At 42.6% G+C, this 123440-nt stretch overlaps 1 protein-coding gene across 10 annotated transcripts; it reads right to left on the bottom strand.

Annotated features, from left to right (window-relative positions):
* Positions 1 to 7399: 7399 nt before the first annotated feature.
* MCF2 (MCF.2 cell line derived transforming sequence) lies at positions 7400 to 110885 on the bottom strand. Of its 10 annotated transcripts, none has more exons than XM_082717567.1 (31): positions 110794 to 110867; positions 80704 to 80772; positions 74503 to 74617; positions 72830 to 72920; positions 57529 to 57648; positions 56596 to 56712; positions 54923 to 55072; positions 52834 to 52967; positions 52431 to 52545; positions 49719 to 49838; positions 47169 to 47360; positions 46005 to 46196; positions 44589 to 44757; positions 43299 to 43346; positions 39534 to 39571; positions 36905 to 36993; positions 35652 to 35718; positions 34839 to 34954; positions 34654 to 34723; positions 32767 to 32859; positions 30684 to 30776; positions 29546 to 29671; positions 28686 to 28907; positions 23167 to 23259; positions 22032 to 22110; positions 21424 to 21490; positions 18845 to 18954; positions 17326 to 17435; positions 15039 to 15151; positions 14031 to 14131; positions 7400 to 9137 (listed from the first exon to the last, which is right to left on the bottom strand). In XM_082717567.1, the coding sequence occupies exons 2-31, from the start codon at positions 80726 to 80728 to the stop codon at positions 9097 to 9099; spliced, it is 3216 nt and encodes a 1071-aa protein (XP_082573693.1). In that variant the 5' UTR covers positions 80729 to 80772; positions 110794 to 110867; the 3' UTR covers positions 7400 to 9096. The 10 variants fall into 10 exon arrangements, with proteins under 10 accessions (XP_082573693.1, XP_082573694.1, XP_082573702.1 ...); XM_082717576.1 differs by lacking the exon at positions 7400 to 9137 and adding an exon at positions 9437 to 10376 and having other exon boundaries at positions 110794 to 110885; XM_082717569.1 differs by lacking the exon at positions 7400 to 9137 and adding an exon at positions 9437 to 10376 and having other exon boundaries at positions 17341 to 17435.
* Between the last annotated feature and the right edge of the window lie 12555 nt (positions 110886 to 123440).

Below are 123440 nucleotides of genomic sequence, written 5' to 3'. Positions count from 1 at the left end.
GGTGCTAGGGGCCCAGATAAGGCCACGGTCAGAGGACCGCAAGGCCACAGCCAGGACCCAGCTCTGGTCTCCCGCTCCCAACCGTGGAAGCACAAAGCGCACTGGGGGACTTCCGCAGGGGAGGCCACCCTTTCGGCAAACCTGGGACCGAAAAGCGTCTAGAATTCCTACCAGCGATGCTCTCCTTGACAAACAGGACCGACTGAGGACCCGCAGGGCGTCTGGGAGGCAGAGTGGCGGCGGCGACGGGGCGGGAGCTGCAGCCCGGGCTCCAGCGGGCGCTCGGGAGCACGTGTGGACCACACCTGCGGGGCCGGGCTCTGGCTTCGAGCCCAGCGGTGAGCACTGGGCCTTCCAGATGCGCCATCTGACCTCTAGAGCAGGTGTGTCAGTGTCATCTGGCACGCGGGCGTCCCGGCGCCGTCTCTGCTCGGCTCCGGCAGCTGTGCGGGCTGAGACCCTCGTGGCACATGGAGACAGCAGCTGCTCCAGAAGCCGGGACCCCCACGGCAGCTGAGCTTCCCACCGGGCCGTGCAGCCGTGGGGGCCAGGAAACCGAGGTCAGCTGCTGGCAGGCCCGTCTGGGCAAAGCCCTCAGGAAATTGGGGCTCCTTCCGATTTTGAACCAAATGCCATCTAGAAATCTCGCGGTTAAGAGCTACAAAAATCAGCACGTTCTGCAAACTCCAGAGGCTGTGGAAGGAATCTCAGGAGGCCAGAGACGGTGGAATCCCCGCCCTTTCATCCCATGCAGACATAGACCCCTCAACTCGATTTCTCTGACTGGACTTACAAGGCAGACCTTCTTTATCCTCTCCTTGAAGTTCTAGCTGACCTGGAGAGTCCCAGAGTTATTTCAACCTCTAGCAGAAAGGAAGAACAGCAGACTCTCTTACAGATAGACAAAGAAGCACTGGCTTCTGGAACAGGGCCATAGCACCTTCTCCACACCCTCACAGAATGACAGCAGTATTTCGAATGCCTAGCCAGATCATTTCGCTCTGGTAGGAGTTTCCCTCTTGGTCCAGAGAAGGCTGGAAATAGAAACAGGGATATTCTTGATGCCAAAGACTTCTTTTCAAAAGGTTGCTTCACTGCGATGTCAAATATGTGATCTTAATCTATAAAAATTGCCTAAATTTTAAGTCTCCCGAATGCTATCATTCTTTTTTCTTTTAATATTTTGTTTATTTATTTGACAGACGGAGATCACAAGTAGGCTGAGAAGCAGGCAAAGAGAGAGGAGGAAGCAGGCTCCCTGCTGAGCAGAGAGCCCAATGCGGGGCCCAATCCCAGGACCCCAGAATCATGACCTGAGCCAAAGGCAGAGGCTTGAACCCACTGAGCCACCCAGGTGCCCCAATGCTGTCATTCTTAAACCTCTAGGAACGCAGTACTCTTTAACTTCTCCAGATCTCTAACTGTGAAGTGGCTTAAGCACCGACCTCATAAAGATAAAGGGATCCCATGATTTACACATTACATACTTTGGTGAACATCTCTACATAAAAATCTATTTTCCTCTTGGAACATATGACAAAAATAAGCACACATTTTCATGATATTGAAACTCAGCTCTAAAAGAAGCCAAATTAAGAATGCAACGAGTCTCTGAGAAACTCAGCACAGGCTTGTTAAATGAATGGACTGCTACATGAATGAAATGGGAGGAAAAAGACTGCTGTGGACCACATCAATGCAAAACCCAGGCATCTAAGGTGGGAGTGAGATCGTCATCCTGAACGCATAAGGGAATATGTCATTACAAAGGGAGACAGACCAATAGAGAGAGACAGAGAGACCTCCTACAATCATTTCCTTCCAAGGATATTGTTAGATCCGTTATAAAATGAAATGAGACTGAGACAAAGTGAAAGTTCTTTAAAGCCTTATCTTATGCCAAGTATTAGAAGTCAGACTGATTGGTCAGGGGAACGAGACTGAAACAAAGTTAGAGTTCTGCAAACTTTATTCTATGCCAAGCATTAGAAGCCAGACTGATCGGTCAGGGCCGTCTCCAAAGAGAGGGAGCACCCCCAGCTTACAGGCTCAAGAATCGACTGACTGACCGGTCAGGGCCGCCTCCAAAGAAAACGACCCCTCCCAGCCTCACAGACTAACTTTTATAAAGCAAAAGCCTGGCCACACATAGGTGGCCAATGAGATTGTAACATTGCATAGACATGTTAGGCCACACGCAGGTGGCCAGTTGAATTACAATTCACCCTTTAATAGCTGTTTGAACTAACCTATTACTCGGGTCAGAACTGGCCCTCAAGCTTGGTGCCCAAAAGGCAGGGTTTACATTCTTTGGTGGTTAGGGAGACAATGTGTGTGCTTTTTACTGATTGGATGTCTCCACCTGGCCTGACTCGTCCTTGTATTCTGGGCTCTGTTATTAGGAACTGGCTGACCATATTTTACTGGTTTCCCAGACTTGCTTCTAAGTAACTTTCTCTGCGGGTGGGGGGGGGCAGGGTCAGTTTAAGTTTTACTGCACAAACAAAATGGCCTTTTAACCAAGATGGAGTCACTCTGGCTAAATAGATCCTTACAGATATGAAAAGGAGTTAACACTAATCTCTAGGAAATGCAAAAAAAAAAAAAAAGATTAGCCTAGAAGACTATGCTTACAGCCGTGGCCTTTTCCTCTCTTGGTAACATTTCTCGCTTTTGTGCTTGTGTTCTCTAGAAGCTGGAATTACCTCTCATCTGTGCTTCGTATCCTCATTTAGGTAGATAACTTGTTGTTGTAGCTTTTTTCTATAGAGTCAGTTCTTGGCTTTATTTTGGATTTTAAAGTTTTAGATCTGAATAAAATCTGTTCTTTGCCACAAGGATTTCATTTCTTCTAATTAAGATATGCCTCCCCTATTTCTCACTGTCTAGACAGGTCCATATACTGTTTCTAGTCCTAGATGATCATGCTTCAGATCGGAATCTCTGCTTCTTTGGTTTAGAAAATGTAAATTTGTGTTATAGATTCGCTAAAAGAACAGCTATGCATAAGGGTGGGTTATAATTCAGAAATCTTAGCACACTCTAGTAAGAAATGTTACTGAGCACTTGCTGTGGGCCTAGCACTGTGTATTTCATAAAAATATCAGTAGTGTGCTGGAACTTGTATATTATGCCAACTCACAAACGCCAAATCCCAGTACAGTGAAGTCATGTTAGTGGCTTGAAATCTACCGTGGCAGGGACATTTACACTATAGATATTGACAAATGCTACAGATATGTTTGGTTTTGTTTTTTTGTGAGAGAAAGAGACATGATGGGGATGGGGAGAGAGGGAAAGGGAGAGAGAGAAAATCCCAACCAGGCTCCACACCTAGCACAGAGCCCAACGTGGGACTTGATTTCATGACACTGGCATCATGACCTGACCAGAGCCTGACCAGAGGGGGACGTTTAACTGATTGAGCCTCCCTAGTGCCCCAAGAATTTATTTTTTAAGTAATTTCTACACCCAACGTGGGGCTCAAACTCATGACCCCAAAATCAAGAGTCACATGTTCTACTGATTGAGCCAGCCAGACACCCGTTTTTGTTTTTAAAGAGATGCCATTGTTTAACATTTACTAACAAACCAATGGACACAATCTGATTGTTTGACTAAACAGCTTTCATTTTTACAGTCCTGCTACTCAACTATTGCTATGAGTGAGCACTAAATAACACTGTAAATTAAAATATAAAAGTTATTTATGGAAGGATCTTGTTGGCAAGTTAGAAATACTAAAAAAAAAACAGACCATTAAAGTTGTTCTCAGCAACAGGTAGTTGTTTTATGTTGTAAAATAAAGCATTTTTTAAATGCAAATATTGGGGGGGCGGGGGCGGGGGAAAAAAATAAATAAATAAATGCAAATATTTCTCCTACAGAACACATTCATACGTTAGGTTGCCAAAGGTTTAGTCTATGGTAGTTTTCTGCTGGTATGTTCGTTCACTGTAATTGGTAAGATATTTACAAAGACCTTGGGAAAGAGTCCTTAACTGCTATTTTCAGCCAGCATGTAAGATTTTTTTAAATCCCCACAAAGATAGGTGGAATATAAATTTTGTGTAGGGCTTTACCACCTCTAAATCATCGGGGGATAAGACGTTATATTGCACTTTTCCAGTACCGAATTAAAGTGAGCATAGTTTTCTACAGTATACAATGTTTGGGACACATAAAAATGTATAGAGAACAGTATCATGAACTCTCAAGTATGAACACCATCCATTCCTTCTCTCCCACCCCCCACTTTCAGAGGTAGCCACCATCCTTAACTTGATGTTCAACATTATCTAGCATATACTTTTACTTTAAATTATCCATTAAAAGTACACATTTTGGGGGCACCTGGGTGAAACTGAACCCGTGTTTATCCCAGAGCAGGAATTAGTCTTGTATTGACTATCCTGAAAGGAGGCCATAATAATTAAAAATAATGAGCCGGATCGAGGTTTCCAGAATAAATAAAAGAAATCAGCTCTGCTATTGTTAGCTACAATCATCTGGTTAGGTTTGAGGAGGGTACTGATTTGTGTTCGAAATCATGGTTTCTTCAGTTACGTGTCTGCCTCCGGCTCAGGGAGTGATTCCAAGGTGCTGGGATGGAGCCCCACTTCCCCACTCTCGCTCCCCGTGCCTGTGCTGGCGCTCTGTCAAATAAATAAAATCTTTTTTAAAGTACACATTTTGCACGTTGTTTAATATTTTATTTATTTGAGATGGAGAGAAAATGAGAAAGAGCACGAGCAGGGTCCAGAAGAGGGACAAGTGGGAGATGCAGTCTCCCCACTGAGCGTGGAGCCCAACGTGGGACTCGATGCCGGGATCCCAGGATCAGGACGTGAGCTGAAAGTGCATGACTGACTGAGCCACCCAGGTGCCCCCACATTTTGCATATTTTAAAACTTGATATGAATGCTCTATCCTACAGTTTTCTGAGTCATTGATGTTAATAGCATAGCTCTAGATTTTTTTTCTAGATCTTTCATTTTAAGTCCCACACAGTACTTTGTTGTAAGGATATTCTCTAATATTCCATTCTTCTGTTCATGGTCATTCCTGTTGTCTCCGAATTCTTTACAATGCTGCTATGAACATTCTGGCACACATCTCCTCAAGCACGTGGGTGTGCCTGGGGCAGATGCCTAACAATGGGACTGCTAAGCTATGTGATATTCAAGTTCATGTAGTATTAGAAAATCATTCACCAAAGGGTTGTACCAATTTGTGTTCCCACTAACAATGTGTGAGAAGTCTTCTCACTTCATATCCTCCCCAACACTTAGTATTTTTAGAAATACTGGCAGATTTTGAAGTTTACTACTATTTGCCCGTAAATGGCTATTTTGCAGTACATTCGCATATTTGGAAAGTAGTTAGAAATGTATAGGTAAGTATAGTACTGCATGCTCCCCAGGCTCAGGAAACATCACTTTAGCTTCTAATGACAGATTCCAAAATGTCCACTGTGGTCGAAGAGTTACACTGCACTTAGTAACATTTTGTCGGTTCTTGGTAGATTTCTCACAGATCTTCATGTAAAAGCACTTCACTATCAAATGGAGAGTAAAACTTACTTGAAGTAATCCTAGGCACATCAAGTTCTTTTCAAGCTTGAAATCTTTGACTTTCTCTTCTGCTTACTTTCTTCTTCAACCTGGTTGTACTTGTTTGCTTACTTTGCTAATAATCAAGCTAGTGAGTCTATCTCACAAATATGGAGATGAAATGTACCTTCGAAACAGTTTCTATTTTGGTTGGCTTTAAGGAAAGTTTCTTTTAGCTGAAGGAATCCAACTTCATGAAGTTCAAGTTCACTGGCTGTTCTTGGTACATGTTAATAGTCCTATTTGGTGGACATAGGCTGAAAGGGTCTCCTCAGGATGTAATGGGCTAATTCGCACATGTGAAAAGGAGGTGATGCACAAGTATGAGGTAGGCCCTCACTAAACGCAAAGGAGAACTGAAGACTTGAACACATCATGAGCTTTAATATAGAAGATACATTTTGAACTAGAGAGAAAAGCCTGCTGTTGTGTCTGTGATTTTTTTTTTGAACAATATAAAGGGTTTAGATTATCTCTTTAATGCTGGTTTGTTCCTAAGTATTTCACTGTCCTTGCGCAGGCCCCATGACGCCAATTGCAAACCAACCATTCCAAATCAATGTACGGAAATGTACTAAAATGTAACAAAAATAACTTGTTTTTGCCATTACTTGCTTGTGACTTGATTTGTTAAGTACCCTTGAGTCTGCCAGCCCCATGGGAAGCAGGTTCCTGTGCTCTATCTAATACCTACTAATAATAAGCATTTTTCTCAGAGAAAGTCAATATTGAGTGACACTGGATTGATTTCTGACTAAGCCCCAAATAAAATCACTAATTTCTCTTTCTTTTTACACTCCCTTACTTATGCTTACAAAAACATACTCGTGGAGAAGCTCTCTCTTGAGAGAATACTGTAGCCCAGATGTCAGGGTGGTTTCAGTAAATCTATCGTAGGAGATTCATACACGGTTTTGGAAACATCAACATTTACTCTTCGGCCAACAGAGGAATAAAAACTGGAATACACATTTTAATCTTCAAGGAGGTCTTGGGAGATGGGTCAACTTATTAACTAGCTCACTGACGACACTTCCTCGAAAGGACTCACACTAAATTTACAGGCACAAGAAATAATTTGATTCTGCACTGGGATTACTCAGTTTTCACCAAATGGGAGATTGAGTCAAACCAGCTTGAGAGATGTTTATCCCTTCTCTGTATTAAGCCCAAAGTTCTAGCTCCCTAATGCACCATGCACCCAACGACGGTTCAGAATACCACCGCAGATATCGAGGTGCTTTCCAGGCTTCCTTGGGCTCCAGTATACAGAAGCAGATTGTTTTTCAGTGTGTAGAAATATCCACTCATAAACGTGGCTACTGATCTATCCCCCCGAAACCTCATTTGCTGCTATCCTACAAATCTGCATGAAGAAATTTTTTGAACAAAACATTTTACTCTGGTTCTAGTCAGATCTCCCTGTCTTTGTCTGTCTCTCAGGGAATCATGAAGCAAGGCTGAAGGTTAACATCTATTTTTTCCCCAATTTTCATAGCGTCATTTACTAAACAGTCTCCAGTTGCCCCACATACAACGCTGTATCCAATAACGCAGCACATTCCATGTATGTAGGACTCCGTTTCTGGCTTCTCTCCTCTATTGTGTGGCATCTGGCTATTATTGAGCTCAATATCATTGTTTTATTTATGATGACGTTACGACAAACCTGAAGGTAAATATTTAACTCAATATACTTATTGGTGCCTTTAGGGTGTCCCTAGTAAGTGAGAGGAAAGGAGATGTCAATGTATAATTAATACTAAACTGAAAAAAAAATGCATGAATTGAAGGTTGAATATTTTTAATGTGGAATTAACACAAGTACATTTACATTGTAAGTACATTTACGATGTAATTAAATTTTGAAGACGTAAAGGGAAATTGCTGCTATGTTTTATAGTAACACACATTTATAGCCCAATAAAATTAATACAGTGCTGTTCCATGTACAAATACATATACGAATGGAGCATTCATTGTACAGTGATTAAGACATTAAAAGACCGTAACTGTATGTTTGAATCTATAGAACTCATTTTGTCTTAAAGGATTAAAGACCCTAGTTTAATACCATAAAATTAAAATGTTCTGTGCAGAGGGGCATCATCAATCAACCATTTTATCTCCGAATTCTGTCTTCAAACCACAGGATCAGCACGCAAAAGAAATGTGCTTCGATCTCATTGTGGTGTTGTTATTGTCGTAGAAGCATTAAGTGAACTATCAAATATATGGGCATTTTCGTGAGTTATAAATCACCCATCATATATTCAGCAAATTGGACATTAGAAGAGTTATAATGTGCAGGTACCTTTGAATAAAGCACAATTGGTTTGTCATACAAACTGCTACATCGAGTGATACCACTGGCATAAACTATGATCTTGACATGACACACAAACCTATTTAAAAGAGAAATTTACATATAATATAGTTGTTGTTTATTGTAAAACCAATAATGAAAAAACATGCACCTAATATGCCAGCTTGACAGGAAATTCACAATCCATGATTCAAAAGGCAGCAATTTCAAACCATTGTCTTCACTGGTCCAGCATATAAAATACTCCAAGCATAAACTCGACACTGCATGCAACAACTGGCCCTGGGCTTTAAAAGAAGTGATCACACTTTTTACATGTTTAAAAGAAAGACACGTACACATGTATCATCAAAGAAAAATGCTAGGAAGAGGCACAACATAACTGAAGAACACCTTTCCCAGAATCGGTCTTTCTACAAAATTCGAAAGCAACTCAAGACACCAGAACACAGAACTTGTGCAAATATGATATTTAACTTAAAGAAGAACTTGTGCAAATATATTTAACCTAAAGCTGGGATAGGTGTATCTAAATTTCAATGCATAAAATGTAAACTTCAACACATCCTAACTACAGGATTTTTTGGCTTTGGATCTTTCCAGAACCATAAGACAGCTCTGACAACCGTCCATACCAGTCAAAGTGCAAAAGAGGTCCTTCAGAACATATATCCCTTTGGTACATTATAGTCCCCTAGATAGCAGAAGCAAAGAATAAAATAAACTACCAACCAACAAAGGGGTTTAAAATCTCTGGTGATCTTTCTTCTCTCTTTGGATGTTTGTTTTGTTTTGCTAGTGAAAAGTTACGTCAAAAATGACAGGTACAGCTTTTTGCCTGCACATGTTCAAAATTATTGATTTCTGGTTTTGAGATGGGATCTGAATGCATGCCTTGAGAAACCCACCAGGGAACGCTGTAACACTGCACTTTGCAACCGAGGGGACCGGAAGGTGTGAAGATGGTTCTCGCAAGAATGAGACAAACTGTGAATGACGAAGTCCTCCTCAGTCCTGAGGAATTTCTGTGAATGTCATGGGCAACATAGATCATCCTGACTCTTGTGCTGTTTGTCTGTAACACTTTTAAGAAATAGAATCTAGTTCACACCTCCAAAGGAAATCTTATTTTTAAAAGTCTATTCATTCTCCTTTAATTCAAGGGGAATTGAGTTTCCTTGTGTTACTCAGAGCAGCATCTACAAAATAATGAAGAATGATGTTAATACTCGAGAGACTTTGGAGACCCAGACTGCCGGTGCTAGGGCTTCTAACACTGAATGGGAGGATTCAAAAGGTTCATCTGAATTCAAAGGTGATGGCTTTTGGTTGGTTGACTACGAAAGCTGTCATTCTGTTCCAAAACCATTTCTTAAAGGCCTCTATTTTATGAATGGCACAGCTTCACTGGAAGCAAAAGAAACAGAATTCACATCTCCTGCAACTGGAATTCATAAATATTATGTGAATTATGCTGTGTGGTCTAGAGAACAGGAGACACAGTAAGGACATAAGTATCAGAGACTTTTACACTGTATTTGCCAGATTTCAAATAAGATAGCCTAATATCTATTTTGAAACCTAAACGCTTCTGACAGGTGCATATGCGGTCAACTGTAATCTCCTAATCCACAAATTGGCACACATTTTTGTAGGCCACAGTGTACCATTTTGCTTGATGCCATGTAATGGGTAAGATCTCGATCAAAACCACTTGATACTATAGCATTCAACAGAAATCTATCAATAAGCATGAACTTCTCAATCAGCCTAAGTCAGAAGTGCATGTTATTTGAAAGGACTGTATACTTCTAAAAGATCTAAAGTCAGAACTTTCTAGAGAACAGGGGCCAAGTGAACCTTAGTCCCTTGATCTAGTAGCACTGCCACGCTGAGAGTAATGACTGCTTTCAGTGCTGATGATCTAGCAATACATTATGCTTCTGCCCTCCCAACGGCACTGCGAGAAAGAAATGGATCTTGAAAAGCAGTACTGATGGGAGAAAATAAAAATGGCTACAGAAGAAGAATGTGCTTTTTTTTTTTTTTTTTTTTTGCCAGCTAACGTGGATATATGTTAACACATACACTCTTTACCGCCTGAAACAGAAGCAGGGGCCCAAATCCGATTTCAGTTGCTGTTCTGCCACACCCTTTTCAAAGGTAGCGCTACACACTTCGTCTGCCGTCACTGGTTACAGTAATGGAATCATTTCAAATTAAAACTAATCAAATATGTAATTTTACATGCCCCGCATTACAGTTAGCTAAAATGTAATTAACTTTGTCCTGAATTAAGTAGGAGGACGTCTGGCTTTAAAAGGATGATTTCAAATTTTAAATGATGACACAAGTTAGGGAAAACCTACCAAGTCTTCCTATATTATATAGAAGTTAGGTGAATACACTTGGTGTTTTCAGTTTTGAATCTTGGAGACCTGAGCACAAGAAAGGCCATTATTTTCTAGTACATACATGGCTTTACTGGTTTTTTTTAATTGCTTCACCAAAAACAATTTATATACATTAGTGTCAACAGCTTCTTGAACACATACTTTAAGTGACTCACGTATTTCTTCTCTCATTAATGATTTAACTAAGCACAAATAATTAGCAGGAAGCTGGCCACATTTACTTTCAAACTTAACTTTTCAACGTAGAAAATGGAAATCAGTGAAATTCAGGGGAAAATGTGATTCATTACAACTATTTGGCTTCCGAAAGCATTCATAGTGTTATTAGCTTAGATTTTATCTTATTCTAACAGATACAATTTTTTTTTTTAGAGAAGGAGTGGGAAGGGGGAGAGGGAAAGAGTGAGAATCTGAAGCAGGCTCCACGCCCAGTGAAGAACCCTACGTGGGGCTTGATCGTTACCTGAGCCGAAATCAACAGTGTGACGTTGAACCAACTGAGTCACCCAGGCACTCCCTATCAGATATAAATTCTTATTTTTATTTTTTTCAGATATAATTTTTTTTAATTTGTCACTTCTATGTGGATATATCTTTTTTTTTTTTTAAGATTCCATTCATTTATTTAACAGAGAGCGATCACAAGTAAGCAGAGAGGCAGGCAGAGAGAGGAGTTAGCAGGCTCCCCGCGGAGCAGAGAGTCTGATGCAGGGCTCCATCCCAGGACTCCGGGATCATGACCTGAGCCAAAGGCAGAGGCTTTAACCCACTGAGCCACCCAGGCACCCCTTCAGATATAAATTTTTAAAGTGACAAAGTGCGTAACTCAACATGTGCAACATTTCTATTTGCCTGACACTCTTTTTTAAGAATTAGTGCTTTTAATGTCTTTTATAGTACAAGAAAGAAATTATTAACTGCTCAATGTCATGAAGATATTGTCCTATGCTTCTAGAAACTTTGACTCTAGGTTTTATGTTCAGGCCTGTGAGCTAACTCAAATTACTTTTTGTATATGGAGTGAGATGTAGTGATGAAGGTTCATTTCTTTTACTGTATGGCTACCCAGTTGCTGGAGGACCATTTGTTAAAACAACCTTCCTTTCCCTATCCAGTGGACTCAGTACCTTAATTCAACATTCATTGATTATGTATATGTGGATCTACTTTAGAAATCTCTATTTTTCTATACTTATTCCCATACCACACTGAATTCATTACTGTAGCCTTATAGTAAGTCTTGAAATCAGATATGTAAGTACTCCAGATTTCTGGGATTCTTTTGTTCTGGATTTTTTCCTCTCCATATACATTTTAGAATAAACATATATGTAGTCCCCACCCCCCAGTAGGGGCTGCTCAGCTTTTGACTGCATGGACTCCAGAGGCTGATTTGTGGATAATGGATTTCCTAACAACACCGCGACTGCCAACACTTACACACAGTCTCTCTGTCCCTTTATTAGGTCCTGCTAAATGTATCTCAGCAGTGATTTGTCATTATAGACATTAGTCATTATAGAACCCTTAGACATCTACTGGTAGATGTATTCCTACTTATTTCACAATTTATATTACAAATTTAAATGGTATTGTTTTTTGAAATTACAGGGTTTTTTTTTTTTCAGTTCTTTGTGGCCAAGATATAGAATTAGTTTATTTTGTATAATGATTTTGTATACTACAGCCTTATAGAATTTACATGTTACTTCTAGTAGGGTCTTTTTGTGTAGAGATTCCTACAGTTTTGTACATATATGTGATCTGCCTCTTCTTTTCTTTTGCTTTCTCTCTTTATCTTGAAGTATGACACTGGCTATAACAGAAATGGATTTGTGCATCTATTGAAATGATGACAAAATTTCCCCTTCTGTTATGTTAATATGGTGAATCACACTGATTTTTAAGTGTGTGATACAAGTATTTAAACTTCTAATTTGAAATAATTCAAATCTCTCTTAACGCTTTCCTTTTTGCCCCATGTGTTCTTTGGAGGTGTATCATTTACTATCCAGATAGCTACAGAAATCAATTGTTCTTTTTTTTTTTTCTTTTTAAGTAGGCTCTGCACCCAATATGGGGCTTGATCTCACGACCCTGAGATCAAGAGTCACACACTCTACCGATTGAGCCAGCCAGGTGCCCCGAGGTAACAATTTCTACTGTAACATATTTTAAGGCTTTCTATGACTGCACTCTTCTGAAATGTATTGAGACTTGTTTTAATGAGCAGCATATGATCTATCTTGGTGAAGGTTCCACGCACACTTAAAAGTAATGGTGTATTCTGCAGTTGCTGGCTGTAGGTTTTAAGTAAATGTCAATTAGTTCACATATGTCAAACTCTTCTGGTTACTAATTATCTAAATAACTCATCAATTCAGTAATTATCTAAATAATTCAACAACTGGGGCACCTGTGTGGCTGAGTCAGTAAAGTGTCTGACTTTTGATCTCAGCTCAGGTCTTGATCTCAGGGTCAAGAGTTCAAGTCCCCCCAACTAGTAGGCCCAGCATGGAACCTACTTAATAATAATAATAATATAATAGTAATAATAATAATTCAACAACTGGTACAGAAAAATCTTGAAAGGTGATCCAGATTTAGAGTACCTAAAAAAAAAAAAAGCAGCGACCCTCTTTGTGGGGCTCCCGTGTGTCCTGATATTTTATATTAAGCCCTGTCCCCTGTAGATTTTGTTTCCGGTCATAAATGAAATTCAAAACCAAAAAAGTTACTCCTGGTGTATTAGAGTCATTTCAACCCAGAGTACCATTTCCCAGATTTCCAATACAAGTCCAAAACTAGGAATTCAAAGGAAACATGTGCATATGATAACAATCTTGTTCACAAAAAGTCTGGGTTTTTTGGTGATACCTCTTTATAGATAGCTCAGTATCTAGAGGGGAAAATATACAAGAATACTGGTTTATTTTAAAATACAGAAATTTGAGACGCCTGGGTAGCTCAGTGGATTAAGCCACTGCCTTCGGATCAGGTCATGATCCCAGGCTCCTGGGATCGAGCCCCACATGGGTCTATTCGCTCAGCGAGGAGCCGGTTTCTCCCTCTGCCTGCTCTGACTGCCTGTGCTCTCTGACAAATAAATGAATAAAATCTTTTTAAAAAATAAAATATAGAAATTTTATGTATTAATGGTTGGGTTAATAGAAAGGAATATCAGGTTGGCACTCATCACTTCATACTACATTAAGTCTTGGACATAGACATGAGAGTGTGTGTGTGTGTATAGTATGCGTGTGTATGCGTGTGTGCACACACGTGCGTGTAGAGCTGAAAGCTACCATAAGGAAATAACGTGCTCTTAGAACTGGGTGAAAACACACTGGTAAAGCATTCTTAGGCATTAAGTCTGGTACCTTAAAAGCATATCATCGGTATTTAGTTCTGAAGGATCTCTTACAAGACACCACAGTATCTGAAAATCTCTTCCATACCTATCAACAGTGTAGGGAAGAGTTTAACGTGTTCTAAAAATCTATTCTTTGTTAATTTAAAAACTGTTAAAGGAAAAAATTAAATCCTAGCAAACATAACAGGCTTGCAGCTCTGTTTCTAAGTGCAGAGAAGTTCTTACCCTAGGTCACCTGCATCCTTGGCGGAGCTTTAAAAATTTTAGCCTTTAAACAAATAGCATATGGTCTGTTCATATTATACCTGGAACTTTGGCATTCCGAAACCTATAGTCACCAATTAAGACCTGCGCAGTGTTCCCTGGAATCAGACCTTCTTTTCTTCTGTTCAGATTTTTCACCAACCTAAATAATAAATGAATTAGTAGCCAACAATGGTAATATAAGGTAATCAAAAATAAAAACACTGCATTGCAGTTCAAATTTTCACAAAGCTACTGTAGTATTCAACGACCTACATGACATAGTGCTTGAGTCCTTTGAGTAACTTACAAAGGACTTGGGTTACTAGCAAAAATGGTTATTACTTTAATGATCCGTCATTACTTTTCCCCCCGTGTGTACTCTTCCACCTTTAGGGCCAAAGTACACACAGTCATTATAGCATTTTAGCTTAGGTGATTGACACAATGGAGACAGAACTATTTCACATAAAAGTCCAAAAGATTTATGGATACTTCGTTCAATCCTCTTCCAAACAGTATTTCCTCCCTGCTCTGGGTTCCCTATAATTACGCAGTATATTTGGCAGAACCATCTTTGCAATTGGTGCTGTATGAAGTTGAATGCATGAGAACAGAATGGGAAGACGAAAAAATCAATATTGGAATTGATAAAGAGAAGGGTGACTATGTTGTAGGGTAGCAAAGCATGGCTCCTGGCACATAGAGGGCATTCATTAGAAATGTGATGAATTAATGAATGACTTAAATGACCAAACATAGTACGATCTGTAGCCATTACAAAGCCAGATCTATCAGCTGAAATGTCTGAGCCAAAGGTAAACCACAAGAGAGCATGCAGACTCATAGCATTTCATTCTTTCAAAGCATTTTACACTCACCAAAGGTTAACATTCCTTTCAGTGAGCTATATAGGCATAGCTGAAGCAATGAAAATGAAACACTGATAAGAAATGTGATATTTCTGCTTCTTGAGACTGTATAACAAAGGTACAAGGAAAGCAGAACATCTGATTAGATATCCGTGTGCCCCCGGCCGAGGTCATCATAAGCACTGAGAACACACCTACCATTGACCTTCAACATCTTCATGGAGAAATTGAATGACATCTCCATTTCTAATCAGGAGATCTTCTGAGCCCCTCTTCCTACAGTCTGCTAGGGCTTTGTATTTGCCTGGAGACTGGAAGGTTGTTTTGAAAAATCATGTTACAAATTGGACCGTAAAACAGCTTGTACTAACTTCATGCTCTGTGACGCAAAGAATACACACTTTACGTCAGCAGAAACAGTGGCGGCTACAGCAGCTTAGGCAGGAACGAGCAAACACAGAGCACAATGTGTATTCATTTCACCTGAAGAATTCATTTTTATTTGCAAAAAGAGAATTACACAAAAAATAACAGAGCATGACTACTTTACCTTATACGAATTAGAAGCATAAACTCAGAAAAAGCCCAGCATGAAAATAATTTTTAAATACTGTTATTTGTAAACTAGGCTCACGGAAAATTTATCTAGGCACATATTAAAGGCAGCAGCCCTGAACAAAGACCTACTACTAAGCCCTCAAAAGGATTTCTGGGATTTGCATCCTTTTGCACAGGTAAAAATAATTAGCATGAAAGCTCCGGGTCCAATAAAACACATTAAACTACGCTGTTGTGCTTTACTTGGCCTTAATTTTTTGGCAGTTATAATTTGAACCTGATTCATTAATAAACCAAATTATCCAAGGCACACTGACTGTAATTCGTTAAATAGTAGAGAGAGAAGAAATAATGATTTAAGTCCAAAATACTATTTTTTTTTCAAGATTTTATTTTTAAGTCATATCTACACCCAATGTGGGGCTTGAACTTGTAACGCTGAGCTCAAGAGTCCCATGCTTCCCTAGCTGAGCCCGCCAGGTGCTGAAGTCCGAAAGTATTCTATGATGAGGATTTTTCTAGCACAACATTGAATACATGAATTTTTTAAAAAGAGAACCACAGCTAAAACTCTTAAATGAAAGACATGCGGTGTCGATTCTGTGCACATAGAAAACCCATGCCCACATCATGTGGGCTTAAACGTCCTTTGAGCAGTACATCCCCATCCCCGAGGATTATAGCAGTCACCCCTTCTGCATATTTGCTTTAGTCTCTGACACCCAAGCAGGGAACGTGCTGACTCCGAGACCTGGCGGAAAACATTTAAACCCAGACTGGCTTCCTCTGATTTTCTGCTCGCAACCGAACAAGTGCCTCTCCCGTCCTCAGACAGAATCATGAGGGAAACTGCCGTACACATAAGTATTATGGTCACTGTATTACTAAGAGAAAGATTACCCTGTTACTTTCTTAAAGAAAGCATTCCAGAGTCAGTGCTCTGCAGCCTTGCGGCTCTCCACGCCATTAGTTCCTGACCCTGACATTAGGACTGCTGAACCCAGCGTGTCCCTGATGCTTTGTGCAGCACCCTGCCCTCCAAGCTGCGGACTTCAGGAAACTGTCAGTATACAAAAAGTCCAAAATAGGGGCGCCTGGATGGCTCAGTGGGGTAAAGCCTCTGCCTTCGGCTCAGGTCATGATCCCAGGGTCCTGGAATCAAGCCCCGCATCGGGCTCTCTGCTAGGCAGGGAGCCTGCTTCTCCCTCTTTCTCTCTCTGCCTGCCTCTCTGCCTACTTGTGATCTCTCTCTCTCTCTCTCTCTGTCAAAAAAATGAAAAAAATCTTAAAAAAAAAAAAGTCCAAAATATTCTTTTCTAACTCCCCTCACCAATAATCTACCAAGATCTTAACCACACTGCCGGTTATTTCTTCTAACAGTTACTCGTACTCTAAAGCAAACTCCTTTTGTTTTATGGGGCACTCCCTTGCTCCGTTGTGCCGACGTGGGTATCATTAACACGTGCTTTGGCCACCCATGGAAATATAGTCCCCAGATGTCCTCAAGTAGTTTCATATGTGTAAAGTTGATTCCCTAGATGTGTCGATCTAGAATCTAAGCTGATTATTTTAAAGTATATCTGACTCTCCTCTGTTCTCTGATTTTATCTCCTACGCTTAGATTGAAAACACAGTGGAAAAGCTCAGCTAAAGATAAAACTGGTCGATGTACAGGGACTGGAATGATGGACCATTTGTCTCATCAGCTTCAGTAGGAGCGTCACAGAGAGCTCAAACAAGTTCTTGCGGACAGAAGGGCTTACTATTGCACGTCCGTGGTGAAACAGGTTTCAAATCTTTGGGCGATGAAATCTACCTAATGACCTCGAGGACATGGACAGAAGATTGCCCGCACATGCCTGCCTCCTGCGGCAATAATACTGCTCCAAGAGTTTTTATTTCTTTATTTGAATATGTCATCACTAACCATTAGGGGCCTTACTTCTTCATTGTCATCGTATGAAGCGTAGAAATAGTTGCTCGGCCATTCCTCGGGGTCTTCAGAGATTTCTGCAGGTGCGGACATCTGGGTCCAACCTGTAAGAAAAACATGAAGGGGGCAGTTACTTAACGACGCTGGCCCAACACACGCAGAGAAGTGAAACTAACTGCAAGAATCAAGGCTGTCACCTTCAATGTCCAAGAATAGTATCCTTATATAATAAAACCTCTGATTAGCCTGTATTATCTTAGAATTTCTGATATTTCAGAAAGGGCCTGGAATGTCAGAGACTCCTTTTACTTTTTAGGAAGGTTTCAAGGTGGAGTTGGTGCGACAGTTATTAAAAACAATAAGTTAAAAAATATTCCACAGAGCATTTACCTTTTCTTAGAGAAAATATTCCTTTCCCCAAATATTGTCTAGGGCATTTTTATGGGTCCAACTCAAACAGCACTTAAGAGCATCCTGCCTAGTTATATTAGTATTTTGGAATTGTCTCCTCTGTCTTACACGAATGTGTAAGAGGGAATTCATCCACACGAGATATTGAGCTCATACAAAGTAAGCAATGTAACACAGGCAGAGATAAACAGAATCTCATCTTGGCCACACTAAACCATTTATGTTGTCTTGGAAAAGTCACGGCAAGTTTCTCTGACTTGGTTTCCTCACCTATCAAATGAAGGCATTGGTAGCAGGCTCTCTGCTCAGGAGACCACCGCACAGAGGAGCAGAGCACAGTGGCTTTCGATTGAACAAGACTGCCATTACTTGTTTCTCTTCAACTAGTAGAGAACCCCTCTAGACCCAGGACCGTAGTATCTAAGTATGGCGTACCAGTTCCGGCAAGCATTTTCCTAGGAAAGTCTACGCTGTTTACCCCGGGCTGTGTAGGTGACCCTGTCAGGTGCCTCTACGGCACCTTGCACTTCTCTGTTTTAACACTGATCACATTTCATTTTAATCGCTTGCTGAATTCTCTTTCTACCCTTGTGGCTTCTAGAGATGCCAGACTGTATGCCCAGAGCTCTGCGCAATTCCCGGTACCGGGGCTGCGTTCTATTAGTCGCAGTAAATGCCTTGTTTGAAATCAGCTTGAATGAGACAAGGTGCAAAAGAAAAATAAACTTTCCAGCTGTAAATGATTCCTCTTGATTCATGAACAGCTATGGTATATGTATCTTATTCATCTCTATGCTGTGGAGCAGGGGATACGCCCCCCCCCCCAACCCGGCCGACTTGAGCATGGGTCAGAAAGAACCACATGGGAACTCGGGGAGTGAGAGTTTCTGACTCAGAAGGTCTGGGGCAGACCCAGAGCTTCCTTAAGCTCCCAGTGCCCACCAGGGTATCTTACATGTGGGAAACAAAAGAGCCTCATAAAAATAGATGAGCTCTGGTTTCTTTATACAAAGGGAAGAGAGAGGTAGATTTTCCGAGCTAACAATGGTGGAAAAGAAGGTGCACAGCACGCGCCTCGCCTCCCTAGGGCGGCCACGCTTACCCGTGTTAGCTTCAGCCCGAACCAACGGGACCGCCTCCTGGACCTCCGCCAGAGCACCACTGGGTTCTGGGGCGGGCTCCTCGGCACCCAGAAAAGATCCGTGTTGCCTTCTGAAATAGTCAATGTGTAAAAATAAGTGAGCTTTTATTGTTTAAGAATAACAAGACATTAAAAATGGTATTTTTTTCCAGTGAAACTGTGTGTTAGGAACATTCTCTGAGAATCATTCAAACCTAGCGGATCCCCCCCCCCCCACTTAATTTAAGTCTGTAGCATGATAGTTCATAATACAATAAAAGCTTACATTCTAGGATCCAAGCCAGCAAGTTCTCTAAGATGCAAGGAAAAAAATGACTGCCTTCTGGACCCACCGCCGGTATATTGTTTAACATTCTTATAATGTGTTATATTATATACTTGAAATTTGCTAACAGGTAGATCTTAAGTGGTCTCACCTCACAAACACACACACACACACACACACACACACATACAGAAGGATGGCTGGGATTAATAATTCACAATGCATATGTATATCAAATCAAATTTTACTCTTTAAATATACACAAATTTTAAGTGTCGACCATAACCAATACAGTTGGAAAAATGTAAACAAACCAAAAAAAAACCATAAAAGGAGAAATTTATTGGTTCATATAACTGAAAGTCTAAGGATTAATGCTGAACACATACAAATCCAGGGGCTTAAGAAAAGTCATCAGGAATCCAGTATTTCAGCACTGCTTTACCTCTGTGTGGGTTCCCATCCTTGCTTCCCTGTCTGCCGCAGTCACATGCGGAAGGAGAACAGGCCCTAGTCACCCTAAGCTTAGAGGATTAATAGAACTTCTCAGTTCAAAGGACAAGACCTCCTTCCTGACAGCTCTGATGAAAATTCTGGTGATGGCCATCACGGGCTAGGTTGGTCTACACCGTCCATCCCTGAACTAGGAGAGGGTACCAGTCCGACCGGTCACAGAAGCCGTATGGGCTGAAGAGGGCAGAGGAGGTTCTTGAAGGGAAAGTAGCTTTCTAGCTACCAAAAAAAAAAAAAAAATCCCTGTTGCTTTCTGTATGATCTTTTAACCTCAGTGAATTAAGTAAGGTGTATATAAATGACACTGAAACCTTAATCTGATGAACGCTGTTGGGCTGTGTCACCTACTGTAAAGTCACTTACTGTATGAAACCTAAAAACATTCCTTCCATAACCTCTAACAGAAGATTGAGTATTGTGACTCAGGAAGATAAAGACTTCCACTGTGACTTTTAAATGATTTTCCTAAAGTCCCAGATGAACCAACACACTTTGATCCTGATTTTTAGCTACCTCTAAAAGATAATATCCAACAACGAGAAAAAGAGTATCTTTATTTTATTTTAATTTTTTAAAAAATATTTTATTTATTTATTTGAGAAAGAGAGAGAGAAAGAGAGAGAGTGAGAGAGCGAGCACGTGCGTATAAGCTAGGGGCAGGGACAGGGGAAGAGGGAGAAGCAGACTCCCCGCTGAGCAGACAGCCTGACACTGGATTCGATCCCAGGACCCTGGAATCATGACCTGAGCCAAAATCAAGAGTTGGATGCTTAGCCAACTGAGCCGCCCAGGAACCCCTTTCTTTTTCTTTTTCTTTTTTTTTTAAGAGTATTTTGGGAGGGCACCTGGGTGGCTCAGTTGGTTAAGCATCTGACTTGATTTTGGCTCAGCTCATGATCCTAGGGACGTGAGATCGAACCCCATGTCAGGCTCTGCACTCAGCAAGGAGTCTGCTTAAGACTCTCTCTCCCTGTCTTCCTCTCCCTCCCTCTCTCCCTCTCAGAAAAAAACAATCTTAAAAAATTATTTTTAGGAAACCATTCAATGATCCCTGTATCAGGCAGATGCTACGTGGTGACTTTCTGTGCACAGGCTTTGGAATCAGCGTGGGGATTCTTTCCGCATATATGCGCTTGTTCTATGGGCAACTCCACCTTTTAGGATTCCTAGAGGCAGAATATGAAGACATCTGTCAACCAGCAGCAGTGCTATCATGTAGGCCCACTACCTTCCTCAAAGACTTCATGGCTATGCCCTCCCAGGATGCACGCCTCCTCTCTGACCGCACAGAAAGAGAGGCTAAGCTACCAGCCAGCGGTCTCCATCTAGGGACAGCGGAGCAGAGGGGCCAGCAGGGACTGCCAGTCCTTCATCATCCTGACCACTCTCTTTCTCCAATCAGATGGAAGCTGACCAAAACTATTGTGAAGAGAAAACCATGAGGGCAGCCACTTTTCCCCTATGCGCCCCTCCCCCGCCCCAGGATATACCAAGAACAAGGCATCTGTAATCATGCTTAAAATTTAGGCCAAAGTCTCATGTTATTTTTAACATCAAGGGGAACAACGGGATAATGACGATGCTATCAGGCTCCACATATACGATTAGAGCTGAGAAGAGGGTGCATTTAAGGAATCTGATGAGTTACTGCTAAAAAGGAGGCTGGGTCTGTGTCTGAACTACTTGATAATGAGGCTGTCTCATGTACATACAGAAAACAGAAGATTGCAGGAGTGACATTCCTGGAAGAATGATCACTTACTCATCATTCCGCTGAGAAGAAAGGTGATCTGGGTCTGTTAAGGGATTATGCTGCTTTCGTTTTTTAACTGTGAAATAAAACAGAGCTTATGGAAGCATCATTGAGAAGCCACACTTCTTCCTCGGAAAACAATGTCCTTCACATGTGCAAGTGTGTGCACATACACGCACGCGTGCACGCGCACACACACACACACCATTCCCATTAGCATTCACTTTCACAGACTTAAAGTAACCAGAGGAAAGGCCAGTCTGGGTTTCAAACACGGAAAAGGATTGAACCATGTACTATTTTATCAAGAAATTCAGGCCCATAATTATAACCATCACCATGCCAACACTACCAGGCACTGATGCCTTGAGGTCCTTGGTAGAGTTGACTCATGAGAAGGGATTAGAATTAATTTAACACAGTTCGTTTGCTGTATTACTTTCTAGTGTAAAGTTCATTCCCCCAAAATAGTTTAAAGAACCCCCTGAATCTTGATCTTCTAATTAGTTTAACAAACCCTTTCGTTATAGTCTAAAGTAAATACCACACCTGTTCCCTGGACCAGTTATCACAAAGCCTGAGTCAATGAGCTGTCACTCTTCTTGTTCTAAAATTACCTGTCAGAAGTTCCTGTTGCTTCAGCAAAATACTTCTGATTTCTTTTAACCATGTCATCTTCACGTCTACGTTCGGAGCCTAAGGATTTTAGAATTTGAAGAAGAAGCCTTTATAATGAAACAAACATCACTAGGTATACCAAGCCTGATCTACATCCTAAACCACCATATTCAAATTCTACTGTTTTGCTTTTTAAAACTCCTAAGAGGCAAGTAAGTAGCCATCTGTTAGATAATAGTCAAACCATTTTGGAACTGCCCTTAAAAATTAATGTGAAGAGAAAAAGTGAAATATAATCTACTTTTTTTCTTTGTAGGAGGGTCCTTTTAGTTTTTAAATTTTATTTTATTGGGGGGGTTCTTTTAAAACTGTGAAGGCTTTTATGTTTAATTTTGGTAAAATAAAAAAAGTTCTTCTGTTTCTGAAAAGAAAATCTGTTGCAATCCTGATACCTTCCAAGTCTGTAGGAGAGCAAGAAGTCTTATGTCTAAATCAAGCCAAGAAAATGTATTTCTATGGATTCACCTAATACAGAATTAAAGTGAAGAAAAAACACTGACACCTGTCACAAGTCATGATACACTTATTGAGATGAAATTTTCTCATTCCTCTCCCCTTTCCTGAAACACGTTGGACCTTACAGCACATCAGGCCAAGGCTTTAAGCCTGTTTTTATTTTTATTGTTTTCATCGCAATGAGTGTAGTCCTACGCATACTTTTTAGAGACAAGGCTCAAATGTGAACTGTCCCATCCCTGTGTCCCGCATTAGAATCCCAAGCACAAGAGGAACCCAGAACCATTCTCAGTCAGGAACTCTAAAAACCTGATGAGGGCAGAGAAGCACCTGCCATCTTCGCGGCCATCAGCTAGAGTCCGTAAGTATCCTGGTGTAGCTGTAGAACCTCAAAGCCCTAGAAAGTCCCAGAGGTACCTCTCATGTCGGACAGAACATGTGCTACTGGAAAACTGCCTAACAGCCTTATAAAGAATACTAAATTCTCTTTAAGTGACCTAGATGAAAGGAATGAGAACTTATTATAAGAATGTGACCAACATTGTTTTTGTTTGCAAATTCAGACTCTTGTGTCTTAATGCAGGTTGTGGTTTCTAGAATAATATTTCAATGACCCACCTGGACAATATAAACTTCTTCCTTGCCAGCATACCAGATTTCAAACTTGCGGTTATCTCCTTTTACATACTCGGTGATGCCGACTTCATCCATCTGTAAGATTTTGGTCAAAACCTTCATGAGCATTTTACTTGGAATATGAAATTACATTAAATCTACCCCCACCATCTTCTAAGTAAACCAGGATTTCTCACTCGGCAAAATACACATTTTATATTCAAGAATATGAAATGATAAATACAGTCATGTCCCTATTTAAATGTTTTCACTGAAGCAGGCATTTAGAACAGAGATGACCTGCTCCATCCCAGTGATTGAAACAAATGTCATAAATCCGAACATCCAACTAGTCCCCTAAGATTAAATCCTACTATAAATCAACTGCACACAATTAAAACAAATTATCATGTCAAACACAGGTCTAAAAGTAATGAAATATCAATAAAACAGCTTATCCAAAATTAAGTTAAATGGTCATTTTTCAAAATCATTTGTCAGATAAGTTGATCTTAGAGATGATTACTTATCTCGATAGAAGTTTTATAACTGATAAACATGCAATTTTGGGGTGGGGGAAAGCCAGCTGGGTACCCAAGACTCCCCTCTATTTCTACCGACCTCTCGGCTTCTCTAGAAAACAAGCGATCTCTCATAGGAGAGTGAGATCTTGCAGCCAGTGAAATTTGTCTACAATATCCCTTCCTTACCATGATTTTTCTTCCCTATATGACTGTGCAGAGCACAAACTCTTCCCTTTTCTTTCATCCTGTGCTGTTAATAGCTTGGTTAATTCCATTTCGAGCGATTTCCCTCCCTCATGCACACATTCTCCTCTAGTCCTCTTCTGCCTCCTCTTTTTGTTTAATTCCAGTCTAATTATCTAAAGGAATAGCTCACTCTCTGTTCCATTTACAAGTCCCCCAAGTGGCCCTAACTGAGGCTGATAAGCATGAAAAAGTAGGGCTAGCAAAACCGCACATCAAGGGAAAGAAAAGGGATTGTGCTGAGAAATGAAATGAGATCCACACACACAGGACTCTCTGATACCTACCCTGAATGTAGTCAGCAGCGACTTCCAGGAGCCCCACAGATACCTTCATGTTCTGACCCAACCGCTCTAGCTAAACCTACTTTTTTGTGCAAGCATCGGGATTTAAGATGAATAATAATCTCATGTTCAATCTCTACTTCAATGGCATGGAAATAGCACAAGACGGATAGCATGCAGGGCTCTGGACTCTGAGAGGCCTGGGTTGGACCTTCCTCGCTGACCATTAGGAGCTCCGTGTTCTGGCGCGAAGTGCTTAACCTTTCTGAGCTCTGGTTTTCTCAACCACAAAATGGGAAGAATACCTATTTCACAGAGTTGATTAAAGGATTAAATAGCTTGCATTAAATGCCTAGATCATATAATGAGCTTTTATAAGTATTTGAGTTTGCTTTCTAAACTTTCCCTTATTTGAATTGCAAAACAGTTTTGTGGTTTTTCACTGCATTCATAGACCATATCCTTATAGATTAAATGATCTTTTTTTGAGTTACCCTGGAAATCTAACCATGATGTCTATCAGACAATGTTGTCCTGAGTTCCGAACAATTCACTTACTTCTTCCACTGGAATACAATCCATTTGTATTTTGTGAATGTATATATTTTCTCAAATAACAAACTATAAAGGTTGTATTGAAAGGCTTTTAAGTCTCATTAAATGTGACTATATCATGAAATGTTCACTATACCATGAAATTCGCTCAGTTTTACAATCCAGAGGCACTTTGGTGAGTGCTGTGAAGTGTGTAAACCTGGCGATTCACAGACCTGTACCCCTGGGGATAAAAATATATGTTTATAGAATCCAGAGGCAGTTAAAGGTCTAACTATATGAGTATAGTTACATAATATACTACATAATACATAATAAAATAAAATAACAAGGTAACAAGGCTGATTCTGCAGTCACATCCAAATTGTGGCATCTGCCTTATCTTTCACATTTTCATTGATATTCCTGGTAGCTATGAATATAAATGCTTAATTATAAAATATCTGATCTGCAGACATCACAGTGTGCCAAGAGTTGAGGGCTCCAACTTTTAACCAATTTTTTGTCCTCAAGGGAGTGTAAAGATGTCAAACACCTAGTTAAAAGTCACCCGGTGGGTCAAGAACTCTGCAATTATGGCCAAAAACTACCAATCTTCAGACTTCTATTTAGAGCTCTGGAATAGAGCTTATTTACTTCTTGAGTTAGTATAATTTTAAAAAATTGATCTTGAATCACAGCAACAAAAAATATAGCTCAACTTAACTGCTATGAAGCAGTGAGAAGCAAGAGAATGGGTATACCCCAGTCACGTGACTGTATCAGAAAAACACAGACTGTAACAGAACACAGTTTATGAATATCCAACCAGATGTGCACAGAACATTAATATACATTTAACAAAAACACACCAACTGAAGGACATACATCAAATCAGTTAGAATGGGTGCTACAGGGGTAAGGAGGAAAGGCAACATGGAGAATGAAGGAAGGAATAAAAGAAGGAACCAACAAGACACAAGGCCTGGCGACATGGTGCCCTAACTGAGAGCAAGGAATCTGGAACCATCGGCCTGGGTGTGACTCTGCTAGCTACGTGTTCTTGGACAAATCACTCACTTCTCTGGAACTTGGCTTTCCCATCTTCAAAATGGGATTCATAATGGTTCCTACTTCATATGAAGTTGCTGTGTGGCTTAAATGAGTTAACATTGCTATTAATAAACACTTAGAACAGTTTCTAGCAAACAGGAGGCACTGTGTGTATGTTTATTAAGTTAAAAAAAAGATGATGATGATAAATGCATGAACTGAGGAATCTGAAGAATTCAAATCTCGCCATCTGACTGTGACCTTAGGGCCTTTTCTTGTCATCGAAGTGGCCGACTTCAAATCCAGTCATCAGGCCAGGATGACACCGAGACGAGAGCCCCCAAGAAGGAACAGGGCAAGGGCTCAGAGGCAGACAGCATTCTGCACCTGTCCTCTCTACCAAGGAGAAAACTCTGAAGCCAGTAACCCCATTGTTTATGTCACACACGGACTGTTCTTGCTGGCCAGGATTTAATCCTGGAATCTCACAGTAGGAAAGCAAGAGGGTAAAGCAGAGTGAGGCTTGAGAAATCGCCAAACTTCCATCTTTCTCTGTCGGCGGGATCACCATTTTCCTAGTACACCTGGTCTAAATCTTTGCAGGCATCGCTGAATAATCTTTTTTATTAAAAACACTAGGCGTGGGGTGCCTGGGTGGCTCAGGTCACGATGTCAGGGTCCTGATCAGCGGGGAGGCTGCTTCTCCCTCTCTCTTTGCTGCCCACCCCGCCCTCTTCCCCACCACCCCTGCTTCTGCTCATGTTGCACTGTCAAATAAATAAATAAAACCTTCGAACAAAATGCTAGGCATTATTGGGAAACCAAAGAAAGATCAGATTGATTTTTGTTCCTTCAGCTGTCAGATATTATTTCTTTCCTGTATCTAGTAAGTCGCCCAGCCCATCTGTCTACCTTCCACTGAAACGTTTCTTACAGCTACCCCACCGTTTCCATGGTAACCATTATACTTTGAAATCTCATGACTTGCTTCCCTCATCCCAGACCCTCCTTACTCTAATGTGCTTTAGAAATATTCTGCTGCCCATCATTGTGACAAATTAAAGCTAAAAAAAGAAAAGAAAGAAAATCAATACACACCAGAGATACTACATCAGGTATTGACTAGGTTACCCCACAAGTACAAAGTTAACCAAGTGCCTCTGGGTCCAGCTTGCCTATGGAGATCACGTCTCTTCCCCAGAAACAGACATGTAGACACCAAGAATCCAACGCCCGGCTGAGGTCAACTATAAAATCTTAGTTCTCGGTCAATGTTTATTAGAGACATAAAATAGACCAATGGAGACTTGGGGGACAGGGAGGTGGGTTGCTAATAGCAGAGGAGCAACTGGGCATTGTTTGTCAAAACAAGTTTTAAGGAGACTTGACAGCGGGGCAAGTGGACGGTAGGAAGAAGTCCGAGACATAACTCTGGGCAGAAACTTTGTTACAAACAGCATGGAACTGATGACCTTCTGGGGAGAAACCCAAGCAGGGCCTGCTTATCTGGTTGACTCCTGACACAACACCCCAGGACACACCGCTTGTCCTCTTCCTCACAGACAAAGAACGTGGCTGGAAAAAATGACTCCAGTGATAGTGGTCGTGAAAGCGAGGTCATGGTTTTCTCTATGTGCCAATTTTTCTATAACCAATATTGTTTTGCTTTTACACTTTATTTTTTCAAAGATTTTATTTGAAGGTCATCACTATACCAAACATGGGGCTCAAACTCACATCCCTGAGGTCAAGAGCCACACACCTCACTGACGGAGCCAGCCAGGTGCCCCCAGATAGAAACTGAAATTTCCAACTGAAAACTTGAAAGATAAAATTAACTCGGTATAAAAAATGTCAAGTTCGCCGACTACAGGCTTGTATGAAGTGGACTGCCAGTGACTCCCTCAAACAACGCTGACCTCATTTTAATACCAAACTAGTATTAGGACAAAACTAGTATTGGGACGAAAGTTTGGGTTATAGGAGAGAAGTTACAGGAAGGAAGAAGATGTGGACAGCTGTAGGTGGCTTTGGACACCCAGGAGGAGAAGAGCTAGAGAACGAAGTAGTGATACCAAAAGAAAAGTGGGTCTATGCTAAGCACCGTCACCCACTGTAAAACTGTATGGAGGAAAAAAAAAAAAAAAAAGAAAAAGAAACTGTCTTCCTCATGTGTCCCATACAGTAAAGGCTCCCTGCTACCAAGACCATCAACTCTACCCAGCACCACTGGTAAGAAAGCGCTCATGAGAGAACCTTGGTCAGCTCCCACAGCTTCATACCGTGCTCTGCACTAGGGCACTCGGGAGCCCCCTTGGGGAGTGCCTGCGATTGGAGTGACAGAGGAAACGAAAGAGGAAAGGCTCTGCTCTCCCTCACTCTTATTTCGGAAGTTCTGTGTTTCCGGATTTTAACACAAGACCTCTACTTGAGCTTTGGTGGGCTGGAGCTGGATGAAGCAGGTGAAGGCGGTTCCAGGGTACACACTTCCAGTTATGAAACACGTAAGTCCTGGAGATGGGATGTACAGCATGGTGACTGTCGCTAACCATACTCCACACTGGAAAGCTGCTAGGACAGTACAACTGAAAAAGTTGCCACAAGAAGAAATAACTCTATGTGTGGTGATGGATGTTAACTTGACTTACTGTGGGGATCGTTTTGCGATATATACAAATACTTCCTCATTATACTGCACACCTGAAATGAACCCAGTATTATAGGTCAATGATACCTGAATAAAAAGATTTTGTTTAAGAAAAGGGGTGCACAACCCACTCATTTCACTTGCAAAGCTGTACCAACTTTTATATTTATACATACATACATATATATATATATATATATGAAATAATATCATGTTACACAATTTAAATTATCTTACTTTCAAACAGTGCTTAAAACTGTATGACGGGTATCTATCGGAGCCTTCTCCACTTTCAACACGCCTCTTACAAAAAACGATGGCTTTTTCATACAAGAAGAGATGCCGCTGCATTGGTTTGAATCTAGCAAAATCCTTCATTTTTGTAGCGCCTTTCTTGTGTCCAGTCCAAACACTGAATGCGCCCTGCATAATCATCTTGCCCAATTCATTTAAGTTTCCCTACGAAGGAGAATCAACACGCATCAGTACAAGGCACAGCTCGGTTCACACCTCTGCCATCGGCGTGATACTGTTTAGCTTGAGCCAATAAAACCCTGAAACACAACTTGTACAGGTTTTAAAATTCTATTCCCAGTAACTGACTACATTAACACATGCCTTGTGTCACACAGGTACAAAAGTACGGCGGGAGCAAGAGACAGAAGAGACCTCCATATGGATGTCGTTCAACTAGGGTAGCTCCCCCCATCTTCTCAATCCTGATTGGCGACTGACGTCTGCCAAACCAAGCATCCCCACCAGGCGGAGCTTACATTAAAGACTTGATTTGATGTGTTTTTTTTTTTTCTCTCCACATTTATCTTGGACCAAGGCAAGCAGCAATCCTGGGACAATACATCTCTTTAGAAGACCCCAACAGTTCCTTCAAGCAGGCTATCCCAAGGTTGGACTTGGGGGTAGGCTTCTAGGGACAAAGGGGAGATCACAAATCCATTGGCTGCTGATCTCCAAACACTGCTGACATTTGGATCTCCATTTTTCTGCCCTTTTTATTTCTCACTTGGTTCCAGGAGCCAAAGAAAGAGATTTTTACGTGCTTACCCCCAAAACTGCAATGACCATTAAAATTTACTTACAATATAGCCATTTATTGCAATCTGATGCATAGAGTCATTAACTGACTTTAGTAAATCCAGCATCGTGTCCAGTGCCTCCTTTAACTGTTCAAACCCTCGGCAGCCTTTGCTATATTTCAGCAGCTCCTGTAATTAGAAGTCAAGAATTAAACTTGATATCAGGCAGATATTAATAGCTGGAGAAAACAAATACAGTTTTGGCTAGCATGCTTTCAAGGAGGAATCCAAAGATGATGTCATTTTTTGAGCAATATCTTTCATTTGCTATTTGTCACATTAATACTCTATTTTAAAAACCATGTCAAGGGGCGCCTGGGTGGTTCAGTGGGTTAAAGCCGCTGCCTTCGGCTCAGGTCATGATCTCAGGGTCCTGGGATCGAGCCCCACGTTGGGCTCTCTGCTCAGCGGGGAGCCTGCTTCCCTTTTTCTCTCTCTGCCTGCCTCTCTGCCTACCTGTGATCTCTGTCTGTCAAATACATAAATAAAATCTTAAAAAAAAAATAAAAACCGTGTCAAAATTTGGGAAGAAATGGAATAGTGCCAAAACGGTATCAAGTACAGGGCACTCGGTGCTCTTGGAGCTGTAGAAAAGGAGCTATTAGGACACACTATAGATTGATTTTTAAAACAATCACACTTTTTTGGCCCTCCAAATGCAACAATTTGTTTTCTTCATTTTGCATAGACCACAGAACACTGTGAACATATATTCTAAAATATGCTTGCGGTGCTTATACGTAACATGATATTTCAGGAACCCTGTCACAGGACACAAGGGGTGTGCCATCTGGAGTTTTCATGGAGAGGCACACGTGAAATGCAGTCACAAACTCTAAGAAATATTTGTTTAGTTCTTAACGATCAGGAAAGTTCTGCATTTGTTATGCCTACATCAACGTAACTTGTGTGGCTAATTAAATAGCTAAAGAGACTCTAGAGATTCTCTGTTTCTATCTAGGCATTGGGAACTTGAGTCGCCACAGTGAAGCCAGGAGGCATACTGTTAACTCCAGCCTTCGCACTCACCAAGCCTCCCTGCGCCTCGTGCTTCCTCACTAGCCACTTCCTTTTTAACGTCTTTGCCACATCTGACCCACAGAAGGAAGTAAAGAAAGAAAGAAACGCTTCATGCAATTACCTTTAACAGTAACTGATACTTAGTGATTCGTTGCACAGGTTTGAGTAAATAGGAATCCAGACCAAGTCTGTGTTTTAGTTTTCTTTGACATTCCTGTCATTAAAATATAATTATCAGTACATTTAATCAAGACATATACCTGTGAAAATGCCAAGTGTCCACAGATGAAACCCCATGCACACAGATTTCTTACATCTCGAGGAGATTCTACTAGAAAAGCCGCTGTTACGTACCGTATCAAAATTCTAAGTGGCCGTGAATATAAAAAAAAACTACTATAAACATTATTTCAAGGATTTGAGAGGAGAAAATGCTAAAATTTCAAATGCAAATACATTTTTACATAAAATGCACATTGATGTGGAATGCTTGAAAGATGAGAAAAGGATGAACATGACAAACAAAACATGACTAAAAGAATAGTGAAGAAAATTAACAAAAAGCTCAGCTTCACAGGCCAAGGCCCAGAAAAGAAACAGGTTGTACCCAATAGAAGTCAAACTGGGTACGAGAGGGAGTTGTTGTTGTTGTTGTTGTTTTAATATCATGACAAAAATACGGCCCTCATCAGCCGGTGCTATAGTTCATCTGATTATTGGCTAACCGCCATGATAAATGTAAGGGTTATGACTCTGGGTTCTGGGAACACTATAGGGTCCATAACTACAGCAAGATGGGGCCGATTAGGATAAAATGTGCATTTAAGAAGTATAGAATGCAAAGGGAGTGCGAAAGAATATACATGTGTTAAGATCTGGGACCTGCTTCTGGGTTTGGATAAAAACCAATATACAATCCAATTCAAACAGTCAGGGGGCCCTGGGCTGGCTCTGGATCTGGGGAATATGAGTTCAAGCCCCACGGTGGGTGCAGAGATTACTTAAAAAAATAAAATCTTTAAAAACAATTCAGTTAGCAACTTACGGTTAAATGTAATGGACTGATACATGCATTTAGCTCTCCTCACTCATGAAGCCCAACTAAAATGATTTTTAGAAGTCATTTTAACAAGACAAAAACCAAAGTTACAAAGATGGGAGAGAAAAGCTATCAATCAAATATGGAAACTGAAAAACTAACTGACAAGTGGTAAGTAAGGGAGCACACTAGAGAAGAAGGACTCTCAATATGGGCAGAGGGAAAACCTAAGGAACAACTAACTCAATTACCCCTTCCCCTCCACAGAGAGTCCAGATTTACAGACATCAAGTACCCCCTGAAAGTGGGAGATAAAGGTGTGTTTGAAAGTCTGTTTAAGAGGTAGATACTGTTGCCTGTCCATGTTGCTACAAAAGTTGGGTATTCATCCTTTCTGACGGAGACATCATACTCCATAGTGTAACACAGGGGAAAGTATCTGAAAAATTAAGTGAAGGGCGCCTGCGTGACTCAGTGGGTTAGGCACCCAACTCTTGATTTCAGCTCAGCTCATGATCTCAGGGTTGTGAGATCGAGCCCCACATCGGGTCCATGCTCAGTGGGGAGTCTGCTTCTTTCCCTCTGCCCCTCCCCCTTGCTCATGCAGGCACTCTCTCTCTCTCTCTCAAGTAAATAAACCTTTAAAAATAAATAAATAGATAAAATTCTTAAAAAATGAAAAAATTAAAAATTAAATGAGTACAAATGACAATTGCAAGAAAAACAAAAGGGCTAGAAAAGCAACCATCTTATACCACACGATTCATCTGAGCATAGAAATGACAGCCTTAATTTAACACCGTGTATCTACATGACGAGACTTCTAGCCCTACTGGATGTGTTGGAGGAAAAGAAGCGTGTGTGTGTATCTGGTGGTGAGGCAAGGGCAGTGAAGAGGGCTGAAGTAGCAATATCAATATGCTTTTTGGCAACATGGAGGCAAATACCAAAGGAAGTAGCTAAAAGAACTGCAAGCGATTACCTCTGAGAAGTAGCATGTATGTCTGTGAGCACGTGAGTCTGTGTGTGCACGTGCGTGTATGGCAGCAGGGTCAAATTATTCTTTGATCTATAGTATATGTAACTTGAGTAGAAAATGAATTTATAAGAAATATCCCAGTATCTTCCAGAAGGAGGACATCCAATACCTGAAAAATTACTATACCTGGAAAAAGGCACATTCTGAATACTTCTTCCAAATTGCCTCTGACCTGGGTTTGTTCTGACAGTATTTTGCATACATCTGAAAATCATCTTTCTGTGACAAAAAGTAAATTCAAATATATTATCAATTTGTGAACATGTACTTTTCTTACCAAGAAAGGCTGAACAAGAATGAGTGGGGCCAAGCATTCTAGGGAATGTGGTTTAAAGGGCCCACCACACGGACAGCTGGCCGGGAGCCGTCTCTGTGTCCCAAGAAAAGCACACCCACTGGACTGAATAGAGGGACACATCATGATCCCAGTAATTTTATGACTTTCACTTACCAAGTCTGAGAGTTAGAGAGACAAAAGCCTTCTCTGACTGAACTAGAAAAACAGATGCATTTTTCTCCTAAGTATGAGCTAATAGGGTACAAAGAAACATGTTCTTTCCATGCTCTTAGCTTCTCCGTTCCCTAGTGAACAAAGATGGAGCTAACTTCCAAGGTCCTTGGTTCATCACTGGGATATCACCATCATATTAGAACCCCACTAGGCATCTTCCCATGCTATTCTCTCTGCTTGGGATCACCTCTCTCTGACCCTCATCTAACAGGCCACCTCCTACTCACTCTTCAACATCCTTCTCATGAGTCATCTCTTCTCGAAAGCCATCACTTATACCTCCGATCTACGTAAGATACCCCTCTTCTTGCCTCCTACAGGATCCTTCATTTATCCTTAATATAACACAACTCACACTGAATATAATTTTTTTCCCCCTTTCTCTATGGGAAGAGCCTTCGTCTTGCTATCCACATTGCCTAGCACAATGCTTGGTGTCTAGCAAGGGTTCAGTAGAAGGATGCTGAATGAATGAACGTATCGATAGGCATTCATTACACCAATGCTGGCTGCCAATAACTCCGCTCACCTTAGGAGAGATACAAAGATATATATAAAGCGTTTTTCATCTAGTTAGAGACAGAATTCACAAATGTGTATAAAAATGCCCAGCAATGTAAAATCCCCAATGAGTAGCATTAAGCACTACACAAGTCCAAAGAAAAGAGACTGGTGTTGCTTAGAGAAGTCAGGGAAGAATCTAGCTATCAACCAAATGTGTTTGAAGTTAGAATATATTGAGAAACATAACGACAAATAGTTTTTTCTTAACCTTATCATATTCTCAGTCCATTAACACTCTCTGGGATAAGACATCTATTTGGAAGCTTTCAGTGATCACCATTATCAAACTGACTCTCAAGTCAGGATGGAACTGATTTTCCAGGAAGAGGAGGAAGTAGATAAGCAGAGAACAGTCTAAGGAAAAATGCTAATGGAGGAAATGTATGATTACAAAGCCTGGGAAGTCAATTGTGATAAGCATTCTCTTGAGACATGGAGAAATGAGCCTCCCACAATAAACTCGTAGAATAAAAAGAACAGACAGCCCTCTATTTCACAAAGTTCCTGGGACAGATAACCCAGTGTCTGAAGGCCAGACTACTTTGGAGTCTAAGACTCTACATGTACTCAAGGCGAATGCCAAGGCATCTCTGAGGCTAAAACTTAACCAAAGCAAGAATGGTCATGTGAGGGTGATTCCAAGTCTCACATCTTCCCAGGCAGGATGCTCCCTGGACTCCCAAAACCAGCCAGAGGTCAGTGGTCACAAGCTGAGCCACGGAAGACAACAGCCATTCGTGCACTCTGGATACCTCCCTGCACCAGCTTCTGTTACAAAACTTGGTCTAACATTAAATGCTTGCTGGAGTGATGCATCTCCCCCCAAAACAAAGACATAAAAAAACAAGACCCACTGTGTCTCTAAATCTGGTCCTATAAAATGAGCTGCTACTTTAGTGACCCTTATTTATATATTTTTAAAATAATAATTAACAAACCCTTTCCAGGAAACAAGGTCCCACTCTTTCTGGAGCATCGACGCAATTTTCCAGACTGTTCAAGAAAATGCTGTGAAAATTTCAGAGGAAAAAAAATGATATAATTTTATGCAAAATGTAATAAATGTATCAGTAGCCTTTAAATAATATGATGAAAAAGAAAATTCAATTCAGCAATTACATACTTGTTATGGAATTCATATATTTCGGCCATATTTCCAAAGAGAACGTCCTTTTTATTTCTCAGGAGAGGTGGCATAAGATCAAACATCTCAGGATTATCCATCTCCGCTCTATAGCCCTACCCAAAATAAATACATTTATTCGTTGAGAAATGTTCACATTAACATTTGTTCGAGCCACCAAAGATACAGATACAGCAGAATGTATCGGGGATGAGTGGGTGAAGCTGTTGGTTAACTTTAACAATCACATTTTCCAGTACCCAAAGTTAATCCATTTTTAAATTTTTTTAGCAAGACAAGGACATCATGGTTTCCCACTTAACGGGTAGAAAAAAGTGACTCTCTGGCCTTGAGGGTAAGTTATAGTGTACGAAACAAAATGGAAACCAAGCATGAAAAAGTATATTACAGGTCAGTAACCTCTCCTTAAACTGGCAATACACGTTTAGGTTTTTCAGACCAAGTTAATATTATGACATTTGTATCAAATGACTGTTTTACTCCTACTTTTAGTTCTTTACATCACCATCTCTAAATAGCACCCTGGGAATAATTATAGCAATCTGCTGGATCCTTAAGAAAACAGCTTATCTCTTCTGTACTAAAATCTAGGTCCCACAATTGTCACTACTGAGGGAGAACCTGACCGTGCACATTTGCTACACATGCAGCCTCAAAACAGTGGGAGAAGTACGCACTGCTGGCGTGTGACAGTCAAGGAGGCAGACAGCACGGGAAGGCTCAACAGCTCTTACTGAACGTAGCGGGAGAACATTTGCTCAGAGACGGGAAAATACCATTTGAGTCGCTTACCAACAGAACAGTAAACAGCTCGCGGACATACACCCTCTCTGTCTGTATCAGTTCATTCAGGACGTGGCTAAAGTGAAAAGACAGTATTTACCAGTTATTTTGTTGCTTTAGAATTGTATTATGATCTCTCAATCTTTCTCCTTACAAACTGTAAGGTAAAAATCGTTAATGCATGGCCACTACCAATGGTTTTGGTTTTACCATCAAAATATGAAATTAATTGTATGGTTTCTAGAATAAGTGCCCCCCACAAGACTCTTTAAAATACATTTAGAGGAAAGAAAAGGGGGCTCAGGGCTTATTTTTACATGACAAAAAATAACCCACTTTATGTCTATCTCACTAAGCTTATGAATCAATTTACTGGGCCCCTGGGTAGTTCAGTCAGTTAAGCGTCCGACTCTTGGTTTCACTTCGGGTCATGATCTCAGGGTTGTGGGATCGAGCCCCGCCTCGGGTTCTGTGTTCAGTGGGGAGTCAGCCTGAGAGTCTTTCCCCTCCTCCCTCTTCTCCTTTCTACACGCCCCCCACCACTCTTACTCTCTCTCTCTCTCTCTCAAATAAATAGATCTTTATTTTTTAAATTTGTGGGGTTTTTTTCCTTCTGACCATTGAGTTGTAAGAGTTGTTTTTTAAGATTTTATTTATTTATTTATTTATTTATTCATTTATTTATTTATATGAGAGAGAAAGAGCACAAGTGGGGGAAGAGGCAGAGGGACAAAGAGAATCTCAAGCAGACTCCGTGCTGAGCGTTTAGCCCAACTTGATTCTTGATCTCACAACCCTGAGATCACGACCTGAGCCAAAATCATGAGTCAACCACTTAACCAACTGAGCCAATCCAGTGCCCCCAGATAAAATCTTAAGGAAAAAAAAATGAATATTCTTATGTCTAGCATAGGAACATAATTTTATAAAAGTAAACAAAATAATGATTATTGTTAACATCTATAAAATATCATTATATATCTACAAAACCTTTGTAGTTTTTGAAACATCATCTCGTTCACTTTTACCTCTTTTAGAAAAGAGGAAATAAAGATTCTGGAAAACTCTAGTTAATTTTCAAGTCACACAAACAGAGCATAGGTTAGCCAGGCCTAATTCTAGGACTTCTGACAACTTATCTAGTGTCTTTTTCATCAACATAACAGAATCCCATTTTGTGATTTCAAAATCCAAGTACATTTGAATCACAGATTCCTACTGGTAGATGTGTATATGAGAGTATGTCAATAAAGAAAAGATACTTCTGTAAAACATCCAAGGTATTGTCATTGTCCAAACTGGAGGATTGACCAGAACTTCTCTTCTCCCGACCATCATGCACCACTTCAATCTGAAATGATGAAAATAAGTTAAATTAGCATCCACATATGTATAGATCTTCTTGAAGAAAATCAAGCTCAAATTAAGTTTTCTCTAGGTCCTGTGTAGATAAACTTGAAAACACTAGGATTATTTTTTTCAGGAATGACTTTGATACATATTGGTAAAATAAATTATTTGAGTTGCCAAAGAGGACAGATTTAAGATACTAATTAGGACTTATTTTATACATGGGGCGCTTGGGTCCCTCTGCTGGTTAAGCATCCAACTCTTGATTTTGGCTCAGGTCATGATCTCAGGGTCGCGGGATTAGGATTCTCTCTCCCTCTGCCTCGCCCACCACCTTTTCCCAGCCCCCACTCCTGCTCTAAGAAAACAACTGTATTTTCCACATTAAATAATGTCTGTCTCATTTACTTGGCACTTTGGGGAAGTGAGGTTAATTGATAAAAAGTTGAGTTTCCAGATAACTAAAGTTTATTCATTGAAGAAGAAAAAAAAAACAGCTTTTTAGCCTTAATGATTTTTGATGGAAACTTTCTAGGAAATAGTACATGAGTCCTTGAGTTCTTTAACCAAGGATACACGACATCACTGTCTCTCCCTCTAATAATTTAGTGGTACCATCAGGAATGTGAATGATGTGATAAAAACTGATGATCCACTCCAGGGCTGATAACATCTGGGTAACTCTATTCTTTCTTAAAATGGCTGTAGCCTGTTGATCTCTGTCTCTGCTCTCTGCCACATGTCAGTTTTTGCTACAAGTGACTTCCCCGACCCTAAGCCACTGTCTTATTTTAAAGACTCTACAGGACTTGGACTTGCTGAGTGAGTCAACTACATGAGATTTGTGGCGGGTTAATTGTTCTTCAGAAGCCTTAGAAGTATCTTCCAGGGATCCTGGCTGAATTTGGACTTTTGAGCCCGCAAAATGTCTGAACTCCAAGCAAACGCAGCATTACTTGGTAACAAGTAGAACCCAAAGTGAAGCATGAGATCTGCCAGCTAAAAAGCATTTGCACAAAACATTACAAACACGCGTGGAAAGGAACAAACATTTACGGACTATTTCCTAGATACTGTGCAGGCACAGCTGTAGGGACTTAACGGGAATCACTGTATCCAATCTTCCCAGCAATTTGGCAAGCTAGAGCATACTTATCCTCATTTTGCATATAGGAAAACCGAGGCTCAGAAAGGTTTAGCAACCGGGCCAAGGTCCCATACCTAGTTAAGTGATAAAACAGGGCCAAGCCCATGGTGTGCCAGCGTTATGCTCCCTCTTTAAGACCATGCTTTGATTCATTCTATCTGAATGTACTGTTATTTTAATACTATAATTAAGACTGATAATGCTGCGTGCTTCTTTACTCATCAGATACGTATGCATCCCTTACTCCTAACAGGTTTCTGAAATTCAAGTTTGGAAAGTTTCAAAACATAAATTTATACTTGTAAATGCCTTGCCAAAGGATTGCGCAAATTGACTCGAAGAACGTGTGCATTTTGGAATTCTGTTCACTAGCTAGTAATCTCACTAAGAAAATGTACAGAGCCACAGCCTCCTACTTTTCCCCTAAGATATGTAAATGAATAAGTCCCCATAGAGAAAGTTAGGGTATCATGAGTGGAAACGGAAACCAAAAGACCCCGTAAGACTGTGGAATTTGGTCTTCAGCCTGTTTCCTTCTCAAAAACAGAGGTTGTGGCTGTACACCGTGCTAACTAGGCCACTCACTAGCCTGCTCATAATGGTATACAACACGTGAGATGCTAACCATGCCACGCTTCATTCGAAATACTTCCCAAGTATTATTTTATGTTTATGTGACCTCTACAATGCTCTAGAGCATTCTGTTATTATACCCATTCTATAGATAGGAAATGGAGTTCCTTATGGGGTAACGGAGTTACTCCAGGTTATATGTAACCAACAGAAACTGACAGAGTTGGGATTAAAAGGCAGGGAGTGTCTATCAGTGCCTATACTGCCTCTTGGAGATCTATGTTCTTGTCCTTATTTACCATCAAGAAGACACAAGGAAAATGTAGGGCCCTATGGTTATGATGAGGCTACTCTCTGCAGATACCAGAATGTCCTGGACAACTGAGAAGGAGACTTGAATCAATCCACAAATGAACAGATGTCCTTTTTTGAGCCTGGCACATGGACCATTAGGACCTGTCTTTTGTCCATGCTTCATACTTACAGGAATGTAATTAGTTATGAAAGGAATCTTCTTTTGTAGAAAGGCGCAATTATTTAAGTTTATTGAGGTAGGGTGCGGGAAAGAGAAGCTGGGACTTATAGATATTTTACAGAAATTAATTCCGAACTCAAGCCAAGACTTGAGAAACTGCTCATACACCTGGGGATAGGCCAGAACTGCAATTAGACACAATGCAGCAGCAGCTTTTTCTTTTAGATTAAATAGGCTTCCGAACGTACAATATTGGTTTAGTGAACTAAAAATATGGTTTAAGCCTCCATACCAATTCTGCAACCACAGCAATAAAGCCAGTTTTGAATTAATTAGTGGTATTTACTTTTAAGTTGCTCTGATTTTGTCTCCAAGTCTTCTTTCCTGGTAGAAAAATATGAAAGAGGAATTTCAAGCCAGAATTAAAAATCAACACTTTTAATTAAAATGCATGCATGTTTATTAAATAGAGAGTTACGAATATGCTGACATATTTAGGTTAGTATTTTTAAATCACACCATACAAAACAGTTGACTGGTTAGATTCAGCTACACGATTTCAAGTTCTTATTTAGCATCACTTTGCTACACCTTCACTCATTCTCTGACTCATCAAACATCCAGGTGATTGCCAAGTGAGCAGGAAGGTAAGTGCTAGTGTTACGTAATTATTTGCAGATTTAATATTCATTTGCACACATAAGCATTTAATCAGATTGTAGCTCACTGCCTAACGGTATCAAAAAGAGTTTGGAAAAACATCTGCATTTAACTAATAACTACATGCCCGGCAGCTCTAAGCCCTACACACCCATTTTGGTTTTTAATCCTCAAAGCAACCCTAACAGAAGCGTATTATCTCTATCTTCATTTCTTAGATAAGTAAGGTTAGTATCTTGCCCAGGAAGCAAAGGTAGTGTTCTGTAGACTCTACTGTCAGAATATGTGCTTCTAACAACTACATGAAACAACTTGGAAGCATATTAAAATGCTAAAACGAAACAACCGCATCAAAATTCCAAGCTTTAATCTTTCTATTCTACTATTCCGTTTGCTCCCTTTCTTTTCTTAAAACATGTTAAAAATGAAATTATCTATATTTTTTAAAGTTTATTTATTTGTTTTTAGTCATCTCTACACCCAATGGGGGGCTCGAACTTATGACCCGAGATCAAGAGTTGCACGCACTTCCAACTGAGCCAGCCAGGTGCCTCTCCTTTTCTTTGTTTCAACTTTCCGTTCTGTTTACAATGGGTGAGCCCCTGTATTAGTGAGCAAGGAGTCCAAATGTTTCTACAAACCCCAGAGCATGGGCCAGTGCAAGACCAGGTCATTTGTGTTCCTTATTTTTGGTGCTGCTAAAAAAGGCTGCCACGCACACAGGCTACAGGCATCTCTTCTCCCTATGGAAGAAATATACTTTTTGCCCTTCCCTCCTTGGGAGGAACCACTGCAAGACACACTCAGGGAAAGGATATGCTGTTAGGTTCTCTGAATTTTATACTCCACTCTCATTATTTAAAAATATATTTTAGGGCGCCTGGGTGGCTCAGTGGGTTAAGCCGCTGCCTTCGGCTCAGGTCATGATCTCAGGGTCCTGGGATCGAGTCCCGCATCGGGCTCTCTGCTCAGCAGGGAGCCTGCTTCCTCCTCTCTCTCTGTCTGCCTCTCTGCCTACTTGTGATCTCTGTCAAATAAATAAATAAAATCTTTTTAAAAAAATTTAAAAAAATATAAAAATATAAAAATATATATTTTAGGAGCCCCTGGCTGACTCATCGGAACAGCGTGTGACTCTTGATCTCAAGGTCATGAGTTTGAGCCCCACGTTGGAGGTAGAGATTACTTTAAATAAGAAAGTAAAAACAAAAATAGATTTTATAGGGGTGCTTGCCTGGTTTATTCAGAAGCACATGCAACTCTTGATCTCAGGGCCATAAGTTCAAGCCCCACGTTGGGTGTGGGCCTACTTAGAAAACATATATATATATATATATATATATATAATGTACAGAACATAGCATAATGTATAGAGATGTTGAACACTATGTAGTACAGCTGAAACTAAAGTTAACTTGTGTCAACTACACTCAAATAAAAAAGTTAAAAATATATATATTTTATACAGAAGCTGTATGTTTCTAGCATCACATATATAAGTACGTAAGTTAGACTTAGTGGCACTTACCACATAAAATCAATTTCTCAATGAACACTGATGTTTACCACTTTAAAGACACCTGATACACAGAGATCCAAACTTCTTTATAAAGGTAACTGAGGAAGCCTTACTACTTAGCTTTACTATAATTAATTCTTTGCAACCACATTAAGAGATGAAAAAGGAATACATATACACAACTTGGGACAAAGCAGATTTTTCTGGAAAGCAAGCTGGAGAGATTCATTCTCTCAACGACGTAAATGGATCCGTGAACATCAGGAGCGCTGTACTCTACACGGAGCTCCGTGTTTGGTGTTGGGGATACGAGTATGACCTGCGCACAGTCCCTGCCCCTACAGAGTGGACAGTCTAGCAAGAGAGACGGAAAATGGACAATTGTACGAAGGTCGTGAAGACACACAGCCGGCCTTGTCCCCACACAGCTGGCCTTGTCCCCACACAGCACGGCTGCTCAACGGAACTGGGTGCTGAGCAGGAGAGCCAGGGCAGAAAAGCTTCCGGGAAGGAAGTGGACTAGGGACAGGAAATCTGCTGGAGGCAAAGCAACCAGCAAAGGGGCAAGGGACAGGGAAGGACACAGCGTCCCAGAGAGAGACCAGCCCTGTAAAGTCCAACAGGCCAGAGAAACAGGGGCATGCGAAAGGGAAAGTGGGGAGACAGGGAGACCACTGCAGTTGTCACAGCAACCGGCGACAGGAGCTTGGGTTAAGGAAGTGGCAGCGAGGACATAGCAGTGGGGATGGAAAGAAGTGGGTTTTGTGACTGATGAAAGGCGGGGCCATGAGTGCAAAGGCTGGGGCGAGCGGGGCCATCACAGTACTGTTCCTGGAAGGGAGGCCCAGGGGAAGGGGGGAGGTGTGCGGGAGAGGCCACCAGGCAGAGCCCGAGTTGCCCAGAGGAAATTCAAGGAGGCAAATTGTAAAGGCAGGTCTGAAGCTTACAAGGAAGATGCAGCCTGGAGCTACAGGTTTTGGAGCTCCAAGCACAGTTTACCCCTCACAATGCTTTGCTAACTTCCCTCTGTATTAATTCAGGGGTTAAGCGACTCTTGATTTTGGCTCAGGTCATGATCTCAGGATCGTGCCCTCAGCAGGGAGTCGGCTGGAGAGTCTTGCGGGCTGCCCCTCCCCCCACTCATACTCCTTCCTACTCTCTCCCTCTCTCAAATAAACAAAATCTTCCAAAACTTAATTCAACAAATATTGATTGTGTCCTGCTAGTTGCCAGGCACTGCGCTAGGTGCAGGATTCTGTTTGATGCAAATTAGTAAAAAGAAACAAACAAAAACAAACAAAACCAGTTTGACTTATCGTATGAAAGATGAACACAATTTGATTTGACCAAATCCTATATATTTGGCTTAGCAATTAAAAGTCTTGAAGAGTTATTTAGTCCTGACTATTATAAGCCCCATTTCTCACAGAGCAATGAGGTAAAAATAAATACGGTAGCATAAATGATGCTTTGGTTTAATTTAGAAACCATGATAAATAACGAGTAAAATCATTTATCCATCCATATCATTCAGGCTGCTGTCTTTTTCCACATAAATGCATTAGGCAGTCTTAAACTGAAGAAAATTCAAGCTACTCCCCACAAATAGTTGTACTGTGGATGACACAAGATTCTCTAAAACGAAAGAAAGCTTGATTGGTTTTAACGCTGCCAATTGTTTTTCTTGATTGCTTTTGACGAGTGGTCATATGATGAGATTGAGTTTAGAAGCATAAGCTACTTTTCAGGGAGTCATTTTCCGAGGTAAGTTTCACGCTGAGAATATGGATGATTATTATGGAAGAAAACGGAGAACGTTAACTGTGGGCGAAATTCCAGGACGAACTGCTGCTGGTTTTAGATGTCAAACTGGTTTTTCACATGGACACAAACTCAGAAAATGTACTGAAGAAAAGTAATAAAGATGGGTACCTTTGGAAAAAAGTTTACATGCTTGAAAGAAAGAGTATCCAACTCCCACTGCAGAAAAAAAGTGTAATGCCATTAAATAAGAATATTGGAAAGAAAAAAATAAAATCAAATGTACTTTCAGCAACTAACGCTTTCAGCGGAGCTGAGTTCTCCAAGGACTACAGAGCAAGAAACCTTAGTCAGTGGTCTGGTCTAGTTTACTCAGTACTTCTCACACTCTGTAAGGCTTTTTTCTCTTTGTCTTCACAACAACCCACTTCAGTCAGTAGGCATTATTGTTCCTATTTTCAAACAGCAAAACTAGGCTAAAAGACGAGAAGTGAACCGGCCCAGGTCACACAGCCGGACATCTGACTGAGGTCTGTCTTCTGCTAAGGAATATAAACCTATCCATTTCTATGTCCACTGCTGGTGGTTTGTAGCCCCTAACTGGTTTCTTGGGTTGCTTTAGTCTTTTGCCCTATATCTTCTTTGTCAATTTTCTTCACTTGGAGCATTGCTCATAGTTTTATTTGTGAGTATATTTTTATATTTAATAACTCTTAACTACATAACTTTTAGCTTTGGTTTTCATAGATCCACATGGGGACTGGCCAAGGTTTTGATGCTCCTTCCCATACATTAATGAGGTCTCTGAGCCTTCAGATCAGACAGACCAAATTTAGTCCCATGTTCACCCATTCAACTAACTAAGGGCCCCAAAGGCCAAATTACTCTCCCCTAAGAGGCCCCGGCTCCAGAGGCAGCTCAAGGGAAACTTTGGGCAACAGAATCATCTTACTTCCAGACTAGCTCCCCGCCACAGTCAGGAAAGCTATTCCATCCTACAGAACGTAGAAAGGAAATGGGTACCACATGGTTAAAACTAGTCTACAAAGATTAAAATAAGAAGATCAACTCTAACAGTTTAATGACTAGCAAAATTACTCTGTTTACCAGCACTTACTTAGAAAAGGCAATCCCTTCTATTGCCTAAGCTGTTCCCTTACTAGAAGCTAATAAGAACCAAGTAATAATCTATCCACATAAGTAGTAAATATGTGTGTGCGTACACACACGCGTGCCCACATGTACCAGACCAGATTCATATGCTTTCACTTCATTAGTACCATGTTTGACTGTTGTACAATAATCTCGACCACGACTCCTGCCTCGTGCAACAGAGTACAAACGTGACCAAAGACACTTATATACAATTTCAACTTATCGGGACTGAAGAATGCATTCAGTATCTACATCAAGAGTGACACACCACAGCAGGAAGAGAAGAGTGAACGTAGGATACTTTACCATGTTTAGGTGAGAACGATGCTCTAGATCTCATCAGATTGTCAGAAGCAGGTACCACAAACTCAACTGGCTTCACGTTCTTGTCTGTCAGGTTCCTGAAACCGGCTTGTTGGTTCTCAAATGCACTTCGGATATGTTCGAGCTTGAGTTGGACGGTTTGCATCTGAACCTGTGGTTGCGCGAGACTTCTATGAAATATTTTCTGAATTGGGGTCACAACAAATCTTAGAACATGGCTCAGACCCAGATGGTCAGAGAATCAACTTAGAGTTGAAAACATAACTAAAAAAAAAAAACTTGGAAAGCAACAGAAAACAAATGAAGATCTCAAACAAAACCACTCAAAGAAACTGATCGAGTGGTCATGACATAGGTCTCTGTCTACAGCGCTGGAAGGAGCGAGGGCTGGAAGAGGTGGCACGTGGAGCACAAGAAAGGCACCCGCTAAAGCAGTGTCAGAGCACTGTGTGATGTGTTATCCTGCCCCAGACATCCTACAGTTCTCGGTGCGTTCTAAAAAGCTCCTCCTAGACCCTCCTAGATGATCTGAGGCAGTTAGGGATTAGCTCGGTTGCTTCCAGAAAAGTCACTTGGTTATTGTTGTGGCCACGTTTCTGCTTTTCTGGGACGTCCCCTAAGATCTGCAGCTAAGCATGGTTCTGGATATTGTTCCAAACTTAAGAGTCAACCACACCTTTTGGCGACAGATAGCATGACAAAAATCTCTTAGCACCACTGTCGTGAGGGGGCCTCGTGAGTGTGGCCCTGCAGGAACCCGGAGGTCTCTACCTTGTTCATGGCAACATCTGGTTGCACCCTACCCCCCAGGAAGCCCCGGAGCATTTCTTTACCCCTTCATGCTCAAACTCAGCAGGAAAGCCAGATCTGTGTCCACACAGCACCTGTTGCTAGTAAGTGCAGCAGGAAAACAAGCTATTTGGAGTAGAATGCTCTTAACAAGGGCCCAGTGTTGCCCTAGGACAACCTTAGCCCCTTCTCTAAGGATGCACAAACAAGGTATGTGAGAACTCCTAATAGGGGAGAAGAGTTAGAGGAGAATGGCATCACAGCTCATTCTTCACGTTATAGCAAGCGTAAAGCCTTGAGATGCTTTTCTTTTTCAAGTCTATGTAGTCAGTTAATTTTTAAGTCATCTCTGCACCCAACATGGGGCTCAAACTGGTGACGCCGAGATCAAGAGTCACAGGCTCCGCCGACTGAGCCCATGGAGAGCTTCAAGGCTTTGGACCCTCCCACGCTTCACAGTGGTACTAATATCACGCCTCATCCTTAAAAGAAGCACGTAACTGCGATTTGACATAAAGTCAGGAGTGAAACTCTTGCCAACGCTACTGGAATTACAGCTTAAAAAAAAAAATCTGTTCATTTGAAAAAAAAAAAAAACCAGCCACTTACCTTGAGTTCAGGAGATAAAATTACATCAAATTCATACTGTAGGGTATCAGGGTCATAATTTATAAAGGGCAAAGCCATCTCAAGAAAATTCTCGATGTCTCGGAGGGCTTTCTGAGCATCTTCTTTAGACTGAAACTTATCGATTTCCTGGTTAGCTAGAAGGCATTCTCCTTCATCACAGCACTGGCGAGCCTGATGAGCAAATCACACACAGACACACACACACACACACACACGCACACGCACACACAAAACATGAATGAATACATAGAAATACGTTTGTCTTTTAGGAGTGTTTACCAGTCCTGGCTTCTGTGAATCAGAGTTGTTTTCAGAGCTGTTAAAAATAAAGATATCTGGGTTCTGCCCCCAGAAATTCCGATTCAGCAGCTCCGGGCCCTACGCCAGGCGCTGGGATTTCTGCAGCACCCCACAGGTAATTCTGAAGACACACAGCCGAGGCTGGGAAGCACTGTACTTATTTCATAATGAGGAACTCATTCTGCAGTAAAGGGTCCGACGGACCTCACAACACTGACGCTTCAGCCGCACGATCCTGTCCCCAAGTCAGTAAGTGAAACATGGAACGCGTCGGCAAACATAAAGTGTAACATAAATGGGTGGTGATAGCCAAGGACAAGGACACAAGCCTCCTTGCCGAAGAGGGAGATGTACAGATTCAAGTGTTCGTGTTCAGATACGACGTCTGCGAATGATAGCCTCATTCTACATTCCACTTCCGAGGCCAGCTCTTCTCTTCTCTGGCTAACTCTGAAAGGGGTCAGACCTCTAGCTTCCTGTCACTGTTTAATTTCTTACTGCGGTACCTATGGCGCGTGGAAGGAGTTTCTGGCTTTAGCAAAATGCCTCTAGGGCTCTGCAAAGTGTGCTAAGTGCAAACTACCACCAGAAGAGAGGAGTCACAGATGCACCCAAAATAGAAAGGAAGCCATCACGACCGCGATCTCAATACTCGGGACAGAAGCCAAAATCCCTACCATACTCCACTTGCCATGAACAAAGCAAAGGTACATGCGTTAAATGAACATCATCGAAGCCAATCCTTCAACGTCTCACAAGTTTAATTCCAAAGCTCTCTCAGACAGACCTTTACCCCATAACCATTAAGAAAAAAAAAAATGTTCTCAGGCCTTGTGACACTACCTGCTGTAGGAGCTTATGCATTTTGAAGATCCTGCTGAGCTGTATCCTTCTGGCTTTGATCTCGTTAACCAAAATATCAGAGAGGTACCGGAGCTCGTTGCACCTCTGGCAGATCAAATCAAGGGCATAATGGTGATTTGCAGCAAGTCTGTGTCCGTGTAGTATCACAAAGCGGGCCTTCGCTAACAGATCCTAATTTTGAGAAGGAAGTAAAAACAACAACGGTACGACAGCTGTTCAAAAACAGGAAGCACAAGAAAGTAATTGAGAAGCAAACTGGTTTAGCAGGGCAGAGAGGGTGCCAGAAATACAATTGTATGTCACACCTCTGCAGGCTCTAAAAAAGATTCCGGTTGCGTCATTAGCTACAGCAGTGACGCCATCAGGAACCCACGTGGTTCTGGCCCCAGAGCCTGCTCGAGTGTGGATAAGCTTTTGCCTTGCCTGATACGGGCAGATTTAGAACAGAAGCGCATATACTCGGTGACGTACCCGGGGCCAAATGCAAGTTAATGGGTTTCGTACCGTCTGGGCCTTGGCAATCTCCTTAGTCATCATCTGCCTCATTACTGTACACACCTGAAGTGAACACCGCAGGGTCTCCAAGTCTGCAGGGATCCTAGGGGCCTCCACTCGGTCAACGACCGGCATCCCCCCTCCCCTCCTGGCCCCCCACTTGCTCCCAACCTGGCGACTGAAATAGGAGGTGTTGAGGAAATAACTGTGAAGGGAAAACAAGAAAACTAAAGCCCTAACGAGGAAGTGCCCAGCCCACCTAGCTGGAGGGAAGCCCACGGTTAAAGCAGGGAGTTGGGGGGGCGGGGGTGTGGTGTGTGTGTGTGTGTGTGTGTGTGTGTGTGTGGTTTTTAATGGGTATAGTTTCAGATTTGCAAAATGAAAAACTTCTGGCTATCTGTTGCACAACAATGCGACTCTGGTTAACACCACTGAGCTGTATACCGGAAAATGTGGAAGACAGAGGGCACTTGGGTTGCTCAGTGGGGGAAGGCCGGACTCCTGATTTCGGCTCCGGTCCTGATCTCAGGGTCCCGAGACTGAGCCCCACGTCGGGTTCTGTGCCGAGCGTGGAGCCTGCCTGAGATGCTTTCTTTCCCTCTGCCCCTCTCTACCTCACTCATGCTCACTCTCTTTCTCCCTCCCTCTTTCTCGTTCTCAAATAAAATTTTATTTAAGTGGTTGTGATAGTAAATTTCATTTTATGTGAGGTTTTCTTTTACCGCAAAACTAAAAAAAAAAAACAAAAATAACACTCCAAACCGCCCTTATTTCCAAGCCAATTTGCCTTCTTTTTTTTTAAGATTTTATTTATTTATTTATTTGATAGACAGAGATCACAAGCAGGCAGAGAGGCAGGCAGAGAGAGAGAGGAGGAAGCAGGTTCCCCGCTGAGCAGAGAGCCCAATGTGGGGCTTGATCCCAGGACCCTGGGATCATGACAGGAGCTGAAGGCAGAGGCTTTACCCACTAAACCACCCAGCTGCCTCTTGCCTTCTCTTTCAACCATGCCACAGGGATTTATCAATTGCCACGCAGTCACAGCAACCTATAAGCATAATTCTAGAACTGGTCACTGCAGCTGCTGCCTCACAAATTCCAATTTTAGACGCTTACAGTATACCCACAAATCTACTTGTTTGCTGGGAATGCACCTTTAAAAACACCTACGACAGAAGAGCAAAACTAGTTTGTTAACTATGAAAGCCTTGAGTCCAAGCCTTTAAGACCAGCAAAATGAAAACTGTTGGCTCTTTTGATTATTTATTATATGATCATCTATCCCAGGTACTGTGCTAAGTGTTTTACCCACAACATCTAAAAGAATCCTCACAATCATTCTGCAAAGTCAATCACTTTATCCCCAATGTATAGATGCAGACACCAAGGCTGAGAAAAGTTAATCAATGTACCCAAGGTCACAAGGCAAGTAAGACTAAGCAGACTCATCTGTCTGAATGGCTGTCTGCTTCAACTGCACAGCCGTACGATGGAGAGTTAAGGAATTACGCTCATGTCTATTTCCATCATTTCCAGTACCAAATAGCATTCTTTTTTAAAGATTTTATTATTTATTTGAGAGAGAGAACACACAAGCAAGGGGAGAAGCAGAGAGAGAGGGAGAAGCAGGCTCCCCACCGAGCAAAGAGCCTGACGCACCACTTGATCCCAGAACCCTGATATCATGACCTGAGTCGAAGGCAGATGCTTAACACACTGAGCCACCCAGGCACCCCTCAAGTAGCATTGTTGATGGGCATTTTTTTTCTAGCTTCTTCAAAATCATTTACACCTTTGTTCCTAATGACAGGTCTGAAACCATTCATATCATCATCTCAGAGGCCACCTATGACAAGCACAGGACACGTCTGCAGTGTCACATCTGGCTCACCTTGATCAGAAAAGAATATAGAACAGTATTATAAACTAATTATACAGACTACTGAGATGAAAGGTGGCCCATAAGGGCTGATATTACGCAAAACCATCAAAATGTAACTATTAGAATAGTGAACATCTCAGTTGGGATCTTACCTGCGAATTTTCATCTAAGTTTTCCAACTTCTTTATTTTTTGTTTTACTTGACCTAGGTTCCCGGTTACATCTGCCAACTCTGCTTGCTGGTTCAATAGAAGTTCAACTTCACTCACAAGCTATAAATAGGAAAAAAATAATACAAGTCTTAAAAGCATACAAGGTATTAAGCATTTTCCCTTAATCCAGTTTTGTAGGAAATGCTAGTACAGCAACATGGAAAAACGGCATGTGTGGAGAACACTTTGTTATTTTATTTTCAGAAACTGCTATACTCTATTAAAATCTAACCTCCTGGATCTCGGGGTGTGCTCATGAGATAGAAGATATCACTATGTACACAGGCAGATATATGCGGACATGTACCAAAGTGTATGCATGTGTATTTACTTGCATATTATATTCCCAAGCTTTGTGGTCAGTGGTCCTGGGAACAAAGACCCTCCAGTAGTAATGAACACAGCTGGAACCTAGAAAAAGAACCCAGGGCTCCTCAGCCAGATGGATGATTCCAGGACTAAGGCAGAGTACGTATGAAATGAACTTGGAATATCTCTTTATCCCAGAAAGTAAGGAAGGGATGACAATAAAAGAAGTCTGGCCATGTCACAAGGACACAGTAGTCAGTCTGAAACACCAAAATCGTGAAGAACAAAGAATGACAAACCATCACAAAACTGGGAAGTCACGAACCCTCAAATCAGATACACAAAGAAACGGGGAGAGGGAGAACCCTGGCCCCCAGCGGCACGTCTGTGGGAACTGGGGAATACGGAGGGCAGAGTGAAATGGGAAAATCAGCATTCTGCAACCATCATAGTAAGGACGGGCAGAAGCAAGAATCATTCATCGATGCTAAACCCACCCAGAACTTTTGATAAGCAGCAAAAAGGTTATATGACCTTACATTTTCTCCCCACCCACTTCTTACTAGTTACAAACAGAAGGAGAGTAATGATACCATGGAGAACTTCTACAGCACCCCAACAGGGTGATCGGAGCGCACATCAACAAGGAGGGGCAGGAGGACCCCACTTACCACTGAATGGAAGAACACGTCACTTACATAGTACGCGTGCTGGTCACACAAAGATTAATCTAATCGTGAGAAAATGTCAGACAAATGGGAGACGAAGAACATTTTATGTGAAAAAGAACTGTACTCTTCAAAAATGGCGGTGTCATAAAAGACAAGAAAGGCAATGGAAATCTTCTGGATTAAAGGGGACTAGACATGACAACTTATACAGTACCTGACCCTCTAAGGCTGCATCCTGTACTGGAGGGGGAAGAGATGATAGAAATGACATCATTGAATCAATCATTAAAACTGGAATACCAACAGTAGGTCATGTAAAATACTGCATCCTTTAAATGTCCGGAATTTGATCATTGGACTGTGGCTATGCAAGAGGATATTCCTATCCTGTATATTCAAGAATATTTCAAGTTTGAGAATATGTAAACTCTTCTGGATGGCTGGAATTTACAAACAAGATTTTTTTGAAGTTAAGCTTCTACCTATAGAACCTTTTTGCAGGTGACCATGAGATACAGATCATGTCAGTGAAATTCAAATCCAAGACCAAGGACGACAACACTGATTAGCAAGGCAACAAGGATTTAAAGAAACAATAGAACTATAGGGCAAGAATTTTCTCTGGGTGGCAAATTAACAAGGAAGTAGAGGCACAATGGGTGTGCTTGGGAAGGAGTTATTTTTTCGTGTGTTTGGTTGAGGAGAAAGACCCAAATATCCGGAAGGCCCAAGAGCAACCTGGCCTATTCTTTCCTTAAGGAAGGTTTCATAGAGAGCACCACATTCCAAAATCTGCTGGCATCACAGGAGGGAAAGGGCTGGAGGCACCTGATGCCGTGTTCAGAACAGATGAAATACCGAGCGAGTGTGAAAGTCGTGTGGGGGAAACAGGCTGACCCCATTCAAGAGAGAAAAGTAGGGAGCTTTCCTCGGACCTCCCGGTAAAGTACTATGAGAGAGACTGAGGAGCCTGACCCCAAGGGATGCATTTTCCAGAAGCATCCGACAAGAAGGTACTTCTTTGTGACCTTTACCAAAATGTATAATTAGACACAGTTTCACTTCGTGCATTAGGCTTGTCATAGAAATAAATTATTGGAGCTGAAAAATTTTCTGTTATATCATGTTAAATATGGTCAGTATAGGTATATGGTATTAAAAAAAAAATCAAGAAGGAAGTAGGTATTATTTCCTTGGAAAGCGGAAAGGAAATTTCAGGCTGAAAGCATTTTATATGTAAAATAAATTACAATAATAAACATCAGGGTGAACAGCAACTTAGTCCTGTCTTACATGTTAGAACTCACGTGCTTGCTCATAGGACATTAGTAAGCAAGAAAGACAACTCGGAGAGGCGGGTGGGGGATGGGAGTCACTGGGGGGATGGGCATCAAGGAGAGCATGTGATGGAATGAGCCCTGGGCATCATAGGCAAGTGACAAATCACTAAATTCTACCCCGAAACTAATAATATGCTATATGTTAATTAAACTGAATTTAAATAATTTTTTTTAAAAGAAAGACATCCTGGCAGGGTTCACTCACATCTGCCCCCTCTTCATCTCTCTCTGGGTATAAAGGGGCATCTTGTGAGATTATATTTCTGATGATCAAGGAGTGAGAATCTCTGGCATATTGGAAAAAAAATGTGGAAAGGAGTGTTTTTACTGACCTCTTGAAAATCCTGCTCGAACTTCCATAGTTGCAAATACTGCTGCATTTTTAGTTGGTGTTTCTCCCAAAATCCATCAAAAGCGATCTCCATATCATGTACTTGAGTCAGCAACCTTAACAAAGCGAAGTCATTAGAAGCCCTTCTCGTCTTGTAGGTATGTACATAAGCCCAGTCTGGACATTAAGAATCAGAGGCAAAGTCAGAGGCTGTGACACTCGGTCCACGAATAGACCATCGATGTCCACAGAACCTCGTGTACAAGCAAACTATTCTCTGGGAGACAACCTCTGATTCCCAGAGGTCCAGGAATATTTTCATGCCTAACAGATGGCAGCGAAATGCAGAATTCCCTTTCAGAGGGATAAAATAAGAAACTCCAAACCAAAAGGAGAGTACTCACTTGTTAACAGTCTGCCAGTCCCCATTCATGTGGTGACGGTGTTCGAGCCTTGAACCGACGGGGTCTTCGGCGCTGGGCACTTCCAGACTTGTGAGGAGGATTTTCCCCTCTTTGGTTACTGCTGTAATATCGTTCTGTAAAAAGGCACAGTAGGATGTAGTAGCCTAATCGGAATGACCTAAAGAGAAGGAAGCATACACCTACAGCACGCAGAAGACAAACGGCCGTTCTAGAACAGCCTCTACTGAGGACATCAGTGCCACGGAATTCAAAACCCATGAGGATCTCCAAGAAGCCTCTGGCTGCTGAGACGGAAGCTGCAATCACTGTTTCTACAAGATCTTTACGGGCAGAAGTACTTCGTGCTCCACTTGTCGCTTCCTTCTCTTACTGGTAGAAATCTCTAGTTTATTCTGTTCTACGAATATTTTCAATGTGCTCCAACAAAGCAGGAATAGCACAGTACACTCCAGTGGAGTCCAGGGCCTTTCCTACTAATCCATAATCATGACCAAGTGCTGACCGCCCTAAGTAGGACGTTACTGCACGTTTGGGTTAATTAATTCATCATGAAGCATATGCTTCTTTTTTTGTAAAGATTTTATTTATTTGTTTGACAAGAGAGAGAGATCACAAGTAGGCAGAGAGGCAGGCAGAGAAAGAGGGGGAAGCAGGCTCCCCACTGAGCAGAGAGCCCAATGTGGGGCTCGATCCCAGGACCCTGAGATCATGACCTGAGCCAAAGGCAGAGGCCTTAACCTACTGAGCCACCCAGGCGCCCCACATATGCTTCTTTCTATTCAGAAGGTCTTAACCTTGGTGGGTAGATTTTTCAGGCATCTAAGAGTGATCTGTGACCTCCTCCAGGAGATCCAAGGGTCCTCTGAAACGTTAAGCAAAAAATCCAGGCATACGTGTGTTTGTCTGGGAACAGGTTTTGTGACACCAGCTGCCACAAGTGAGAACACAGGAAGTGCACACGTTTACGAAGCACCAGCTCCGTGCTGAGCTGTCGTGCACACACCGCATACTCCATTTCGTCCTCACAGCGACCCTACAACGTGCACAAGCTTCGTCAGCACCAGCCTCGTTGTGCTCGTAAGTTAACGCCACCTCGGAGAGAGGAGAAGCCAATTCTCTGATCACGCAACTCAGGAGGGACAGAGCTACCTTTCCTTGAACAGTTTTACGTTTAGACTACGATTCAAAATTTCAGTTTCTCTCCTCTTCTTAATTTAAAAATGTCACCTCAAAAAAAAATTAAAAATTAAATAAAAATGTCACCTCGACACAGAGCGTCTACTGGGAGGGCCCCCCCAGCCAGCCTACTGTCCTAGGAAGGATGTGAATTATTGCGTAGGTGCTTCTTTAGATCAATCGTTTTCTTTTTTTCGTCTTCAGATCATTCTTCAACTTTCTGGGGAAGGTGAATCTCAGAGCACTTGGTGATTGAATGGTGACTCGGAATCCTTCAAAAGCCAACACTCCAGACAGCTACGCAGGAGGGCAAAATAAGCTTGCCATCTAAGGTCTATAGCACGAAACATCAAGAACTAGGACTCTGGGGGCTCCTGTTATCAAAGCACACAACTCTTGGTTTCGGGGTCATCGGTTCAAGCCCCACGCTGGGCATGGAGCCTGCTTAAAAAAACAAACAAACTAGTACTCTATGGAAAAGAAAGCTTGTAACCAATTTGGTGATGTTTGCCTTGGTCACAGGTCTCCTGCCTCCTCCTCTGCTTCTCCTTCTCCATTTCACGTTGCTCCTGTGGTGGATACTGAACTAGAACACCTGTCTGCCTTTTGATTCGCCAGCTTGCCAGATGATAGGGCCTTTTGATGAGACAAAGAATACACGATAATGAAGGTGATCCTAGGTTTCTATTTCTGGGGCACTTAAAAACCATCCTATGAACAAATAAAGCACTTCACAGGAGAAGGCACTATTTGCAAAGGGGACCGTTGCATTCAACACACCCAGGACATTCTCGCTACCCACCAATCAGCATGAAATAGACAGGCACTGAACACCTCTCTAGGAAAAGAAAGACCACGGAGAACGTTCGTTTGTTGACTCTACCAGACATACCTTTAACATGTGATACCTTTCAGCACGAACTGCAAGGATTTCTTCTATTGAAGGAATGTCATCTGGTAGTTCTGTCTCTGCCAGTTCAGTTCCAAAGGACTGTAACATCTGAGCCATTTCTTTCACTGTGAGAGCAAAATTTTCTATAGCCTGCAAAGAGCCAATGAACCTTTTAATTCCATGGAAACGGCCATGGACCAGTAACTGTATTTACTTTTATTTAGCTCTGACAATGCACATATACGATGACCTCTCCTCTGCTAAGAAAAGGTGACGTTGCCCTTGGCAATCAAATCCAATTTTGCATCTGAGCCTCTATGAAACTAATGCAAGGTGAAGAGTTTTCTCGAATGCCTTTTATCCAAACATCTGTACTTATTTCTTGAACATCATCGAAAACAAATTTCTTTTTTTAAGTTTCTTTTTTCTAGTCATCTCTACACCCAACGTGGGGCTCAAACTCATGACCCTGAGATTACGACCCTCAAACTCCTCCAACTGAACCAGCGAGGCATCACTGAAAATTTCTTAAAGATGCCATGTACTGAGAAATTTGTTTTCTGCCTTGGTTTAGGCCTATCCTATTAAACTCTGCAAGTGTAAAACGGCTTTCTATGAACTCTACTTCTGAGAGATGAGAACATCAAAGCCACTTGATGTTCTTTATTATAACTTATGAGCAAGCATTAGCATTCCAAACACAGCAATGGACAAAGGTGATGGGGGAACAAAATGGTCACGACAATTCATTCAGGCAGAAGACTTGAAACTGTGATCCCAAAGGCCCTGTTGCCCTAAAATGTCAAGGAAGGTTGTATGGTTGATTGTTTCCAAAATCAATTACTCAGGAAAAAAAGGGGGGGCAGCATGTAGAGACCATATAAAGGTTATGTTTCCCATGCAGCTCAAGGTAATCTGCTCTTTCATTTAAAGTCTCATGGGTTATTAAAGGCTAGACACCACTAATTTTGACAATACACTTTTCATATGAGTGAACAGAACTGCTGAATGACAAATAAAGATGAACATAGAATCCTGATTTAATTCAATATCACTTCCTTCAGAAGGGTTCCCTAATCTCGGGGATGTGGAGTAAAGAGCCTTACGCTATAAACTCACACCTTGAGGCACGGGGCCCTTGCCTATTTGTAAATCTCTCGGACAGAAGGCATCTCTGCTATCATTCTAACAGCCTCAGAAGCATCACTCGAACGAGAGGAATACTACTACTCACACTTCTTGAGGGCTGCTTCTCTCATTTGATCTTCCCAGTAGCCCTAGGAGCTAAAGTACTATTATTCCCACTTTATAGTTGGGAAAACCAAGACACAGCGGATATATAACTCGTGCCAGGTTATATAGCTAAAACTCAGCAGTGCTAAAATTTGAACCCAAACCCTTTGTTTCTTCAAGTTACTACAAGGCCACCAGGAGGGGGTGGGCGGAGCATGATCGCCTTACTCCCTAGGCCCCTCCTTCAATGGCCATCCTCAGTGACTCTGCAGCATTCCTAAATATTTCCTCTGAAAGAAAATCGAGATGTTGAATTATATGTTTTTCAAAAATAGGCGCCCCAGATACCTGTTTTTCCCAAAGAGGAAAAAAAATTCTCGAACTAGATTTAAAGGTGAATACGAACTATAGGCTCTACAGTAAGGGCGAAGACAACATACATTTCTGAAGATGATCCATTCACTGTGGCAGTACTGCAAGGTGCCGCCTAACTCAGGGGTTAACTGCTTGTCATCAATGTATGTCAGCAAATCACTAACTGAGCTCAGCATAACCACCTATATAAATAAGCAAGAAAGATACCGTTAACTGCCCTTCGTGGCATCCCTCCATTCAACTGTACAATGAACTTCAGCATTCATCAGCACAAAGTTATCTTATATAAATGGTTCTAACAGTCCTCTCCTGTACCCCCCCCACACACACATGTACGCACTACCTTCTTTAGGTAGTAACCATTTTCATTTACGAAACATTTCTCTGTAAAGCAAAACTGATCTCCATAGAAACCCAAATACCTAATTCTCCTTGATCTAATATTTTGTACTGTTAATGGCCAACCTTCTGAAAGAATGTTACGCCTACACCAAAGTAAAAGGGCTTCAATGCGGTAAGTTAGAACTTAGGAGGAGGGACTGTTCTTTGCAAAAGTATCACAATTTATGAGGGCTCTATTCCTTACCCTGTAAACGTATAAAAATAGCTTTTAAAAAAAGATCATGGTACTATGAACTAGCTCAGGATGTAAGTTCATGGGAGTCAAATACATAAAACACACACGCAATTTTTTTTCTAAAAATAAAATGTCCTTATTTTATACACACGCACGCATACATACACACACACACATATATATAACATATGTGACAAAGATATTTTTCAAAAGGAATTGCTCATTATAAACTGATTAGACTATTCCTTTATTTTAACAACAAAAGCAAGACTTTTAGGCATTTCAAATTTATAGTTTGGGAAGACAAATTCTATCTTTCTCTTCTAAATGCTTTGTGAGCACAGGTAAAACATCAACAGCATGGTACAAATTCTTTATGAGAATTAAAGAGAGAAAAAACATTTAAATAAAATACTCTTACTGGTAATTTGAGCATGAAGTCTTCCTGGCTAAATCGAAATCCAATGTCTGTGAAAGTTCGTTGAAGAAAACTGGTAGGACGCAGAACCAAAACCAAGTGCAAGTTCCCAGGAAAAGAAACCTGCAGAAAGAAAAAACTGTCAAAACATCCACTCAAGTGAGCACGTAGCAGAAAATATGTAATGAAAGGAACTGACTTTGAAAGTAATAAAGGCCACTAAAAGGACAAAACTTTAAAAAAGGATATTGATACAATCTACAAACATGGAAATGAAAATAAAACTAGTGTAAGGTCATCAGATCAGACCCTCGCAACATCCACAGTCTGGAATTTTCTCACACTACAGTAAATCCCAAGTTACAGAGAATTCTACTCTTGAACTTCATTTTATTTTTTTTAAAGATTTTATTTATTTATTTGACAGAGACACAGTGAGAGAGGGAACACAAGGAGAGAGAGTGGGAGAGGGAGAAACAGGCTCCCTGCTGGGCAGGAAGCCCGAAGCAAGGCTCGATCCCAGGACCCTGGGATCATGACCTGAGCTGAAAGCAGAGGCTTAAACCACTGAGCCACCCTTGAACTTCATTTTAAAGTTAGTCATTTGCACTTGAATTGCATTTATTCTCTGGGAAACAGAATTGAAAGGCAGGATCCTGGGATAACCCTGCAAACCAAAAGGAGCTTCAATACTGTGTACCTGCACTAAAAAAAAAAAGGAAGCAACCTGTGCTGTGGAATCTTATTTCTAGTTTCACCCAAGCAACACTCACTGAGTATCATCTCCATGTCCACTCCCTGAAGTTAAGTGCATGATTGTCACGCACCATTAGCATTCAGTGCGCCCAAATTAATAAGATGTAGTCCCCACCCAGCTTGCAAGAAAATGACAGTCTACCAGTGCATACATCAATAACTGTCACTCTATAACCCAAGTTAGTAAGTGAGATGAAGGAAATATAGAATACTATGCAACAGGAAGTGATAGTACAGGGCATCCTAGACCTAGGAAGGTCAAAACAATCTCTCTGAAGCATAAAAAGGAATTAATTGGGTCAGAATGTCATTCTGGAGCACTAATGTTTCTAGAATACTAAGATGCATTAGGCGGCCAAGACATAATTACTACAAGACCAGGAGGGCACTATGTAAAATTAGTGAGATTTAAAATAGTATGGTCCAATATTCATATGGGCCAATATTCATATTCAATATACATCAAATGCCTACTAGGTCAAGTAACTTGTAACTTTATCATAGTACCTCTTGGTAATAATCCTGAGAAGTAGGTCCCAGTCAAGAAAGGTGGAGGAAAATGATGCCAGGGAGTGTGGCAATGGGAAGTGGTTCTAGAAAGATGGACAGGAGCCAGATTAGGAAAGACCTTGGGTTCTTCCCTGGAGGCAAGGGAAGACTCTAAGAGGTTTTAGGCAACAGAGCAATATAGTCAGATCTGCATTTTGGAAGGATCGCTCTGGCTTTAGGAAAGGACAGGACTTGGACAAGAGTGGAAACAGCCTGATGAGCTAGGAGGCCGGCCCAGTAATGCAGATCAGGGCTGATGAGTTTCTGAAACGCAGGAACAGCTGCAGTAATTAGTGGAGGATTTAGGAGGTACAATATGTAAGACACGATGACAGACTGTGTCTGATACGAGAGACTGCACCAGTCAATAACCAATCGCTCGAGTAATGGGGTGCATGGCAAGACCCTTGCTGACATGGGGAACACAGGAGAAGCAAGGGTTTTTTTTTAAACTTAAAAATTTTTTTTTTTTTAAGTAATCTCTACACCCAACACAGGGCTCAAACCCATGACCGTGAGATCAACAGTCACATGCTCTTCCAACTGAACCAGTCTGGTGCTCCAGAAGAAGTGGGTTTTAAGAAGGGGGACAAGAGACTGATTCCCCAATCCTGCACACATGGGGCTGGAAGGGTCAGCAGCACATCCAGGTGATGGCCGTCACAGAGACATGTGGCCAAGTCCAGAGGGAAAGAAGGCTGGACTGGAAATGTTGAGTCATCGGCCCCCAAACAATGGATTAAAGCAGAACAGGGACAAACATGAGCCATCGTTCAGGCAGGCTGGAATATTCATAACGGAACAGAACTATGAAACAAACACTAGTAAGCTACAAAGTGGAGACGGGGGTTACATAAGAACTCTGCACTTCCTGTGCTTGATTTGCTGTGACCCTAAACCTGCTTTAGAAACGAAAGTCTAGTAACAAAAAGAGTAACTTTCACTGAGGTGTAAGACCTAGACTTTCGGGAAAGACACATTTAAAACTGGAGATTTGTGGGAAGCGCCTGGGTGGCTCAGTCAGTTAAGCCTCGGACTCTTGATTTCAGCTCAGGGTATGATCTCAGGGTCTTCGGACTGAGCCCCACGTTCGACTGAGCCCCACGTTCGGCTCCATGCTCAGCAGGGGGTCTGCTTCTCTCCTTCTCCCTCTCTCTCTGCCCCTCCTCCCACTCTCTCTCTAAAATAAATATATAAATCTTTTTTTTAAAAAACTAGGGATTTTTTTTTTCCCTCTCATAAACAAGAGGGGGGGCACCCAGGTGACTCAGTAGGATAAGCATCTGACTCTTAATTTTGGCTCCGGTCATGGTCTCAGAGTCCTGGGATCCAGCCCGAAGTCGGGCTCTATAGAGTCTACTTGGGATTCTCTCTCCTTCTTCCTCTGCCCCTCTAACTTGTGTGCTCGCTCTCTCTCTCTCTCTCTCTCTCTATTTCTCTGTCTCTCTCTCTCTCGATCTCAAATAAAACCTTTAAAAAATTTTTTTAAATTTTCAATTTCAAGGGCGCCTGGCTGGCTCAGTCGATAGAGCATGGGACTCTTTATCTCCGGGCTGTGAGTTCAAGCCCCATGATCGGTATAGAGATTACTTAAAAATAAAATATTTCAGGCACCTGGGTGGCTCAGTGGGTTAAAGTCTCTGCCTTCAGCTCAGGTCATGATCCCAGGGTCCTGGGATCGAGCCCCACATCGGGCTCTCTGCTCGGCAGGGAACCTGCTTCCCCCACCCCCTCTGCCTGCCTCTCTGCCCACTTGTGATCTCTGTCTGTCAAATAATAAATAAAATCTTAAAATAAAATAAAATAAAATCTTTCAGGGCACCTGGGTGGCTCAGTCAGTGAAGCATCTGCCTTTGGCTCAGGCCATGATCCCGGAGTCCCAGGACCAAGACCTGCATCAGGCTCCCTGCTCAGCGGGGAGTCCACTTCTCCCTCTGCCCCTCACCCCACTTGCGTTCTCTTTCTCTCAAATAAATAAAATCTTAAAAAAAAAATAAAATCTTTAAGTCCAATTTGAGAGGGTCATAAATCCAGAGTTAAGTGGCAGTGAGAACTAGAGCAGGGAAGAGGACTGAGTGTGAGACTCACGAATAGGTGAAAGAAAAGAGGTTAAAATTAAATCAATGAATTACTCAGATTACAAATAGACACAAATGGGGATGGCTGTCCAATCATGACTCCCCCAGACGGCCACGTGAGTGCTACCCTCTCCCTTCGTGAGAAACGTCTCGTCCTCTGCTGTACGCTGAATGGTTACATCCTCCAAAACTCACGGGGAAACCCCGCCCTCAATGTGAGGGACTTAGCAGGTGAGGCACTGGGGAGGTGATTAGGTCACGAGGGCGGAGCCCTCACGAGAGGATTAGTGCCCTCATAAAAGAGACCCCAGAGAGACCCTCTCGCCCCTTCTGCCACGTAAAGAGGCAGAGAAAAGATAGCCATATATGAACCAGAAACCAGGCCCTCACCAGACACCGCAACTGCCAGCGCCCTGATCTTGGACTTCCAGCCTCCAGAACCGTAAGAAATAAACACCTGTTGTTTATGGGCGCCTGGGTGGCTCAGTGGGTTAAGCGTCTGACTTCGGCTCAGGTCATGATCCCAGAGTCCTGGGATCGAGCCCTGCACTGGGCTCTCTGCTCAGCAGGGAATCTGCTTCTCCCTCTGCCTGCTGCTCCCCCCACTTATGCGCTCTCTAGCGCTCTCGCTCGCTCTCTCTCTGTCCCTGACAAATAAATAAATAAAATCTTTAAAAAAAAAAAAAAACCAACCTGTTGTTTATAAGCCAGGCACGATATTCTGTTGTCACAGTCCAAACACAGTCTCTTCCTAGTGTTAATACGGGTCCAAATGAGAACTCTCTCTTTCTTCAAGACCTCGCCCTCCCAACACACCCTGATTAGTAGTGGATGAAGAGCTGATGTCAGGAGGACCCAAGCCCTGCCCTGGGTTCTTCAAGCTAGCATTGCCGGACAAAAGCTTAGAGGGTGCAGTTCAAGACCCACTTGCGGCCACGAGCCCTGCGGCTGGAGGAGGCTTATGTCAAAGAACAGAGCTAACGTGAGAGAGAACTGGAAGGAGACAGAGTCCCAGAAGGATGTGTAGTCTACCCTACAGCATGTACATGATGTGCATTTTACTTTATGCTAAACAGGGTACATACTTCCTACAGTTACTGTAGGAATTAAAATAAATAATGAATATAAAGGCATTCTATAAACCCTAAAATAAAATACTCAAATAATGAATCATGGCACACTACATCCAAAACCAATAAAGTACTTTAGGGTGACTAACATAACCTAATAAAAAAATAAAGAGATCGTTTTTAAATTTTACCAAGGATTCTTGGACCTAAAGGCAAGTGGGTTTAGGTAGAAAACTTGTGGGTTATCGATAAAGGCTTGCTGAGGGGGAGGCTGGCAGAAACTTGCGAGAACTCTGGACCTATTTTTAGACTGACAGCGGAGTCTGCTTCTACCCCATTCTCTTTAGGAGTGAAGCCTTTCCTTCTTTTTTTTTTTTTAAGATTTTATTTATTTTTTATTTGACAGAGATCACAAGTAGGCAAAGAGAGAGAGGAGGAAGCAGGCTCCCCACTGAGCAGAGCGCCCGGTATGGGGCTCGATCCCAGGACCCCGGGATCATGACCTGAGCCGAAGGCAGAGGCTTTAACCCACTGAGCCACCCAGGCGCCCCAAAGCCTTTCCTTCTTCTTCAAATAGACACATTCCCAGAATCATTATTATACTTACCAGGCTTGACCCAGCTTGCCTTTTTACTTTTTTTCCTCTTAAATGAAATTGAAAGCACCCTACCTTTGCCAGCACTTCAAGCAAAATCTGCTTTATTCTGTCTTGGACTCTAGGTGGACCTGGTCTCATCATCCTTGTCTCTCTGACTTTTTCCTTAATGTCATACTCTCTGGTCTCACATAGATGAGATGCAAGGCCCTCGGGCTAAGCGAATGAAAGCCTGGAATACTGGCCCACCTCCCAAGCCGTCAGGGGCTGCAGAGTGAAAATCAGGATGAGGACACTATTAGAAACACAGAAGGCGGGACGCCTGGGTGGCTCAGTTGGTTAAGCGGCTGCCTTCGGCTCAGGTCATGATCCCAGAGTCCTGGGATCGAGTCCCACATCGGGCTCCTTGCTTGGCGGGGAGCCTGCTTCTCCCTCTGACTCTGCCTGCCACTCTGTCTGCCTGTGCTTGCTTTCGCTTCTCTCTCTATGACAAATAAATAAATAAAATCTTTAAAAAAAAAAAAAAAAAAAGAAACACAGAAGGCCACGTGGCAGCTCTCTGGCTGAGGTAAGGCCCCGGTCTTCAGCCTGCCATTCCTCGGAGAGCAAGGCTGTCCCGCAGCTAGGTCCAAGGACAAGGAATTACACAGGAGACAACAAAGCTGAGAGGAGAGAAAACTAGAACCAGTGCGCAGAATCCATAGGAAAACAAGTACAGGCAGGGTTTGGGGATATCCGTCTGCTGATAAATCAGGGATTTTATGTTAGCTAATTTTTTTCATATTTCATTTTATTTACTGTTTATAAGTTTTATTTATTCATCTATTTTTAAGTCATCTCTTACACCCAACATGGGACTCAAATTGACAACCCTGATATCAAGAGTAACACACTCTTCTGACTGAGCCAGACACACACCCCTGTTAGCTATTTATTAAATCAGTTATTGCCTATAGGGCGCCTGGGTGGCTCAGTTAAGCGTCTGCCTTCAGCTCAGGTCATGATCTTAGGGTCCTGGGATCGAGCCCAGGCTTGATCACTTCAGGCTCCACGCTCAACAGGGAATCTCTTCTCCCTCTCCCTTGGTGCTCTCTCTCTGTCGCCCTCAAATCAATAAATAAAATCTAAAAAAAAAAATCAGTTACTCCCTGTATTTGAAAAAGTGGTTTATCCCAAACACTGACACCTGTAAAAAAAAAAAAAAAATCCTCTAAAGATAATTCTATATTCTAATTAAATCATTCTTAAGTAAAACTTCCTGATTATTTTATCATACATTCTCCTTCCTTAATTCCTTCAAAATGCTTAGTGATTTGCTCGTCACAAAAAGCCCACAAAATTAGCATTTTTAAAGAAAATGCATTATCAAGGAGGAAAACTTCAGCTAGTGCTTGTATAATTACATTTACAATGTTTTTCATTATACGGTAATTTTAGAATCTTTATTTTGCTACCATGTGGATCCTCCTAGAACACATGGGCTTTGTTAAACTAATAGCTACTCTCAAATTTAATAGCCATTTGGAGCAATAAATACCTTGTAGGCCAGAGCTTTATAACCACCAAACAGCTGGGTGGCCCTCAAACAACCCCATCTGATTGGTCAGTCATGTTTTTTTAGAAAATGAAATCCTACAGTTCAGACCCTGTATTTCCATCCCTCGCGCCCATCAGGTCCCGCATGCAAACCAGACGTACTGGATTTTTTGATCCCCGTTCCTGTTTACTTATCCTGAACCTAAAGAGGTGCTTGCCACACTGTGTAGTTAGAGCAAATCCATAACCTCACATGAACGACTACTTTCCTTAGCTTTTTTTAGCAAAAAAAAAAAAAAAAAAAGTGTGTGTGTGTGTATAGATACAGCACACGGAATACAGAAAATGATCCTATGTGGTGTTATACGGTGACAGATGGGAGCTATGCTTGTGGAAAGCACAGCATAGCCCAAAGAAGTGTCCAATCGCTATGCTGTGCATCTGAAACTAACATAATACTGTGTGTCAACTAGACTCAAATACAAAATTTTGTAAAGTTGTTTTTTCAAGGGACGCCTGGGTGGCTCAGTCAGTGAAGTGTTTGCCTTCGGCTCAGGTCTCGATCCCAGATCGAGCCCCATATCCGAGCCCCACATCCGAGCTCCCTGCTCAGCAAGAAAACCTGCTTCTCCCTCTGCCTGCTGCTCTCCCTACTTGTGCTCTCTGACAAATAAGTAAAATCTTTTTTTAAAAAGTTGTGTTTTTTATGATTTTGCTTTTAAATAATCTCTATATCCACCATGGGGTCCAGACTCACAACTCTTGAGATCGAGACTCCGATGCTCTTCCAACTGAGCCAGCCAGGTGCCCCAAATACAGAATTTTTCAAATACACACATTCATTTATACTCAGGACCTCTCAAGGCCTTATGGTAGGAGAGAGGAGACTGGCTGGGTAACCATGGGTAAGAATATAGCTTTCTACTGAAAGCACTATTATAAGAATTATGATCATCATGAGTATTATTATGACATTGCGCTAAGTACTTTCCATACATTAGGTTCTATTTTTATCCTCGTTTCACAACTGGAGAAATTGACGGTGGTAGGCAAGATAATGAGTCCCCAAAGATGTCCACATCTTAATCCTTGAAAATTATGTTATTTTATAAGGCAAAAGGGACTTTGTAAATATGATTAAGTTAAGGATCTTGAGATGGGGAGATAATTCTGGATTATTGGGGTGGAACAATGTAATCACGAGGACCCTTATTAAACAGAGAGGGAGGGGCACCTGGGTGGCTCAGTGGGTTAAGCCACTGCCTTCGGCTCAGGTCATGATCTCCAGGTCTGCTCAGCAGGGAGCCTGCTTCCCTCTCTCTCTTCCCTCTCTCTCTCTGCCTGCCTCTCAGTCTACTTGTGATTTCTCTCTGTCAAATAAATAAATAAAATCTTTAAAAAAAAAAACAGAGAGGGAGGCAGGAGAGTCAGAGGAGTTGTGACACTAGAAGCAGAGGTCAGTGATACAAGGTCATGAGCCAAGGAATATGGGCAGCCTCTAGAACCTGGAAAAGTCAAGAAAATGGATTCTCTTCTAGAACTTCCAGAAGGAATACTGCCCTGCTAATAACACACCTTTCTTCTTAGCCCAGTGAGACTTATTTTGGAATTCTGATCCCAGAACTGTTAATAGAACACATCTGTGTTGTTTTGAGTTTGTGGTTTGTAGTTGTTACAGCAGCTGTTGGGCGCTAATACACTGAGAACTTCTAGTTTGGAAGTAGCAGAATGAAGAACCCAGGTTCTCCTGACTGCAGAGCCAGACTCTTAAACAGGCTATGGCTGGAAAACAAAAACAACATGCATTTTTTTCATTTTAGCTCTCCTTCCTCTGGAGAAACTCCTAATGGATAGAAAAGGGAGCAACAGGAAGAATTTAGAGAAGCATGGCAAAGATTGTACAAGGATCAGTTTCAAGGCTGAGAGTCTAAACCTGAAACCTACAGCAAAGGTGACAAACCTGAATGCCTACCATGTGTTAGGGGGACAATGTAAACATGTGAAGTAGGCAGGTTTAATTGAAAGACAGCCTGAATGAGGAAGCAAATGACAACTCACACTCTCCCTAGATGATGAGGAGTAATAGGAAATGGTGGGGATTCTGGTGAACTGAAAAGCATCGGGTGCTGGGAGAGGGATGGCACTCACTAGTCAGTTTTAGCTGAATGTAAGACAGAAAGGTGGGCTTTGCCAAGTCACTGATTTCTCAAAATAAGCCAGAAATCCAGATTTGCGTGAAACTTGAGGATTTTTAAAGATGGGAAACAAGTTCAAAGTTTGCTGAAACAAACTAGACAAATCTTAGTGTTTCGACACATCTGTCTAAACAAAACACATCTTTGGACTACCAGTTTGCATAATGTTTCATGTATCTGAATGCAGGCCAGTATCCATACTATATAGTCTTCTGTGATCGCTGGCTAGGAGAATCTTGAGGGGACAGATCGCTGGAGAAATTTTAACCCAAACGGCCATAGGGACTTAAGATCAGGTTGCATGTATTCAAGTGTGAACATACACATAGGTATAGAAAGTCCTTTTTTTCTATATGCAGATATTTGTCTAAAGGTTTCAAGAAAATCCACTTTAAAACTAGCATTTAAATGAACCACCTGCCACCTATCATAAGGCGTTTCCAATGTACTTATACGACAGCGAAGATCACTCAAGACCACCGAGCTTTTCCATTTCTGTTTGGGGATACTATATTTCTAAATTCTTTGCTGTGCTGCTTTAAGAATCTCTAATCTGTATGGTTATATAAACATGAAAAAGCACAATTTCTATTTTTTCCACAATCAAACCCTACATTTTACAACTATAAATCGTTTTTGAGAGCCTGTCGAAAAAGCAAGGGGATGTGGGCAAAGGTCAGCCTTAATTTGTTTGTATTTTTATAAAAAGAAAAAGAAAGACGGCATAAGAGAGGAAACAGCATTGCTTTTTAAAAGCTTCTTGCAGGCTTTTTTTTTTTTTTTTTTTTTTGGAGTGTCAACATGTGACTGCTTAAAGGCACCTCAGTAAGATGAACACGCTAACCACCTTCAACAGGGCTTGGAGCCATTTCTCTAGTCACTGCACAGGGCCACTCCCCAGCCTGCCCCAGCCCTCTGCGACAGCTCTTACTGGTTCTTCAAGTTAATGGGCACAGAATTAACCAGCTCTTTCCTTTCCCACCTAGAGATGATTTACTCCCTTCTCAAGCCTACCCTCAAATTCTCCCGTTACATGGCCCTTACAGCAGTCAGAACGCCAGTAACAACAAAAGGCATAAACCTGATGCATCATTTCAGTACAAGAGTCTGGAAATTAACCTAATTTAAATCCTTTGTGCGGCATCTAAGAGAGGCGGTTCATACACCTTATACGCACTTGTCAGTTACTCTAGGTATTACTATGAAAATGTTTTCTCATTTTCTACCTCAGGGCAGAACAGTCCTGGGAGATATTCCTTCCTAGAGGTTTTGCCCTTCTTGTCTGTTCTCTTCCCCTCCCTCTCAATGGCCACAGTCATCGTGATTTCCACTGAGTGACCCATTTAATCCTCTCTTTGGACTTTAGATCCACTGTCCCATCCTTTCAGGTGAAACCTATTCATAGCCTCCAAAATCAGCCCAACTCCAGAGATCCCACAAGGTCAAACCATGGTGTCATCAGCAAGTTTCAAATTTTTCACTCTGGTCACGCCCACACATGTAAACAGAGCCAATGTATCTTCCACTATAGTTCTAGGTCTTGAACTTAATCCAATAAATTTCATTTCAAGATATGTATTCCTAGGGGCCACTTAAAGTAATTCATTGCAGAGAAAAATGGAGGACAGAAACAATGTAAAAGAAACATATGCTCTTGCTTGAGGTCCAAACGAATGTCACCTGCGTAATAGTCCAGTATGAACACATCCTACCTTCTCTAACTAGACTCAGTGCCTTTTCACCTCAGTAGCCATGCATGGTTTCCTTGGTAACCTGTATCTTGTGTAGCACAGCAGCAGACTAGATAGGTCTATTCAGTTAGAACTCGTGTGCTGTATTTACATGTGTGCATATTAACATATGTGCATACAGACAGAACTAAGTTTGGCACTGAGAAAACATCTATGTATATAAAGGAATTAGGAACTTCCAGAAAGTTTAAGTCAGTTTCTTTTGATAACAAAAGTACCAATGTCAGTTGCACCCAATACCGCTAAGCACATACACAGGCATTTCCTGTGCACTAGAAATTGTCTGTCTAAAGTCTGAAACTATTTACTCCCAAGTACAAAATCATGCATAGAGCTGAAGATACAATTTTGTCAATAGAAAAAGATTCACATCTTCAACTGCAATTTTTAAAATATCATTCTGTCCTAAAAGCTTTTTAATCATTCACTTACCCAGTGATATTAACTCTCATCCAGCAAAAATAAAACCCATACTGGTTTAGTTGCCTTATCTTACTTTTGATTCCAAATGTCATTTTTTTTCCTAAGGCTGATTTTGACTTTGTTTTTGTATGTTGCCTCGGTTTTTTTTTAAATGAGCAAGTGTTATATTTTAAATGGTAACATCAATAATGTTAAGTTTTCAAAGAAAAAGAGTGGCATTTAAAAGATGACCAGTTATTAAATTAGCCAATGTTCTTTCACATTTCCCAAAAATACATCTAAATATCACTTTAGAAATTTTCTGGGAATTTAGCATACAAGTGAACCAACGAAGGGAAAAAAATTAATTACAAAAGAGTTTGAAACCTCTCTGAAAGAAGAGGTTTCTAAATCCTAATCCACAACGAAAAGCAAGTCACTTTTTTTCCCTTAAAAAAAAAAGTTGTCAACAGGCTAGAATCCTGCATCTTTAAAGTTGGAATCTGGAGAACAGATGAAATCTGAAATATCTCAAATCATTAGACTTAAAATTTTTCACTTGAACGGTAAGTAATACCCATGAATGCCTTTTCAGATGCTGATGAAGTCGGCTCCAGACCTGTCCACGAAAACATCCTCGCCTTGACCACAGTGAAAGAGAGATGAATCCTTTTGTTAGCTATTATTTTAACTAGCAATTTAAAGCTAGTCTGCCCAACGATTCAAAACTGTTCATATGGTCTGACACAAATAACCTCACTAATGAGGCTTCTTCACCAACTGAATCACATTCAGGTTTCTGAAATCACGTTCAACCTCCTGGACTCCCTCACATTTCCCTGTCAATATCACAGTAATCACATCAAGGCAATTCATGCAAATACACATCTCCATTCTCTCCATCTGTCCTTAAAAGCCCCATTCAGCCTCAGTCTGTGCTATAGCACCATGCTGCAGCATCCCTGCACTTGAACTTGGGAATACAGGCTTTCCAGGACTGCAGGCAGAGCCCTTACCGCATTCCTTCTGAACCTCATCTTGCCTCTCGGGGGAGTTGCTTCTGCCATCTCGCCTATACACAAGAACACTCTTCTTTTCCAATTGTCAATGCAACATTGATGAAATATGAGCTGCTTCTGGGGTAGTGTTTAAAAGCGGCAGCCAAAAATCTCTGTCACACAAAGCTACCGTGGCTGCTTCCATTACCGTGGTGGCGGTGGCGGCTCGCAGAAACCCCACTACCCCTGATAAGTCAGCTGACAGAGCCTTCCCGGCTGCTCATTGTAATTCACAGGGGACACATTCCCCCAATTACTTAGCCAGATTGAGCCTCATGGATTAGCTCGGGAGGATCAGGCATGTCCTAAGAGTGGAGGAAGGAAAAAAAAAAAAAAACACACTCTCCTCCTAGGGGCTTGCTGGGACTGGCTTTCTCCTCTGCGCAGTTTGCTTTTTAAGGTGGAATGCTAAGAATCTTTGTGAAGGTAGTATTAACTGATATCGTTATTCCTGTCCTACAATACCCGGCCCTATAACTTAAAATACACTTCAGGATTTGGGTTTTTTTAATATTATTATTAAATTCTATTTGGAGTTTAAGCCTTGTGAAAAGTCAACAGTTTATGAAATTTTGATAATAATCCAGAAAGAACACACCAACTTTTTCCTGGGGTACCTGGGTGGCTCAGTCTGTTGAGCCACAAGCTCTTGGTTTCAGCTCAGGTTATGATCTCAGGGTCCAGGGTCCTGGGATTGAGCCCCATTTGGGCTCAGGCTCAGCACAGAGTCTGCTTCATCCGAAGATTTTGCTCTCTCTCCCTCTCCCCCTCCCCCTGCTCATGCTAGCTAGCTCTCTCTCAAATAAACAAAAGCTCTTTTTTAAAAATTATTTATTTATTTGAGAGAGAGAGAGAGGGAGTCAGAAAGAGAGGGGACACAAGCAGGGAGAAGGAGAGAGGGGGAAGCAGGCTCCCTGCCAAGCGGGGAGCCCGATGTGGACTCGATCCCAGGACCCTGGAATCATGACCTGAGCCAAAGGCAGACGCTTAACGACTGAGCCCCCAGGCAATAAAAGCTCTGTTTAAACAATTTTGTTTCCAATCATTAATTATGAAGTATACCCTAACTGCATAGTTTATTTTGGAATTTACAAATTAAGGTCTTTAAGTTGAGTTGTATAATTATTTCAAAGATACTTGTTCAAAGTAATATGCCGAAGACAGTTACAGCTATCTATACAGGGACAATCTGGACCAGAAATCATTTCTGAATGCAACTCTTGCTCTTGAAATTAGCTTGCATTCAGTATTTATCTTTAATGCAAACTGTGCCCACTGGCTAGTTATGGTAGAGATGTAATTAATGTATTCTTGAGCACGGGCATAGAAACTATACCACGAATAGAAACATTTAACCTGTTAAAAGGAAACAGCGCTAATCTACGTGTCACCCTCACCAGTGCGTCCATCTTGCCTCGCACCAGCAGTCCGGCAGTTAAGAGAATGAGGGGACCGTGAGTGCCAAGCTCTGGGCTGAATATGGTCCATGAAAGACCATCCCTAGGGAAACAGAAAGGGGACCTTCGCCTCCCAAGAAACAAATCACTATTACTCTGTTGACCCTCAACTAACAGGATCAAGACCAAATCTTATGTTTCTCTTTTAGAAGAAAAACAAGGCTGTTCCAAGTGGCCTATTTGATTAATAGAAATAAAACCTTAACAAGAAATGAATGCCATGTGGCCAATGGTCACTCAATAAAAATTAATTTAATCAAGCAGAGAGTTTGGGCCAAAAGAAAAAAGCTGGGCTGTGTAATAAAAAAAGTTTTATTATAACAAGTGTTTTATTTAGTATAAAAGAATCGTGAACCGAAATCTCAACAAGCCCAAGGATGGATGTTAAAAGGCCAGAGCGAGGTAAATAAATAGCTTTTACTTAACTTTGCCCCATTGACACAGCTCAACAGTGTACGCTTGGCAGACGCACTCTCTCCAAAGGAATTTTACCTTTTTCTAAAAAAACACTGAATGTATTTGTTTACCCACAAGTCATCTGGAAAACAATCGAAAGCAACAGGTGGAAAGAGCACCAAATGAAGTTCGTGAAAATTCAGTTCTTGCTTCGCCACGTTTTGCTCTGTCATCACCAAACCCTCCCCCAAGTGTGTATATTAATGCCGTTCCCTCATCTACAGGACAATTACAATGCCAGTGTGAAAGGCAACGATATGTTCCAGGAAGTCAAGGTTTTGCTATTTTATTTTAGTAACCTGCGTGCATTTCCTGTTAACTCTTCTCCCCACTGCTTACCGTTACACGTTTCTGCTAGAGAAACAAATGAAAAAACCACTTTGATTTGCTCAAGATGAAGAACAATTTGGGCTGGGTATGAAGAGTAATGATCGCATCCGTCGTACCCTGTGAGCGTATTTCTTAGGCTCAGCAGCTGGGTTAGTGGAGCAAATAGAACACTGGCAAAAAGATTTTTGTCTTGCTTTCACGACCAAATCAACTGCCTCGGGAGAGAGTGGCCTCCCATGTCGGTCAAGGAGACAGAATTTCTGATGATTGATGATGTTGGGTTCTCAAAGGAAAAAAAATATATTGATTCCCAGCTACTCTGGTCTGATGGAGGAAGTCAGCCACGTGGTACTCCCGCCTTCCCGCCAGCTCAGTCATCTCCGGGTTCCTCGCCTCCCTCTTCTATGAACAAGTGTCAGACAAAGCCCCCATAACCCAGCTGAGCCGGACACCGTGAAAGATTATCTCGGCTGTACGCAGGATTGCAGCTCTCGTATTTTCCTCGTAGGGACACTGTTTTCTCTGTCTGGGTCTTGGGAAGCTGGCGGCTAGATTCCGAAAGGGAGCTAAGTCATATTAGAGTTGAGTCACTTCCCTACTCTATCCCAGAGAGGGAAACGGTGAGAAAGACGCACATCAAAATGTGAAAAGGTGTTTATTTGTGGATGGATGAATTATGACTGCTACTTTAAACTTTCTTCTTTATGCTTTTCCATATACAGTGAGTATACAACAGAGCTATTTCCATTAAAAAAAAAAAAACTCCCATAAAAACTCACCTTGCTCTGAAAGGCACAGAGAGCCAGGAGTCTCTTCTCACTCATAATTTGAACCACTAACTCTACTTATTCTTTCCCATTAGGTTTGATTTCGGATGAGCTGTTTAGCTTAATCCCCCCTACCAACCCTTCTGCGTACTTTCCCATCTCACCATCCCATCTTTTTTTACTGTTTCATTGTATACTTTTATTGTCCTCATTGCCCAATACCAAAATATTCTGTACTCCCACAAACAGAAAGCACTGTGTAAAACAAAAATAAAAAGCTGCTGAAGAGTGCATTGGTACTTACTGAGATTTTCTGGAGAGAAATTTTGAGGGAAGACCATGTATCCAGTCTTCGATCAAGTATAATGGTAAACCGAGAGTCAGATCCATTTTGCCTGCAAGATACGAGGAAATAATGGTCTTAGTAACTACCCAAATTTGCTAGGTTGTGCCCTGAATTCTGACTGTTTCATTACATTTGATGTCTTTTTTTTTTAAGATTTTGTTTATTTATTTGACAGAGAGAGAGATCACAAGTAGGCAGAGAGGCAGGCAGAGAGAGAGAGGAGGAAGCAGACTCCCTGCTGAGCAGAGAGCCCGATGTGGGGCTCGATCCCAGGACCCTGAGATCATGACCTGAGCCGAAGGCAGAGGCTTAACCCACTGAGCCACCCAGGCGCCCCTACATCTGATGTCTTAACTAAAGATAAATTTGGATTGGGAAAGCTATCAAAAAGTGCTATGCTGGAAAACCAATTTAATTCCATGTTCTACTACTCAATATTTAAAATTTCTTTTTGGCACTAATATCATTCTTTTAAATAGTCAAGTGATAGCATAATGCAGTTAGGTCACTAAAATGAATGTGACATCCTGCAATCTTGGGTAGGAGAAAACCTTACAGACAGCTGCCCTTTATCACATCAGATTTACCTTTCCGTGGCAACCCATCACGAGCCAGTGAGCCACCCATCCATTCATTCACTCAGAAAAACACCATTAAATATAGGTTTCTATCTCGTCTGCTCCTTGAGAAGGCAGTTTAATGAATAATAAAGCTTTTATTTGCCCTAAGAAGATCTAAAAGACTTTCAAGCTTTAAGGGATGCACTACAAATTCAGTTTCTGTGATAGGACTTCTGTTCACGCAACTCCATATTTTTACCGTTGTAGATTTGTGGCCTCTCAGTCTTCAGGGTTAATAAATAGAAAATGTTTCCTTTAAAAACTTTTGTATTCAACCTATAAGCACCTGGGTGGCTCAGTCAGTTAAGCGTCTGCCTTTGGCTCAGGTCATGGTCTCCCGGTCCTGGGACAGAGCCTCAGGAGCCCGCTTCTCCCTCTGCCTCTGCCCTTCCCCTCTGCTCGTGTTCTCTCTCCCTCTCTTTCTCTCTCTCTCTCTCTCTCTCTCTCTCTCTCTCTCTCTCTATCTCTCTGTGTCCCTCAAATAAATAAATCTTTTTTAAAAATTAAATAAAAATTTTGTTTCAACCTAAATAAAATCTTCAAGGAAGCTTTTGAAGCTTACCTTTTAAAGCATTCTAGTCTCAGATGACTTCTAATATCAAAAAGATCCTCCTAATAAATTGCAATATCACTTTTGAGTCTACTTAACATTTGATCTTCATATTTTACCCATGGAAGAAGAGCTACCCTCACTCTGGGCTAGTATGATTTCCTTTTAGACAAATCAAAGGCTTGAAGTATGATCATCATTTTCAACCTATGTTTTTCTTCATGAAGACAAATATCTCCAGACTCTCGATTTTGTTTTCATAGATCCTCAGCATAATTTTTATAGCAATTTAGGTAGCTGTTGGTTTCCCCTTCTAAGTTTTATTTCTTATCTGCTCTGACAGTGAGTCTTGTAATAATAATAATAATAACAGTCACATTAAAAAGCTCTTTTCCTGTTATTACATTCAAATGGGTCTCTAACACATACCAAACTGAAAGAAATGTAATGAAATACTATACCTGGCAAGAGATGTCAAGTAAGTCAGCACTTTTGCTATCACTTCTTCTGGTATACATCTGAAATTACAATTTTCTGGGAAAGTAATGATCCAATCATTTTCCTTTCCACGGCCACCTAAAACCATTAAAAAAAAAAATCAAACAAATTAACAATTCATGTAACAGCAATGCAAGTAAGAGGATTTGAGAGGACAGTTTAGGGGCAATGTAACTTTTATAAGGATAATGGTCTCCACATAAATCAAAATGGCACCATGCCCTTAAGTTAAAAAAAAAAAAAAAGGTAGCCAAGGGGCGCCTAGGTGCTTCAGTCAGTAAAGTGTCTGACTCTTGACCTCAAGGTCTTGAGTTCAAGCCCCACACTGGGCATGGAGCTTACTTAAAAAAAAGAAGAAAGTAGTCGAGTAGTGTCTAAATGAAAACAGAATTTAAGAAAGAGAAAAAAGAGAGAGAGGGAGAGAAGGCAAACTGAGTGATTATACTCAGAAGAAATTTTCATGGAATTCATATAATTAAAAGCACAGCTGACCCTTCATGCTGGACAACCAAGGGTACGGGGAAATAATGGTTTCTACACCAATGCTATGGGCCTCAGTTCAGACTGGGCAACTTGATATAATCAACCATTTACATCTATGATCAGCCTGAGGGAATACAGATATAAACTACAGGAAATAATTGCTGTTCTAGTGAATTTGTAGAAGAAACAACATAAGCTTTAACAGCAACAACAGTATAGGGCTCTTACTAATGCAAAGAAACAAGACCATGAATTCTCTATGGGCTAAAATTCAATGTGCAGATAATCACGTCAAAAAATGGGCAGAAGACATGAACAGACACTTTTCCAAAGAAGACATACAAACGGCTAACAGACACATGAAAAAATGTTCATCATCATTAGCCAACAGGGAGATTCAAATCAAAACCACATTGAGATACCACCTTACATCAGTCAGAATGGCCAAAATCAACAAGACAGCAAACAACAAGTGTTGGAGAGGATGTGGAGAAAGGGGAACCCTCTTACACCGTTGGTGGGAATGCAAGTTGGTGCAGCTACTTTGGAGAACAGTGTGGAGATTCCTCAAGAAATTAAAAATAGAGCTTCCCTATGACCCTGCAATTGCACTACTGGGTATTAACCCCAAAAGATACAGATGTAGTGAAAAGAAGAGCCATCTTTACCCCAATATTCACAGCAGCAATAGCCATGGTCCCAAACTGTGGAAAAAACCAAGATGCCCTTCAACGGATGAATGGATAAAGATGATGTGGTCCATATACACTATGGAGTATTATGCCTCCATCAGAAAGAATGAATACTGAACTTTTCTATCAGCATGGACGGGACTGGAAGAGATTATGCTGAGTGAAATAAGTCAAGCAGAGAGAGTCAATTATCATACAGTTTCACTTATTTGTGGAGCATAAGGAATAACACGAAGGACATGGGGAGATGGAGAGGAAAAGGGAGTTGGGGGGAAATGGAGGGGGAGATGAACCATGAGAGACTATGGACTCTGAGAAACAAACTGAGGTTTTGGAGGGGCAGGAATGGGAGGTTGAGTGAGCCTGGTGGTGGGTATTGTGGAGGACACGTATTGCATGGAGCACTGAATGTGGTGCATAAACAATGGATTCTGGAACACTGAAAAGAAATGTAAAAAATAAATTAAAAATTTTTAAAAATTCAGTCTGTACCTACTCGAGAGCCCTCTACAAAGCATGGAGGATAAGGAACATTGAGAGTGAAAGCCACCTAAATACAGGGATGAGCCTTACATGCATTCAAGGTCCCACCCTACAGCTGGTCCAACAACTGGACAGAGTAGACAGTAAATATTTAGTGCTAAATGGAAGTAGAAGGATCATTTAATGAGGAAAGTTACAGGGTGGTCTTTGAATTTAGCTTGGCACTAGAAATTCTGTGGTCCATATATACACTGGAGTATTACTCAACCATCAGAAAGGATGAATACCCAGCTTTTGCATCAGCATGGATTGGACCAGAGATTATGCTGAGCAAACTAAGTCACACAGAGAAAGTCAGTTATCATACGGTTTCACTTACTTGTGGAACATAAGGAATAGCATGGAGGACGTTAGAAAGAAATGATAAGCGAATTGGAAATCAGAGGGGGAGAGGAGAGAGACTGTGGACTCTGAGAAACAAACTGAGGGTTTCAGTGGGGAGGGGTAAGGGGTTGGGGGAGCCTGGTGGTGGGTATCAAGGAGGGCACGGATTGCATGGAGCACTGGGTGTGCTGCATAAACAATGAATCTTGGAACACTGCATCAAAAGCTAATGATGTATTTTGTGTGACTAACATAACACGATAAAATAAATAAACAAACAAACAAATAAATAAATAAATATGTAAGGTTATAAAAAAATTCAATGTGCAATAAAAATATGTAAATGGCAGGGCACCTGGCTGGATCAGTTGGAAGAGCATGAGACTTTTTTTTTTTTTAAGATTTTATTTATTTATTTATTTGACCGAGAGAGAGATCACAAGTAGGCAGAGAGGCAGGCAGAGAGAGAGGGAAACAGACTCCCTGCTGAGCAGAGAGCCCAATGCAGGACTCGATCCCAGGATCCTGAGACCATGATCTGAGCTGAAGGCACAGGCTTAACCCACTGAGCCACCCAGGCGCCCCAAGCGTGACTCTTGATCTTAAGATTGTGAGTTCAAGCTCCATGTTGGGTGTAAAGGTTACTAAAAAAAAATTTTTAACTTCAAAAAATAAGACAATGGCAAAGGAGATAAAGTGGACTGATAAAAATACTTAACCCCAAAGAAAGCAAAAATGGAGGGGAACAAAACAAGGAACTAAAGGGGTAAATAGAAAACAAATAGTAAGATGGTAGATTGAAAGCCACTCATATGAATAATCATATTAAATGTAAATAATCTTGACATCCCAATTAGTTGGAGATGATCAATTTGAATTGAAAACAACTGAGATCCAACTATAAACTGTCTATAAGAAACACACTTTAATTTTTAATGTAATCTTATTTATTTATTAAGATTTTATTTATTTATTTGACAGACAGAGATCACAAGTAGGCAGAGAGGCAGGCAGAGAGAGAGGGGAAGCAGGCTCCCTACTGAGCAGAGAGCCCGATGGGGGGCTCGATCCCAGGACTCTGTAATCAGGACCTGAGCCAAAGGCAGAGGCTTAACCCAGTGAGCAGCCCAGGCGCCCCTTATTTTTATTTTTTTAAGTAAGTTCTACACTCTATATGGGACTTCAACTCGGAAGCCCAAAATCAAGAGTTGCATGCTCTACCAACTGAGCCAGCCAGCCACCCCAGAAACACAATTTAAATAGGAAGCACAAATGCATTAAAAGGAAAAGGAAAGAAAAAGATATACCATGCTAGAATTAGTCAAAAGGAAGTTGTCTAATTTTAGACAAAATAGATTTGAGTCAGAAATATTACTACATACTAAGAAAATCATTTGATTATCAAACTGTAGTAAATTCATCAAGAGAATATAACAATCCTAAATGCTTATGTACCTGATAGCAGCTTTAAAATACATGAAACAAAAAATGGTAGAAGTGCAAGGAGAAACAGTCAAATCCACAACTTCAGTCAAAAATTTTTACCACTGGGGCGCCTGGGTGGCACAGTCAGTTAAGCATTTGACTCTTGGTTTTGGCTCAGGTCACAATCTCAGGGTACTGGGATCTAGCCTTAAGTCAGGCTCTGAGCTCAGTGAGAACTCTGCTTGAGATTCTCGTGCACTCTCAATCTCTCCCTCTGCCCCTCCCCCCACTCATGTACATGCTCGCTCTCTCTCTCTAAAATAAATAAATCGGGGGAACCTGTGTGGCTCAGTCAGTTAGGGAGTTGCCTTCAGCTCAAGTCATGATGCCAGGGTCCTGGGATTGAGCCCCGCATCAGGCTCCCTGCTCAGTGGAGAGCCTGTTTCTCCCTCTCCCTCTGCCTACTGCTCCCCTACTTGTGCTCTGTGTGTGTGTGTATGTGTGTCAAATAAATAAAATCTTTTAAAAAATAAATAAAAGGGGCACCTAGGTGGATTAAGCCTCTGCCTTTGGCTCAGGTTATGATCTCAGGGTCCTGGGATCAAGCCCCACATCAGGCTCTCTGCTCAGCAGGGAGCCTGCTTCCCATTCTTTCTCTGCCTGCCTCTCTGCCTACTTGTGATCTGTCTGTCCAATAAATAAATAAAACCTTTTAAAAATAAATAAATAAATCTTTTAAAGAAATTTTAATAAAAATTAAAAATAAATTTTACCACCCCTCTCTCAATAATTGATAGAACAAGTAGGCAGGAAATCTGCAAGGATACAGTACACCTGAGCAACAATTTTAACCAACATGACCTAATTGACACTAACAGAAGATTCCATCCAACAAAAGCAGAATACACATTCTTTCTTGGTGCACTTGGAAAAAAAAACAAATTCATTCACTGCCTTAATCTTTACCAAGAGAAACGTGACGGGGAGTCCCCATTCCCAAGTCATCTTCTTGAATCAAACTATTACATCAAATGATAAATCTTCTAAGCTTAGAGAACAGGATGAAGATTATCCTGAACAATGACAGCGTCTACCCAAGAGTTTCAAAGGAACTCGAAGGAGAAACTGTACAACTCTAAACCAAGACATACAGCAAAACATTAAACAAAGGGCTTCTATAGGTAGAATATGGCAGAGAACCAGTCATATGAATGTTACATAACAAGGGCAGTAGAGTGTGTGACTCTTAATCTTGAGATCATGAGCTCGTTGGGCATAGAGTTTACTTAAGATAAAGACATAAAAAACAAATAAACAATATATAACATAAAACTTAACATATGTATATTATATTTAATATAACAGACTTTCCCAAGCAAGCTGGTAAGCACTCCAGTTAAAGACAGAACCAACTAGCACTTAGGAAAGCTTTATCTGTCGAAGGAAAGAATGCATATAGGTTCTTATAGGGGTAGATGATCATGGATGAATCTATAAACTCTTATTACCACTGAGTACCTACAAGTGCCCTGCTAGGTAGTAAATGTGTGAGAAAAGAATGAGAGGGGCTTATATTCCAAATTGGAAGGTTTTAATTATTTTTCCACCGGAAACCCTTTCTTCACAAGAACCAATATGCTGAAGCATTTTGAAAATGATAACCAGAATCTTGGGAAAAAAATAAATAAATAAAGGGGGGGTGCCTGGGTGGCTCAACCATTAAGCATCTGCCTTCGGCTCAGGTCATGATCAAGTTCCACATCGAGCTCCCTGCTCGGCAGGAAGCCTGCTTCTCCCTCTCCCATTCTCCCTGCTTGTGTTCCCTCTCTCGCTGTGCCTCTCTCTGTCAAATAAATAAAAATCTTTAAAAAAGAAAAAAAAAAGAAAAGAATTACCAAAAGCAGATAAAGAAACTGTGGCAGAGGTCTGGATGGGGGGACAAGGCTTGAGGGTTGTTCTGTATGGAACACAGGTGGGGATTTGAGGAAATCTCAAGAGTGACAATATGTCACACATTTATAGCACTTATAAGAATAAAACATAAAGCTACATTAATTAAGTCACCACTAATTCACAATTACTGTTAATTATAATCATTAAAGCAGAGGCCAGACTGAAGTGTCCAATTAGGATCATCTATAAAGTAAATGCTTGTTTAGTAAACTGAGCATGCTGATACCACTTCAGGCGCAACAATTAAACTACATAAAAGGAGTGAGATCTGTTCTTCTCCTCTCAACTCCGAAGAAGCATTCATTTTCATGCAGACAATGCAAACTCGTAAATTTCTTGTATCTGTTTGGTATAATAATGTTTAACGCTATAGTTCAAATTAATACCTGAAAGTCATTTGCTTGTTTGAAGCAAAACTTTCCCTAGATTTCTGAATGAGTCCGAAAGAGAAGGAGGGTTTACCAGTTATCTCTCTAAGAAAAAGGAATGCTATTGAGCCGTCCCTCAGTGGATGAATGTAGTAGATACATGCAAGGGAATAGTATTAAGTCTTAAAAAGGGAGGAAATTCTGACATATACTGACCTATATAGCTTGGGTGGACCCTGAGGATATTATCTAAGTGAAATAAGCCAGTTACAAAAAGACATGTGTGTATGTGGCTACTTATATCATAAAGCCCACACTCATTTTGCTAAGAGGGTCATATATTTATCTGGTCGAAATACATGAAAAGTCTACTTACCAGACAAGAAGGCGATATCTTGCATTAAGAAATGACTGATGTCCTTTGCACTGAGAAGCAGCTCAGTTTCTATGACAAACGAGAAAGGGACAGAGGTGGCATGCACGTTAGAGCACAGCTAGAAACAGCCACATGATTTCTCATGATGCTGAAAGGCACCCTGGGGGGCCGCAGACGCACTGCTCATCTCTTTCCTCCTCCCAACTACACGGCAAGCAAATCGCACCCTTGAAAATATCACTGGGTAAGTAGGACCAGTGTCCATGTTCTCTGAACTTGAAGGTAGAACATAAACTACTCTCACTCCCCGGAAAGCCAGGGACAAAGGTCCCACTTCCATAGGACATCCAGATTTATTTAAAGGGTATACTGTCACATAGAGACGTGGTGGCAGACTGTCTGCTACTTCTGATAATGCCTTTCATTCTACAAAGTTTATGATCAATTACAAAGCACTTCTCAGATCTTTTATCTTATTGGATCCTTAAAATATCCCTGAAGAAGGTATTCTTATCCCGTCTTGGAAGTCAGGAGGAGAGTCAGAGAGAGTACAGTGGAGTGGTTAAGCGTGTTGCTTTGGAGGCAGACAGACACAGGTCCAAATCTCAGCCTGTTGCATTTACTGGCCATACAAACACGCCCGTGCCCTATAAACTGGGCACGATAATATCTACCTCACAAGGCTCTGTGCCAACTAACTGCAAAAGAATCGGCACACTAGTTGGTGTTCAGTCGACGGTAATGGACGAACTTGGCATTGATTATCACGGGCAGAATAACGTCCACGCGCTGCTCGGTAAGTTTTAGTTGCCCCAGATCGCAAGTGCTGATCTGTAATGTTCCATTCCGGTGAACTCTACAGGGGCTGAAAATCAAAGTCTACTACCTGCCTCTGGTCGATGAGCAAGGATAACTTTTTAAAGAAAATGGGTCATTAAACAAGGCTATTTTGGATTGCTGGTTTTAATGCCTGTGGTTCCGCATCTCTTACAGAAGCCGTATTTTCCACCGCTCTCTGACCCAAAGGGCCTTCAGAGGCCTAGCATCAGGTGGTGTCAGGCCGATGGCACATTACCCTCCTTAGTGCTTCTCAAATCATGCCAGATGGATGCTGCTTACCAGAAATAATCCTGCTCAAGGGCATGAGATAAACAAGTTCTCCGGGAGTCCACAGTAGACAGAGGAATGGGTTCCTGTTACAGAATGACCTGTCCCTCACCTAAATACTGATTTGAAAGGTAAAAACATTAAGTGACAGGGCGCCTCGGTGGCTCAGTGGGTTAAATAAAGTCTCTGCCACAGGCCAGGATCCCAGGGTCCTGAGATCTGCCCCACATGGGGCTCTCTGCTCAGCAGGGAGCCTGCTTCCTCTTCTCTCTCTGCCTGCCCCTCTGCCTGCTTGTGATCTGTCTGTTAAGTAAATAAATAAAATCATAAAAAAAAATTAAGTGACATGTTTATTTTCCTAAGACACATGCCATTAAAAATCTGCAACTTGTCCGGACATAAAAATCAATTCCTAAAACTTGTCTTGTAGAGGCGCCTGGGTGGCTCAGTGAGTTAAAGCGTCTGTCTTCAGCTCTGGTCATGATCCTGGGGTCCTGGGATCGAGCCCCACATCAGGCTCCCTGCTCAGTGGAGAGTCTGCTTCTCCCTCTTCTCATTGTATTCTCTCTGTGTGTCAAATAAATAAAATCTTTAAAATAAAATAAAACTTTCTTGTAAGTGACAAGAAAGAGTAGACTCCTGACATTTGTGTTCACCTTTCCGGGCCTCCACGTCCACACTGCGGAACAGTTATTTTTTTAAACCCTGCAGGTCTCCTCAGCTAAAAGAATGGGTTTGTGGAAGCCACAAACGTGGGTCCCACACGGACACGCTTAGGTGTGGAGACGTGGAGAAGGGGTGAGAACGGGGATAATGCAGAGGTCTAGAAGTCTCTCTGCTCTTAGAGGCCTGCAAAAATGGCAATGCCCCGCGTGTGTCGCATCGCTTCCATGACACGGCATTAGACATTAAAACATTCCTAAATAATAAGACCGAAATTTCTCCCCTGTACTGATCAGAAGGAAGCTCTCTCGAGATCAAGCAGTGAGGCCTACGTCAGAGGGCCCGTCTGGAAGAACTAACATCTGCAGCTTGACGCCCTCCCATTACCACTCGGGCTCGCGTGTGACCACAGAGAGCGTGTCCTCCTGCCATCCAATTCTTTAATCCAGTCATGTAGTAAGAGGCACCAGCACATAAAAATAAAAGGCCAAGGGCTGCAAGTGGAAGGACCTGGGCCTAGAGCCGACTCTGTGACCCTGAGCAAGACGCGCCCCACTGCATGCCTCACTGTCCCCCGTTCCAGAAGTGACTGTGATAATGGCAAATGCTTTCTCGGGCCCCTCACATTCTAGGAGATTCAAGAGCAGGTAACATCCAGAGTTATAAGGAAAACATACTGATGTTTCCATAGTAAAAGATCTCCCACGACTGTGCCAGAAAAGTCACACTTCCCTACTAATGAGAACGGAAGAGATGGTGGCTGAGAGAGGAGAGGTGGCTGCTTGCAGGAACGATCGAGTTCTGGGCGGGAAGCGGACTGAAGGGAGGGCACACAGCGGAGGCAGAAGACACAGGGCTACCAGCGCGCAGCCGCAAACACAAGAGATGGCTGCTGAGAACAGAGAGAGAGAGAAGGGACGTTGGGGAGAAAGCGGACGCTGACCTTCTGGAATTTCCACACACATTTCCTCCTGAAATTTTAAAAAAAAAAAAAAAAAAGTGAGAACAAATAGGATCTGTAACGTTCCTCTAGCTGACCCTTTCAACTCTTTTACTCTGGGCATGAGAAATGAACAGCCTAGGTCGTGAAAATGGAATCAAGTTCACATTCCAGCATGTTCCTAGGGGACCAGGTTCACATTTGACAAGAGGCCCATGTGGAAGTCAAAGGGATATGCGTTCTCACTTCGGACTAGTTGCTCAGCTGAGAAAGAGCTGACTGGGAAGCCAAAAAGAGGGCACAGACTCAACAGTCATCTGACAAACACCCTAACCACCCCCCCCCCCCGCCTCCGATGGAGGAGCTCTTCAGCTCTGCGGCAGAACCCCGCACCTGCACAGGCGAGCACGATCAAGTACAAGCTGCAAACAAAAGACAAGGGCTTTGCCGACTCATTTAATCCACACGTTATGATTGGGAAGCAAAAGAGACCAGCTTTCACTGCCTTGACCATCAATCACAAACTCATCAGTAATATTTCTTCTTTTTTTTTTTTAAAGATTTTATTTATGTATTTGACAGAGAGAGATCACAGGTAGGCAGAGAGGCAGGCAGGCAGAGAGGGAGAAGCAGGCTCCCCGCTGAGCAGACAGCCCGAAGCGGGGCTCGCTCCCAGGACCCTGGGATCATGACCTGAGCCGAAGGCAGAGGCTTTAACCCACTGAGCCACCCAGGCGCCCCTAATATTTCTTCCTTTAAAAAATATATATATATATTTGTTTTAGAGAGAGAGGGAGCAAGCAAGCACAAGCGGGGGAGGGGCAGAGGCAGGGGGAGAGAGAGAATCCCGATCCCATGCGGGGCTCAGTCTCATGACCTCAGCCGAAACCAAGATTCAGACGCTCCACCAACTGAGCCCCCCAGGCGCGCCGAATACCACTTTTTTTTTTTTTTAACTAATACCTCTTTTATAGAAGATAGCTGTGCAGGGGTCCCTGGCCAGCTCAGTCAGCGGAGCTTGCGACTCTTGGTCTCAGGTCGTGATTTTGAGCCCCATATTGGGTGTAGAGATTACTTAAAAAACAAAAAGGAGTTGGGGCACCAGGGTGGGTTGGTCAGTGAGGTGTCTGACTCTTGGTTCCAGCTTGGGTGCCGTTCTCAATGTTGTGAGATCAGGCCCTGCACTGGGCTCACACTCAGCACAGAATCTTCTGGAGATTCATTCTCTCTCTCTCTCTCCCCCCCCCTCTGTCCCTCCCACTCATGGTCTCAAATAAATTAATGAATTTTTTTTTAAAAAAAGGATTTGTACAGGGGACCCTGGGTGGCTCAGTGGGTTAAAGCCTCTGCCTTCAGCTCAGGTCATGATCCCAGGGTCCTGGGATCAAGCCCCGCATCGGCCTCTCTGCTCAGCAGCGAACCTGCTTCCCTTCCTCTCTCTCTGCCTGTCTCTCTGCCTACTTGTCTGTCAAATAAATTTGAAAACATCTTTGAAAGAAGAAAGAAAAAAGAAAGGATTTGTGCAAATGAGGAAACAAGCTCAGAATTCTAATATAAAGAATTTAAAAGTCCAAAAATGTGCGGAAATCAAGAGCATACTTTGGATGGATGGTTCACAGAGGAGGAAGGGTTACCCATCCAATTAGTTGACTCATTTTGGTTGTATCACTTGCAGAGATGGAGAACACCTGTCACCTTGATACAAGGTGCCCTTCATAAAGATGGATTTTGTATTCATTCACTTTTTAAACAAACATTGATTGAGTACCTATTATGCGCTACATACTGTTAAGATTGGATAGATGCTCTGGTTAAGAGTACAGGTTCCTGATCACATACGTTTGTGAAATGTTGAGTGTTAAGCATACTGCAACCTTCCCAACACGTACACATACACACGATGCAACTCCTTGGGCTATATGCAGAATGCAGACCTATTTGATCGTGTACTCTTTTGGTTTGTGGGTTGGTTGGTTAATTAGGCAGTTGGTTCACTGCTTGGTTGGCTTTTCCTCAGAGAAAGAGAGAGAGAGAGGGAGAAGGACAGAAGACAAAGCAACAGCAACAGAGAGCAAGCTATCCAGACTCCATGTAAAGAAGCATTTTGTTCTAAAAGTCAGATCTATTTGTAGATGACATGAGCCACGGTAGGTACAGAAAGCAGCCCTTCCCTATCACAAATGGTGCTGGAACAAAACCCAAGGTGTTCTTTGGTAAAGAGGCTGGCGAGGACAATCAAGTGTGTAGTTGGGTTGGAATAAACTATCTTTCATGTCCTATTTCTCCAAGAGTCTATACCTCCATGATACGAGTATGTATTACCATTCCAAGGAATTCAAATTCTACTGATTTATCAACTCCTGTAGGGAAAATGATAGTTTAGAAAGTTAAGTAGGCGGGGGCGGGGGGGCAGTGGCTGTGGGCACCTGAATGATTCAGTCAATTAAATGTCTGACTCATGATCTCAGCTCAGGTATTGATCTCAGGGTCATGAGTTCAAGTCCCATAATGGGCTCCATCCTGAGCATGGAGCCTACTTAAAAAAAAAGAAAGAAAGAAAGAAAGAAAGTTAAGTAAGCTGGTATCTACAAGCATTCTCATTTTTTAAGATTTGAAATCTTTTTTTTTTAATTAAAGAATTTTATTTATTTATTTATTTATTTGACAGACAGATATCATAAGTAGGCCCCTTGAAATCTTTTAAAAGTAATCTCTCTACCCAGGGAATCTGGTCAGCTCAGTCAGTAGAGCACGTGACTCTTGATCTTGGGGTTGTAAGTTCAAACCTCACACTGGGCATGGTGCCTACTTCAAAAAAAAAGTGATCTCTACACCCAACGTGGAGCTTAAACCCACGATCCTGAGAACAAGAGCTGCACACTCCACTGACCGAGCCAGTCGGGTGTCCTGTAAGCATTCTCATTTTTTTTTTAAGATTTTATTTATTTATTTGACAGACAGAGGTCACAAGCAGGCAGAGAGGCAGGCAGAGAGAGGGGGGGAAGCAGGCTCCCCATGGAGCACAGAAAGCCTGGTGCGGGACTCGATCCCAGGACCCTGGGATCACGACCTGAGCCCAGGACCCTGGGATCACGACCTGAGCTGAAGGCAGAGGTTTTAACCCACAGAGCCACCCAGGCGCCCCAAGCATTCTCATTTTATAGAAAGCATTTTCACTCCAGATTCTGGTGTATAAGAGCAGTAATTTCAACCCTTGAACTTTATTTCACAGTGGCACTCTCTCATGTACCTCATCCTTTCTCTGGGCTTTCTGTTCACATGCAACAGAAGAAAAGTTCTGAACCACGCTGCACGCACGTGCCATTCTGCCCAGGTACTGAAGAGCTACGGCAGACAAAATGCTTCAGAGGGAAATAACTCTATATTCTCACATTTTCCTAAAAATCAGGAGCAAAAATAAAGCTCAGATTAAAATAAAAGGGAAAAGAGTTCCTGAGTAGCTCAGCTGGTTAAGCCTCTGCCTTCGGCTCAGGCCATGATCCCGGGGGTCCTGGGATCGAGCCCCACATCTGGCTCCCTGCTCAGTGGGGAGCCTGCTTCTCCCTCTGCCACTCCCCCTCTCCTTGCTTGTGGGTTCTCTCTCACTGTTTCTCTCACAAATGAATAAATAAAATCTTTTTTAAAAAATTAAATAAAACAGAAGGGAAAGTAACAGAAACGTCCACCAGAGGGATACGGTCTCTTCTACGGCCATCAATCTGGTGCCATCACCAGCAGGAAAACAGAGGAGAAAGTGGCAGATGTGATTGAAAACGGTTATCATCTGCCGATCCTACTACTTGCCAGGCTCAGCGTAGAGCACTTTGGATGCATTTGCTCTGGTCTCAACGACAAAATCCTCCAAGAGGGATAGTGGAACTCTTACCTTGCAGAAGACCAAAGAGGCTTGGAGGGGCTCTCATTCACATTCATTCATTCAAGAAATTCCTACTGAACAACTGCCAGGCACCAAGCATGTTCAGACTCAAGGTAGCATCTAGTAGATCTAGAAGAAGCTTTTACAGTGTCGTCTATTTGGTTCCCAGATCATCTAAAATCTGTACTCAGAAGAATGTAAGCAATTAGCTCTAATGCAAATGACTAACTAGATACGTTTCTGTGACCTCCCATCTTCCAGGAAGAGTATCATTCCAAACTGTATCAAGAATGTTTATAAACAATCTTTTGCATGGAACTCCATTATTTTTACAGCTTGAAATTCTTAACAATGATGCTTACTTTTAGCAATCATCTCTTTGAAAGTTCCCTATTGCTGATGTGCAGAACTCAGATAAAATTAGGTTTTCAGTCCTAAATCCTGTTGCAAGGCAGATGGAATTCTACGAGTGTAATTTTTCCCTTTTAGTATGAAAGGCAGATACACTACCCATCTGTAAATAGTAATGACTTAGCACATGCAACAAATTGAAATGCTGTCTTGATTTGTGATATGCTTTAAATAGTGGAATAAACAAAGGGGTAATTCTGAAAACATCACAAAATGTATTCCCATTATGCCACAATAGAACAAACCATGCCATATTCTGTTCTACAACAGAGGTACAGTATGAGAGACTCACATAATTCTGTGCTAACAAAAGACAACCAAGATTCTTGCTAAATCCTTCTTCTGCTAACAACGTACAGGAGCCTCCAGCCAATCCACTCTAATTCAATTCACCAAATATCTATTGGATTTCTATTTGTTGTTCTCTGCTGGGTGCTGTGGCCCATCGGAATATAAACAAGAGTCTCTCACCTTGCAAAGCTTAAAAATTAGAATATAGGACACCAGGTCATAAAAGACAGCGTAAGACAGTGTCTGCTATAAGAGAAACATACAAGAGAGGGTATGGGGCGAGTGAGATTATTACATCTACATTGAACAAAGAGAAAAAGGAAAGTGTCATAGATGATGTGACATCTGAGCTGGGCCTTGAAAACTGATTAGGATTCAAACTGCAGACAGGAGACCAAAGGACATTCCAGGTTCCAATGCAGAAGTAAGTGAAGGCATCAGGGGCTCTATGTAACCTGATAAGATTTGAGTTTAGAGCATGGGCTAGCCTAGCTACAGCTAGAAAGCAAGACTAGAAGCAGAAAGTGGAGAGCAGGCTTCTGAAATGCCTCTGAGCCAGGACCACTGACGTAGCACAAGGATATTTTCCAAGCAGGCAATTCCTGTAACAGCACAGCAGGGTTGCAGCAGCTGGCGGATTCCATAATCAATGAGCTATTCACTTAAAGTACAACCTCAGGCCACATGAGTCAGGTTGTTTGTAAGCTCCTATACAACAAAACATGTGGGAAGAAAAAGGAAAGTCCCTCTTTTGTGTGTCATAAGCTCCAGACAAACCTTGACTTGACTACTCTTCTAAAAGACCCATTTTTTCCCACTGGTAACATTTCTGAAATCTTGAGATATCTTGGAAACACCAACACATTTTACTCGGTTTTTCCTTTTCCCATCTAAAACCCTATGTTAAGGAGACAAACCATGAGAGACTCTTAAGTCTAGGAAACAAACTGGGGATTGCTGGGGAGGAGGTGGGGGGTGTGGGTACCGGGGTGATGGGCATTAATGAGGACACGTGATGTGATGAGCATTGGGTGTTCTAGGCAACTGCTGAATCACTGAACACTACATCTGAAACTAATGATGTACTGTAAGTGGGCTAACTGAATTTAAACGTTTTAAAAAACCTATATTGTTGCAACTGGGAGGCTCATTAAGCCTCTGCTTTTGGCTCAGGTCATGATCTCAGGGTCCTGGGGTCAAGCCCTGCATCAGGCTCTCTGCTCAGCAGGGAGCCTTTTTCCCCCTCTCTCTCTGCCTGCCTCTCTGCTTACTTGTGATCTCTCTCTCTCTTTGTCAAATAAATAAATCTTCTTTAAAAACTATATTAAGTACCTTAGAACAAATCAATTATAAACACAAAAAGGGAAAATAGGAAATTACAAAATAAATTCCCAAGCTCTTTGGGGTTGAGCTATACACACACACACACATATATGTCATTATACATATGTATACATATGTGTGTATATATATGTCACACATATATGTCATTACCTTTCATGACTGTCGTTTTATTTTTTAAATTAGGCTCCATGCCCAATATGGGGCTTGAACTCCTGACCCTGAGAGATCAAGAGTCAGATGCTCTACGTACTGGGTCAGCCAGGTGTCCCTACAACCGTTGTCTGAGACGTCATATGGTATAAGACAATGTGGCATGAACAAAGAAATCAAAATTGTCCATTTAGGGATGCCTATATGGCTTAGTCGGTTAAGTGTCTGGCTACAGCTCAGGTCATGATCCCACAGTCCTGGGATCCAGTCCCATATTGGGCTCCTCGCTCCCTGGGGAGTCTGCTTCTCCCTCTGCCTGCTGCTCCCCCTGCTTGTAGGTTCTGTCTCTCTCTCTCTCTCTCTCTCTCTGACAAATAAATAAATAAATAATCTTAAAAAAAAAAAAAAACCCTGTCCATTCAGTATAATGTCAACTATGTAACTATTTAACAAAATCTGTAAAAAAATGTACTCCAGTGTTAATAGGGTTTTTCCGCTGGGCCATAAATTTCATTTTGGGGGGCATATTTTCCACATTTCTTTTGCAATGATCAAGTTCACTTCTTTTTTTTTTTTTTTAGATTTATTTATTTATTTATTTGACAGACAGATCACAAGTAGGCAGAGAGGCAGGCAGAGGGAGAGGAGGAAGCAGGCTCCCCTATGAGCAGAGAGCCCAATGTGGGACTCGATCCCAGGATCCTGGGATCATGACCTGAGGCGAAGGCAGAGGCTTTAACCCACTGAGCCACCCAGGTGCCCCCTCAAGTTCACTTCTTTTTTTTTTTTTAAGATTTTATTTATTTATTTGTCAGAGAGCGAGCGAGAGCGAGCACAGGCAGACAGAGAGGCAGGCAGAGTCAGAGGGAGAAGCAGGCTCCCTGTGGAGCAAGGAGCCTGATGTGGGACTCGATCCCAGGACGCTGGGATCATGACCTGAGCCGAAGGCAGCTGCTTAACCAACTGAGCCACCCAGGCGCCCCTCAAGTTCACTTCTTAAAGACTATTTTTAGGGGCACCTGAATGGCACTGTCGGTTAATCGTCCGCCTTTGGCTCAGGTCATGATCCCAGAGAAGTCCCAGGACCAAGCCCTGCAGGGAGTCCAGTCCCGCTTCAGCGCATCCCCGCACCCCCGCCCCGCATCCCCCCTTCACCCCCCCCCCCCGCATCTGGTTCATTGCTCAGCAGGGCGTCCTCCTCTCCCTCTCCTTCTGTTCCTCTCCCTTTCACTTGCGAGCTCTCTCAAATAAATAAAATCTTTTTTAAAAAGTTTTTTTAGAGCAGTTTTAGGTTTCCAGCAAAACTGAAGGGAAAATACAGAGAGCTGCCACATCCCTGCTACCCCTACCTGCGCACGGCCTTGCCCACCGTCAACATCTCCCACCAGAGTGGCACATGTCCAAACTGAGGAAACTAAGCTGACACATCATTATCAATTGATTTTTGTCAAGGACGAGACAATTCAATGAGGAAAGAATGGTCTTTTCAACAAATGGGGATGGGAAACCAGGATACCCACATTCAAAAGAATGAAGTTGGGCGGCGGGGAATAAAGGGGGACCTCTACCTTATACCATAGATAACAGTGAATTCAAAACAGATCGAACACTGAAATGTAAGATCTAAAACAATAAAACTTTTTTTTAAAGATTTTATTTATTTATTTGACAGACAGAGATCACAAGTAGGCAGAGAGGCAGGCAGAGAAAGAGAGAGGAGGAAGCAGGCTCCCTACTGAGCAGAGAGCCTGATGCAGGGCTTGATCCCAGGACCCTGAGATCATGACCTGAGCTGAAGGCAGAGGCTTAACCCACTGAGCCACCCAGGCACCCCTAAAACAATAAAACTTTTAAAATATAGAAATAAATCTCTAGGATGTTGTGTTAGCCAAAAATTTTTTATGTATGCATCGAAAGCACAAGTAAGAAAAAATTGTAGAGGTGCCAAGGTGGCTCAGTCGGTTAGGTGTCTGCCTTCACCTCAGGTCATGATCTCAGGATCCTGGGATCAAGCCCCAAATTAGGCTCCCTGCTCAGAGGAAAGTCTGCTGCTCCCTTTCCCTGTGCTGCTTCTCCTGTTTGTGCTCTCTCTCGCTCTCTCTCTCTCTCTCTCTCTCTCTCTCTCAAATAAATAAATAAAATCTTTTTAAAAAAAAAGAAAAAATTATTAATTTGACTTTGGCAAAATTTAAACTTTTGTGCTTCAAAGGACACTAAGCAGAAAGTGAAGACAATCCACAGAAAGGTAGAATATGTTTGCAAATCATTTACCTGTTAAGGAATATGTATCTAGAATACATAAAGATTATTGGGGCACCTCGGTGGCTCAGTGGGTTGAGCCTCTGCCTTCGGCTCAGATTATGATCTCAGGGTCCTGGGATCGAACCCCGCATGGGGCTCTCTGCTCAGTGGGGAGTCTGCTTCCCCCTCCTTTACTAATCAATAAATAAAAAGGCAAATAACACAATTAGAAATGGGCAAAGGATTTGAATACATATCTCCAAAGAAGACAAAAAATGGCCAATGAGCACATGCAAAAATGCTCGACATCATTTAGTCATTAGGGACATGCATATCAAGACCACAAAGAGATACCACTTCACGCTCATAATAAAAGACATACAAGTGTGAGCAAGTATGTGGACAAATTAGAAGCTTCACACACTGTACATGGGAATATAAAACAGTTTAGCCCCTGTGAAAAATCAGTTGTGTAATTCCTCAAAAACCTACATGGAGACTTACATGACCCCACCATTTTACATACAAGTATATATGCTCCCCCCCCAAATGAAAACAGGGTGCCTGACTAGCTCAGGGGATAGAGTATGTGACTCTTGATCTCGAGGTTGTGAGTTCAAGCCCCACGTTGGGTGTAGAGAGCACTTAAAAATAAAATCTTAGGGGCACCTGGGTGGCTCAGAGGGTTAAAGCCTCTGCCTTTGGCTCAGGTCATGATCCCTGGGTCCTGGGATCGAGCCCCACATCAGGCTCTCTGCTCAGAGGGGAGCCTGCTTCCCCTTCTCTCTCTGTCTGCCTCTCTGCCTACTTGTGATCTCTGTCTGTCAAATAAATAAATAAAATCTTTTTAAAAAAATAAAATAAAATAAAATCTTAACAAAAATCAAAACATAAAAACATGACAGGGACGTTAATAGCATTATTCATAATAACCAAAAGGTAGAAACAACACAAAAAGCCATCAGCTGCAGACGGGATAAACAAAGCGTGGCGCATCCACACAATGGAGTATTACTCGGCAATACGGTAAGGAAGGAGTAAGGCAGGCATGGATGGATCCTAAAAATATTTTACTAAGTTAAAGAAGCCACAAATTATACTGTTCCATTTATAGGAGATACCCAGAATAGGCATAGAGAGAGAGAGACTGAGAGTAGATTCATGGTGGCTTAGGGCTAGGGAAATGGGGCCCTTGGGGGCATGACAGCAGAAAGGCACACAGTTTCTTTTAGGAATGATGAAATGTCCTAAAACTGATTGCAGTGACAGCTACACAGCTGTGAATGTGTTAAAAACACTGAATTTGGGGGCGCCTGGGTGGCTCAGTGGGTTAAAGCCTCTGCCTTCAGCTCAGGTCACAGTCCCAGGGTCCTGGGACCGAGCCCCGCATTGGGCTCTCTGCTCAGCAGGGAGCCTGCTTCCCCCTCTCTCTCTCTGCCTGTCTCCCTGCCTACTTGTGATCTCTCTCTCTCTCTCTCTCTGTCAAATAAATAAAGAAAATCTTTTAAAAAAACACTGAATTTTACACTTCAAATGGGTAAATCGTGCGGTAAGTGAACTATATCTCAATAAAACTTCCAAAAAAGAAATGAGGGGAGGAATCGGTGTTTGTAAGAAAAATGTTCACTGGAGCAAAGGATGCACGTTTTCTACTTCTCCTTCCTAAGGAATTTCATCGTGAGAAACAGAGGTAAGCTTGTCTTTTGGAAATAGGTGTTAAGGGAAACAAAGGTGAAGGTTGTGCATAAAGATAAGCCATAGTGACATGGGGGGCTATATATGGTTTTTATCTTAGGTGATGTATATACACAAAATGCTGCTTTTTCAGAAAATAAGTATTTTTTATTGAGGTAATAGAGCACAGTCCTGAGTACATGCTCCAGGGACAAAGTGTCTGGGTTCCAGTTTCAGCTCGAGCACTTGCAAGTTGTACGACCTTAGACTTACTAAAACAGGTATCTCAGTTTCCTTTATTGGTAAAATGACCAAAATGATAGTCCCCGTTTCGTCGGGTGATTGTGATGAGTGAATCTGTTAATACAAAGACTTGGAACACTGCCCAGTGTATGGCAAACGCTCGATAAATGTTAAATTGTTAGAGAATAAAGAAAAAAACAAGTGTAATGTTAAAGGCTGAGTGTACAAGGGAGCATTCAGGAAGTGGCAGCAAGCACTGGGTTAGCAGTGCGGTCCTGCAGAGATCTCAACTCTCCCCTTCCCCAGTCACAAGTGCGCCAGGGGCCAGAATACCACTTGCACCTTTTAGCTCATCTGCAAGTAGGGGAGTATGTACCTCGTGTTTCCGGTCTGTATCTCAGGTCTTGTATATAAGGAAAACTCAGAAGATCTCATATTTGAACATAAGACTTGAACTTCCTGGGCGCCTGGGTGGCTCCGTTGGCCAAGCTCCTGACTTTGGCTCAGGTCATGATCTCAGGTTGGGGGGAAGGGGTGAGGCAGGCCTCCCCAGGTCCGGCCCCATGCTCAGCAGGGAGCCTGCTTCTCCCTCTCCCTCTGCCCCCACCAGCTACTCACACTCTCGCCCTCGCCCTCTCTTCTCTCAAATAAAGAAATAAAAATCTTTTAAAAAATAATAAAAGACCTGGGCACCTGGGTGGCTCAGTGGGTTAAGCCGCTGCCTTCAGCTCAGGTCATGATCTCAGGGTCCTGGGATCGAGTCCCACATAGGACTCTCTGCTCAGCAGGGAGCCTGCTTCCCTCTCTCTCTGCCTGCCTCTCTATCTATTTGTGATCTCTCTCTCTCTCTCTCTCTCTCTCTCTCTCTGTCAAATAAATAAATAAATAATCTTTAAAAAATAATAATAATAATAAAAGACTTGAACTTTCAAGTCTAAAAAACACAGAGAAGCTTCCCTTATTGGTTACATGGGGGGAAATCCTGAAAAACCTTCTTGTTACAGAACACGAAAGCATGGTGGGAAAAATAAAGTTAAATTTCCTTTCAAATGCATGGCTAAACTGGCAGGAAGACAAGGAAACCCTCAGAGGCTAAAACCATTTCGAGGGCGCATATCCTGAGAGCGAAGCCAACTGAGAAAGGCAGCTGCCCTCTGGCATGGGCCAGTTCCCAGGTGACTTAGAGCTTGGTTTGAATGGTCATGCGCTTGATTCAAAGCCCACAGCACTGGGAATCAGATCAGAGAAAATATAGGAGAATATCTGTACCACCTGTGGATAGAACCTCTTACATAAACAGAATACAAGCAGTACAAAGCATAAAAGGCTGATAATTTAGGCTACATGAAATTCAAAAATTTTCTTTCATCAAAAGACATCATAAAGAAAATGATGAGAGAAGCCACAAATCGTGCAGATATCTGCAATGCGTACAGTGACAAACACACAGAATCAAGGATATATGAGAGATTATAAGTCAATCAGAAAAGACAAATCACGCCATAGAAAAGCGAAAAGTACCACAAACAGGCATCGCACAAAGAAGAAACATTTAAAAAGATCCCTGATTGCCTTTGTAATGTGTGAAATGCAAATCTCAAGGACAATAAGATAAGCTTTTATACCAACCACTTAGGCAACAATTTTTGTAAAAACCAACATTAGCAAGGACCGAAATGTGCAACAACATAATCACAGATCTGTTTTGGTTTTGGCCTTGGCTCTTAACCACAGATCGCTTTTTTCATGAAGCATCCATTTTGAAAGACCACATTAAAAATTGGTCTGGTGATGATAGTAAGAGAACACGTCAGGTAGAACTTTTACACTGATAGAGCTGAAGGGTAAAGATGATGACTTGATCCTGTCTAAAATGGGAAAAAAAAAAAAAATCCGTTCAATGTGGCAACAAAGACCAAAGGAACTCTGAGGTTTGCTTTTTAAAGACATGTAGTATGTCAAATCACACACTGGGAAGTGTTGCCTGGGTACCTACTACGCATTCAAGGTCATTCAAGGTCGTCTTAGCACTCGTTTACAAAGCCCATAATAATGAATAGGTTCCAATCCCTGGAAGAAGGTCCACAGATCTGGCTGTCTTCAGATGCTCAACCTTTTAATTGCCCTTTGAAGGAAGGCACCTTGGGATGATTTTACCCCCAGTAGCATGAAGTGGAATTCTAAGGGAAGACGGGAAATGGAAGAAATGAAAGGAGGAAGGAAGGAGGAGGAACACAAAACAGGGATCCACACTGAACACGGCAGGTGTCTTCACTTGCTATCAGCCATCCTATTCGCTCGCGCATTTCTTCTTTCAACAAAACTTTGTCAGACTCCCAGGCTTGTGCCAGGCTCTGTCCGGGGCCAGGGACACAGAAACCAGTTAAAACACTGGCTTGTTAGAGAGGAGAAGGGAGTTGGGGGAAATTGGAAGGGGAGGTGAGTCATGAGAGACTGTGGACTCTGAAAAGCAATCTGAGGGGTTTGATGTGGCGGGGGGTTGGGAGGTCGGGGTACCAGGTGGTGGGTATTATGGAGGGCACGGGTTGCATGGAGCACTGGGTGTGGTGAAAAAATAATGAATACTGTTTTTCTGAAAATAAATAAATTAATTAAATAAAATTTAAAAAAAAAAAAAAAAAAAAAAACACTGGCCTGGATCCCACAGGACTCTGCACCGAAGAGCAGGAGGCAGTGACAGCCCAGAGTGTGGAGTCATACGGCACGGAGCCCAGGATGCTGGGGGCGCACTGAGAAAGCACACCTGGCACTTAACCCATAAAAGAGATCACAAGTCAAAAAGGAATAATAAGACAAAAGCAAAAACAGAAACAAATGGTTTGATGCCCTAACCTCTGCTGAGTATCTCCTGGGGCTCAGTTTCAGCCTGTGAGTTTCGGGCCATGCCTCCACGCCATTCTGAGGTCGCTGGACCCGGCCCTGCTTCCAAAGATCAAACGGACTTGGGGGTCCTGCACATGAAGGCAACGATTCACTTCTGCAACTTCTGCAAACACTGATGTTTATGTGTGCAGGCACACGCACATAGTACACGAATGGCACCATTTCCAGCGTGGCAGGTAAAACGGTGGGTTTGAAAGGGCCCTCCTGCATCTTTCAGATCACTTGCAAAGTCAGTCTGCAGCACGAAGGAGCTCACAGGGATAGCAAAAGGTAAAAACTGCTGAGGGGAGCCTCTTCTTACTTTTCCAGCGCAAAAGCTCTTTCGTGACTTGATCGTGTATCGTACAATTTACAGCCCCTTTAGTCAACTGCACCCAAATAATTAATGAAATAAAACAAATTTACAGTCCCCCTCAAATTGACATAAGCACTTTTAAAACTGTATCAGCATCATCTTCAAAACTATATGATTGTTAGGAAAATCAACGTCTTTGAGGGGCACCTGGCTGGCTCCATCAGAAGAGCATGTGAGTCCTGATCTTGGGGTTGTGAGTCTGAGCCCCATGTTGGGTGTAGAGATTACTTAGAAATAAAATCCTTGGGGCGCCTGGGAGGCTCAGTGGGTTGGGCCTCTGCCTTTGGCTCAGGTCATGTTCTCAGGGTCCTGGGATTGAACCCCGCATTGAGCTCTCTGTTCAGCGGGGAGCCTGCTTCCGCCCCCACTCTACCTGCCTCTCTGCCTACTTGTGATCTCTGTCAAATAAATAAATAAAATCTTTAAAAAATAAAGTAAAATAAAATCCTTAAAAATAAGTATCTTTGAGAATGAGCTCCCTTGGGTACTTCTGAAGGCACAGTTTAAAAAAAAAAAAAAAACCTCCTCATCACACAATGTTAAATGTTCTGATTTATTCCTTAACCAAAGAAATTTGGGGGAAATGCATGTAAACCAAAGGGGCATCATCCTAGTCATCCAAACCATCCTGATTCACTACCCAGAGTACAAATGAGCAGGGACATGTTAGAACATGAGCTTAAAGATAAAATTTTACTACCCAACCCCTACAGCCACAGCTGCCACTAGATAATTCGGAACATACTAGCTTAGCCAATAGGTAAATATTAACATTATCCTCTTTTTACATTTTTATTATAATTTTAGGCCTTTCGAGAGGAGTTATTTAAAGCACAAGCTATAAAAGTAGACGAGATGACCCACTAATGTCAGAACTCGCAAAATCGGTGGAGACATAGGACTAGAGGCCAGATCTCCCATGCCGTGGCTATTCATCTCTTCTTGGGTTCAGAGAATCTCATTTTGAAATTCATAGCATCTGCAACCGTAAATTCAATTAAAATGACTTACTTCAGCTCATAAGGCATGCAGAAGAACACACAACATCTGTTTGTGGTCCCTGGAACATATTAACTAAGGAAGCAAACCTGACCCTCTTTTGTAAACTGTCAAGTGCAAAACGGCAAATAAAGACCCGGCTGGCTGCTGCCTTTTGCTGGGATGAATCACATGGTTCAGCTGCAGTTGCAAACTCAAAGATGTCCCTTGGATGCACATATTACGTTCAAGTGTCATCAAAATGCCTAAGGATATCTAATCACACCATTTCAGTTTAAACGGAGGGAAGATCATTTAAAATCGTTCTATATGGTTTTTCTTATGAGACCGTATACTGAACAGCAGAACAGCAGAAGAGCTTAACTAACAGTGGCACAATGGTGCAAATGAAGGCTCCAGGAAGAAAAAAACCACGATGTCCGCCGCCCCGCCCCCCGCCCCGCCCCCCGCCCCGATCGTGAAGGTGACTGGCAGGCTGAGCGCCGCAGCAGATGCTGACCCAGCCAAAGTATATTTGAAAAGGCAGCTCAACCACAACCAGACCAGACTTTCTGGCCACAGAGTTATTTAAAATTAATATTCTAATAGCATCTACAAGTTTCCTATTTGGCCCAGAAGCTTCACAAAGAGAGCCATTAGCAACTTACTAAAAATGAAGTCAGTATATAATTATATATAATACATATGAAATACATATATAACGTACATACATTTGTATGCACATATAAAATCTATATAACTTGATTTTTAAACTTGATTGCCAGTGAAGAAAATGTTGTCAGTGAACTCTTGGAGGGAGTGGGTGGGAAGTGATAAGTTGATTTTTTAAAGTTCGGATTTCTTATGAAGTGAGTAAGACACAATTTGAATATCAATAAATGAATAATGGTGACACTGAAATTAGATTTTTTTTTAGATTTTATTTATTTATTTGACAGAGAGAGAGACAGCGAGAGAGGGAATGCAAGCAGTGGGAGCAGGAGAAGGAAAAGCAGGCTTCCCGCCGAGCAGGGAGCCCGATGTGGGGGCTCAATCCCAGAACCCCGGGATCACCACCTGAACCAAAGGCAGACCCTTAACCCACTGAGCCACCCAGGTGCCCCCTGAGATTATATTTTAAATCCATTGGTTCTTTACATCCATAAATATATATCAGACAAATGAGGATCAATTTCTTTCTTTTTATTAAAGATTTTTATTTATTTATTTGACAGAGATCACAAGTAGGCGGTGGGGGTGGGGGGAAGCAGGCTCCTAGCTGAGCAGAGAGCCCGATGCGGGGCTCGATCCCAGGACCCTGGGATCATGACCTGAGCCTAAGGCAGAGGCTTTAACCCAATGGGCTACCCAGGCACCCCGAGGATCAATTTCTTAAATAATGTCTCTACTAGAATCTCCTGTTTAAAAAAAAATAAATAGAAAAGACTCTCCCATTGATATTAATTATTTTCCTAAGTAGCTAGAGGTGGTCTCCACGTAAAATTGGGCCAGTCTACCAAGAACATACAGAAAGATTAAATAAATTGTATGTACTTATTCAGACACAAGCAGTGTGAATAACTGTGTAAAGAATGCTTCATTCTCAAACACAACAGCTTCTCCATGGGTTTATTGCCACTGTGAGTTCACTAAGACAAAACTGGGCAAACGCTTCCTTTGTGCTAAAAAGACGCAGTAGCCTCTTTGTGCTCTACAGAAGGAAAACATGTAAATAACCCAACAGGCTGATTTCACATATATCATTTCCTGTACTCTTGCATCAAGAGTTCCAGAATGAAATCATTTAAAAATAAACACACTAAAAAAAATAAAATAAAAATAAACACACTGACATGTAAGTCCTGTATCAGCATACAGGATATGATCCCAGTTGGCTAAAATACCTAGATACATGCAGGCTTTTCAGTTGTTATTCTCACCAGTTAGAAATAAGCTCCTCGAAGGCAGGGATTTTTGTCTGTTGTTGACTGAAATATCCCAACAGTGTCTAGCCCATAGAAAGTGATCAATAAAGATTTATTGGATTGATAAATCTGTGTCCATAGGAAATTTCCGAACCCGAACTGTTAGTAGTGCTTTCCTCCAGAGAGTAGGACTGAGCTGGGCACGACGGTAACTCACTTATTAGTTTACGGGCATATGTTGTTTAGATGTTTTACAAAGATCATAGATAAATAATTTAAACAGGGGCACCTGGCGGGCCCAGCTGGTGGAGCATGCGACGTTTAATCTCGGGGCCATGAGCTCAAACCCCCACGCTGGGTGTAGAAATTACTTACAAAAAAAATAGAACCTGGAAAAAGAATTTTTTAATTAAAAATAAGCACGGAAGAAAATGGAAAATTGAAAGATACTTCCTTTCCAAAGGCAAGCAAACAAAAACACCCGCCATCCACAGGAAAGGAGGTGGGAAGGCACTGGATAAAGGGATAAAGGGCCCAGAAGTACCTGAGGAAAGAGGGGCGGCAGGTGGGAAGGGCCGGGGGCTCCCCTCTACCCCAGAGCTCGCTGCCCCCACCAGGCTGCTGGGCCTTGCCTGGCCTAGGTCTCCAGCAGGTGTTTGTCTCTGAGCAAGGCTATGGAGCTTTCCTGGCCTCTAACTCCCTCCCTCCTTCAGATTAAAAACCACCCAGTGGAGACAGTGGCTTTTCCGAAAACAAAGGCAGGAGCCTCCCCGGTCTCGGGGACCCGCCTACCAATCACAGCCGCATGAATTCATTATTCGCAGTTCGGAGGGGGATTTTGAGAGGGACTGAATCATTCCAGAGGAAGCACTACACAGGGGTGGTGACTTACTCTAAGTACAGATAGGGATAAATCAATGTTTTTCCTTCTTCAAACAAGCAGAACTGGCCTACACTTACCTGTCCAGGCCCCACACTCTATTTTCCTAAAAGACTTCTCCGGCCACAGGGTTGGGGATCACACTCTTGACGGACAAATGGGCTTGTCCAGCCCAGAAAGGTCTTTACAGATTCCTAGTCAATGTGGGATCAAAATGTGTGCCTCTCTTTTCCCCCGATATTGTCCCGTCCTGGGCCCACACAGACTCGGGTGTCAAATGCGAACCAAAAACACTAAGACAACTGAGTTAGTGATTATAGTGCACTATTTTTGTCTTCATCTGTGCTTTTGTTTTTCCTTGGAAAACCTCTCGTGGATATTTACATGTTTGCCTCTCAAGCTTTTTACAAGGTCTCCAGAATAAGTCTCCTAACAGGAATGAGTTAATATATCTCAATCTGTCTACACTCACGAAACACTATGGATGAATAACCATCCCGAATGAGCAATGAGGGGCCAGAATGCATCACAGTAAATAATCCCCAAATACCGTAAATGTGAATTCCCCATATTTAGGAAGACCTCAATCTGTACAACTATAAAAGTGAAGATCAGACACTCCCTAAATTCATCTACGAATTCAGTGCGACTCCTGGCAAAATCCCAGCCAGTTTTTGGTGTTTTTTTGTTTTTGTTTTTGTTTTTTTTACAGACAGAGATCACAAGTAGGCAGAAAGACAGGCAGAGAAAGAGGAAGGGAAGCAGGCTCCCCGCTGAGCATGCGGGCTCAATCCCAGGACCCTGGGATCATGACCTGAGAAGAAGGCAGAGGCTTTAACCCACTGAGCCACCCAGGTGCCCCCCAGCCAGTTTTTAATGCAGAAAATCCTCAACTAATCCTAAAATTCACATGGAGATGCAAGGATCCCAGAATGACGACGACAATCTTGAAAAATTCACACTGTCAGATTTCACATTTTCGCACACAGCTACAGTAATCAAGAGAGCGATAGCAATATAATGATGGACTTAGGGACAGATCAGTGGACTCGAATTGAGAGTCCAGAAATAAACCCTTATATTATGGTCAGTTGATTTAAAGCCGGGGTACTAAGACATTTCGGTGGGAAAGAATATTCTTTCAACAAACGGTGTTAGGGACATCTGGATACGTGGACATGCAAAAGAAGAAACCCATAACTCACATAATGCACAAAATCAACTCAAAATGGGTCAGAGCTCAATGCAAGGAAACTATAAAACCCCAATGATAACGCAGGTGTGATTTTGTGACCTTGGATCAGGCCAGTGTTTCTTACATAGGACACCAAAGGCTCAGGAGACATGAGTAAAAAATAAGCCAACAAGTACATAAAAAGATGCTCAACAGTAACAAATCGAATGGGAAATGCGAACCAAAACCACAGTGAGCTGTCTCTCCCCTCCCGCCAGACAGGACTGCTAGCACCAGAAAGAGGAGAAGGAAGGAATGTTGGGGACAATGTAGAGAAAAGGGAGACTTTGTGCCCTGTTTGGTGGGAATGGAAACTGCCGTGGCCATGATGGAAAACAGAATGGAGGTTCCTCAACAAATTAAAAATAGAACTACCATAATATCCAGCAATTCTGCTTCTGGGGGTCTACCTCCGAGCAAAACAAAACACTAACTCCAAAAGAGATCTGCACAATGAACACTACATGTTCAGATATCAAAAAGATAGCTGTTCAGGACAACAGCTAAAATTCGGAAGCCACTTAAGTGTCCATCCACAAAGGAATGGATAAAGACAACGTGGAGTGTGTGTGTGTGTGTGTGTGTGTGTGTGTAAAATGAAATAAATTCAGCCATAAAAAGGAAATACTGCCATTTGTGAAAACATGGGTGGACCTTCAGGCTGTTAGGATGATCTCACTTTTATGCAGAATCTTTAAAATTAAAAAAAAAAAAAAAAAGCCAGCTCACAGAGCACAGATTCTTGGTTGTCAGAGGCTTGGGTGGGGGAGGGATCAAAATCTACAAATTTCCAGTTACAAAATAAACAAGTCATGGGGATCTAATATATAGCATTAATTAATAATACTGTATTGCATATTTGAGAGTTGCTAAGAGAGCACATTTTAAAAGAACTCATCATAAGAATAAGATTTTGTAAATTATGTGTGGTGACTGATGTTAACTAGAGCGATCGTGATCATTCTGCTATATATACAAACATCCAATGTTATAGACCTGAAATGAATAATGTTATATGTCAACTGTATCTCAATAAAAAAAAATTGAGGACAGAGACTCAAAACAAAGAAAGGAAAAAAGAGGGTGAAATTTGCCTTCAAAGTTTAAAATGTTTTTGTGCTTCAAATGACACCATCAAGAAAATGAAAATATAGCCCACAAAATAGGAAAAAATATTTACAAATCAGATATTTGGTAAGGATTTTGTATAAGGACTACAGAAAGAACTCTTATAGCTAAACAGAAAAAAAAAAAAAGGAATAGCTCAATTTAAAAAAGGGCAAAGAATCCGCATAGACATTTCTCCAAAGAAGACATACAAATGGCTAATAAGCACATGAAAAGATGCTCAACTTCACTAGTTGTCAGGGAAATGCAAATCCAAACCACAATGAGAAACCACTTCACACCCACAGGGATGGCTGGAATCAAAAAGACAAGATTAACAAGTCCTGGGAAGAAGAAATTGGAACCCTCAAGCAGGGATGGCCGGAATGTAAAATGTTACAGAGCCGCTTGGGAAAAGTCTAGGAACTCCTCAAGAGATTAAACACACACCCACTCTATGACCTAGAAATTCCACTCCAAGATATATGCTGAAGAGAAATGAAAACATATGTCCACACAAAATCTTGTATAAGAATGTTCACAACAATGTTATTCATAACAGCCAAAAAGGTGGAACCTCAGGGCGCCTGGATGGCTCAGTCCATGAAGCAGGTGCCTTCGGCTTGGGTCATGATCCCGGAGTCCCTGTGTCTGGGGCTCCCTGCTCAGTGGGAGTCTGCTTCTCCCTCTCCCTCTGACACTTGCCCTGCTTGCGTTCCTGTCAAATAAATAAAATCTTTTAAAAATGTGGAAACTCAAATGGCCATCAGCTGAAGAAACAGATCATTAAAATATGGTGTATCTCCATACAATGCGGTAATATTCAGCCACATAAGAGAATGAAATGCCAACTGGTGCTACACCATGAATGAACCTTTAAGCGTTATGCTAAGAGAAAGAAGCCAGCAACAAGAGATCACCTATCTTCCGAGTCTGTTTCTCTGGAGTGTCCAGGACAGACTAGTCTGGAGAAGTAGAAAGCGCTGTGTGACATTTGGCCACCAGTGGCTGGTGGGAAGAGCTGTGGGGAAGAAACAGGGAGTGCCAGGTTTCTTTCTGGGGTCCCAGGAATGTTCTAAACTTCTAGTAATAACTGGAAACGTCTGTAATTACACGAAAAACCACTGGAATGTATACTTTAAATGGGTTAATTGCATGATATGTGAATTATATCTCAATAAAGCTTAAAAAAAAAAAAACCCTGGCTGGCTTGGGTCAGTAGAGCATGGGACTCTTGATCTCCAGGTCATGAGTTCTAGCCCCACGTTGGGTATAGAGATTACTTAAGCAAATAAAACTTGAAAAAAAAAAAATTGAATGGGATCCTGGTTCTCTCACTGGCTTTCTCGTTAACAAAACTCTTTTCTGCTCCTCCTTGCTAGGAATCGATCCTGTTCCCTTTCCAAAATAATGCAAAAAAAAATCATGCAAAAATTTATCTGAAAACAGAGTAGACCCATCTCAATAAAATTTCTGGCACTTAATTTTCCAGAGACAGAATACACATGTGTAAACTGTGCGTGCTGCTAAAAAGTGTTTTCCCAGCATCTGCAGGCTTAACAGCCAACTTAACTTCTTCATGGCAGAGATGACAACGTCGTCGCTAAATATCTGAAAGAAGGTCAGAGAAGATACTCGATCTTTAAGAGCACTCCGCAGTATACTGAGTGTCACTATTCCTACTACCCGGGTAACCTGAAAAACCCTGACTAAACTATTAGCTAAGCCCCAAACTTTGGGTAAAATAGTCCTTCTTTCCAATATGCCACCAGCCTTTGGTTTTTCCATTAAAATATAATTTTTTAAAGAAAATTATACCATGTATTTATTTACTTATTTATTTTAAGATTTTTTTTTTAATTTGACAGAGAAGAGGTCACAAGTAGGCAGAGAGGCAGGCAGAGACAGAGAGGGAAGCAGACTCCCCGCTGAGCAGAGAGCCTGATGCAGGGCTGGATCCCAGGACCCTGAGATCATGACCTGAGCAGAAGGCAGAGGCTTAACCCACTGAGCCACCCAGGCGCCCCATACCTTGTATTTAAAATGCCCGGAGATAAATGAATGAAGGTCGTCTCCATTGGAAAGCAAGAGTGGCTGCTTAAAATTTCTGCCAAAGGAAGAGTACGTTGGAAATGGATTCACCTGGGGCATGAATTTAAACCCCAAGCCCCTCAACGATGGATTTCGTGAATCCAGAAAGGAGGACCAGTTAGCACGGAGGCCGCGGTTCCTCTCGCTGGAGAGCTTTCCGAGCAAACCTCTTCTTCACCCCCAGGCGCGGATTACACCAGTGCGATCTGTGATCCGGGGCAAAGGAACATGGTGGGTCAAAGGGGCCTGTGAGCCGATCTGGCGGTGCGAACGTCTGAAAACAAACTACAGAAATGCTCTGGCTCGTGCGGCTCAGCCTCCCCTCGGGGTGTGCCGCCCTCCGGCCGCGCTGCTCGGGAAGAGGTCACGGGCGAGCCTTCACCTCGGGACACAATCAACAAACAACGGTCCCTTCTGCCTGCTCTTTCTCTCTCTGTACTCACCCAGCCAGGCTTTAAATACCACCCAAAAGCCGGGGGGGCTCCCCAGTCTAGATCCCCACCCAAGATCCCTGCCTTAAACACAAACGCTAACTTGACACATGGGCATCTAAGCCCCTCAGGGTGCACAGGTCCCGGGCCAAACTGCTGCTCCTCCTCACTCACCTCTGTCTGCACGGATGACGATTCCTGCCATCCTTTGGCTCGAGCTCAAATTCTTAGAGGCCATCCCGGACTCTGCTGCTTTCTCTCGAACCGGCTAACCAAACCGTTAGCAAATCCTTTTTTAGCTCGGTCTTCAAAATCCACCCAGAATCTGAGCACCTCCAAAACCAGCTCTCTGGTTCAAGCCAGCATCATGCGTCCTAACAGTCTCCCTGCTTCAGCCTTTGTCTTCCTTTCCGCCTAGTGTCCTCGCAGCGCCCGGAGGGACAGAAGTCACTCCTTTGCACAGCACCTTCCTAGAGCTCCTCGTCTGACTCAGGGTGAAAGCCAAAGGCCTTACCAGTCCTATACGACCCAGACCTGGTACCTTTCTCCCTTCATCTCTGTCTCTGTGTGTCCCTCACTGTCACTCTCTGTCGCTATCTCTCCATCTCTGCCTGTCTCTCTTACACACACACACACACACACACACACACACAAGTTGCTTCAACTTGTCAGTATTCTCTCGTCTCTGGGCCTTTACACCCACTGTCCCCTCTGCCAGGAACACCTCTCAGGACGCACTTCCTCGCCTCCGTGAGGTCTTTGCTCAATGTCACCTTGCTAGTGCCAGAAGGAGCCAGCCTGTCAGAGCCTTACATCTGTCAGACACATACAACGAGGGGATGGTTTGGGTGAAAAATAAATTTTAAGAAGTGCTGTGAGCTGGCCTCTTGCCAGGAGCTAATTGCCTCCAGGACAAGACCTTGGTGGCAACGGAGAATGGAAACTCACCTTGGCAACGGTCAGATAGGAGGCATCTCCCCTTGAGGGGCTTGCCTGTGCCTCTGCCCTGGGGCAGGTGGGGTGCAGCTTTGTCACTGAGCCTTCCAGGGCACTCCTTTGAGAAAATGCTATAATAGGGACATTTGCTTTCCTTGGGGACAGCTTCTAAGACTGACTGCCTCCTCTGGTGAGCGCTCACAGGCATGCCCGAGAAATGCAATGGGTAAAATGCATCTTGATTTCCTGATAGATTTTTTTTAAAACACTTATTTATTTATTTGAAAGAGAGTGAAAGCGGGTTGGGGGGAGCCAAACAGAGGAAGAGGGAGAGAATCCCACCAGACTACCTGCTGAGGGGCGTGAGGTGGGGGAGGGGTTGGGGGGGTGGGTTCCATCTCACGACCCTGAGATCATGACCTGAGCGTTAATCGACTGAGCCACCCAGGCACGCCCCTCCCAACAGATTTTGAACAAACTGCATTTGTTTTACAAGAAAGTAAAGTATTACAATTTCACATAGTGTAATATCTTCACTTACGGGAGAACATAGCATACTGATAAGATATTTAACATCGAGAGCCACCCAAAACACAACTAAGATCTAGAAAAACAGAGAGGAAAAGGCTTTTATGCAATCAGAATAGATAGCTCGGAGTCCGGGCACTAAAGTTCACACACGTGAGTAGAAGCAGACCCCTTGGGGCCCTACTCGTCGTCTATTGATTCATAATTTGCAGACAAATCGTGTCCATGCCTACCTCACAGCAACACACCAGAAGGAGCAATGGCTCAGGAAGGGCCTGCTGGTTGGCAGAAACAGTTAAAATAATAGCAGCAAGAAAGGACAGCTAGCAGGGAGAGGATGGAGGCATTACAAATGCAAAGGCAGAACAATCCGTACCCCGTTTAATGCAGGGACAAACAGCCCTCCCGACTCTAGGAGCCCTTGAGGCCACACTAAACACAGCACATTGAAATAATTAATGCTATTACAAGGATAATCTGGAATCATCCAGAAAAGACGCAATTATTACCAGGTTCAGGAGCCAGCTGAGGAAATAATCTTTCTGAAAAGCTTTCCACCCAAAATGGCTACAGATCTGGGGATGGAGGAGGGGGGTGGGGGGTTGAGGCGATCGAGTACCCAAAGGGCTAAACCTCAGTTACCCTGAAAAATCAGTTATACGGAGAACACTCGGCACAGCGCTGCCTGGCATAAGACAGTGGCAGGGCATCCGTGTGCACACCATGCCACAATGTACACTGAATATTAACTCGTGTTGTGATTAACACGTCTTCTGGAGCTGAACTCCTACAAAATAAACCTTGCAGTGAACAGGTTTTCACGGCTACTTATCTGAGTTATCTGAGGTTACCTTAGATCAGTATAGTTTGCATTCTTTGGTCCTGCAAGGAATGTAAAACATTTCTTTTCTTTTTTTGCTCTCCCCACCCCATCATCAGGTAAGGAAGGTGGGAGGGAGAAAAAAAACCTTTATTTGAGGGCAAGCTCAAAAGGTGATTTTATAATAAATGTGGGCTACTTCTGTACTAGACGTCTGTAAGTTTAGGGAAAGAAGGTCAATGAACTTCAGTGCCAGGATGCCTGCCACAGATGAGAGTAAGAAAGAAGATTCGCTTCTTCCCAGCTGCAGACCTATGGACTGGCTCTCTCTGAATGTTCCACAGAAACACATATGCCAAGTTGAACCCAAAATCTGTTTGTCCTTCCTCCACCCTGTCCCACTAACCAGAAACCTGGAATTAACCCAGGTTTCCCTGCTCCTAATTACCTGCCCCTTAAGCTTCACAACCAGTCACCAAGTCAAATCTCTTCTACCCTCTCAATTCTGCAAGCTTGTCCTCTTTGCCCAGAACTCACTTGGCCCGTACATTTAGGCAGACTTACTCAGCCTTCTGCAAATGCCTTCTAACTGGCCGCCCTACTTCTGGGCTTCCTCTCTACTGCACAGTCCACATGCTGTGGCCTCTGCACAAACGCGAGACTGAGAGTCATAAAAACAAGAAGCCCCACCAGGCACGGCCACTGTTGACCACTGTGCACACAGTCCAGGGTACAGCCCTAGCAGGGGCACTTTTCAGGATGCCATCTGTGTGAATGGAGCCCTGAAGAGTTGTGCAGTGTACAACTTGTATAACCACATGCAGCAATTTTGCCATGTTCCTCTGCTTACAACACTCCTTTGGCTCCCCATTGCCCTACAAATAAAGTAAAGCCCTTTAGTATGCATTGCAAGACTGCCTGACCCAGTCCCCGCCTACTTCTGCAAATTTCTCTCTCCAGTACTTTCTACACTTCACACTACAATCATTCAAAAACAAAATAATTCCCCAAACCTACTATGCTGATCGCCTTCCGCTTGTTTTTGTTAATTCTTAGTTCTTTTGCCTAGAATACCCTTCTCCCTACCTATCCGCACCACACTCCATCCGCGATCCCCAATCCACCAAGGAAATGTGCCCACCCTGAAGATTCAAAAAGAGGCAACCATTTCCTCTCTGGCTGCCCCTCAGCAGATACTGCACAAGCACGTGTAATTCAGCTTGTTACATAGTACCATGTTTCTCCTAGCGAGTAGTTCATGAATGATCATTATTGAAACGATCTTTCGGAAAGTTCTGTACCACAATGAAAAGCTTTGTGAACGTATTTTTAAAAATATGTGACCATTTAAAAATTTTTTAAATATATTAAATATACATGAAATCCTTTTCACATGTAAAATGATTGTACTACAGCATGTGTTCTAACAGCACAGGTACAAACCACTTCCAGGACACTTTGTTGGTGCGTAAGGTGGAAGACAAGACTGCTAAAAATGCTGAAAGGCAGAAAACTACTGCAAGCTTGTGTAAAAACAGCCACATGCAGGAGTCTCCAAAACTAGGGAAAGACGAAACTTCACACAACTATAGAAGTAAGAGAAATCACTGGCTGTAGAAATGTCAGCTTGCATTCCAGAGCAGAGCTAATTTCATTTTTGTGATAAAGCATACATTTCTCCTATGGAAGTTTTTTGTTCGTTCGTTTGTTTGTTTGTTTTTACCCTTAGGAAGCTGCAGAGGAGGAAAATGAGAACCAGACAGGAGACGCTAAGTACACTCCACTTTCACTGAGCTGCACGCGTTTGGGTGAGATGTTGTGTAGCATCCAAAAACCATTTCAGTTGCTTAAGACCTGAAAGAGTTTGTGTCCCCGTCACCATGCTCCCCCTTACGTGATTTATTACATAGGGGGAGAAAATACTACTGACCACCTCAAAAACCAAGCAGGTAAGACCAGCAAGTTCTGTGTTACGAAGATGCACAGGCGGGATTCGTGGATGATCCCGAATAAGGAGGAATATTTGGAACATGTGTCGCGGCTCCCTGCTTTGCAGCAAATCGCCAAGTCTCTTTTTCCGTTGCCAACCCCCGCCCCACCCCACCCCGCGAGGCTTAGCACCTGCTCGACCTAAACCACAAAGGCAGCGGAGGAAGACATGTCCATCTCGGGCAGGACCTCGCAGACTTGTCTGAAAAGCCCCGGCTGAACTTCAGGTCCCAGAGTTGCACCCTGTTCGCGGGGTGCCCCGCGCCCCAGTCTGCACGCTCCCTGGGAACGCAGCTCCTCGAGAGCCCCGGAGCCGGGCAGCTCCGACGAGGGGGCCGCGGGGGCCTCGCAGCCGCCCGGTGCCCCGGTCCACGTTCCGCCGCTCACACCCCTTTCCCAAACCGCCCGCCGAGGCACGCAAAGTTTTGTGAGTGTGTTGGCCTTTTTGTCCTGACAGACAAACAAAAACTTCAGCCTTTGTAGCGAGGACCCCAGGGGGGCAGGAAGCTCGAGGACCAAGCCGGAAAGATGCACCGCCCCGGGCGGGGGCAAGCCGAGCGGCGGCCGCCCCGTTCCTCTCCCCCTCCTCCAACTGCGGGTCTCGGATTCCCGCGCCTCTTTGGACTCGGTTTCCCCCGCACGTGTTGCTCAACACCGCCCCCCCCCCGCCCCGCTTTCCCGGCCTTCAGGGACTGTTCGAAGGGACGTGCAGCCCGGGGGAGACCGGCTTCAGGTCGGCGGGATGCGGACTGGGAAGAAGCCGTCGGGTCCCACCTGTCCCGCGCCACACGGCAGCGCGGGGGCCCGGTGGGGCGCACCGCGGCCCGGGGACAGCGGCGGAGGCCCGAGGAACTACGGCCGGGGGGGGGGTCGCCCCTGCAGTGGGGAAGGGGGTGCGGGGCGCGAACGCCAGCCCGCCGGGAGCGGCGGGAGCGGGGGCGCCCGGCGGCGTGCGCCGGGAGGGAACTTACCTGCGACGAAGACCGCCTGCAGGAGGCAGAGGTAGCTGCGGCCGTACTTCTCGGAACTCCTCCCGCGCGGCAGGGCCACGGCCACGTCCACCTGCAGAGGGGCGGCCTGGGCGGCTGGCACCGACGCGTAGCCGTCCCGGCCCAAGGGCAGGCCCGGGGTCCCGCCGCACGGCGCCGGGGCCGGGGGCGCCGAGGCCGGCCGCGAGTCCGGGGCGGCCGGCGTGGGCGAGCCCAGGTGCGGCCCGGAGTCGGCCGCCGCCATCCTCTCACGCCGGCGCCCGGGACCGGACCGCCGAAGCCCGCCCCGCGGCCGGAGAGGGGTCCCGCCGGCGGCCGCGCTCGGCTCCGCCGCCCCGCCGCCGGGGCCTGCCCGCCCGAGCCCGCTCGTGGGGCCCGAGGCGCCAGAGGCCGGAGCGCGCGCGCCCGGAGCCCGGGAACTCACTGCGAGTTTGCGGCTCCGGGGCGCTGGCCTCGGCCGCCGCCGCCGCGAGGGCGACTCCTCCCGGAGCGCACACACGCCCCCGCCGAGCTTCGCGGCGGCCGAGCGGAGGCGGGGGAGGGGGAGGAGGGGCTCAAGTAGCCTAAAGGGAGAACCCCTGCAGGGACGCCCATTGTCAGGGGAGGGGAGGCCGGGCCGGCCCCGCGCACGTGGTGGGAGGAGACGGCCGGCCTCGCACTCCCATGGCAACTCGTGCGAGCCTCGGCGCTCCCCCGGCGTCCCGGCCCGCACCGGGCGGGCGGTCGTTCGCCGCGCGGGGGCGTCGCTCCGCGCGCGCACGGGCAGGTGACCCTGTCGGGACCGCGGCCCTGGCCGGCGCCCCACCCCCCGGAGGGTCTGCGGGGGTCTGTGCGGAAGCCGGAGTACGCGCTCCCCACCCCCAGGGCGAACGCGCGCGCGCGCACACGTGCCCTCGCCGTCCAGATCCCCGACCCCAAAAGGCTGGGGTCCTAGGAAGCCCCCGGCACACACACCTGGGCTGCCATCCCTCAGGGACTTGGGAATCTTAACACGTCTTAGAGCCCAAGCGCCGAGAGAGCACAAGGAAACAGGCAAGAGGCGGAAACTCCTTAAAGGAACCAAGTGGGAAGTCTAAGGAGCCAGAGCTTTTTCCTTCCCCCCCAACCCCCCCAAAACGGGACAGAGGAAAGATGGGGATCTACAGTGCCTGGAAGAAAAGGCGTGAGCAGGGCCTGCGGGAGCCCTGCCCAGACCCCGCAGGCTGCCGTGCACGTCTGAAGCCCAGTCAACGCCATAGGGATTCGCCCCAATTTTGCTTCTTTTGGGGAACTGCAGGTGCCAGTTCTTTCTTTAAGCCTCCGCCTTTTGGATGTTTTCTGTCAGGAAGAGTGGTCTGATGTTGTAGAAGCCAATCATCGCGGATGGATCTTTTAAACACTCTTGGGGAATCACCGATTTATACCTGCGGAAAATGGGTGCAGGCAAGTGCACAAAAAGCAAAAGCTTTTTGCACAAAAGGCAAGAGCAAGCAAGGAAATGCGCAAGCACCTCTTCCTCCAGCCGGTTTAAGCTCTGTCCGAATGCGGCAACAATTGTTTTCCAGCCCCTCTCCTGAATGTGTAGAGGGGAGAGGAGCAAAGGCTCTTAATTGTCCCCTCTGCGGTAGCTAAGATGACAGTAAGCATTCCACCAGTGCTACACTTGTTGATCTTTTACAACTTTATTTTAAGTTTAAAATAAATCAGAATCAGTCTATAAAAGTACTGGATGACTCTACGGGAGTATATTTTTATAATCATGGGGTGGGGAAGGCTTTACTTAGCATAATAAAAAAAGTATGTGATCCGCATATGGAGAGATGCCTGCTATATTGTCAAGTGAAAAAAGGTGCAAAACAGCTTTTGTAGTTGGATCGCACTTTGTTAAACACTGCACGTGGATATGCATGGAAATTGGTTGGGAAGGCTATACCAGCTAACAGTGGTGGTCTCTGGAGGGTGCAACCAGGAATCATTTGGTCGTGGGGCAACTCTTGCTTTTTGCTTTGTAAGTAATTATGTTAAACTTTTTGCAATGGCCAGTTGGGGGGGGGTGTGACTCATTTTTTTTTAAAGATCTTATTTTTTTAAGTTGTTTTAAGTTATTTGACAGAGAAACACAGCGAGAGAGGGAACACAAGCAGGGGGAGTGGGAGAGGGAGAAGTAGGAGTCCTGCTGAGCAGGGAGCCCCATACCAGGCTGGATTCGGGGCTCAATGTGGGGCTTGATAGGGGGCTTGATGGGGGGACTCCATGCAGGGCTCCATGTGGGGCTGGATCCAAGAACCCTAGGATCATGACCTCAGCCGAAGACAGATGCTTAACAACGCTGCAACTCATTTTTAAGTAAAGAAAATAAACACAAAAACTAAGTTTAGCTTCAGAAATCTATTAAAAATTAACTGTGAAAATGAATTTTGTAAATATAAAAGCAATAGAAAAATCAAAAAGGAAAAGATCAATGAATTAACGAAAATGCTCAGCTTCTATATGATTAAAACTCATAGAGTTAAACCACAAATGGAAAGTTATTTGCAAAGCAATATAGCAATCAAAAGAATAATATCCTTGGGGCGCCTGGGTGGCTCAGTAGGTTAAAGCCTCTGCCTTTGGCTCAGGTCATGATCCTAGGGTCCTGGGATCCAGAATTGGGCTCTCTGCTCAGCAGGGAGCAGGGCTTCCCTTCCTCTCTCTACTTGTAATCTTTGTCTGTCAAATAAATAAATAAAATCTTAAAAAAATAATAATATCCTTGGGGTTTCTGGCTGGCTGTTAGTAGAACATGTGACCCTTGATCTGGGGGTGGTGAGTTTCAGCCCCACGGTGGGCATAAAGATTATTTTTAAAAATAAAATAAAGAAGAATATCCTTCAAGGGACCCAGAATAGCCAAAGCAATCTTGAAAAAAACAAAGTTGGAGGACTCAAACTTCCTGATTCCAAAACTTGCTACAAAGCTGCAGGAATCCAAACAGTGTGAGACCAAAGTGAGAATATACTTACAGATTAGTGTAAGATAATTGAGAGTCCAGAAATAAACTTTTACAATCTAGAGTCCATTTTTTTTCACTAGAGTGCCAAGACAATTCAATGGAGAAAGCATTTTCTTTCCAACAAACAGTACTGGGACAACTGGGTATCCATATTTGAAAGAATGATGTTGGACATAAACAAAAATTATTCAAAGTAGATTAATGATCTAAATGTAAGTGTTAAAATGACAAAACTATTCATGACCTTGAATAAGGAATTAATCTTAGAACCTTGAATTAGGCAATGGTTTATTAGCTATCCCACCAAAAGCACAGGCAACAAAAAACAAACTGGAAAAACTAGGTATCATAAACAGAATTTTAAATTGCGCTTCAAAGAACACTATCAATACAGTGAAAAGAGAGCTCACAGAATGGGACAAAATCTTTAGAGATCATATAGCTGACAAGAGTCTAGTGTCCAGAATATATAAAGAATTCTTACAACTCTAAGATAAAAAGACAAACCAATTTAAAAATGGGTGAAGGATTTGAATGGACATTTCTTCAAAGAAGATGTATAAATGGTCAAGAAGTATATAGAAGGAGGGGCGCCTGGGTGGCTCACTTGGTTAAGTGCCGGACTCCTGATCTCAGTTCAGATCTTGATCTCAGAATCTGGAGTTTGAGTGACGCATTGCGCTCCATGCACTGTGGTGCCTACTTAAAAAAAAAAAAAGAAAAAAGAAAAAGTATATGGAAAGATACTCAGTATCATTAGCCATCAGGTAAATGCAAGTCAGAACTACAATGCAATACCAGGGGGGCCTGGCTGGCTCAGTCAGTAGAGCATGAAACCCTTTTCTTTCTTTCTTTCTTTCTTTTTGGTAAGATTTTATTTTTAAATAATCTCCACACCCACCACGAGGCTCAAACCTACAACCCCAAGATCAAGAGTTGCATGCCAGTCACCCGGAGCAGGACATTCCTGCTCTCTGGATTATGAGTTCAAGCCCTACACTGAATGTAGAGATTACTTAAAAATAAAATCGTCTTCAAAAAAAACGATTACAATGTAATACCACTTCACGCTCACTAGAATGGTTATAATAAAAAAGACAGACAGTAACAAGGGTTGGTAACGTAGAGAAAATGGAACCCTTGTTCATTGTTGATAAGAGTGAAATATTTCAGTCACCGTGGGAAACAGTCTGGCAGTTCCTCAAAAAGTTAAATATATAGTTAGTGCATAACCCCAGCCGTTCCACTCACAGGTAGCTACCAAAGAGGAATGAAAACATGTCTACACAGAGACTTGTGCACAAATATTCAAAGCAGCATTACTATAATAACCAAAAGGTTGAAACAACTTAAATGTCCATCAACAGATGAATGGATAAACAAAATGTGGTATAGTGGAATATTATTTGGCTTTAAAAAATATTATTTGGCTTAAAAAAAGAAAAAAAAAACAGAATGAGGGGCGCCAGGGTGACTCAGTCATTAAGCGTCTGCCTTTGGCTCAGGTCATGATCCCAGTTTCCTGGGATCGAGCCCCACATGGGGCTCCCCTGGTCTGCTCTGCAGGAAACCTGCTTCTCCCTCTTCTGCTCCCCCTGCTTGTGCTCCCTCTCTCACTGTCTCTCCTCTCTGTCAAACAAATAAATAAAATTTCTAAAAAATATAAAAATAAGAATAAAAAAATAATGAAATTCTGTTACATGCTGCAATATGTATGAGCTTTGAAAACAACAGACTAAAAGTGAAAGATGTCAGCCACAAAAGACGGCATATTTTGGATCCTGTTTGCATGAAGTGTCCAGAATAAATACATATGTAGAGACAGAAAGTAGAATAGTGGTTGCCAGGAAATGGGGAGGGTGGAGGGATTGGGAGTAACAGCTAAGGATATTAGAGCTCCTTTTTAGGGTAGTGAAATGTTCTGAAATTGATTGTGCTGATGAATGCTCAACTCTGTAAGTATACTAAAAGTCATTAAATTGTGTATAATTTAAATACAAATTATAAAACATATGGTATTTTAATTTTACCTTAATAAAGGTGCCAAGTGATATCCTTAACATGTAAAGAGTATTGATAAGTTAATAAGAAAATGTAATGGAAATGATCAAAAAATAAAAACAGATAACCCTCAGGAGAAACATTTTTTAAATCTAATATACAGATACATATATATGTATATGTGTTAATGTTTACCCTTGATGATAGTAAAAATCAACTTTAAAAATCCCAAGATAGCAAAAAAAAAAAAAAAATCCCAAGATACCATTTTTCACTCATCAAATTGGCAAAGACTTTTAATACTCAACACTGGTTAACGTGGTGAGCCAGGAACTTCCATGTACTGCAGGAGTATAAGTTGGTATGACCGTTCTGGAAAGCAATTTGGCAATCAGTATTAAGAACCTTAAACTGTACATATGCTTTGACTCAGCAAATCTCCTTCAAGGAATTTCCTCTATGAAAATGATCAGCTATTTTGGCAAAGATTTATATACAGGGATGTTTTCTACAACATTATCGTAGTCCCAGATGGGAAGCAATCTACATGTCAACAAAGAGCAGGATTAATAGGTTCTAATACATTTATAAATTGTATTATTAGGCAGTTAATAAAAATGACATTCCTCCGTGGTGATGGAATTGTTCTGTATCTCAACTGTATCAATATCAATATATTGATCATGGTATTGTATTACAGTTTGGGAAAGTGATGCCGTTGGGGGAAGCTGGGCAATGGGCATAGGACAGCTCTCTATTCTTCCTTACAACTGCTTCTAAATGTACAATTATCTTAAAATACAAAATCTAGGGGCACCTGGGTGGCTCAATCAGTTGAGCATATGACTCTTGGTTTCAGCTGAGGTTGTGATCTCAGGGTCGTGAGATTCAGCCCCGAGGTAGGCTCTGCGTTCAGCACAGTCCGCTTGGGATTCTCACCTTCTCCTGCCCCTCCGCTCCCCCCGTTTGCCTGCTCCCTCTCTAAATAAACAAATAAATAACGTTTTTTAAATGACATTACTGAAGAATTTTTAAGAACATGAGCAAGTATTCATGCTCTGTTATTGGTTAGATTGTCTGCAGCATGAGCGTGAAGCATGATCACAGCTTCATGCCATCTATAAGCACTGAAAAAAATGTTGGAAGAAACATTGAGAGATAGACAGACACAGGTGATAGATAAATACATAAGCAAATTGATGAGAATGCAAAGACTGGGCTTACATTAGCTCCTTCCGTGTCACCCACAGGACAGTTAATTATCCCACCATTAGAAATTATCTCCTCGGGGTGCCTGGGGGGCTCATTGGGTTAAAGCCTCTGTCTTCAGCTCAGGTCATGATCCCAGGGTCCTGGGATCGAGCCCCGCATCGGGCTCTCTGCTCAGCGGGGAGCCTGCTTCCCTTCCTCTCTCTGCCTGCCCCTCTGACTACTGTAATAGTAGTCAATTAAATACATAAAATCTTAAAACAAAAATTCTCTCCTCCTTGAAGCTTCGTCCCATTGTCTGAGCCTGACACCTTCCCTTGGGTCTCCTTGTCCTGTCTCCCTCCCCCTGGTTCCCATCAGGCGGAACTGCTCACAGGTCAGTCATTTAGACAGGTTCTGAGGGAACTAAACCCTGTCTTCCAGGGCCTGGCACACAGTAAGCACTCCGAATGTGGGTTAATCAAGATGGGGGCATAAAGCAATAACGGATTAACGGTCCTCAATTTTACTGTGGACGCTTATTCAGAAGAACAGCGACCTCAGGGGTTCCCAGGGCTGAAGAAGAAATGCAGACTGCGGGCCGACTCCGTCTTCCCCAGTTTTTATAGGATGGCTTACCCTACACTGAGCTGTCCTACGGAGCAGCCCTTGCTGTAACTAACATCTTTGGAAATAGGGTCCTTTGAGATTTCATTAATGTCCTCAGATGAAAGCCAAGGCTGAAATCGACTCACAAAAAATTCCTTTCTCTAGTAAGAGTGATTTGAAATAATTTCATCCCATTTACCTGAATCCATAGATCTCATCCCTCCCAGGCAGAACAGGGAATTTGAGTAACAGGGAATCCTATTTTATTTTATTTTATTTTATTTTATTTTATTTTATTTTTTAATTTTATTTATTTGACAGACAGAGATCACAAGTAGGCAGAGAGGCAGGCAGAGAGAGAGGAGGAAGCAGGCTCCCTACAGAGCAGAGAACCCGATGCGGGACTCGATCCCAGGACCCTGGGATCATGACCTGAGCCGAAGGCAGAGGCTCTAACCCACAGAGCCACCCAGGTGCCCCAGGAATCCTATTTTATTACAGCAATAAGACAGGTTTTGAGACACCCGAATCTCTGAAATGCCGAAAGCGGAAGGGGACAGTAGAATTAAAAGGTATCCTTATTTGCTGCTTATTACCTTTGATTTTGAGAAGTTTCTGCTGAATTCAGGAAGTCTATTGACATGGGACAGGATTACCAAACGAATGCCTATTCGGAAGATAGAAATAATAGCAACCTCACAATTTGTATAGATCAAATATGGTTATATATTTAAAGGGCTGTGTCGAGTTCCACATTGTGCTACATTCTTTGCCATGCACACGGAGGGTATCTGTCATTTTTGCCTGCCTAGCATTTATGTATTTCAGTGTCCCTGTGGAGAATCTTCCCTGCCCCATTATATATATAAAGTTTATTTAAGTCATCACTATACTCAACGTGGAGCTCAAACTCATGACCTTGACATCAAGAGCTATATGCTCTACTGACTAAGCCGGCCCAGGGCCTCGTCCCTGCCCCACTCTAAAAACATGTGTTGCAGACAAGACTGCCAGTAACACACACATACACACAGACACACCCTTAGGAAGGTGACCCAAGTCTAGTAAATCAGTGTGCTCTGTCTCTTGGCCACTGTAATAGGCTTAAACCAATGAGATACCATCCCAGAGCTCTTGGGAACCACTGAATGGGAGAATACCTCTTCACTGGGGTTGTCAGTTCCGGGGTGAGGTAAGTGTGGGGCTTGCAGGAGAATGAAGCCAGCATCATGAGTGCAGTTACTGGAACATCTGGACCCAGCCATGCCTTAAACCATACCCACCCTCTGGATTTTTCAGTCACATAGATCAATACATTTTCTTTTATGCTTAAACCTATTTGCAGTTGGGTTTCTATCACTTGAAACCAAAAAAACCCCAACTATCTAACATGATTAAGGCAACATATAATCTCATTTAATTCAGGATTGGCATGGTGAAACCTAGATGTGTTTATAAACCCAGAATAGCTTGTTAAATCCAGAGGCGCCTCTTTGACACCCTGGGCTAAGTAAATTCAAAGAGATTGTTTGGTCTGAGCTAGGTCCTTGACATTGACTTAAAATTCACCCCTTCTCAGGAAACTCCACAGAAAACTTTTCATTTGTTATTTTTTAAAATGTTTCAGTAGTTGCCATTTTAAAAGCCAAAAAAATTTTGCTTCCCAAGGAAAACATTGTTTCAGAGGAAGATATTTTTATTTCTGTTGTTTGTTAAAAAGAAGTGACTGCTTCTAACTTTGCTCTATTCTGACTACCTAATGCTTTTTCTCCCCGCGCCCCCCTGCCAGCTTTGAGGTATATTTGACAAATAAGCCTTTCAAATGCTTCTGAAAGGCTTTCAGAGTATTTCAGATGTAGTTATGCTTCTGTACAGCAACTGCTCCTGTAATTGTTGGCAGTCCTTTTATGAAATGATCTGGTACTTTCTCAGACTATGAGAATATACTGGAATGTAGGTGTTAAGTACTTGGGACAAAATTTGAGTCATAAGTAGAAATTTGGGGGCGCCTGGGTGGCTCAGTGGGTTATGCCGCTGCCTTTGGCTCAGGTCATGATCTCAGGGTCCTGGGATCGAGCCCCGCATCAGGCTCTCTGCTCAGGAAGGAGCCTGCTTCCTCTTCTCTCTCTGCCTGCCTCTCTGCCTGCTTGTGATCTCCATCTGTCAAATAAATAAAATCTTTGAAAAAAAAAAAAGAAGTAGAAATTTGGAATCATTACCTTTCAGGTCTTTAATTTCTAACCAGGACTGCCTCTTTCCACATCAGCCATGATGAGTCTCAGTCACTAACAGTGAATTAGAAATAGATTATTTTCTGCAGAATTTCTATACTGTACGAATATTTATTAATATTTACTTATTTATTAAGGTGGATTAGAACTCAAAATTAGTATCTGAAAAGATGATCAAGTTAAACAGCCTGATTTTAAGAAAACCACTTTCACCAGAGTGGTTATATAGCTCACATGAGGATAAAAGAAGTAATAAACCCAAGTTAAGGTTCATAATTATACATATTACCTATCTTTTTCTCCAAAATATATATCATCTGGGGCACCTGGGTGGCTCAGTTGGTTAAGCAACTGCCTTCGGCTCAGGTCATGATCCCGGAGTCCTGGGATCGAGTCCCACATCAGGCTCCCAGCTCCATGGGGAATCTGCTTCTCCCTCTGACCTTCTCCCCTCTCATGCTCTCTCTCACTCTCTCTCTCTCAAATCAATAAATAAAATATTTTGAAAATACATATATAATCATTTGGTAACAATGACCAATGAAAAATACAAGACATGTTATTTATTTTATACAATGCCAAATGTAAAGATCAAAGCCTACAAGATTAGTAGGTCATCATCTTTTTTTTTTTTAAAGAGATTATACTTCTCGGGTGCCTGGGTGGCTCAGCTGGACGACGGACTCTTCATTTCAGCTTTGATCGTGAGATCAGACCCTGCCCCAGCCTCATGCTCAGCACAGAGTCCACTTAAGATTTTGTCTCCCTCTCCCTCTGCCCCTCCCCCTCTCTAAAATATATAAATAAATCTTTAAAAATTTTTAAAAATAGAGATTTTATTTCTAAGTGATTTCTACACCCAGTGTGGGGCTTGAATTCATAACCCCAAGATCAAGAGTTGTGCTTCCCCCAGCTGAGCCAGCCAGATGCCCCAGCAGGTCACCATCTGAATCTAAGTGGAGTTGCTGTTATTAACAATAATAAAATTAATAAAAGTACCATCTTCACTTTCACACTTCATCTTTTCTTCTTTTTTTTTTTTGTAGGTTCCAAACCCAATGGGGAGCTTGAACTCTTGACCCTGAGGTTAAGAGTCTCATGCTGTCCCAATTGGGCCAGCCAGGTGCCCCCTCATACCTCACCTTTATTCACACTTGCAAGTACTTCTTCATGTCATCTCTTTTGATCCTCCCAACAAATCTGTGAGAAAGATGCGGTTTATTTATCCCTACTTTCTAGGGGAGGAAACAGGTTTTGAGAGACTGAGAGTTGCCCAAGTTCATACTGTTAGTCTTTAGCGTAACTAGAACTAGACTACAAGTCTGCTGACTAAATCTTGGCATTTTTAAAGATTATTTTATTTAATTATTTGTTTGTAGAAAGATTTTATTTATTTATTTATTTATTTATTTATTTATTGAAGAAAGAGAAAGAGAAAGCAGGAGCAGAGGGAGAGGGAGAAGCAGACCTCCCGCTGAGCAGAGAGCCCCATGCAGGGCTCAATCACTGGCCCCTGCGATCATGCCCTGAGCCAAAGTCAGATGTTTAACTGACTCAGCCACCCAAGAGCCCCTTTATTTTATTTTATTTTTTAAAGATTTTATTTGAGAGAGAGAGAACATGCACATGCATGTACTGAGGGGTGCAGAGAGAAAAGGAGAAGCAGACTCCTCGCTGAGCAGGGATCCCGATGTGGGGCTCCATCCCAGGACCTGGAGATCATGACCTGAGCTGAGAGCAGACACTTAACCGACTAAGCCACCCAGGTGCCCCTAGATTTTATTTTTTAAAATTAATCTCCACACTCAAGGTGGGGCTCACACTCTTGACCCCAAGATCAAGAGTCCATGTTCTACTGACTTAGGCAGCCAGACATCCCAAATGTTAGCATTTCTTAAATGAAAACAATCATATAAATGAATTGTGGTTTTTCAAATCTGGAGCTTGAAAATATTATTCCAGAACAAAATTGCACATTTCTCAGGCTTCCTCTCTCTTAAAGGAATGTTAGTACCTACAAAATCTTGTCTCCCAGACCACCTGGCTGGCTCAGTTGGAGGAGGGTATGGTTCTTGAACTTGGGGTTGTGAGTTTGAGCCCCACTTGAGTGCTGAGATGACTTAAAAAATAAAATCTTTAAAAAAAAAGTCTTGCTTCCCAATCCATGAAGAAATTCACCTGCTAGTGATTGCAACATCAGTGTTAAATATTCTAGTATATTAGAATACTATGCTTTGTTGGGGGGGATGACAGTTTTATTGAGATACAACTCAGCTACAAGCCAGCCCTCCCACTTAAAGTATATAATTCAATGTTCTGTTTTTGTTTTTGTTTTTGTTTTGAGACCACATTTTATTAAGAAGGCTCATGGGAGGGGCCTGGCGGCCTCAGCCAGTAGAACATACAACTCTTGATCTCAGGATTTTAAGTTCAAGCCCCACACTGGTTATACAAAAGACCAAGCCCCACACTGGGTATACACGTTACTTAAAAAAAAATAAAATCTTTTAAAAAAACCCCGAAGTTTCATGGCATAGGATCAATGGTTTTTAGCATAGTCACAGAGATGTTCAATCAGCACATACACACCTACATACATACATTTTTTCTTTATACTAAACTCTACTCCTAGTACGGGGTTCAAACTCAGGACCTGGAGATCAAGAGTCTATAGCTCTACCGACTGAGCCAGCCAGATGCCCCATAATAATTTAATTTTAGAAGATTTCATCACTCCAGGGATGCCTGGGTGGCTCAGGTGGTTAGGTGCCTGACTCTTGGTTTCAGCTCAGGTTGTGATATCTTGGGTTGTGGGACTGAGCCCCACGATGGCCTCCTTTCTCAGTGGGGAGTCTGTTTAAAAGGTTCTCTCCCTCTGCCCCTCCGAACTCTCTCCCTTTCTCTCTCTCAAAATAAATAAATAAATCTTTAAAAAACTACACAAATATTTCATCACTCCAAAGAGAAAACCCTACCCTTTTTAGTCATCACTTCCCAAGTCTCCCATCACCACCAGCCCCAAGCAAATACTCATCTACTTTCTATCTTGATGGATTTTCCTCTTCTGGATATTTCATATGACATGTGGCCTTTTGTGACTCCCTTCTTTCACTTAGCACCATGTTTTCAGGTTCATCCACATTACAGAACATGTCAGTACTTTATTCCTTTTTTTTTAAAAGATTTTATTTATCTATTTGAAAGAGAGAGAGAGAGATCACAAGTAGGCAGAGAGGCGGGCAGCGGGGGAGGGAGGGGAAGCAGTCTCCCCGCTGAGCAGAGAGCCCGATCCAGGGCTTGATCCCAGGACCCTGAGATCAAGACCTGAGCCGAAGGCAGAGGCTTAACCCACTGAGCCACCCAGGTGCCCCAGTACTTTATTCTTTTTTAAAAAATATTTTTAAGTACTTGTTTAAGTAATCTCTATACTCACCGTGGGGCTTAAACTCAGGATCTGAGATGGAGAGTCACATGCTCTTCCAACCAGAGGCCAGCCAGGCGCCCCAGTACTTCTCTGCTTTTATGATGAATAATACCCTCTTGTACGGGTAGCCCATTTTGCTTACGCATTCATCAGTTGATGGATACTATACTTTTTTAGTGCATAAATATTGAAACCTTGATATTTT

Source organism: Mustela nivalis (genome assembly GCF_964662115.1).
Source record: "Mustela nivalis genome assembly, chromosome: X".
Lineage (NCBI taxonomy): Eukaryota > Metazoa > Chordata > Mammalia > Carnivora > Mustelidae > Mustela > Mustela nivalis.
The sequence above is the reverse complement of the archived record's forward strand: the minus strand, read 5'-3'. Positions and strand labels throughout refer to the sequence as shown.

What these genes read in the sequence shown, in the direction of transcription:
- MCF2 (XM_082717576.1), bottom strand. Translation starts at nt 80,728, where the DNA reads ATGCAAGATATCGCCTTCTTGTCTG. An exon ending in TACTTGACATCTCTTGCCAG is followed by an intron (nt 72,921 to 74,502) that starts GTATAGTATTTC and finishes CGTATCTTGCAG; the next exon opens with GCAAAATGGATCTGACTCTC. An exon ending in AATGGATCATCTTCAGAAAT is followed by an intron (nt 55,073 to 56,595) that starts GTATGTTGTCTT and finishes GGCTCTTTGCAG; the next exon opens with GCTATAGAAAATTTTGCTCT.